Consider the following 144,179-nt stretch of genomic DNA (forward strand, 5'->3'; position numbering starts at 1 on the left):
TTTAAAAGTCAGTGTCCAGGAAATCAGGTTTGACTTTTTTATCTACTTTACTCCCTTAGTGACCTCAGCCAGGCTCATGATGGAAGACTCTCAAATACAGATTTCTAATGCTCTCCTCTCCCTGAAATCCAGGTCAATTTATCTGAAATCCAGGTCAATTTATCTAACAACTCATTTGATAGATGCACTCAAGTTATCTAGTAGGACTGGCAGATATGAACAAACCAAAGCTCTTGATTTTCCAACTTAATCCTGCTTGTTCTGAGTCTTTTTCACTTCAACAAGTAGGGTAAATAAACCTGATCCTCCCCAGTCTTCTCCACTTACTTGGAGTCATAATTATGTTCTACCTTTCTTACACAATCCAACCCCCAATCTATTAAGCATTTATGTAATATCTACCTATTAACTATATCCTGAGTAAACCTCTTATAACATAATAGCACTGCCTTAGCTAAGTCATCTTCATATCTTCCTTGGACAGGTTAGTGTACTGGTTTCCATTGGTCCCCTTGCATTATTTCTTACTCTGCTATAGTCTATTCTCTGCATAGACTTTAAAGGAACACTTAAACCTCTCCAGTGACTTCTCAATATAGTTAGAATAAAATTCATACCATGTTCTCCAAAGGTCCAAATGAGCTGGTTTTCCTGGATTTAACTCTAATCATCTCTTCCTTCACCCCTCTCCAGGCTTTCTGGCTTTTCTATATGTGAAATACATAAAACAAAAGCCCACCTCAAAACTTTAACTTCATATTCCCTCTGCTGGAAATGGTCTTCCTCACAAAGTTACATGGTTCACTCCTTATTTCCATTAAATTCCTCTCACAAAACACCTCTTTTAAAAAGGTTTTCCTTTATAAGTTTTGGATATTAACCCCTTATAGATGTAGTGGCAAATATGTTCTCCAGTACAGTGGGTTGCTTTTTCATTTTGTTAATGGTTTTCTTTGATGTACAAAAACTTTTTAGTTTGATGTAGTCCCTTCTGTTTATTTTTTCTTTTGTTTCCTTTGCCTGAAGAGATATATCAGAAAAAATATTTCTACAAGCAATGTCTGATATTTTACTGCCTATGTTTTCTTCTAGAATTTTTATGGTTTCAAGTCAAATGGATTTAAGTCTTTAATCCATTTTGAATTTGCTCATGGGTGTAGCATAAGAAGTTGGTCTAGTTTCATTCTTTTGGATCTTTCTGTCCAATTTTCCCAACACCAATTATTGAACAAACTCTCTTTAACTTATTGCATGTTTTTGCTTCATCTGTCAAATACTAATTGACTATGAAGGTATGGGTTAATTCCTGGGATCTCTATTTTGTTCCATTCATCTATGTATCTGTTTTTATGCCAGTACCATGCAGTTTTGATTAGTATGACCTTATAGTATAGTTTAATATCAGGTAGCATGATTCCTCCATCTTTGTTCTTCATTCTCAATGTCATTGTTGCTATTTAGGGTCTTCTTTCATTCCATATAAATTTTTGGAATATTTGTTATAGGTCTGTGAAGTATGTCATTGGTATTTTGATAACAATGGCATTTAATCTATAGATTGCTTTGGACAGTATGGAGACTTTAATGATGTTAACTCTTCCTGTCCATGAACACAGTATGTGGTTCCACTTATTTGTATCTTCTTCAATTTCTTTCTTCAGTGTTGAACTTACAAAACTGAACACCAAAAAAAAAAAAAATTAAATTAAAAATGGACAAAGGGCCTGAAAAGACACATCTCCAAAGAGGACATACAGATGGCCAATAGACACATGAGATAATGCTCAACATCACTAATCATCAGAGAAATGCAAATTAAAACCACAATGAAATATCACCTTACTCCTGTCTGAATGGTTATCAACGATAAACCAACAAACAACAAGTGCTGGTGAGAAAGTGGTGAAAGCGAAATCCTTCTGCACTGTTGGTGGGAATGTAGATTGATGCCGCAACTGTGGAAAGCAGTATGGAGTTATCCAAAGAAACCCAAAACACTAATTTGAAAGAATATATGCACTCCTATGTTCATTGCAACTTTATTTACAATAGCCAAGATTTGGAAGCAGCCACATATCCATCGGTAGATGAGTGGATAAAACAGCTATGGTCCATTTACACAGTGAGATACAACTCAACTTTGAAAAAGAAAATTTTATCCTTTGCAATAGACTAGATGGACCTGGAGAACATTATGCTAAGTGAAATAAGCCAGTCCAAGAAAGACAAATGTCATGTAATTTCAATCACATGTGGAATCTAATGAACAAACTGAATTAACAAGCAAAAAAAGAGACAGACTTGTAGAAAGCTGGCTGACAACTCTGGGAGAGGGAGGGGGTTAGGAAATGGGGGGGGGTCAAACAAAAAAGAAAAAAGAACTCATGGACCCAGACAACAGTGTGGTAATTGCCAGTGGTAGGAGAGGGCATGGGTGAAAGTGGAAGAGGGTATAAGGGGGATAAATGGTAATGGAAAAATACACAATAATAAACTATTAAAAATAAAATAAGGAGTTCCAGACAAGATGGAGACATAGGTTGATATGCTTTGCATCTTCACACAACCAAAGGAAAGGAACAACCAATTTAAAAACAAAAGCAACCAGAACTGCCAGAAAGTCAAACTGTTTGGAAGTCTAACAACCAAGGATTTAAAAAAGAAACATTCATCCAGACTGCTAGGAAGGACAGAGACATACAGCTGGACCATAGAGGGTGCATGGCAAAGTGACAGCTGGCGGACCAAAGAATCCCACATTTACATGTGGGTAAACTGGGAGGAGCAACTGGGTCGCAAGACAGACCATGCAACCCAGGGTTCCAATGCAGGGAAAATAAAGCCTCAGAACCTCTGGCTGTAAAATCTTATGGGGGTTGTGGCAGCAGGAGAAACTGCAAGTCTCTTGAAAGTGGGGGAGAGCTGAGCAAGTGGCATTGCCCCCTCTCGGACCCCTCCCCCACATACAATGCCACAATGTGGTAAAGTGGGTTACCCCACCCTGCTGAACTGCTAAGGCTCTGCCCCTTACAACATAACAGGTGTGCCGAGACACAGCCAGCTTTCTACAAGTCTGTCTATTTTTTTGCTTGTTAATTCAGTTTGTTCATTAGATTCCACATGTGAGAGAAATGATGGCCCAAATGAAAAAACAGACCAAAACTCCAGAAAAAGAAGTAAGTGATGAGGATATAGCCAACCTATCAGATTCAGAGCTCAAAACACTGGTGATCAGGATTCTCAGAGAAATGATTGAGTACAGCTGCAAAACGAAGGAAGCAGTGAAGGCTATACAAAGTGAAATAAAGAAAAATATGCAGGGAACCAACAGGGAAGGGAAGGAAACCAGGACTCAAATCAATGACTGGGAGCAGAAGGAAGAGATAAACATTCAACCAGAACAGAATGAAGAAACAAGAATTCAAAAAAATGAGGACAAGTTTAAGAATCTCTGGGACAATTTTAAACATTCCAACATTCAAATATAGGGGTGCTAGAAGGAGAAGAAGAAGAGTAAGAAATTGAAAACCTCTTTGAAAAAATAATGAATGAAAACTTCCCCAACCTGGAGAAGGAAATAAACATAAAAGTCCAGGAAGCTCAGAGAGTCCCAGACAAGTCTGACCCAAGGAGGAACACAATAAGACACATCATAATTAAATTGCCAAAGATTGCAGATAAGGAGAGAATCTTAAAAGCAGCAAGAGAAGACAGTTACCTAGAAAAGAGTTCCCATAAGACAATTAGCTGATTTCTCAAAAGAAACCTTGCAGGGAAGAAGAGGATGGAAAGAAGTATTCAAAGTCATGAAAAGCAAGGACCTACATCCAAGATTACTCTATCCAGCAAAGTATCATTTAGAATGGAAAGGCAGATCAATTGCTTCCCAGATAAGGTACAGTTAAAGGAGCTCATCATCACCAAGCCTTTATTATATGAAATGTTAAGGGACTTAGCTAAGAAAAAGATCAAAACTATGAACAATTAAAAAGACAACAAACACACAACTATCAACAACTGAACCTGAAAAAAAAAAAACTAAGCAAACAATTAGAAGAGGAACAGAATCACAGAAATGGAGATCATATGGAGGGAGATTGGTGGGGAGGCATAAAGGAGAGGATGGGGGGAAATGTACAGGGAATAAGAAGTATAATTGATAGATACAAAATAGACAGGGGAAGTTAAGAATAGTATAGGAAATGTGGAAGCCAAAGATTATAAAAAGATTAAAGCCATGGGTTATATGTATGACCCATGGACATGAACTAAGAGGGGGGAAAATGCTGGAGGGAATGGGGGTACCGACTGGAGGGGCATAAAGGGGAAAAAAAGAATGGGACAACTGTAATAGCATAATCAACAAAATATACTTAAAAATAAATAAAATGAAAAATAAAAGGCTTTCTTTAATTATCTTATCTGAAAATAATATCCATGTCTGTCACCCACTAAACCTTACCTTGATTTGATATTCTTCATAGCATTTATAATTTTCTGTCATATTACATTGCTCATTTATTTTATTACCTCTTTTTGCCACAGAATATAAAATTTATGAAGCAGGGACTATTTTGTTCTTTACTGCTATATTACCAGTGCCTAAACCAGTGCCTGTCACATCATATACATTCTACAAATTATATTTTTGAATGAATGAGTGAATTAATGATTAATTGAGCCCTTAAGGGTACTTTACAGCAAGTAGATTTTGAATATTCATTACTGTATCTCTAACACTGGGTCCTTTGGCACATAGTGGGTGTTCCATAAATACTTATCCAATAAGTAAATGGAAATGAGGTTATTATAAAAGCAGACATAAATCCAGACTAACTGGAAAGCTCACACCTTGCCTGATGCACCAAGGTTATAGCTCCCTTTGAGTACTGTGCCTGCTTGTGGAAAACTCTAAAGGTCTCATGTCCAGGAATAACATATATTAACAGGAAAGAAGAGATAGTTACCAATCCCACATACAATAGATTAGTCAAAGAGGATAAGACATGAGAAGAAAAATTGGATTTGGTCACTAGGAAATGATAAATATTTTCCAAAAGAAAAAAATATTAATAGAAAAAATGGGGCAGAAGCCAGTGTACCTAAGAGTTAACAAATTAAAACATGGTAGTATCAAAATCAGACAAAATATAGAGAAATGTGACAGTAAAAGAAGAATAAAAGGAGAGTAGGTTAGTGGGCAGGAAGTGTCACTTAACATTATTTTACAGTCAGGGTTGAGGCTTCCTAAACAATTTCCATGTAGAAATTACAGAAAGTGATAATGTCTATATTTTGAAGTAAATATAGATTTTTCATAACAGTTTTCAGGGTCCTAGGTAACAGATTGAAAATATCTAACCAAAGCAAATCCTTTTCTATGGAAAACATGAAATCTAAAATCATTAGGCATTTTTGTCTAGACCTGTGTCAGGGTTCGTTATGTTTAAACCACAAACTAACAGATGGTGTAAATTAAGGATTACAATTTAAATAAGACTTTTCGGTCTTCTTGGCTAGGAGCTACTGGTACCAAGCAATGAAAATTCAATGTATGAAAAATGGTAGTTTGTGGTATGTAGTGTATAGAACTTATTTTCTGACTTATAGTAGTTTAGAAACATTAACTTGCTAGTTCTCCTACAATCTTAATAGTAATCGTGTTTTCATGAGATAGTTTAATTTAGGATTTTTTCTTATGTTATTCCTCAAGCAATATGAATTTTTACAACTTAAGGCAACAGGAAAAGTTGCCAGGAATTAGGTTGCATATTATGCCTAAAGTATGATATTGCCAAGTGTTAGAAAGTGATTTTTATATTATTTTTCATTTAAGGGGTCAATGTGCTTTTGAAGGTTTTAGTTCTAATGTTTTTTTCAAAATAAATGACCAATTCAATAAACAATGAAAACATAAGCTCTTTATTTTTGTAGATTTAGTAAACATATAAACTTTATTAAAATTGTTATTTGAAACATTATGTTAGGCATACGTTATTAAAAAAGATAACAGCAACTTGTGGGATGCAGCATCGAGATCTAAAGACTAGCTCTCGGGGAAAAGGCAAGACTGCCATTAGCGTCTTTGTGTGTAACCCATATTTTGTATGTTTTTTATTTGGTTATTATGGAACATTTTTAGCTATTTTAAAGTAATTTTATATTTTCTGGATATTTTAAGGTAGCTTTATACTCAAGTTACATAGACTTACTGAATAAATACTCTAAAGTTACTATCAAACATGGCTTCAAAATTGTTATTAATTTTGTATTACATGTAATGAAATCACTACTCTTAATTTTCCTAGGGAGATATAGTGACAAAAACCCAACTTTTTGCCTTTTTCTTATTGTAGTATTAAAGAAATCTATAAATGGTAATGTTAGTAAATAGTGACCAAGTCAGAATGGTAGGAGTTCAAGGTAAAGGCACATGAGCAAAGAAGTTCGTATCAGCACGGAGGTCCTGGAGGACTGATAACGCTACCTAAGGCACAATTTGAATGCAGTAGAAGATACAGTGATATTATCTGGAATCTACTTACTGGAAATGTTCAGATAGAATCCAAAAGATACTGTTTCTTTTTTCTTATTAAATGTGTAGGTAGATGTCTCAGATTTCACTTGCCTGCTAGTTGATATTTACTCATTTTATGGAAACAGATTTGCTCATCCTAAATATTTCAATACCTCATTTATTCCTTAGTCAAGTAGGAATTGCCACTTTATTTTACAAATGAAACAACTAAGTTGAAATGAGTTGCCCCAAAGATACTTGGCAAGAAGCGAAGGCAAAAATCAGACTTGAATTTCTCTACATGTATCTAACGTACTTAACCCAGACCCCCAGTTGTTTCATAATGATCTTACCACTTTAACAGCGAAACCCGTTCCCAGTAGGGAGCAACAGAAATATGCAAAATAGTAACGGTTTAAACAAGACAAAAGTTTCTTTATCTCTCCTCTGAAAGGTGCTCTGCACTCTAGAGAGTCCTGGGCTTAAGTGCCACTGGTTTCATTTCCAGAAGCAGCAGCAACTTCTCTTTTTTCGCTATGCTTGGACATGTAAACAAGTTATCTTTACTTTGCATGACCATGTGCCAAGCTAAACATATATTAAGAAAAAGTAGGGTAGGAAACCTGCAGTCTCTGACACAAAGGGAGAAAAATTACATATATATATAATTTTTATATGTATATATAAATATATATGTATTTCTTTGTGTCAGTTATATATAATATGTATATTTGGTGTCATATGTGTCTATACATATCTATATCTACATAGTTTTATATATGTGTGTCTCCATATAGAGAGAGAGAGACAAACACACATATATAAAACTATATGGATAACTTGGAAGTTATCTACTGTGAAGATTTAAAATTAGACATTGTTTTATGGGTTTGGTTGTAATGCTCTTGTATTATCCTTTACTAGGATTCAAAATAATTTTTCCTTGAAACAAATGAAAGTCCCCAACTTCTTTAAAAATTATTTTTTAATGTTGCTTTCATGTGCCCATCTTGGCAAAATAAAGAAGCAGTAATGTGTCTACCTACAGTATGCAGATAAGCAGCCCACAATGTGAAGGCTCAAAAGGCCTGCCGCCCCTCTTGGGCCCTTGCTTACCTGAATATGGAGAGGAGCGTTCACAGGCAGCGTGGGGGGTGAGGTGAGGGGGGCCTGGTACGCAGCAGCTAATCCCTCCCAAAGGCTAAAGAAGTGTGAGCTGTTGTTAGGCTAGCCCAGGGGTATGAGAAGGCCATCACTTCTAAATTCTGTTTCCGTTTTGGCTCTATATATTGCAATTTATTCCTTAGTCCTAAGAAAGCAGAAAAACTTAATTCCAAACAGCAGGGTCCATTTTGTTATAGCCCCAAGGAACATGTCAGGATAAGAAATTAACAATCATCATGAGTGATTGACAATTGGATTTTCCAAGTCCATAATATGTTTTTTCTTCCCAGCTCTAGCTGCTTTTTCTTCATTTATGCTGGAATTTAATATTATTCCTGGTAAATTTGGAGCAAGTTCTATGAGACAGGGATCCTGTTGCTTTTCAGCAATGTTTGATTTTTTATATTAAAAAAAAAACAAACAAAAAAATTAATCCTTAAAAAATTACTGACTAGCAAAAAGAAATGAATTAATATAATCCAAAAGAAAGTAAGTAGCAATAATACAGATTATATTTGACACTAGATTACAGTATCTGCTAGACATTCTAATAAAGGGATTTATTCCATGCAGTCATGAAAATAATGTGGTCAAGCAAATTTCATGCTAACTTCCATGTGCCGTGTGAAGGCTTTAATTAACCTGTCTTGAGAGTCAGTGAGCCTTTATGAATTCCATTTATATTGCATTGTGGGAATATGACATTTACTTCTTCACACCATTTTGACTTTTTCAATTATTGCCAAGACAAAAATTTATTGAGCAAATGTCACTGCAAAAGAAGCCATGGCCTAGTAGTGGCCATTCCTCCAGGTGGCTGGTATTGACTAATAAAAAATAGCAATACAAAGAAAAGGCCTGGAGTGTCCTAATGTGACCTTTAACACCTTGAAATGGTATCCTGATCTTCTTAATTAAGTGACTTAGAAGCATGCACAGCAAAACCAAAGGAAAAGCCACCATGGTCATTTGTGAAAATCTGAGAATTAATTTTTGCCTTTGAATTCTTGGAAGCAACATAGTTATTTTAATACATTAAAGACCAAATGTACACTTTTTTGATTTTCATTTTCATAGCACAAAAGATGACTATCTTATCCCTGCTTTCTCCTAAGTACAATAATACGTGTCAGTGACCAGTAAAGTTACTGAGTCAAAGCCATCTGCACAGTTCCAATTCCCTCAGCACCTGATACCGAGGTTACTCTTTGTATATCCAAAACCTGACAACTTTTCACCGCTTTGTGCATGCTGAGAAAATAAAAATATTACAAGTGTTTAATGAAATGCACCACGACCTGGCCCTAAGATGATCTTATTTTCTTATTACAAAACAGCAGATAGATTTTTAAAAGGTACGTTAGGATAACCCTCGAAACAATGAGCAAAGTAAACATCAAGAGAAATACAAAGGCTGGAAGAATTGATTATGCCACTTGGTTGCTTTTCCAAGGAAGATAAAAGGAGCAAGGAAATGCTCTGCTACTCCTTGCATGTAGAAGTCGGGCCTGGAAACAATACACTGACATCTCTGCCATGCAGATAACTCCAGCAAGCTGATGTGCCGAATCAACTATTATCATTTTAGGAACTTGCTGGACCTGCAGATTGACAGCTGCCGCATGTATCTTAATGGTCTTCTCTTTGCAAGCCAGTTATAATGAAAAACAAATAAAATTACAAGGGAGAGAATGAGGATCAAAGGCAAAAAATAAAAGATAAAATATCACAAATGCTTCACCAAATCTGAAAATAGCAAGTTGATTACTCTAGTACTAGTTAGATGATGAAAAATCCTGTGACCACTATCTTGTGTTTAGACACCTCACCAGAAGCACTGGCAGATTACGTGTAATATTAAATGTTTACTAGAGCATTTTTTGACAGCTTCCATTAATAGATTTTTATCAGTAGAGTCTGTTTTAATGATCACAACCATCCTTGTTGGCCCTGACCTGAATACTAGGTCATAGTAGTATTGCGATAACCACAAGCTCTACAATATCTGACTGAATAATTAGTCATTTCAAGTATGCATATCAGAAGGGGGTTGCTTAAAAATTTTATTTTATTTATATTTTACAACCATGACTGCTATAATTCCAAACTCATAAACTCTTCAGCTTCCAAAGAAAAACCATATTTTAGTCTAGATTTCAAGGATATTTCATGCTTCAGCCCATAACAAGCTTTAGTATCTTTAAAAACCCTAATAAAAGTTATTCATATGTATGTATTTTTAAAAGCCCCAGAAACATCAGAAAAGGGAAGTGAGTAATCAAATTTCCTGGAGATTTTTAACTTGTTAATACTTCTTTTTTAGTAATATCAAATATTAATTTTAATCACAGTATGGGGCGTTTTGGGGGTCTTGATAAAAGCAGAGTTAATAGATTTACTTAATGATATTTTATTTTCTGTAAAGAAACAAATATAAGAAGCAATATTGATAATATTATTAAGTTATAATTTATGTCTCACCTACTTCTATTGCTAATTTATGGTGACTTGAAGAAGTGGAGTCAGTGGTAGTATACGAAAGAACAAAATATCAGAAGACAACAGAACCAAAATGGGAAATGAGTACTTGGGAAAGGCTAATAATCTGGCATGTCTTAAAAGTGTTTTTTGAAAATATTTATTAACATTTATTAAGAGGAATGACTGAACACTTTGTGAGGAAAAGGTATTAGTTGCAGTGCTTATCTTTCCATTGTTGTCTTTAATAATTTATTTCATGTCCAAATTCACATGCTTTCTCTAAGCAAAGCAAAATCCAGCAGTCAACTGGACCCATGTAGCTTAGAAGGCAGTTCGGCATCTGTGAGATAATTGAAAATGTGACATAATAGAAGAATTTTATAGGTCTCTGACCCAAGTTCATGTCACAAGCTCTTAAAACCCTTGTAAATTCCTAAGTGATAAGCGCACTAGGAGCATCTTTTGTTCTAATGAGGCCCTGAGTGGGCTCCTGGATGGGGGATGGTCACCAGAGAGACCAAGCCATGGTTAGAAACTGGGAATTTTCAGCCCTTCCCCATCCTCAATGTTTCCAAAGAAGGGAGAAGGGCTGGACATGGAGTTGGTGATTGATCATGTCTGTGAGGAAGCCTCCATAAAAATCTCTGGTAGGGGTCCAGAAAGCTGCCAGGTTGCTGAGTGAATGTATCCACACTGGAACAGTGGTGCACACCGTCTTCAGGGGAAGAAGCTGCTACACTTGGGACCCTTCCAGACATTACCATTTGTATCTTTTATCTGGCTGTTTATTTGATTCTTAATCATGTTCTTCAATAAACTGGTAAATGTACGTAACTGTTGTCCTGACTTCTGTGAGCCATTCTAGCAAATTAATCAAACCTGAAGAGGGGCTCATAGGAACCTCTGATTTACCATGGATGGGTCAGAAACACAGATGAGAACCTAAACTTACGATTGGCATCTGAAGTAGAGTGAGGGTAGTCTTGTGAGATTGACCCTTAAACCTGCAGGATCTGAGGCAATCTTTAGATAGACACTGAGTTAAATTGAGGACGCCCAGCTGGCGCTGCAAGAAATTGCTTGGTGAGGGAAAATCCCTGTACAAACTTGGAGACTAGAAGTGTCAGAAGTGTCGTGAATATGACAGTCATGCATAAGGGTAGAAGAGACACACTGGAGGAAGACTGGATGCTTTTTCTAACAATTTTTACTGTTATTTGATCCTCCTTGGATGTCTCACTTCCCTCAAACCCAAAACACCTTATTTCTTACAAATTTGTATTCTACTCACCTAGATCGCCATCAAGTAAATTATTGCTATTTTATTTTTGTACCCCTCTGATGTTTTGGCACCATTTAGAATGACTCCTTGGGCATTTGATCCACATCGGCTTTGTTAACACAGGCCTGAGTTCCAAGCTACAGAACTAGCCACTCATAAAGGGAGCCTTGGGCCTCAAAAGAGATGCAGAGCTAAATCTTTACTAATGATTTTACTCTTCAGGGTTTCCTTCACCCAGGCTCGGAACACTTATATTTATTTTAAAGATAAACTTTCTTATCCTGCCTAGTAATCCTATGCTCTTTTTCTTTTTCCTTCTTTTTATTTTCTTTCTTTCTCATTAACCTAGTAGATACTATGGGTTCCACCCAGAGAAGTTTCCAAGAAAGGGCAGGTTTGAGGTGAGAAGTAACAGAGCTGAATTTATAGGAGGACACCACCATGCCCCTCAAAACAAACACTCAGTAACAGTATGAGCTTACTGAGATGTGTAGAGAGAGGGGAAGATAGAAACATTTCTTTCCCACAGCACTTCAAGCTGGGCATCAGAGGAAGTAGTAGTCTGGAAAGGAAACACCCATTGGAGAATGGGGATGTGAACCAAGGAAGAAAACACGATCCACGAAGGGCTACATTACCCAGCGAACCAACACAGCAAGAAAACAAAACATAATCCTCATAATGACACTCCGGGTGCCATGTGCAACACATAATCTCAGAGTTAATCTCTCCAAGGAGCAGGAAAAAGGGGATAATTTTATCTCAACTCTTATCAGTCATTGGTTGAGGGCTGCTTCTGGAGCCATTCATTCCTCTGCGCTTCCAGCACGCCAGACCAGAGACAAAGTGGGCTATAAATGCATGAGACAGCACACAGCAAAGCAATGTTGCCTTACCAAGTAGCAAGGGCACGGGATATTGATGGAACACTAAAAGCATCTTCCACAGAGGCCTTACAGGGTCTAGTGAAAACATCAAACAGAGTCTATTAAATGTTGTAATTGTGTTAAGTGCCAGAATTTCTATGTATTAAGCTTGTTAAATGCTGAAATTTGAATCTATAAAATAGAAAGATTAATTAGCCACTCCCCACCAAGGATATGTTCCTACTCCATCCCACTGAAAATATATTCTTACTTTAAAAAACATCTTTAATATTCAGTGAAATTATATATACATATATATTTCTTGTCAGAAAATGTAACACATATTTCATGCCATATGTTAAAGGAGATGAGGTCTTCATAGATCAATGAGACAAGAGACTTCTCAAGTCAACTTCCTGCATCACAATCGGGTTAAGAAATGTATATAGGGAAATTGGCCACTTACTCCTCAGTTCTTGAGCATACAAACATATAAAAATAAAATGGAAGCCTAACTTCAATTTTTGGTGGATCAGAAGTCCTTAAATACTAAAATGAATGCCTATTCCTGAAGCCCCAATGTGAAGCCAATAGTCAGGTGATCCCCCAGAGTAGAACAGTTGCACAGGATGTTCAGAGACAGGACAGTGTGGAAGAGAATGATTCATACGCTCGTGCTGCATCTGCTCTCAGCCTAAAAACAGAACTGCACCTACCACTTCTGTCCATCTGCTACCTGCAACAGGACTGATTTCATTTCAAAATGAGGCATGCACATTCACATTATGAAAAAAATTAGAACACTAATTAGAGAAAAACATTTTTTAATCTGATTACATATTTCTGAAAGAAACTTTTGAAAGCTAATAGATATAAATACATCAAACTAAAAGATCAGATGAAGTCTCTGTGAAATTATTGAACTAAAGGGAAAATTGTATGTTGAAAATATGATGATGGGGATGTTTTGTCAAAGACACTCTGTACTTTTTTGTAATAATAACCTCAAAGCCATTTTAGGCTCAGTAACTTTTGCATGTGTTCCAAACAATCTAAGGATATTTAGATTGTTTGGTTTCTTTGTTTGTTTGTTGAATTTCTCAAGAAGCTATAACTTTTTAAAAAGCCATTATTTGGGTGATATCAAAACAGAGTTATCATTGTCATTCTAAAGTCAGCAGATGAATCAATGGGTCCTCAAACTCTATTTGCAGCCATCGATGCCCAGTTACCACATGTAATAGTTATTTATTACTACTTATAAATCTTCCCCAAATTTAGATGGCTTACAATAACAATAATCAGTAATTCTCTCTCATAATTTCTTTAGGTCAGATGTGAAGTTGGGAAAAGCATGATGTCCAGCATATTAACTGAAAGACTCAAAGTCTAGGGACTGGAATCATCCAGTTTTCCACCCACTCACACGTACGATAGTTGATGTTGGCTTTCAGCTGAAGAACTAACTGGTGTTATAAGCCAGACACCTACATGTGACCTCTTTATGTGTCCTGGACTTCTTAACGACATGATAACAAGTGTCCCAAAAAAGAGAGCAAGCCAGTTAGGAGCCAGATAATATCTAGCCCACAAAGTAATGAAACATCATTTCTGCTGCATTCTGTTGGTTGAAGAAGTTACAAAGACCTATCTAGGTTCAAGAAGAGGGAACACACACTCCACCTCTCCGTAGAGGAGCATCTAGGACACAATGAAAGAAAAGGACGTGGGATGGACTCTATATTGATGCAACCATTTTTCAGTTTGACACTCTGCAATAAATGATCCTATACCAGAAGGGTCTTTTCCCCCAAATCTAGACTATGCTTAGCATATATCTTTTATAATAACTGGTTATTAAATTGAATCAGTTGGAAAGTCTTTCAAGGATTTTCATTGGAATTGCTCTCTTCCATACATTTGAAGACAAAACAAATCAAAAGATAAAACAAATGGAATGTAGTAATTTTAAAGTATGCATTCTACTATATTTGTCTCTCCAAATTATTATATTTCCAATATATCATCCTGTAAAATAATTGCAGAACCTAAATATTTGAGAATTATTGTATATTTCAAATGTGTTTTATTTAAACTATAAATGAAACAGCATAGCAAATTACAGCAGAAATCTTTGAGAAACAAAATTTTGTTATCTGAATTTCCAATAATGAGTAAGTTCCTTCCCTTAAAGGAATGCTCAATTTACCCATACCACTTCAGTATGATCGATGGTTTATTATGAAGAATCAATCTCTTTGTATGACTGTCCTTTCTGCAAAAACAAGCTTTGAGGAATTTTATGGCTTAGGCTCCAACAATGTGTCTGTTTCTTGAGTAAACTCAATGGTGTTGGATCACATCTAATATATGTCTAGAAAAGTAAAAAATTAGAATTCAGTTTGTGATTCTTATTGGTTGTAGAAGAGCTATATATGGCTGTTATATTTGAATAGTTTTATATAATTCAAAATAATAATAAATCTCCCTGAAATATAATTACTTTAAATGATGATAGTATATTTTGAAGATAATACTGAATTTTGAAGATGAGGGTTTCTTTGTTTGTTTTAGCTATTGAAAACAAGCCAGTTGTTAATATTAATGTAAAAAGGAAATAGTTAGCCAAATTATTAACAGGCAAAAAATGAAGAACAGGTATTTGGCACATTCATTTAAAAATATGACATCTAAATGGAACACAGATAAATTATATTTGTGACAGACTCAGAAACAATGTAACAGATCCAGAGAAAAATGAGGCTTAAAGATACCTCTTTTAGACTATTTTAGACTTAATCCCATTTCTGAAGCTGCATTCTGACTATTCCCAGTTGCTTCTAATTTTTCTAGGCATGTTGTTCAGAGCCTCTTTGTATTCTATATTTTGCCCTCATTCTTTGGAACAAAATTTTTCTGGATGTTTCAAATAGCTCTTTAAATCCTTACTCTCCCATCCATAGTAAAACTGTAAATATTCCCCTGAAGGCCAATATTCTTGGTAAACATGAATATTCTCAATCTTGGCTTTGTTTTCTCCTGGTATACAATTATCAAAATATGCTCAACTCTTCCAGTAATCCCCTAAAAGTGATTATTGAGTGTTTTCTCTTTTATACTGCTTATTCTTTTTTTCAGAATGAATCTTAGAGCATGGGTCTCTGGTTGTCTAGATAGACATTAGGCTGATTAATCTAAAAGACTCCAAAATGGAATGTAAACTGGTACAGCTACTATGGAAAACAGCATGGAAGCTCCTCAAAAAATTATGAATAGAGTTAATGTATAACCCAGTGACCCCCTCTTCTGGATATCTACCAGAAATTTTGAAAACACTTATTCCCAAAGATATATGAACCCCTAAATTCTTTGCAGGAATATTCATGGTGGCCAAGACATGGAAACAACCAAAATGTCTTTTGATAGATGATTGGATTAAGAAGATGTGGTACAGAGATTCCATTGCTGGGAATATATCTTAGGAATCCCAAAATACCAGTTCAAAAGAATATATTCACCCTTATGTTCATAGCAGTTCTATTTTCAATAGCCAAGATTGGGAAAGAGCCTAAGTGTCCATCAGTAGATGAGTGGATAAAAAACTGTGATACATTTACACAGTGGAATACTACACAGCAGAGAAATGGGAGGAATCCCTACCTTTTATGACAGCATGGTTGGTTCTGGATACTATCATACTAAGTGAAATAAGCCAGCTGGTGAAAGACAAATGCCACATGATCTCATTTTTAAGTGGAATCTAATGAACAAAATAGACTAGTGGGCAGAATAGAACCAGAGACTTAGAATCATGGAGCAGACTCACAACTGTAAGAGGGCAGGGTGCAGGTGGGGACTGATTGAAAGAAGGTGAAGGGATTAGTCAAAGAACATATAAGGAGAACCCATGGCCATTAATGACAATGTGGGAATTGACTAAGGAAGTAGGGGCCAGATGGGCTGGGGGAGGTAAAGGGGGAAAATTGGGACAACTGTACTAACATAAATAATAAAAAAGAAAAAATGTGGTACATATATAAAATGGAATACTACTACTCATCCATAAGAAAAGATAAAATATTGCCATTCGCAACAACATGGATGGATCTTGAAAATATCATGCTAAATGAAATAAGTCAGACAAAAAAAGTTAAGAATCATATGATTTCATTTATATATGAGATACAAAACTGAATGAACACAAATGCATAGACACAGATAACAGTATTGTGTTCAGCAGAGGGAAGGAGAGGGGATTAGTAAAGGGTAAAGGGGGCCAAATATATGGTGACTGAAGTTGCAATATATAGATGATGTATCATAGAATTGGACACTTGAAAACTATATGACCTTATTAACCAATGTCACCCCAATACATTTAATTAAAAATAGACAAAAAATAAAACTAAACAATAACAAAACAAAAAGTAAATAACTAAAAACCTAAAAACCAAGCATGCATAAGTCTGGGTGGGTCTTCCAGTGTGTACCTGGTGACATGCTAGTGCTGAGAGCCCAGTCATCTTTTGACTTATTGCTCTCCATCTTAATCATGTAGCTTTGATCTTAAGGTCCAAGTGTGTTTGATAGTTTCCTCCTTTATAACCACATTCCAGCCAGGAATAAGGGAGGAATCAACATATGGGAGCTTTTTCTCCTTATGGTTATACTCCAGAGGTTGTGTACCATGTTCATTAACCCTGTGGAACCCAGTCACATGGTCTCTCCTTGCAGCAATGAAAGCTGTTATATAGTTATTCATATGAAAATCACATTAATATAAAGAATGGGATGTAAGATAACGAGGAACAATTAGGCATTTTTGCTAAAACTTTGGAATCAGAGATATTTGAGCTTTAGTCCCAGCACTATAATTTATTGGTTATTAGACCTCATTAATGTCTAAAAGTCTCAGTACCCTTGTATTATCTGACTTATTTTAAAGAGATATTGAGAGGGTTACATCCAAAATGAATATAAACAATTTAGCCCCTGTGTTTAGAATATAATATGTGCTCAATAAATGAAAGCTAATATAGACAGAAAAAGAGTACTAAGAAGCATAATACTGGAGACTGAATTGGGTAGTATTTATAGTTTCTAAAAGCCCACAGGGAGGAATATGGTTGGGAAACTAGGTTGGAGAGATAAAGGCAGGTAAGAAAGATCTTGATTATCTGGGGTGTATGTGAATATGACTAGAATGTAAAGGCTGAAAGTAAAGCAGATATGTACAGTTTTGGGAGTTAAATCAGGCTTGAAGCACATCCTTAACTTTCTTATTGATTTTGTTTCATTCTGGTCATTTGTAATCAGTCTTCAGAAGTCAACATTTACTCCCACTTATACATATTGAATACAACACTCTGCATTAATCATAATTTTCTTATATTGATTGTATGAACTTGTCCATTGCCAAACAAGTTCAGCAAGTTCAGAGAAGAGTCAAATCTCAAGCCAGTTAATCTTCTCCTCCCGTAACTACTAACTTCAATTGAAAACTGACTGATCTGAACCCTCGCCAGTAAGAATAGTAAAGCATGATATAGAAACACACCATAACATCCAGGGTTGGTGGCAAATAGGTATTTTCCTGAGAATTCTTGGCAGGTGGTCCAGTGAAAAGTCTATGTAAAGGGGGAAGACTAAATAGTCAATACTCTTCTTACCCCTTTCAATTCTGCTTTAATGTGGTGAGTTGTCTTTTGTTTTCTCGAGTTAAAGACTTTCTCCTCCTTTCAGAAAATAATATGAAATATTTTCTGTCCCAAGGGTCAGGTTCTAAATGCTACACTGACCCATGTCAATTATTTCTTATACCTTTACTTATAAACTATTCATCTGTATTAGCTTCAAAAGGTAGTTTCCTCCACAGAAACTTTTTCATCTCCCACTAATTCATTTCTCCCCAGTTGTTCACTTCCTCCTTCATTACACCTACTCTGCTTAACACGATACCTGATATATAAAAATTTGAACAGTTTGCTGAAAAAATTAAAGAGTGAATGAATAACAACATTCACAGACTGACCAAGCCACTATCAGAGGAATCTCATTAAGGATCATGCCATCACTAAACTGATTTAGCATATTATGGAGTGGAAAGAACTCTGGGGTTGAACAAGTTCTCTGCCAAAAAAAAAAAAATCTTGATTAAATTTTTCACTTCTAAAACTCGTGAGTTCTTCCACTACAGGCAAATTTCTGGCAAAAGTTTAAAACAACACTGAGGCTCAACTGTCTTTTTGTGTAAAATGGAATTATCACTTATACAAATCCAAGTGAGAGGATATACATAAGAACACTCCATAAATAATAAATTGCAAAGCAAAAATTAAGATACTGGTATTCAATCCAAATTGGAATCAATTTTTTTCTGTGGCTGTACAGATCTTACGCTGATGTAACGCTGTAAAAATAACTTCTCCTTTCCAAAATCCTATGTGTGTGCTAAGTGCTAGGACAAGCATGTGATAATATTTCTACCCTAGATAATTTTCAAATGTTCACACAAATTCTTATTTGTGAGAAATTAGTGCCCATGCAACTAGACACATGAGTATTGGCCAATAAAACCAACTGAATAATGGAAAAATTATTTTACACTTGAAGTCATTATTTTAAATTTCTGAAGCTCCCAGTGGACTCTGAACATGAAATGTTTCTCTTTTCTGCCTTCCCCAGTCAGCAGGAAGTATATAAAATGCTTTGGAGGAGGGGTGAAAGTAAATCTTTCCTTTTATAACAAATGTTTATTTAGTCAGTTTAGTTCTAAGGAAAAACTTTCAATGATACAATAAAATCAGTAGGAGCATAAAAATCAAAAAGTGGTACTGTGACTATATCATGTTTTGTTAATGGGATGTGGAGAGACACTTCCATGCTTTTCCAACACAGTGCTGTGGCAGCCCGTGTCTCACCATACTGGTGATAAGAGTGCCTGTGGCTTCAAGGTCACACAGACTTTTTGACTTTTATCCAAAAATTCTTTTTTATGATTTTGAGCACTTTGGTTAAATTTCAGAACTTAAGTTTCATCATCTGTAAAATGATGGCAATCATCTTTATGCCATGATATCTTAGCACAGATTAAGCTCATTTTTAGTATATAAAAGCCTATCAATATAAACTAGCAATTAAAATTATGCTATGTAAAAATGGCAACAAGAGCCAAAGCAAGAGTTACATGGCAACAAAACCATGGCATTACAGTAAAAATTAGTACGCCCTCCAGACACAGCTTAATTTTAACAACTTTATCAGGATGATTAAACCACTGGGCAAGAATTTCCAGAAGGCAATTGAATCAAACATGTATGGTTCTAACATAAATGCTATTGCCAAAAATAGAGCAGTAACTTTATATCCAGGAATACTTCCTGTTATGAATACAATGGGAATTGTAATCATATATCATTAGTCCACTTATTCATACCTTAATCTGTCGTCATTGGAGTAAAACTTTATATTGAATCCCTCATTAAATTTACATTCTCTTATCCAAAGATGATAATTACCTATTTTTAGTTATTTTATAATTGTTGAAAATCATGAGACATAAGCAGAATAACTATATATATTTCTAAGCACATAATCTAGGTGATAAAAAAATAACCAAAATGCCTGAAGTAGCTTCCACTTTTGTAAAATCAGAAAAATAACACAGCCATCACACATCTGATCTCTTCTCTATCAACAAATAATTTGATATTCATTATAGGTTTTAATCTATTAGACCCTATAGTGAGTGATGCCTAACATTTCTCACATTTTAACAGCCTATTACTATTACCTTAATTTTTACTTCCTGGTTTGTTCATTACTAATTAAAATTAGTTATTTTAAAATTAATTGATCACATCTTGGAATGACATGCCCAAAATGCTGGAAGAAATCACTCTGGTTTTCTATAAAATCATTTGTACTTCATACTGGCATTCCTTTTCTTCTCCCAAGATGCAGAACACTTTCTTCAACAACAAGCCTCACCTGTTAATAAGTTATCTGTACATGTCAAAATTCCTCTCTATAATGGAGATATAAATTACCTTTGAAGACAGGTAATTCTATGCTGGTGAGGATTTTACTTCTGGTTACTCATCTCAAGTTTGGGCTAGACCTATTTCTGTATGTGTCTTAGATAATAGCAGAGTCTCAGCCTCAATTTCAGAATTTAGCTGACATACACTCTATATATACTCCATTACAAATATATGAGTGAATTTGGATGGATGAACCAATAACTTTGAGTGTGACATACAAAGTGAAGATCTGTGCATTACCAATAAATATACATACCAAATGTTCCCTCTTTGTATCATGTTCTCTCTACTATGAAGTGACTGGATTGAAAAAATTGAAGGCATAAAAATGCATAAAATGTTACTTTTTTTTGTCCATGTAGAGGAAAACAGACTCCCTTTGAAGGATTTACTATCATCAGCAACTTTGGTAGCAACTCCTCAAATATTTAATATTATATCAATGTTTAAAGACCATATAAGCAAAAGTTACCCTGTGTTTAAAGGCAAAACTAAATGACAATTTCTACACTGGAAAAGAAATTATATCGTTTGAAGTTTTCATTTATTGAAGAATAGAGGGCTTAGTTTGTTTATAAAGGAATTCTTTTTTTTACCTACAATGACTGTTAAAACTTCTTTTTGTTTATACCACGTTAAATTGATTTCTTCAGTGCAGGCCAAATGTCAGGTCTTTATAAAACTCATTATTTGAAAGATCACTTGCAGAAGTAGGAGAGTAGAGATTTTTAGCTAAGTATAGACCATAGGGCATATTAAAAATTGCTGAATTTGTCTCTACTGAGGAGAGTCACTTACAGCAGTTTCCACAATAGCCATTAACTACTATGTGTTTATTGATTTTTCAGCTGTAAGAGGAGAATAGCCATATAACAATTCAGATCAGTTGCAAATGACTAATTCTGACATTTTACCCATTTTATGACTGACCAGTTATCAAAGAAACATTGCCAAAGCTTTATTTCTCATGTAAGAGCTACAGTGATCTTAAAAAAAAAAAGTAAAACAAGTTAACATTGTCTAAGTCTTTTTGATTTGAAATATAGTTCTTAAGGAATTAGGCAATTTCTCCCCCATCCACCCCTCCTCACTACTGAGTGGGTTTGAATGCAGAGAGAAAAAAATACTTGTAAATTGTTCTGAACTTTATTTCCAGCACAATAGGACAGCTTATTACTGTATTTTTCACAAAAAGAGCTCTGTGGTCATAGGACACAATAGATATTATATTTTTGTTAGCTGAGTAGCTATCTAAAGCTAAGTTGCAGAAACCATTTCACCTAGTGAGAAAAGTGAAGCTAGTTAATATCTTTCCCTCTCTCCTTCCTCTGTAACTGCAAAACAATAGGCCTCTTTTACTTGTTCCTCCTGATTTCCTCGTCCACCTTCTCCGGAGTGGCTTTTGCTCATCCGGGTAGGTGTCCAGACATACAGTTGAGCCAATTTTCTTAGAAATTCATTGACAGAAATCTTCTTTGTAAATCACTGAAAATTTTCTGTTTTTCTTGAGATCACTGGTGATCCAGAAGACTTGGCACAGAAGAGTGAGAGAAAAGATAAAAATTGATGAAATTTGTGTGAGGGAGATGGCTAGTTACTGCAATTTTGCCTAGACCAAAGTTCTCTTGAAAAGATAAATATCTATTTATTTATTCAACAGCTAGATATGGACTTTTTCTTCATAGAAGAAACATGGACATTATATTTACACAATTATAAAAGTAACATGAATTCCCTGCTTTCCTTAATATTATTGATGTTACATGAAGAACACACACAAATATATGGAATCTTATATAAAAAATTAAGTTAAAATGTTCATTTCATTTCACTCATAAAATGAGCTCTTTTTTTTTTTAGCACTGCAAACCTTATGACTAATCATATGCTTAATCCTGTGACAGAAAAAATTTCATATTTTTAAGACAGTAAAATATATTATGACTTCTCATTTCAGATGTGAAATGATAGAGAAATTAAAAGTAAACTATACTGAACGTTCTTTTAAGAGTATTGATACTATAAAAAAAAACAAAAAAGATAAATGAACAGTGAGATAACATACAGGCATAATATTGATTAGAAATAAGAATTCTAATAATGGAAAATTATCTGTCTTACAGGTGGTCTGTAGTCTCATTTTCAACCTGTGGACTGTACATAAATATTAAAAGTCATAAATATTTTATCATGGCTTTTAAGAAGAAACAAACCACATGCTACAGTAAAATGCATATATAAGATCATTGTGCTCATAGTTTAAGATCATTTAAAAAGTTGTAAATAGAACTAAGCCTCCTCTGGTTCTCCACAGATGCTTCTAAATTCTTGTTTTCCTAGCAAGATTAAAAGACTTTAGGATGAGAGATTGAGTTCTATGCTAATTCTAACTTCCTACTGTGCTCACTAAATCAAAGAAATGACATTAACACATATTTGTCAAACACCTATTATTACTTTTGTTAGATCATATGAGAGATAGAATAAAATAGTATTTTGCCTGTCAGAAATTTACAATATCTCAGGGACATTAGCTGCTTCTTTTACTTTTTCTGAGCTGATCAGTTTACAGAGAACCAGGGACAGGCCTGTCTAAAAAGAGATAAATTGAAGCAAGCTCAAATTTTATGTTGTCATTATCTTGCCTGGCTTAGGACATCCAAACTGTACCTCCCTCAACTCATCAATCAGAGAATTCTCTTGTTTCACTAAATTGCAAAAAAATGTATAATATATATTACATCATAAATATGACAGTTCTCATTTCCTAGGCCTTTGAGTGTAGAAGTATGTTCCTCATTTCTAAACTTTTACTACTTTGATGCCACTCAACCAGCGTTGATGCCTTTTCTTTGCTAGTAATGAAAATTATTCTTCTTGATTTGTGAAATACAGCATTACTTAAATTTCTGCTCCCCCCTTTCCTAGTTCCCACCCCTATTTCTAAGATTCTAGACAAAGAGGAGAGTTATAGTATCTAAACTTGGAATCTATACTTTTTTAAATTTTAATTTAAAAATTTATTCTGGTAACTTAAAAGAGTGACTCTTTCCTGTGGCTGTATCCAAGGCGTTAGGTTCCAGAAATGCAGAGCCAAAAGAAGATTTCTAACTTAAATCAGGATAGCTATGGCTAGAGAGCAAGTTACAAGAGATTAACAGATGAGAAATAAACCCAGAATCTAGGCCATGCAACAAAAAAAGAGCAAATGTAGAAGTGAGCCAATGAAGTCTGAATTTGGGTTCACAAAGTCTGGGCTTATAGAAGCATGGGGGACATCAAAATAAAGGAACTAGATCAAGAAAAGTTTGCTATCATAGTGAAATATTGAAGTTTTTAAATTTTCAAAGCTGACAGAATATCAAAATATAGCAACTTGTTAATCACAACAATTAATATGATACAAAGAAAGTTCAAGGATTTGAAACATTGCATTGACACATAAACCTTACTGTCTAAATTCACCCAATTGCCATACACCCAGAATATGCACAGGATATAGCTCTGCTCCAGATGTCTCTCTTCTGATATGCTTTCTAGTCCTTTATGCCAGATTTGCTGATGGTGAGTAATCTGTTGTATTTTCTTTCTTGTTTCATCCCATTACTTCTCCCAAACCCCTATTAAGTTACATGACCTCAATATACTTAGAATCATTCCTGTTATCATCTCAGAATGGTTGGCTTCATTCTGGGTGACTGTGCCACCAATACCTACTAATTTTTCTTCTTATTTGTAATATTCTGCTCCAGGTTGTCATCCTATATTTTATTGTAATTTTAAAAAGTGATTTTCCTTAAAATTACAAACCACATATAGGTATCGCAGTCCATATTTGTTGAGAAGGAAAAGATAGAATTGGTAGAAATCATTTCCTTAGGTATGGTCAAGAACTGGCAAACTGAGTAATATCTTTTGCACCCTATCCTAGCATATATCAATATATGATTGAGGCAATGCTCAAATGCTGAAATGATCACAAGGATACTCTCTTCTTCTGGTGACTAAAGTACTTTGAAGAAACAAATAAACAAATAAAAGTAGATTATGGGGAATTACCTTAGGAAAAAGAAATAATAGTGAAAACAGGAATAAATAATATTCCTGTTATCAATACAGATCTTGATAACAGGAATATTCTGTAAAATAACAAATATGACGTATTAGGGTCAGCTAGACTAAGCTTCTTGGATCTATAGAATTTAGAGCCTCACCTTTTTTTAATATCTCTTCAGTGAGAAGAATTTTCCATTCAGTTTTTTTCCCTGAACTTTCGAATTATCACTTCTAGGAATATATGAAGATCTTCCTATGTTGTTTTTTGTTTCTATATCTTCCATCTCAGTTCTCCAGCACTGAATTTATTTTCTAGAAATACAAAGTGTAATATGTTTCAGTGGGGTTTCTGGTGTATCAGCTTTCCTAATCTGTGGGGCAATGGCCACCTGCAAAGAAACCCAACATGAGAGAAATTAAAACCTAAAGATAGAGACAGAGGAGCCAAAACATAATACATTGAGACTGTACCCAGTGCCATCTGAAGCTGGACAGAATTTTGGGATTTTTAGTTAAGCTAACCAATAAAGCCCTTTATGTTACGAAGTACTGCGAACTGGATTTCTGTCCCTCACAATTAGAAAAAATTTCTGAGATATACAAGCAAGGGTCTGTCCAGAAAAAGTTCAACCATTGTTAATATAACTAAATGGTTTGTACAACATCAATGTAATCTGAGCCAAGGACAGGGGATTGGAATATGCATGTGAGAACATTCCTAAGGAATTGATACAAATCATTTCCTCAGGCATGGTCAAGAATTGGTGATGATGTCACTGTATTAGTCAGTGGAGGTGGTAAACACCGTTGAGTGACCATGTGTACTGTGTGGCCATGGCATTCAAGGTGACTGAACAAGTAGAGCAATGAATCTGCATCAGATTTTGCATTAAGCTTGAGCATTCCTCCATGGAAACCATGCGGATGACTCAGAAGGCCACAGCTGTGGGCACCTGGTGATTGGCAGTTTCACCACCACAACACACCCGCTCATGCATCACATCTAATGCGGAGTTTTTGGTGAAACATCAAATCACCCAGATGACTCAACCTCCCTGCAGACCAGATTTGGCGCCCTGTGACTTCTGACTTTCCCAGAATTAAAATCATCTTTGAAAGGGAAGAGATTTCAGACCATCCATGAGATTCAAGAAAATAGGACAGAGCAGTTGATGACGATTAGGAGAACTGTGTGAGGTCCCAAGGTGCCTACTTTGAAAGGGACTGAGGCATCATTGTCCTATGTATAATGTTTCTTGTGTCTTGTATCTTCTTCAATAAATGTCTCTATTTTTCAAATCACATGGCTGGATACCTTCTGGACAGAAGTCTGTCCATATTTTTATATATTTTTATAGTATAGTACCATACAATGCTTTTTAATTGTGCTTATCACAGTTTTAATATTATACTTATACCTATAATAATTTTCCTTCTTCTGGATGGTAAATGATAAGGAAAATGTTACATTTGTTTTGCTCAACATTTCTGTTTCTATAAGATATTTGCATTTTTTTCCTCAAGGCTTCAATAACCTCAGGTTTAGTGAATGCCCCATTGTGCATAGTGTTACAGGAGGCAGTGCCCTATAGAAATTAGATGGGTTGATACAAATTCTTCTTCTTGTTCTCTGAAAATCAGTGTGACATGTGTGACCTAGATTTGGCCAATAGCATGTCCGTATTCTCATCTTTCAATCTTGGTTTAGTGACACAGAGACAAAAGGAGAGTTAGAGTCTATTTTATAGCATAGCAGTGATATCCCTTAGGAGCTGTAACATCATCCTCTTGGGCAGCCTTAGTCACTAATCATCTTTCAGTCCCAGTTGTGCAATGTCGAGTTTGTTTATTCTTTGTTCTCTTGTACTTTGAGCAAATTTTCTTTTTGTCTGAGATAACAAAAGTTTTTTTTTAGCATTGTGTACATCCCCAAAATCCTGACTGGTAAATCAGTAAAACTCGATTAAAGAAAAACTCAGATTATTTTTCTTTTCCATGTAGGAAAAATCCTAGTTCTTCCTACTGGTGTTTGTTCCCTGTGTGTTTCCTTTACTACTCACATAGAACACTTCTGATGTTTCTGTCCACCAAATGTGTGGAGATTTTCCCCCTACCAAAAAATTCTCTGACACCAGCTGGGTGTCTTACAAATTGACTCACTTCTGACAGTCTCTGTCTGGAGATAACATCAGATCCCACAAGTTAAGTTTTTAGTCCCAGAATACTGTCCACCCCCTTCAAATACCAAATGTAAGTAGTTTGTCCCTAAGTTACCCACAACTTCTGCCGAGCTTGGCTACAAACTGAAGTTTCCTATGATCGCCTCATTGGATTTAATTAATTGCCAGAAGAACTCAAGGAAACATTTACTTATGTTTTCCAGTTTAATATAGGAAGATATGGTAAAGGACACAGGTGAACATCCAAATGAAAGAAATGTGTAAGTCAAGGTATGCGGGAAAGGCTGCAGAGCTCTAATGCCCTCTCCAGGTATGCCACGCTCTGAGCACCTCCATGTGTTCACCCACACAGAAGCTCTCTGAACCCAATATTGTGGGAAATTTATGGAGGCTTCATCATGTAGGTATGTTCTCACGAGAATGGGTATGGGGGAGGGGAGGGCCCTTGATTCGAAGCTTCTAGCCATGGCTTTGTCTTTCTAGTGACCGGCCCTCACCCAGGAGCCATCTAGGAGCCCCCAAAACTGCCTCATTAGGAAAAAAATTGCTCCTAGTGATCTTATCACTTAGGAAATTACAAGGGTTTTAGGAGCTCTATGCCAGTGATCAACATACATATTTTCTATGTCTACAACTTCCATGATGATTACAGAATAGACAGCCAATGGATAATTATTGAAAATATAAATTTTGGTAATAATGAAGATTTGAAGAAGAAAATATGTTTCTACGTGGCTGGATTTTTTTCTTTGAATTGAATTCAAAGCTATAAATATAAATGAAAATGCACCATAATAAGCTATCTCCTATATAGAGACATGATAAAACACAGTAATTTATTTCAAAATGCTTATAATATAATTAATATTATATTAATTATAATATAATTAAGAATAAAATAATAGAGATGAAAGACAACTAATAGTTAATTTTACTGAGAATTTTTTTTCAGAATTATTTATAATTAAACATGTTACACCTAGAAATACACATTCACTTAAAAATATTTATTTTGCATTTTCTAGGTGCCAGGCACATGTCAGGTGCCAGAGATATAACAGTACAAGATAGTCAAAACTGTGCTTTAATAAAACTCATGTCCTTACAATTTATATATTTATCAAAGAGAAAATTTACATATATAAATATTATAGTTCTGTATTTAAAATTATCAAAACTATTTTAAATGGCAAACAACAACCTTGAGAAAACATTTGTAACAGTTTTGAGTGTTGAAATTAACACCTTTAATATATTAAGAAAACTTCTTGAGATACATAAAAACAAATGCTAATTCTCAAATTGAAAATGATCATGCTCGCAAATAAACGATTCACAGAACTGCAAATTACAAACATGTGAAATCTTATTAGTAATCAAATAAACATAGCAAAAAAAGAAGAGGCAATTTTTATTTACCTAATTTGCATAACTTTTAAGTAGTAATGCTAAATGTCAATGTTCATGTAGTCAGATAGGCTCTGACTCACATGTTCTGTTGGTAAAGTGTGGCAACATTTTTCTATGCAACATATAGAACATTTTTCTTAATGACATACAGCAACAGCTTTAAATTTCTCTTTCAATATAACTCTAGTTCTGGAAATGTATTCTAAGGAAATATAAGTTGGAACAAAGTTATATACAAACATATAACATAAAATGGAAATACATGGAAACGAACCAACAAAAGTTTCTAATCCAAATTTTCAAGCTAGCACCTCTCCATGGAGGTTTTCCAGAAAATGTCCTTTATTTTTTTTAACCTCAGAGTCTCATAAGGTTAGTTCCTTCCTCCATTGTTATTTTATCTAAAGTTATGGGTCTATAATTCACTATGGGTCAGCAAGCTTTCCTGCATTAAAAATGACATACATTCTATTTTATATTTATGTTAATTATCAAAGCAAATGTTTTCTTCTATTTCTGATACAATAAAAACTCTTTCCAAACACTATATACTCTTTTGAGTGGATTTTCTGTTCTCTTGGTATTTGAATCCAAATTAAAGGTAGTACACACTTTTTTCAAAAAGTACTGTACTCATAAAAAGAGCAGCAGTTCATTATCATGAAAATATTACCTTTCACTTATCATTACTGTTCAAAAACTAAAGTCATTAACCCAGTTGTATTAACATTTTTCATTAAAGAACTGTTATCACTGTGTAATCAGGAAAAGGTTAAAAGGCCCTTTCCCTTTAAAATGGCCTATTTTTGAGAAACCACAGTAATGACTAATAGCTATCAAGATTTTTAAGGCTTTAAAATCCCCAGCTCTTCCTTATTTTATGAAAAATGGCATTTTGTTCTCTTTCTGTGAAAATAAAAATGTTAATAAGAGAAAAGTGCATTAGAATATAAAATGTAGAAACAACTTGTATCCATTATGAATAAAGTGGAAGACAGGAAATGGTAAGTCAAAGAATAAAACACAGGAGACATAAGGTCAGCTTCATCAGGAGACATTTCTCAGAGCAGAGTACCTTAATTAAGAATTCTACTCTCATTCAACCATGGTACAAAGGAGTTTTTTTTTTTTTGCGGGGGGTGTTGAGGTAAATGACACTCTTATTCATTTTATAATTCAAAAATCACAATATCAATAAGAGTTCTAGTTGTTCCACAGAATGACTTTTATTCCTTTCTTGTTCTTTCTTTTTTTTTATAATGTAATGGTTTCAGGACTCCCCAGGAGTCTGGATGTCTAGGGCTCTGAATGATGGGTTCTGCGCTGTGTGCACAAACCAAAGCCCCACAACGTTCAGTCTGTTTTCCCATCAATGTTCTACTATGTTCAGTGCTACTTTCTTTCTCCGTTTAGCTACCATGCACTAGGCATTTGAAAAATATCTTATTTGATCAACACATTTTATACGTATGCAATCTGAGGCTCAGAAATCTTGTGAAATATATGTATTCAACAACATACATGCAATTCATAGGTTTCCCTCAATCAAAGACTACTCCTTCAGTGTAACCAGAGGGGAATCATTTTTGTGATTGTTTCCAGTGGCTTATTGTTGTAATAGGTTCTATTAAAATGGTATTAGGATGAATATTTTATTGCAAATAAAGCAGTCTGGTATATTTTTCCTTAAGGTATACTTTGTGGAAGTTGAAAACTCAAACACATTGTCAGGATTCATTGGACAATGAACACAGCAAATCTGTAAAGTTTATACCTGAGAAAATTAACCAAAACAAGATAGTTATCAATAAGGCTAAGTTTAATAGAGTTTGATTCTGATATGTGTTCAACACAATGTTTATTGAAAGCAATAGAAGGATCCTCATAAAAGTAAAATAAAGAAAAATCAGGCCTGGTAGAATTGTTATGCATCTAGAAACAATTTGCTTACATGTTTGTGTGAAATGGGTAAACTTTCTGAACCAAAAGGCTTTTGTAATTAAAACACTCATTATTTAAAATGCTGAGCACAAGTTTTAGTTTACAAAACATTCTAACAGTGTTTTATTTTAAATGTCAATTAACAAGGAACAATAGTTAAACATTAAATTGTCCTTTTTGCCCAGTAAGTATTAAGTTCAAGGCTTCCTAGAAAGGTGTGAACACCATGAATAAAATCTGTCAGCACATTGGCTATGAAGTGCTCTCTCTTGATTTATAAAGCAAAATCAAGTTCTCAGACTACAGGACATATAAGAATTACCTATGAAAGTTGCAAAAGCTCCAAATTCCTAGATTCCCCATAAAGAGATTCTGATCCAGGAGAACTTCTCTGAGGCCAAGAGGTCTGCAGTTTAACAAGTGTCCCAGGTGATCCTGATGAAAGTGGTCCAGGGACATATTTTCTGGAAATCTGCTCTATAAAACACGGACTGCTTCATGAAATATTAACCTAAGTAGCTCTTTCATTCACATTCTTGGCACCTTTGGCAGTCCTTCAATGATGTACTAATCTTTGCAGTGAAAATTTCATGTAGTGGCCAAATTTTCAATTAAACACAATTCTACTCAAATTTAAATCATACACACACCATTTATCACAGCTGCTAAACCTGCTGGCTAAATAACATTTATGTTCCACTCCAGACGTGCCTCTTTTTAGTGATGAATTAAGAAATTCCTATAAAGTAGCCTCCCTACCTGTTACTACCTGTCGTGAGTGTGTAAGGAGTACTATATGATCCTCAGGTGCGGGTGTTGAAAGTGAGCAGAGACAGAGAGGTTTGAGGGGAAAGCAACTGGCTGCTTAGGTAGGCCAAGCAAAGCTGCATTCCATCAGAGGATACCTGCTTGATACTCTAATTCTCAGATTTTCAGGTTAAAGAATTCCATTTTATCAGCATGGTTCAAATTCAAGATGAAGATAGAAAATGGCTTGATAACAACAACAAAAAGCAATTATATCAAGAATTAATGACTGCTTATCTAAGGCATTTTACTAAATAACTCCAATACGTTTTTTCACTCATTTTAATTTCAAGTCAGTATATAAGGTAGGTGATAATATTATACATATTTGGCATAAAAGAAAACTAGGTTAATCAAATGCCCAAGAAGCTAGTGAGTAAACCAGAATGCAAATCTACAAATGTACCATGAGAACTATAACTAGCAAAGTGACCCTAGAGTATTACCTTTCTATAAAAAATCTGCATGGGAAATAAAATTAATCAGAGCAAGGAGAGTAGGTTACTTGAATGAACCTAATAGTTCATGACATCAAGCCTGAGGCATCCATGGAGAGTGCCGGGGAAATGCTGACAAATAATTCCTTTCAGAGTCCTCTTTCTTCATGCTTTGGCTAACTGTGCTATCTTAAGGGATGTTAATGTCATTGATCCACTTAGTTTTCTTTCATATTAATTCCATTCCAGTTATGCACTCCTGAACCTACTCCCCAATCACCTTGATTAGGTGGACTTGTCTCAAATCTCCTCCAGCATAAACTGAGAGGCCATTTCAAATGAATTATTTCATTGGATGACTAACCTACTATGTACATTATTTATTGATTCCTACTAGTACTGTTTTCAGGATTAGTATTTTCATTTTTGAAAAAGCTTCTTGCTATACCCATCCACTTATTGCAGAAGAAACCAGAACAAAGTAATAAGTACCTTTAGCCAAGATGAAAAATAATTTGCAATCTATTTAATCAATTGATAAATATTTATTGAGGGTTTATTTTTTACAAGGCAATGTGCTGAGTACTGTTTCATTAACTCCACGTTATAAACATTTCTTTCTAACACTGGAATGTGCCAAACAATGGAAACCAGAAACTCATAGAGTTTATTCATTAATACATTAAAAAACAAACAAACAAACTTCTACCTTATAACAAAAATTTGGTTAGGACTGCAAAACCTGTCATAATCTCCTTGATATTTTTCTGATTTTTTTCATGAAGTTTTTATTTTAGGTAAGTTTCATCTTTACAGAAAAGTTTCCAAGTAGAGAGAATTCCCATATATCCCACAACATCTTACACTACATGGAACATTTGTCTCAGCTAAGGAGTCAACATGGGGATAAAACTGTTACCACACTTTATTTGAAATTCAGTATTGTCCACTCATGTCCTTTTCCTGTTCCAGGACCTCTTTCAGAATATCACATTGCATGCAGTCATCCTGTCATTTCTGGTGTGTGACAATTTGTCTTACTTTCCTTGCTTTTGATGACATTCATAGTTTTGTGTAGTACTAGTCAGGTACTTCAAAGAATATTCTTCAGTTTGGGTTTGTGGTATGTTTTTCTCATTTTTAGACTGAAATTATAGATTTTTGAAAGGAAAACCACAGGATTGAAGAGTAAATTTAAATGAAACAAAGCATTGCTAATGGCTCATGAAGTGGGTGCTCAGATCAAACAGGCTTGCTGATTGTGGGGTATTCAACTCAAAATTGACTATTTTTGCAGCTTCTTACATAGATGTCGTATATGTCCTTCGGGACTTAATTTAATCTGTCACCCCTGGTGGAAGCACGGATCATGATCTTCTGGAAAGAATAAACATTTCCTTGTCAGTTTCCCTCTTTGACCCTCTTTGGTCAGATCTTAGGAGAAGCTACAAGACATAGTTCTAATCTCTACACTGTCTTATTGCTCCTTATTATGAGATATTGATCTGATGACTTTATTCCATGTCTGTTCTTGACCATCCATTGTACGCTGTGATAAGAGAGTGGCTATTAGATAACTTTTAGGACACGGTATATGTAATATTATTAAAATGATACAAATAAACATAAGAGGAATGGAATGGGTCTGAAAATCCTTTGGAGCCACAATACTATATTTCCCATATTAAACCAGAAAAAAAGTTTTACTCTTCATCAGATTCTTTACAGCCAGGTAGTATGGTACCAACAATATCCCTAAGTTAGAAACAATCATATTGGCTCTCTCTCTATTTTTAATGGTTATATTAAAAAATTCTAAGAAATTTTTAGAGAAATAGGTATAATACACTTAATCTAATCAGAAAAAATTCCTTTTACAGGATAGGGCAAAAGCAGGTTTGCAGTTATTTAAATGGAAAATAATACAATAATTAATAAATAATAATATAAGAATAAACTCTGTTTTGCATACTCACAACTATAAGCCTCTGTTTTGCATCCTAACAACTATAAACTTACTTGTATGAAGCAAGTATACTCCTGAAGTGATTCCAAATTCTACCTGTTCAGTTTCACTATATTAATGGTGCTGATTGGGGACAGTATATCAAATCTTATGAATCACCTACATAGGAATTGGGGGCAAAGAAGCATTTATGCATTCCAGGAAGAAATGGAATTAGAATTGCTTGCATATCTGCTGAATACGACATGCAACAAAGAAAAACATTGTTTATGTATATTACCTACCTCAAAATTTATATCAAGAAAATAAAAAAAGGGGTTTTGTTTATTATGAATGCTGGAATATTATTACAGATACATCTAAATTCAAATTCCTATGACAGTACTCACTTTTTGTTTCATCTCACCCAAGTAACCTCTTTGAATCTGTCTTCTTTTCTGTAAAAACCTTTTAGCTTTAATATGAAGACCAAAGTGAAATAAATGTGAAAACCATAGCATAGTTTCTCCTGGATAGTTTAAGCCTCAATAAATAGTGGCGTGGTGTTGTCTGGACATGGCTCTTTCAAACCCTGTAATGAAAGGCTGGACAGAGGGCCCCTAGCCCGGAGGAATGTGTATTGCTTTGGAAATGGATTGTCATTCCCTCCTTACCTCCTTTTGGGAACAGCTTCTGGTCCTGTATAACTGCTTCTTGACCTTTCCCTCTGCATGTACACACTGAGGTAATGTAGTTTAGAGTCACATGCAAGACACAGGTCCCCTTTGTCTGGGACCCCTTAACACAATTCTCGGACCCAGGGAGGCATGGTTCTGTTTCACCAATCTGCCACCATCGGTGCTCCCTGTAGGGTGAGTAAGAAAGGCTACGTCTTTTCCATCCAGTCCTTGTGGTTTTCTCGGTGTATCCGAATGAGCAGTCAAGATCCCCAGACTCTACCTCCTGCGTAACAGGTGGCTGTTATGATAATTATCAGCCAACAAATATTAATCTTACAAATACCCACCTCACTGTTAGGGCTGGATGAGACAAAGGTTTCTATATATACATACAATCTTGACCCGAGTCTTATACTGCTTTACACATGGATGGTTTAACTGGAAAGACTTCAGTGAAGCACTATTTAAAAGGATAGACTTAAGGGAATCAACTAAAAAATGACCTAGCATCCAGGTGAGCTAATTCCATAAAATAAATCTCTCTGTGTGTATGTATCTTATTGGTGCATTTGCTCTGGAGATCCCTGACTGACACCATCTCTGAATTTTCTGGAGTTCATTTTTTAACCCTAGGCATTCATGTATCTTTCAAAAGCATCTAGGATACTTACTAGTTTCTGATTCCCAGATCTTATTAGCATAATTCCGTTAATGTAAGGACTAGTTGAAGTTCTTTGGGTTATTATGATAATCAATATTCCTGCAGACTATAGGGTGACACATTTCAGCATTAGTGCTGCCACGGCTGGGTAGAGGCAGACTACTTCTTGTTGTGCTTGCTAAAGGGAATTGAGGAAGCATGTGCTGAATCAATGTTACTAACCAGGTGTCAGAAACTTGAGTTGATTCTGTCTGAAAATAGTTTCCTTATAGTTGAAATTTTATCACCATTTGATTAAGCTTGTGATTATTTATAGTCTTTCTCAAAATCTCATGTAGCTATTTTATAGGTCAATCAGACCCATTAAAGGTGATATAATAGGATAATAGGAACCACCATCTCTGAGTCTTGAAAATTTTTATGGTAAACTAATCTCTGGGAAACAGAATTAATACTGGTGTGGAAGAAGAGGGGGCACATGCAAAACATGACACTCTCAGGGGAGACCTGCGAGGCAGCATTACAAACACAGAGACTTAAGGTGACCACATAGGATGGTCTGAAATTAAAACTTCCTCACCAAAAGCAGTTCATGGCAGATAGTCATGTCCTAGGCCAGTGTTTTTTCCTAACAAAAGTGAGTCTTAACCAAGCTTCTCGGTTGTTTTTTTGCATCTAAGATAACATACCTTTGGAATTTCAAATTTCCTTTTTCCAGACACTTCAAAGCACAGGCAATGCACAAGGGGGAGCCACAAATTTCCTTATTGTTATTGTTTCATGTTAACTGTCAACTATGGACTATCTTGTATCTACCAGTGCAAGAGTGTCTATCATTTTACTTTTTATCCAGTCCCAGAGGTTTCCCTGATTTGCCTTGTCCTGCCCCCCTAACCTATCACCAATGGATTTCTTGTAACCCACTTACGCCTCCTCTTTTGATTCTAATGTACTAAATAAGGTGCAAAACTGCCATTCTTGGGATCATTTCTCAATCCCTTGAGATTTTGCTTCCTGGCAATTGTCATCAGTTTGGCTCAGATAAATTCACAAAAATTCTCTACAGGTTTGGATATTTCTTACGTTGACACGGGTTACTAATTGGATGAGTTTGTGGGAGGTGGAAGCTCCAGATACTTACACTTGGCTCTTTCATCCATTATAATCATCACTTCAGAGGTCAGAGAACCAATAAGGAGATTCTGTTACTAAATGATCAATTCCAAAATGCATGGGGAACTGGAAAAACAAGAACAGTCTATCTGTGGATCTGCTGATCCCATTTTACAATAAATTTGAGTCAAAACTGCATTTATCACCATACTACCATAATCTGCTATGGATTATGTTGGAGTTTAGAGTTTTGGATCCCCAGATACAGCATCATCTCAGAACCATATTTCTACTAACTCCTGTAAGATTTTCTCCAATACATTTTCATCTTAGTGCCTTTTTTGGCAAAGGCCTGAAGGAACATTTGCAACAACACTTCGCTAAATTGCAGGGTCTATCTGCAAAGGAATTTAACCCCTTAAAAATCATACAGTTCTGTGATGGTTAGTTTTATGTGTTAACTTGTTTAAGGTATAATTCTCAGTTATTTAATCAAACACTAATATAGCTGTTAGCTGTGAAGGTATTTTGTAGATGTGGTTAATATCTACAATGTGGTTAATTCAATCCTTTATAATCCTTTAAACAAAGGAAGAATAACTTTAATAATGTGGGGGTGGGTCTCACTTAACCAGTTGAAGAATTTAGACCAAAAATAGGTTTATTTGGGGAGAAATCCAACCTTAAAATTGCTGTATCACTTCCTACCTGAGTTGCCACCCTGCTAATCTGCTCTACAGATGTCAAATCTGCCATCCTACAAGTGCATGGGCCAATACCTTATATTCCCTATCCTTTTTCCTCTCCTTCTCCTTCTCTTCGTTTTTCCCTCTGTGTACCCAGCTCATTGACAAAATTCCCAACCCTAGGCTAGGTGTGAAACATACCGTCCTTGAGATCTCTGCTAGATACCTGGAAAAGAAAAAGGAATAAAGTTCTGCTAGCAAAGCAGAAGGTGAGAATGACCTTTTCGAGTAGCCATTGGTATCTGGTACAAGTGCCATATAATATTACGAAGACACTATTAATGAACAGATAAAGTAACAGATATTCATTTTTAAAAATAGCTAAATACGCTTTCCAGCTCTTTGACAAACTAGACTTTTTAAATTAAAAATAATTTTAATGCAATATGTTTTAGGAAGAAAAAATCCAGTGGGGAAAAATTGGTGTTGGTGCTTTATATTAAAAATATAAATAAATTAAGGCTGGTAAATAATACCCAAAAGACTTTCCTGTCTCAAGCTTTATTTAATTTCAAATGTATTATATTTATCCCTCTATTATCTCATCAAAATTTGACCATTTCATAGTAGCCTATGAAATATGATATATATTTGTTCCTTAAAGAGGCAAGAAAAAAATTTTCAGTGTCAAGGAGCAAATTAAAATTTTGAAAATAAAAGTAAGAAAAGCAAGCACTTTAAGGGCTTTATCTGTTAGAATTTTAGACTACTTTAAGAATGCTATAAATTTCCTGGGGGGAAAATCTCTGAAATAAAAATTTTTATCAAATATGTTAGGAAAAAAGTTTCAGAACCGTATTTTCTTTCTTTAAACAGAAATTCCCATTATTTGGTCCTGGAATAATTTGAAACCCCTTCATACATTGTTCTATCTAAAGTCTAATACGCAGTTAGTTTTACAGTCTCATATGCTTAAGAGCTCAAGTCACCCTTTTGTTGTATAAGGAGACTTTAATCTGATGGCACTTGACAAACCCTCAGATTTGGCCTTATGACCATCGTTATCATTTATATCTTTCAAATTAATTGTTTACTCTTATTTATAATCAATGCTTGACTGATGGAAGGTACTCCATGAATATTTAGCTCTGGGGAGAAAAAGAAAGAGAAGGGGGAAAGACAAAATATCTTGGCACAATTCTAAGAATGCTAACCAGCCCACATGCTTGATGGGACTAAGCTGTTGAGTCCATCCCCTTCATACTTTCCTCACTCACAGGGGTCTGATTTGGGGAAGACAGTTTTACAAACATCTACACATACTTAAGTACATATTTCTCTCCCTTGTGACTTACAATCAGTGGTTGAATTAGTTTTGGTTCACTCTTAGAAAAAATTCATTAAGTTTTTCAGATAATTTCACAGAGAAGTAATGACATTCTTTAAAAGGCAGTATTGAGCAATATTTTGAAATGTTCATGTATTTGATTCAAATTTTCAGAGACATGAAAATCTGGCAGCTATTACTGAGCAACTTGGTAAAACAAGGAGGCATGGCTTAAATATATGCATCAATTCTCATACACCTTCTTGACCTTGTAATAGTTCCTTAATGAGACTACTGATAAAATTGCAGTCTGGTTTTTCAAGTGTGCCAAAGCTCCTAATAGCCTCCTCAGCTTCCAAATGCATGATTCTCTTGTATGTCTTCTTGGTTCCCTTTACTCTGATTTCTGTCCCCTCAAACAACGCTGCCTAACTAACCTTGAGAAAAGTAATTATGCCCTCACTATCGATTAGGAAGGATCCATATTTAATTATGTGCAACATGTTCCACTATCAAACTTTCACCAATGCCCGGTATTGCTCTGCGCTATAACAGCCATTGGGTTAATGAGCTCCCTTACAAGATGCTGAATTTTCCCCAATCCCTGTATTTTATGGAAAAGGCTGTCATGTCTTAAGGTCATAGTTGGATCCTTTCATGAAGCCTGCATTGAAGAACATTTCTTTAATGCAAAGGGAATCATTATTGAGCACATTGTGCAAATTTTTGCAGCCACCTTGAATGATTCATATTTTCCCTTAGGTAAAATCCTTAGATCACAGGGCTTCAAGTTAAACTATTAGCTGTAGTCAGAATCAATTGCAAAGTAACTGATTTTGCTAAATCATGAATAGGGTCAGTTTATTCAGAAGAGAATTGCTCCCTACAGTACTTCATATGAAAATAATAATTCTACCACTGCTTTCAATAATTGAATTGAAATTTCAGTTTTCCACACCTCTAGAATTTTACTTCTAAATGTTATTAGTCTTATTTTTGATGAAAGCTTGCAATGAACTATACATAGTGGTTAGCTGAAGTTAATATATAAAATGTTTGAATAATAAAAAATACCATCTTTTATAGTTTTATAAAATTAATGGCATCATATATCTATATTCTTGTCAAATATTAATTTTCTACTGATGCTCACTAAATTCTTTTAAATGTAATAATCTCTGATGATGTTCAAAATACTGGATGGATAAGGTAATAAGCAATAGATCACAATGAACAAATGAGTTTATCGATGATATTTAAAATTCTGAGAGCAAATTTTAAATAAATCAGGCTATTAAGATCAGTTGTTAACTATGGTACATTTACACAATGGAATACTATGCAGCAGAAAGAAAACAAGAACTACTAAACTTCGCGACAGCATGGATGGAACTCGAGAGCATTATGCTAAGTGAAATAAGCCAGGGGGCGAAAGAGAAATACCATATGATCTCACCTATAAGCGGAACCTAACCAACAATACAAAGATGCAAGGAAAATAAGACCAGCAACACTGAAAGGAAAAGAAACCAACAGAGACAAGAGGGAAGGAGGGAGGGGGGGACAGGGAAAGGGAAGGGAAGGGGAAAGTCAAGGAACATATAGCAAGGACTCATGGACAAAACCAATGGGGTAGAGTTGAGGGAGGGGGCAAGGGAAAGTGGTGGGGGTAGGTAGAGACAAATGTATTTGAAAAAATTAATTAATTAATTAAAAAAATAAGCACAGAAAAAGTAATAAAAATTAATAGATAAAGTTTTGATAGAAAGTGATTCTTCCACCACTGCCATGAACGCCGTTTGTTTCTCAGGAATAGGCATCTCAAATAAGAGCATACAATTTGCTACGTCATTTATTGTTGGTTTGGCTTCCAGAGAACAAGGAGATATATTGCCTGTCCCATTTCAGCCAGGAGGGCTGGAGCTGAGATTCTGCTCATACTACAATATTTGGTATGAAATATTGCTGCTCAGTCCAGCATTGACAAAAATGACAAATATCCACTACAGATCTCTCTCCCTGCTTACAACTAACTCATTAATACCCCCCATTCTTACTTAAAATCATCCAACAATTTAAGTATGGTTTTCAAGGCTACAAATAACCTAAGATATGATGATTTTTCTTTTATTTCCTCCCTTCCAATTTCTACTAGACTCCTACCCCATGGTTCAGTCTACCTCATGATTTTTTATGGAAATCCCTATGCCCACAATGTCTGCTCAACTCACTTCCTCCCATTTTCTTCTCTTTCATTTCCTCTTCCGCCAGAGCAACTCCATCTCTGAGGACCCCTCAAACCCAGAACTGCTGATGATGTCTATTTGTTTGAAAAGATTCATTATTTTTACCCTCTGTATTGTAATTTTTAATAGAAATGTTGACATTTTCAAATACTGTCTCGTTCTTCATCTTCTAGTACAACATAATGTTAGTTAACATGATCTTTAACTTCACAAAGCAGAATCATTCTTTTTCCCATTTCTCACTACTTTTATTTCCATTGTTAAGGCTTCAACATTTTACATATAAAATATTTACTCTGTTAACAAATATTCTTTGCTTCTATGCAATAGGCTGTTCTGAACACAGGGGATGAAAAATGTAAGCAAGATAAAGTACTTACTCCTATGGAGTGTGTGTTCCTGTGTGGAAGAGAGAAAATACATAAGCTCGTAAATACCTCTGTGACAGTGTTAGTGATAATACTATGAGAAAAAACATTAGGAGACTATAGAGTAACATGGAGGAGAGAAAATCATCTAGGCAAGCTAATCATGAAAGAACATTCAAAGGAAGTTATACATGAACTGAGAGCAGAATAAAATAAGAGAGAGAGGCATACTGATGTCTCGAAGAAAAAGGTCCCAGCTGAAAAAAAAGCAAACTCGGTGTGTTAAACAGCAAGGAGGTCATGGCTGCTGAAGCAGTAAAATTAAAGTAGACATGTAGGGAATATTGCTAAGAGAGACAGATGACCCTGTGAGACTTGGTGAAGTCTTTGGGTTTTATTTTAAGTATGGTAGCCATTAGAAAATTTTGAGCAGGAGAGTGACGTTTTTTTTTTATTTTTCTTAAAGACCTTTTAGGATCACTAAGGAAAATTTACCAAATGGGGCAAGAATAGAGGCAAGGAGGTCACTTAGGAGACCAATGCTGTTATGTAAGGAACAAGTGATGCTGGCCGCTTGAACTAGAGTGGTAACCATAGAGTTGGGAAGAACATATCAGAATTGGGATATAATTTAAAGAAAGTTTCGTTGGCTTGCTGTTGGATCAAACACGCACTGTGAAAAAATAAGGATTATTACTAAGCTCTCAGCCTGATAAAGTGAGGGTGCTATTACCCAAGATGGGTAAGAGTAAGGAAAAGCAGGCTTGTGTTAAGGTTTCTCCTTTTAAACATAAACATTTGAAGTCCCTTCTAGACATAAAACTGGCGAATTTGAGTAGCTAGTGAACATATAGGTGCAAAGTAAAAGAAAAAAGGAGGGACCTGGTGACAGCTATGTGGGGGGTCCTAGTACATTAATTATTATTTAACCACTATTTCAAATAGAAGTACAAAAAAAAAAAAAAGAGGTGAAGGTTCTGGACGATCCAGTAAAGGAGAAGGAGAAAGAGAGGCTTACGAAGCATAAAGAAAATGAATACCAGCTGCTTTCTCAGGAGTTAAGAAAATTTAATGTTTTGGAGTAGGTGATCAATTTTTTCAAATGCTCCTGAGATATAGGTTGAAAATTAGTGAAATGGAAAGCTAAAGATCCTTGGTAACCCTGACAAGGGAAGGTTTAGGAATAAAAGCCAACTAAAGTGGACTGAAAGGGAAAGGGAGGTAAGTAAGGATCATCAGACTTTTAAGGGGCTGTTTTCTTCATTTTCAGTCTTATCATTTCTTGTCCACTGATGAGTTCTTTGTGAATGGTAAGCACATTGTGAAATTCTGTTGCTTGAAGCCAGATATTTGTATCATCTACAGGAATAATTCTCAAAATCTTAAAGTTTGTAAAAACAACTTAGATGTGACATTAAAAATAAAAATTCTTGCCCCCTGCAATCACTGATTATAATTGACTTACTCTAGGGCAAGACACAGTAACTTTATTTTTAACAGACATTCCAAGTGAATATATTTTACATAATTTGAGGTCCTCAGGCAACGGATGGACCCTTTATTATTTCTCCACCCTTTTTTCCTGCTTATTCCTTTACCTAGAACTATGATACACCGTCATATTTCTGGGAAACTCCTATTTACCCTTCAACGCTCTCAGGTTACTTCCTCTTTTAAGACACTTTCATATTTTCAACCATAGAACTCAGTAAATAGTTGATAAATAAATGGAATATGTACAACTAGTTTTCTGTAGCTTTTTGTTAAAGCCCTAGGTGGTTTATACATTTTTCCTGTCTCAAGCATTCATATAATTCAGCAAACTGATTTCTATTTATATGGGTCCTGTTAGTACATTTCCCCAAATGAATGTGATTAACATTCTTCACACAATCGGGACAGAGACAGGTTTTAAATGGGACTGTTTATAAATAATTCCAGACATCTTTCCATTTCTGAAGGAATTGTCAAATGAGTTTGTCACAGAGTACATTAACGATCACAGCATCTGAATCAGATTGGTCTCCTGAGTAAATCAAGGGACACTTCCTTTGATACTGGCCTATTTTAAATATAAAGCTGTCCTCTATTCTTATTTAAGGGCCTACAAGAAGCCTTGTTTGTTAACTATAATCCATCCTGAAGTTGGCTTCTTTGGGATGTTTAAAAAAGAGCAAATTTCCTAACTTAGATTGAGTTTTACTCTTGTTGAAGCAAGTTTTATTTTGTTTTCCTCCACAGCCTTTTTTATTGTTATTTTTTCCATATCAAAACTTCAAAGAAAAGAACCGATGGGTCAGCAATTCATTGACTGGAGCTGAATTTTTGCTTGCCACTAGCTTTTCTAGTCTGGTGCTCCTCTGATTTCTATTTTATCTCCATATTGTATGCCTTTACTTCATGCATGTGGAGAAAATTATAGTGTAGTCTTTGATTTTAAAAAATTATATTCTCTCATATCCTCAGATCTCAGGAATTTCAAACACTTTTCCAAGTCCAAAAATGCTCTTGCATAGAAGCTTCAGACACAGAAATTAATAATTAAAGCTTCATTGTATTCTAAATAAGTGAAATTTCATTAAACTTCCAAACAGGAATCAATTTTATGAGGGATAGTCCATACCAAACATAAACTGTAATGCAAAGATCCTGTGTTAGTATCACCTGACCTAGACAAATACTCATTAAGAAAAAAATAACATTGTAAAGACAGGCTGGGTAGGAGGCAACAAAGTATAGCGCTGAAGGTCTTGGGCTTTGGTAACAGACCCAATCCTCTTTTTTGCCACTTCCGGCTATGGGCCTTTTGCCAAGTTAATAACAGTCACTTTTTTTTTTATAAGATGGGAATAATAATATGGATTGTTGTGTAGGTTTATATTGAGGTTGTATAAAATAATTTGTATAGCTTAGTACAGTTCTTAACTCATGCTAATTTAACAAAGAGTAACTATTATTGTTATTATTATTAGAAGGCTTTGCTGAAATTTTGTGTGACCTTGTGGACAGATGCGGCCACAAGAACCAATGTAAGCCCATAACTGCCGCCATTGCCTTCAGGAATGTCCGCCCTGCAGCCACTGGACCCCAGGATATGAGTCACAGAAGATCTGAGAAAAAAAAGCTATATTACATTTACCATGTCCTCACAGAAAGCAATAGATGACAAAGTACCTAGCACTGCTGTTCTCCAAATTCTGATTCGAAGGCAATGTCTATATAGTTACATATGTCTATGATATATATGATAGATGTTACTAGATCCTCAGTTACTACTGTGACAAACTCTGATTAGGTCTCTTTGAGCTGGAAACAAGTCCAGCAAGAAAGTCCAGGATGTGATTATCCTCATAATTCCTTTATGGCATCTTTCTCTATAGCTTATCCTCAGAACAAGTAAAGTATTATTTATACAGACCTCAAGGATATGAATCAGTTCCCAAGTTTATTCTTTCAAGCCCAACATTTATTACTATTATTATTAGTAATACATAATACTAATCACGTTTAAAACCAAGAGTTTTGGTCTTCTTATAGAGTATATTGTTCTAATGGTGAGAATGATCATAAATCAGATGTGGGTCTTAGCAGCTATTGACAGAGAATTTTAAGCCTACAACGCATACAGCTCCATGTCATGCATACGTTCTGCATATTTTATCAATAATGACAAAATAACAACACAACAGGGAGGGGCCACCAAAATTTGGAAAGTATTAGAAATGTAAATATCAATGTGATCTTTGAGGTATATGTCATTAGTTTCTTTAAATCCTGTATACTATGAATGAAAATATTTGTGCAAAATTTTATGTTTCATTTTAAAATATATGAGTAGTTCTTCCCTTTCTAAATTTTAAAGAAATTATGTTTTCTAAAAGGTTTCCTTCAGCCTTCCCTCATAAATTTCATGCTTAGAAATACTTAGTGTAAACTCAGCCTACAACTTTTTACTCCACTATAAATCAGGCTTGCCTATACTTTTTGTTTAGAAGCCTGGAATATGTGATAGTTAGATGTGCATTGTATTTCCTTTCAAAGACTCTGATTTAAAAACCTCAATTTAATACAAAATTGACAGTGAATTTGGATATCCCTTCAGCTACCTACATCATAAGACTAGATGACATATACTTTTATAACAGATGATCACACAAAGAAAACCTCTATAGATTAAAATGACATCAGTTAACTGTTCTGTTCTCTCATAACTGCTTAAAAAAATCATGCATAAAGAACAATAATTTTGTCCAGGTACTGTTAGTGTCTTTTGAAAAAGAAGCAGAAGAAAATGCTATATATTCAATACATCTATTTATATGTAAGATTCCGCTCAGAAAATATAGTATTGTAATGTAAGAAAAGCTATATATAAAGTGTTTTATATAAATAAAGAAAATAAAGTATTTTATATAAATAAAATAAAGTATTGTAATGTGAGAAAAGCTATATATAATATAATATAATATATTATATATAAAATCACAGGTTTAAAATTAATATCCAAGGTTGATAAGGCACTCAGCTACCAGATTACTTTCAAAATCTCCTAAATACACATTCATTAGTCAAAATAACTAAAATTGCCATAGAGTAGCTTTGTATTCATGTAAAAGATATAATTACAGAGAAGAAGATATTGGGGGAAATTTGTATAGAAAGCAATTAGGCTTTTGCAGGTGGTGAAAACATATCATTAGGATTAAAGTATTTGGAAAACCAAAGTGTTTAGTACAATTATCTGTCTAGCTACTCAGATTATTTCAACCCCTCTTAATTTTGTATTATTTAGAGATACAGTCATACTTTTAAAAACGTTACAAAATATGCAATGAAATGATATTTAGTAGAAAATTTGCTTACAACATATGCATTTATTTTCCTTTTTCTTTACTGATTACAAATAAATAGCATAATTTAACTTAGGTTTAGGCCATAGTGTTTTCTGTACTTATTTCAATAGTGGAAACATTGTTCCTTTCAGCTAGGCGATGGTTATAAATGCTAGCATGTTACATTTAAATGTACTCTGAACTGCCAATTTTCAAATTATAAAAAAAAATCTCAAGCATCAGGCTCAATGCAATGAACAATAGTTTTCTCCTATAAAATAGCTTAATGGCACAGAGCTAGCATGAGTCATACATATCCAGACCTTGAACTCATTGATGCATTCAGAAGAAGCCAAAGATTAATGTTGAATAAAGAGCAGGTCAGCTCTGGCCATTTAACTGCAGGACAATGGTTTGCGATCATATGGTACCTTAGGCCATTGTGAAATTCTTGACTATTTCATAAAAGAAATCAAACCTGGCTTTCCTTAACTGTACCAATAATCAAGAGCAGAAGACTAGATTTTTAACCAAATGACAAATTATTGTTCAATATAATATTATGTCATGCATTTATAAATGTTTCCTTTCAGAGCACTCACTGGGCCATAAACCCCAAGAGCAATCACTGTAACTTGTTTTGTATTTTCAAAGTAATTAAAAACAGTACTGAAGCCATATGACTAATAATAATAGTTAACTTTAATTGAACATATACTACATGCCAGTATGCATTCTACCAACTTTAACATTTATTAATTCATTTAATCTTCACAACATTTTTTGAGGTAGATAGGACTGATGACCTTATCCTATCAATGAGAAAATTAAGCACAGGATGCTTAATTAATTATTCAAATCTAGTGTGTCTGATTTTAGAGGCCATACTCTTCATTTAAGCTATGCACTACATATGTAATCATAGGCAAAATGCTGAACCCACCTTTCTCTTCTGTTAAATGTGGGTAACAACATCACATTTTTTTTTCTTTAATGGTATTAAGGACATTTGTATTTGGAATTTTTTGTCACAATAAACAGGAGTATACTTCAGGTAGCTGTGACCATCCAGTACAACCACATACACTTCTATGTGTGGGGAAAAAAATACAAAAAAGATTAAATTAAAAAGAAGAAAACATCTCATTCCAATGTCTATCAATTAGGTTAACATAAATAATGACTAACATAGTGGAAATGATTAACATAAATAAATCTTAAAATAAATATGGATTCAAATAAATAAACAAAGAAACAAACAAATCTGATGGAAATAGAGACTTTGCTGCCCAGGTAATAAAAAAGAGCCGAAAAGCCCAAGGAGGTGGTGAAGCAAACCAAAGATTAACAACAGCAGAGCAGCTGCCATGGCTAGGTTGGCAGGACTTGGGGGGGCTGGCTCTGCTATCTGTGATCAGCCCGTAGGAGGGGCAGATGAGAGCTAGAGCCACAGAGAAGAAGCTGCTGCTGAAGACACCACCCAGTGCGGAGACAGAGGGAAAGGGGCACCATTTCCCCCTTTGTCTCAGCCTGCTTTACTCTCCCTCCTTGCAGGTCAGTTGACACACACTTCAGAGGCCAGCTCTCTACCAAGGTCAGAGCAAAGCAGTTGAAGAATGAGGAATGCAGACAGTAAGATGTCCAGAGGCAAATCATAATAAAATTGTAAATCCTAGCAGTTATCATGTTTTAAGTCTTATTCTTCTGTGTCCTTTTAATTTTGCCTGAGGACACTTTCTAGACTGTCTTTCATCTCTCAATGTCTTAATTACCAAATTGCCCAGTAAAGATTTGTGGGAATTCCATCTTAATAAAGTAGACAAGTTATGATATATTGTAACCGTATTTTGATTATTTTGATTGATAGATAATATCATAATCTTTACTTCCAAACAACATTCATATGTAATATTAAGAGGTTTTGGTGTTTTGTTTTTTTTTCTGTGTAATGATTTCCACAGGAAACTGAAAATTTGTTCATGGTCTAGATTAGGAGTATAAAACAAATCAATATATAAGAGTAAATAATTTTATACACCCCTAATATTGGGTGAAGACTTTGCAACCAACGTTTTATTTATAAGGGACAGAAAATATAATAAATTAGATCTATAGTAACAGGTTTTGTAGTAAATGAAAATGGTTGTGTGTTGTATTAAAACCAAGGGCATGATCTTAAAACTTATTTAAATTCTTAACAGTGGCCACAGTATAAATTTCTAATAACTTGGTTTGAGATGCTTAGGGATGCATTTGATCGTCATTTTTAAAGACAAATACCATACGATCTCACCTATAAGTGGAACCTAACCAACAATACAAAGATGCAAGGAAAATAAGACCAGCAACACTAAAAGGAAAAGAAATCAACAGAGACAAGAGGGAAGGAAGGAGGGGGGGCGGGGGAAAAGGAAGGGAAGGGGAAAGTCAAGGAACATATAGCAAGGACTCATGGACAAAACCAAAGGGGAAGAGCTGAGGGAGGGAAGGAGGGAGGGGGCAAGGGAAAGTGGTGGGGGGTAGGCAGAGACAAATGTATTTGAAAAAATAAATAAAAATAAAAAATAAAATCAATAAACATAAAAAAGAGGCTTGTAAATATATAAAATCTACAAATTCTATGTTAACATTTCAACATTTATATGTTAGTTATTTCCCCTTACACAGAAAGAAAAAGTTAAAAATATAACTGGTGCAGGTTGGGTTTCCTAAGAAACAGACTGTGAGTCACAGATCTGAACGCAGAAAGTTCACTGAGGAGTGCTCCAGGGATTCCACTTGCGGGGCACTAAAATAAGCCAGGTTGTGTAGAGAGAGGAGTTGGGCTGTTATTCAGTTACCACAAAGATCTCGGCTGACTCTGAAAGCAGCCCTGCTGCTGGGATTGGCCTTCAGACCTGTCCAACCCTGAGGTAAGGGAGCTGGGCCTTTAAAAGTCAAGACTGATTAGTCATCAGAGGTAAGTTATCCCCAGGAAGGGAGTTACCCTCGGCAGTGCAGACGTCTTCAAGTGAATACAATTTCCAAAAAGGACACAGTTAAGAAGTGTCAGCCACCAACATTCCCAGCAGCTGGAACAATAAGAACTTTAGTGTTCAATATGAGAAGAAGGTGTTAATCTGGGCAGCAACACAAGAGCAATACTCAATATCCAGCAGGTACCTTATACCAAAGGGACGATAAGGAACTAAGGTCATATAAAGAGAGATTTACATGTTATATCAGATTTTTGGCTATTATTTTTCAATCCTGGGTACAGTTGAATGTGATCGACATCCTTATAAGATGGCACCCAAAAATCCCAGCCCCCTGCTATTCTGCTTTTGTACTGTCTCCCCCATTTGAGCGTGGGCTGGACCTAAGGACTTGCCTCTAACAAATGGAATATGGCAAAAATGATGAAATGTCATTTTCAGGATTAAGCTATTAAAGACTCTGACTGCCTAATGACTTTCTCTGTCTTTGTGTTGCTCACTTGGACAAAGCTACCTGCCACATTGTGAGCTGCCCTATGGAGAGGCACATTTGGAAATGAACCAAGAGAGTGGCTGGTCTCTGGCCAATGATCAGTATGTAGACTAAAGCCTTTATTGTAATAGCCCACAAGGAACTAGATCCCACCAAGAAGCAATAGTAAGCTTAGGAGCATATCCTGCTCTAGGTGAATTTTGAGATAATTGTAAATGGCCAATGTTTTGACTGGAGCCCTATCAGCAACCCTGACTGGGATAACACCATGCTTAGATTCCTGAAACAGAAATTGTGAGATAATAGATATTTTAAATCACTAAGGTTTGGGATAACTTTTTATGCAAAAATAGATAACCAAGAGGAAACTTCTCTCCTTTATCCTATTTTCTTTCAGTGTCTGGCAAAGCCTTGTTAAGTTGAATTTCACCCATTTCAGATTTACCTATTTTATCTGTAGTGATATCAAATAGAATTCACAGAATTCCTTCCTGGGAATAATTTCTTGGGTAAAAATGCCAAATTAAATATTTATGGTAGGAGAGTATCATCCCAAGGGCTCACTCTCATGATAACACTGTCAAAACATTACCTTGGATGATAGAGAGAAAGAGGAATTTGAAATCATGGGGGAAACCCATGAGAACAACAGTAGAAACTTAAAGACTTGATACTGTTTGGAAAACAGAAACCCTTTGACCAAGAACAAATAATGTTAAGTGGAAATCTTGTACTGGAATTCCATGTTCTGCTTTATGTTGTCCTGCCAGCAACCTCACACATTTTTGGTTAAGACTACAATAATCATGAAGTATTTAACAAAACAATATTTTTGAGAGCTTTTTAAAGGGCTTGATCTTTTGTCAGAATTCTGTAGTATCTCAATTAGTCATCCACCACGTGCAAAGAGGGGCTAAGAGTCCCTGTGTGTAGGTATTATTCAGGCTGCCATGATGGCAGGTGATGCCACGCATGGCAATATCCACGGAGACCTTGTGAAAGATATTACCTGAGACATTGTAAGGTTTTTGGGCCCCAAAGTTGGAGGTTCACATAATTAGATAATAGAGTTGTGATGGAAAATTTTTAAGTATTATCATGGCCATAACGGTAATGCAGTGCCTACACCAATATCCACAAAGAACTTACAAAGATGCCCAGAGAGATACCACAAGTTTCAAAATCCAAAAGTTGAAGAGATGCCCCAGAATGGTCAAGGAGGTTATTGTGTAAAATAATCTGTAACAACTTCAGCAGAAGACTATATCCACACAAAACCAGAGATATTTTATAAAAATTATATAGACTCATTCCCTTTTTATGGGGTATAAATATAATATTTAGTTCAACTGAGTGTCAAATGTCAACATAATGCAGCACTTAAGAACTGAGAAGGAAAAAAAGCTAGAAAGCTAACCCATATGAAGCTACTGTGTCTGATTATTTCCTTTTTCAGGGAGGCTCTTTTTTTAAAATTTTGTATGATCCACAATCTTATCCTTAGTCCCCATTTTTAATTTTACTGCTCAAAACTATCTCAAAACCTTTTGAAGAGCATTGCCATAGGAAAAAAAGAATGTTGAAATAGTGAACTCAAACAGAAATTAGTAAGGCAATATCCAATACAGCAGCAATGAAATAATAGCAAAAATGGGAGACAATCTAAATGAAATGTAACAGAAAGGCCAGTTTTTCGGGAAGAAACAAGTTTGATCTTTAAAATTCTGAGAGCAAACACTGTATTTTCAATAGATCCTCAACCTGAGAGGACAAGGTTTTGATTTCATTCAGTAACTGCCTCACTAACTACCTTGTTTACACAAGTGCTACAGTAAGGGACAAAGATCTGAGTAAGCCTTAGTTCGCACCTCCTAAGAACCCACCACCTGCATGAGAATTTCTGAATGTCAAGAGCTGAAAAATTTCCAGAATAAAATTCAATTATTTAATTTAAAATTACAACAAAAACAAATTATTTAACTAGTAATTATTTGTAGTATATCCAAATCATAAAACATGACTAAGGGACAACAAGTAGGGTGTTTTAAAATGAAGTCATGCAAACAATTTGGTAGGTATAATAAGGGAAATAATGATCAACTGTGGTGCTTTTATAATTATACTCTCTCTTGATAAATGAATAATAATCATCTTAAAAAAAGATTTTAAGGTAGTAGAAATAAGGCAGGACTAGAAACAGCTGCATAAAATCCAGTGAAAGAAAATTTAGATTGAGAATTTTGGGACATCTCTGTACACTAATGTGTCAGACTATGGGACACTATTTCAAGGGAAATCCTCCAAGTCCCAATGGCTGAGAGATTTAAACATAGAGTGGGCAAAGAATTGAAAAACACATTATGAAGAACATCTTTTTAGCAAGGGATATATTGGATGACTTTATGACCATCTCTGATGCTGCTATAACTTCCAAGTGTTACTGTAATAAAACAAAGAAAATAGTGATAAAACCAGGGAGGTATGAGAGTGTGTACTAGTGAGAACGTGTAATATATGTATATACATCTATATGACATATACTATATTAATGTGCATATAGGTATATGCATATATTACAATTTTCTCTTTCTTTCTCACTTTACAATTTGAAAACAAATAGCGCAGGGAAGAAGTATTTTCTTGACATTGGTGTTTCCAGAGAAACATGTCATGAACATAGGGTGCTTTTTACATTTTCCTGTCAAACTTAAAGGAAACTTTTATCCCTTCCCTTGCTTATTTTTCCGAATGTCATGAAGGCGTGTCTAGCATAGCTAATTTAAGTAACTGACTTAAAGAGTTTTGTTTCTTTCATTTGTTTCTCTTTAAACACTTATAAAAGAGGTGGAAATGGTACATTTTGTAATTTCTCTTATCAAAGTCTCAAAACATGTCATAACAGTTTATCCTGAGGTGAAGAAAAAGATGCGTAGAGACCCAGACAAAACCCCCTCTGCAGGTCTAATTCGGAGAGCAGGCCCCGCAGAGGCTAAGGGGCCACATCTCTACTCAGTGCTAAGCACGACCTTAGCTTTTCTTCAGGACTTAGGCTCAATTGTTCCTTTTCTCCGTCCTTCATATACTTAAAGCTGAAAGCTCCATTTCCTTTGGTAGAACCAAGTGCAAGAGGTGAAATCATTAACAGAGATGCATTGTCGCTGGCTCCCCAAATCTGTGTCAGCGAAAAGGGTCAGCTGTGGTTCCTTTTTGTCTTGGAACTAACAATAAGTTCTAAATTTATAAATTAAAAGGAATGAAGCAAAAGGTTCTCTTTATTTAATAAGATATAATAAGAGATGTTTTATCTCTTTAACAAACATGGATAAATGGAGAACACAATTGCAACGCATAAGAACAGCCGTCTGCCGGTTCTAAAAAGAAGAGCATGGAGGAGATCCTATATCATTTGTGTCACTGGAGCTGTCCCACTCATTTGCAGTTTAATTGAATCAAAACATAGATACACATAATCTTATCGTTAGTATAAAAATGCAAATAAATGAACTTCACTTGTACATGAGTATTCTGGTGCCAGAATTTAACATGTGATATCTCTAATGTTTAAATTTATTAGAAATATTACCTTATTTTTCCAAGGGTCCAATTCACCCAACTCAAAAAGATCAGCGAAATTTGTCTGCCCACTCCACCCCCTGACCCCCTCGCGTGCTGCCCCAGCTGAGCTCAGGGCTCCTGCTAAGCCAGTGGCCACTGCCCTCTCCTTCCAGCGCCATCATGATTATCTCCTGGGGCCTCAGCTGCCCTGAGGAAATATTCTCTTGCATCTACAAGACTGGGCGGGTGGCAGGAGGCCTGTGCCTGGAGGTGGAGTAGAAGGAAACCGGCAACCTCAAAGAAGCCTACACGAAGCGCATCAAAGATGACATGAAATCAAAGGGAAACTTGAAGAATAGATACGAGGAAGAGTAAAACTTTTTAACAGTGGCTGCAGAGCAAACCGAACACATCCTTTCTAATTCAAACACTTTGGGTCTTTCTTGGTGAAACTATGAATCCAGATGACATGGTGGCTCTGCCGGACTACCAGGGGGATGGTGTAACCCCATGCATGATTCTTCTTAAAGATGTTTCAGAAATGGAAAAACGTTAACAATCTAGCAATTTGGATCTATCGCCTGTCTACAGAACTGGCTGCTGCTTTTCATCCGCACACCAAGACTATGACAAATGGGACTGATGTTATTATCTTGAGCTGTTCATTTATTTGCACCTTGATTTATTTCTAGCAGAGGCTCTTTTTTTTTTTTAAGAAAAACATGTCATGTAGGTTGTCTAAAAATAAAATTGCATTTAAAGTAAAAAAATCAGTGAATATAGAACATTACTGTTGTTGTTTTTCTCCAATATGATTTTCGTGTAAATTAACAATCAAATGGAATGTGGTAAGTTGAGAATCTAAGTTATATGTTAGGTAGCTAAAATATAAACTTTACTAGCTTTGAAATTATATGGATAATTTGTAGTTGTAGTTGTAAAGAAATATTTTTAAGTAATTGGAGCTGTGATTTTTAGCTCTTGAGGTCATTATTAATTTCTAAAAATAGTAACGTTCTCCATTTGGATGACTCTGCACTGATCCTTTGAAAACAGTCAAGACCAGATCCATTTCAAAAGCCTCTAGTTCCTAATTTGTTGACACTCACGGCTATCGTTATTATTATTATTATTTGAGATTAGTGTTCCTTTTTGCGTAAGTAAAATTAGTTGCCTAGGATTGCATAATAGGAACACTTTCTTTCAGTTTACTTAATGATTAAAAAGAAGTCCATTAAGGAAAAAACCCTGTTGTCACCTCATCACATGTTCATAAATGACGATCTAGACGATGAGATGGTTTCCTAGATACTGACAGGACTTCCTTTACACATTCAAGTTTTTGGTGTGGAATATCATTTCCAAGGAGAAGAAACAGGCCTTTGCTTTGTAGAGTCTACTGATCCGCCATACCAAAATGGCTAGAGGAAAAAAGAATTGGAAACAGAACCTGATTCTGCCATTTTCACCCTAATTCCAAAAAGTGAGAGAATGGTAACGACAGGGAGGAAGGAGAGCTGTGCAGTGCAGGGTTATGTAAGCCCTGGGGAAAGACTCCGCCCTGTTCTCTCCAATGCCTAGTTCTGTATAACTGAAGTTCTGTGTATTCAGAAATCCACTGCACTCGGGAAAAAAATTGAATTTCTTCTAGTACAGGTTTAGAGAGTGGTGATAATTGATTTCCTTCCTATCCACTAAATTTCACCAACCTAGGAAAATGTGCATATAGTATAAATAGATGCTCAATAACTACTTAATGAAAGAATGAGTGATCTCACAAATGAAATATGTTCCACTTAAAGATAGTTATTTTAGCTTCATGAACTGCTAGAGACTATTCTCGCTGAAAATATGAACAATTTCTGTTTTCTTTATTGAAAAATCAACATCTAATATAATATCCTCACACATAGTAGTAAAATTAAAAAATGAATTACCAGATAAAAGAATTAATGTTCATGATGCAAAAAAGAAAATTATTTACATGATATAGTGTTTTTTCCTCAAATTAAAATGTAAGTAGTTTCAAGATGGAGTGATATTAAAATAAATATACAATGTAAAAGGACAGATGTATTCTTATTTTAAAATATGTATATTACATTTGGAGTTGCAGGGAACCTGAAAGAAAAATTGCTTATCATTATATCAAAGTTAGAATATACAGTAATCTCAGTTTACTGTAACCATTAGAACATGGGTAAACAAGGGAATGGATTTATCTTATGAATTCAATCTTATAGCTAAGAAGTTACTAAATCTGATATATAGATTTTTAAAATGAAATATAGGAAGAAATTATCCCAGAAAACAAAGAATGTTCATGATGATACAATATCATTTCCACCAGATATAAATAATTTACTTTTTAAAAAATGTTTATTATTGACACTAATAGAGAAGTCCCCAGTTCCACCCCTGTGTTGGCCTCCATCCATCCTTCATCCCTCTCCCCTCTGGCCCCACCACACTGTTTCCTGTATCTATGAGTTATCATATATGCTCTTTGGCTAATCCCTTCAACCTTCTTTCATCCAATCCCTAGCTCTCCCTTCCCCTCTGAGAGCTGTTAATCAAACTGCTGCATCTCTCATGAAAATGTGAAAGGGGACCAAGCTGTAGGGAAGACATGGGGGTAATAACTAGCACATTGAGGGTAGAGCTAGTGACCCAGGAAGGGATCTTAAAGAACATTTTCAAAAACTGGACTTCGGGCCCTGGCTGGCGTGGCTCTGTGGACTGAGCACCGGCCTGCATACCAAAGTGTTGCCAGTTGGATTCCCAGTCTAGGACACATGCCTGGGTTGCAGACCAGTACCCCAGCAAGGGGGGTGCAAGAAGCAACCACACATTGATGTTTTTCTCCCTCTGTTCACTCTCCCTTCCCCTCCCTGAAAATAAATATTAAAAAAATCTTTAAAAAAAATGGGCCTTGGTAACTCCAGGTACGTGCTCTGTCAGGAAGAAGTAGGGTTGACTGTGGTTGGAACCAGAGGTAAAATAAGAAAGAGAAGTACATGGACTCAGTCTGGCCTCCAGAAAGAGTTTCACAAAAACAAAGCCGGAAAGCAGGGATCAGCTGGCTTTCAGGGTTTATAGGACAAAAACCTAAGCAGCCTCTGTGAAATCTAAACTTCCCCAAAAGCTAAACAGAAGGACCACTCTCCTACAGAGTTACTTAGCAACCAGCATTTGATAATGTAGATAAAACACTAAGAAGTCAATTAAATTTTTTAAACATTCCATCTTATACTGCGAGCTATTTCCTGGATACCACTACCTAGTTGAATAGAAGGTTCATGAATGAAATGTAATACATATGCATACATACATTATAGTAATAATAGTAATAAGAGTAACAATTTATAACATGATTGAACAGTAACTGTATGTCAGGTTTGTGATAACCACTAAGCTTAAACTACCTCATTTATTTCTCACGGCAACTTTATAAGAAGGTATTGTCATTCCTATTTGATACATAAAGAAATTGATGTTTAGAGAGTCTGAGGAACTTACAGATTTATCAAGTGATACATTGGCCTTCCAAACTAAGTTCACCAGACGATATGGGCCACACTAATAATGGTGAGGCTGGGTTTCAGAGCTATTCGGGAAAAGGCAAGGCTGTCTGCAGGTGGCAGGACACATTCCACAGTAAGGCAAGGATGGAATAGTACTAGAAGAAGTAGATAGCAAGGCACGTTGTGAACTTTCAGACTTGCCCAGGTTCGAATAATACTGTTTTTCTACAAAAATTAGCATTACTAATAACTAGTCCTCATTTATTCTTAATTATGTGTTTGACTGTTTTGCCACTAAAAATATAATTTGTACTCCTTTCCCTCTATAACTTTCTTATTACAATCCAATGAATGCATACACATCTAGAATAGAGATAGTCAAAAAAAAAAAAAAAAGATTAGCCTGAAAATACACTCAAAAACCTGTAAATCAAAACCAAAGAGGAATTTATTTATAGGACTGATTCAATATGTCATATTTATTCACCTCCATACCTTTCATTTGGACCATCTGTAATTCCATTTCTAGAATACTTAATTGTATTTTTTTATTTGTAAAACTGGGGGGAAATTATGTAATTATGAAACATGAAATTGTAATGATCCCCTTAGTGTTTGCTTGATTCATAAAATGTATATCCACATTTGGTAGGTACCTTTAATGCTAAAAGCATTAATATTAGTTAATTACTATTTTCTGTATTTACATAATGCCAAACAGCTGGATAAAAACTGAGAATTTTAGTCAATCTTTTGAAATTTTTTTATTTTGTTAACAAACTTTGATAGGTGATCATTTTCAGCGTGGTAAAGACAGTCGGATGCACACCAGGGTTCGTGCTCCCCATTTCCTGGGTGCACACAACTCCGGTGTATTTCAGGACCACTTTACAATTGGGTGGGGTCAGTGGCAGAGTTTTAACCAGCAGGAAGTGAGTGTATCAAACATGCCATTTCAAGGCCTTGACCGAATTTCATATCTCGTTCTCCGTGTTTTTTTCTTCCAGCTAACTGAGGCAATGACCACGAACACACCCCAGGGAAAATTTGGAAGCTACATATTAAAGATAGTAGAGTTGCTGTTACATGTCTTCTTGTCTGTGTGAGGCAGAGAGATTTTCCCACCCCCACTCGCAAGTGTCCTAGCACTACACTGCCTTGTGAGCAACACAAATGTACTGTTGTCTTAAGCCTCTACATATCAGGGTTGACTTATTTTCACATCCTAGTCTACCTTAACCTATATTCTAGATGACTGATTTTGTTTCTATTCTTGTACAGCTATTTACATTTGATTCAAGTTCATGAAGGATTGAATTCTGTAGCAGTTTTTTAGTTATTGAGCAGCATCTCTGGGGGCCATGACACTGTGATACAGAGAAATCTAATCAGGTCACTGGGGAGAAGTAGGGAGGGCCCATAGGAGGAGGCTGCCAAAGGCAATGGAAAACAGCCTAGGGATTGGTTGAGAAGCTGAAGGCCTGCCGAGCACACGGAATTATGGGCGAGAAGATTTGGAACAAAAGAAGCACTCTCAGGCTCTCAGGTGGGTGCTGGCTCTCTCTGGCTCTCTCTTGAGCTTTCCTTCCTGGAGCATGCCTGGATCATCTTGCTGCAGCTGCCTGCATTTCCCAGCAGATGATATTTTGAATAGGAAGGAACTCTGGGCATAGCCTAGGATCAGGCTGACCTGGCAGAGGGTGGCAGGGTTATTCTTCGTGTGTTCTAGAGGGACAGTCTCTGAGGCAGAAGCCTGCCTTTCTTCCAAAATTGTGTAGCTTTTGTATCTTACATTGTTTTAGTTTGTAAACTAAACTTATAGAAATAAGATAATTAAAACTAACGGGAGGCATGCTAGAACTCAGGTGTGAGAGGTCAGCATTAATTGATAGGCTTCAGTGATTAAAGCTGTAACTAAACAGTTAAAAAGAGTTTAGCCTTAATTGATAGGCCTAAGGGACTACTTCACATGGAAAGCTGTTACTCCAAATTCTGCAGGTTTTGAATAAAGACTCCTTTCCGTTATCACTAAACCTTTGCCTTTGGAATTTTGCCTAGATGGTGATGACGAGCAGTGGGACCCCAATTGCCGTTCGGTAACAACGGTGCTCCACAGGCCTCCTCCTTCAGGGAGAAGAATTAACCAAGGGCCCCAGACAGCCTTTAGAAATCTGCCACTTTATCTGCGCTGAGGACATACCCCCAGTGCTCCTCACAGTAAGTGAACGAGTATGGGGGGATACTAAAGCCAACCTCTTCCCAGAAAACCCAAGATGTCACTTGGGTACCTGACTTTTACATGAAGAAACCACATAGGCTTTGCCAAAATGAATCTTTGTTTACACTGCAGGGCTGTGTAGGAACTGCCCATCGATTATCTTCTCCATCTCCTTTCACCCCGTGTCAGATGTGGGATCTCAGTGATGGCCCTCCAAGCCTTACCCAGCGGCCCAGGCTTATGCGGTGCCCTCCCTTTTCTTTCACACAGACATGTCTCCTACTAAAATAGCTCACATATTTAATCCTTTTTTTTGTGATATCTGTTTCTCTGATAACCTGAACTAATTAATGCAAAACCCTTCAGTGAACAAATGATATGTATCATTCATTACCTGAGATACATTTTTTATTAGCTTCCAAAGGCTACCATAACAATCACAAAAAATGTGACCAAAAAAAAGACAGAAACTTTTTTTCTCATAATTAAGGAGTCTGAAAGTCCAAAATCATGGTGTTGGCAGGGTTGGTATTTTTCAGAGGGCTTTCAGAGGGATCTCTTCCTTCCCAGTCTTCTACCTTCTGGTCATTTGCTGGCAATTTTTGGTGTTCTCTGACTTGTAGATGCCTCATCCCAGCCTCTGTCTTCATCTTCACAAGGCATCTTCTTTATGTGATTGTCTGTGTCCAAGTTCCCTGTTTTCATGAGGATGCCTCATTTTTATATTGGACTAGGATCCACTCAAATAAACTCATGTTGACTTGACGACTTCTGCAGAAACTCAGTTCCAAATGAGGTCACATTCTGAGGAGTTAAGTGTTAGGATTCCAATACATCTTTTGAGGGGGTGATGGAGAGGGACACAATTCAACCTACAACACAGCTAATACTCAATCACAGAGTTATATTTCCCATACGTTTAAAAAATGGTAGATGACATGCCCATGAAACTACCTATTTGTAGCAGATATCTCAACATGATAAAATCTGTAGGTTATCATAAGTATGTATATAAAACAGTGTCTTTTATCTCAGGTACTTTAAATCCTGTGGCAATATGGATATATAGTTCATCAACCCAACAAAATTCTTTCCATGATATCATTTTCACTACAACACAATTTGAATACCAATCTTAAGAGCCACAGCCTTGCAAACAGACCAACTTGCTGAAGAAACATGTAGGGGCTACCAATTTTAACTTGATTCAAATTAATTATAGAATTTTATTTGAAACAATGTGATAACTTGGACTCAGTGTAAATTTAATATTTTAAAAGCAATTCATTGTTTACTTATTAAAAATGAATACCTATCATTTAATGAGACAATCCAGCAAGGAACAAGTTATAGACAGCCCAATAAGTGTAAGATGCTGACCCTGTCCCTTGCCCTTAGGGCTTAATCATTAAAATAGACAAAACAGAACAAATGGCTAAGTGTGTAATGTCTTGTTTTTTCATAATAAAATAAAAGTTTGTGAGCATACCATAAATCATGACATTATTTCAGGCAAATGAAGGAGTCCATTCATTCCCTGAAACACCTTGGGGTAGCTCGTAAACCCCAGGATTTGGGCCCGACACCAAAGATAAAGAGACTAGTGAAATGTTTTCACAATGATCTCACAGTTCCGGTGTAGAAGGAAAACACTACATTATATAACCTGGTAAATGTGAGCTTATAGGATTGAACAGGGATTCCTAAGGTCAATGAAACAAAAGGATGAAGATAATAATAGTATTGGCTCCTGCTAGTTTAAAATTACTCTTGGTTGCCATATCTCAACAATGTCTCTAAACTTTCCAATAAAACAAAACAAAAAATAAAATAGGAAAAAGATGGCGGAGGAGTGAAAGGGAGTCACGCTGACCTCCTCCCAAAACCAAACTGGAATTGCAACTAAATAATGGAGTAATCACCTGGAAAGCAGTGGAGCGATAGTGGGAGAAGAGCCTTGGTGCCGCGGACAGCGGATTCGACTCTCACACATCCCAACGGGTGAGAATTGCGGTGGAGGCTCGAGAGGGTGGGCTGGGTGCGCACGGGCACTGGCACCAGAGGGACATTGAAACGGCCAGTTAGCGTCCCCCCGGGAAGAACGGGGTCTGAATCATAAACAGGAACCCCTAAACTACAGCCGCTAAAGCCGAGAAAATACAGACAAAACACAACCCCAAAAAGCTTAGGGGCACTCTCTGCCAGAGACAGGTGGCTGGGGATGCAAAAAGACATTTAAAGGGCAAACGCAAAAGTTGCAGCGGCAGCCACCCTCCTTGATCGCTGGGTACAGGCGGCAGCAGGGTGGGCTGGTGCCTGGGAAAAGACTGGTGAGGAAAACTTTGTGAGGAGAACTGACTCTGCGGCCGGTGGAGCCCGGGTGATGGCGCACTTCCCACTCTGCAGCTACCATCTCACTCAGGCATAAGGGAATCAATTAACCTGCCTTTTGTGCGCTCCGCACACAGCTTGTGCGCGTGTGACCTGCGGGGCTGAGTGCAGACTGGCTGGGAGAGCCTTGAGGAGAGACTGGAGACAGTGGCGTTGGGGAAAGAACGGGAGGAGGAACCGGGGAGTCCCGACTCCCTCCCCGTTCGGTAGTCTCCATTGTGGGCTGGAAAGGCGCGACCCCAAAGAGGCAGAAGCGGGGCGCGCATGAACCAGACTGCCTGCGATTGAAACGCAGTCCGCACAGGGGTTGGATCCTCAGCTGAAGGGGTCACAGAACTGCCCAGAGGCCCCTGAGGGGAGACTAGAAACGGAGGCATTGGGGAAAGAACGGGAGGGAGGAACCGGGGAGTCCTGACTCCTTCTCCTTGCCGAAGTCTCCATTGCGCGGGAAGAGGCCACACCCCCAAAGAGCCAAAAGCCGAAAAGTAAACATAGACACCCCCAAAACACCCAGAGCAGGCGCGCACACTTGCGCCGAGTGACTGGCGAGGATTGGCGAGCGTGTGTGTGACCCACGCGGGCTGGCGAACGCTTGCACCTGCCGGCAAGGCCTCACACAGACTGGCACCCATACGGCCTGCGAGGGATTGCACAGAGGGGCAAGGGCAGGCACAAATTGACCTACCCGCCGCGATTGCGGAGCAGCCCACAAAATAAGTAGAGCTGCCCAGAGTCCCTGGAGGAGAGACCAGAAACAGGATTAACCGGAGAGCTGATTTCCTCCCATTTCCGTAGTCCCCATTTGGCGAGGGCAAGCACCGCACCCAAAGAGCCAAAAGCGGGGAAAACACACAATAGAAGACTCTAAACTGACCAGTGCCGCGAAGCGCGCGTGCCAGGGAGTTCAGATGAGCACGGGAGGTCGCGAATAAGCCCCCTGGTCTGGGGCAAACACATGCGAGCCCAGGCAGGTGGGGGACCCTGCCGCGCTGGGAACGTGCTCAAGGAGCTCTCGTGAGAGCGCAGAGAGATCCCAAAAAATAGCCCAGCCCTGACCGAAGGGGTCACAGAGCTGCTCCAAGCAGGAATCAGACACAGGCATTAGACTCCTGAAAGGCTCAAACAAACAACCCAAGGCCCTATAGGGTCAACAACTGACATCATCAGAGGCAAGCCCAGAAAGAAAAGTAAAGGACAAAAATACTTAACAGACTCTCACAAAAATGGGAAGAAAAAGAAGTTCTCCCCAAATGAGTGGAAAAGGGGACTCCCCACAGAGAGAGCTTAATGAAATAGAGGCAAGGGAACTATCAGATATGGAATTTAAAACAATGGTTCTAAGGAAGCTCAATGAGCTCAGCCAGCTCAAAGAGAACTATGAGAAACTGCAGAGAAACTATCAGGATCTTACAGCAAACTATATCAGCCTGGAAAAGGACATAGAAACTATCAAGAAGACACAAGAGGATATGAAGAATACCATTTCTGAATTGAAGAACACAGTAGAAGGAATCCAAAGCAGGCTGGATGAAGCTGAGGATCGAATCAGTGAGATGGAGGATAAGGTAGAAAAAAGCTCCCAGAAAGAGCAAGAAATGGAAAAACGGCTCAAAAAGAATGAAGAAGCATTTAGGGAAATGCAGGACAACCTGAAACGCAATAATATCCGTATAATAGGGATACCAGAAGGAGAAGAAGAGGAGCAAGGAATAGAGAACCTCCTCGAAAAAGTAATGATGGAAAATTTCCCTAATTTGAGGAGAGAAAGGCTCTCATGGATCCAGGAGGCACAGAGGACCCCACTCAAGAAGGACCCAAGGAGGTCCACTCCAAGACACATCATCATTAAAATGGCAAATGTCAAAGACAAAGAGAGAATCCTGAAGGCAGCAAGGAGAAGGAGAAAGTAACATACAAGGGGGCCCCGATACGCCTAGGAGCTGACTTCTCAACAGAAACACTCCAAGCCAGAAGGGAATGGCAACAAATATTCCAAGCCATGAAAAGCAAGGGCCTACAGCCAAGGCTGCTCTACCCAGCTAGGCTCTCCATTAAAATAGAAGGAGAAATACGGAGTTTCCCAGACAAAAGAAAGCTAAAAGAATACATCTCTACCAAACCAGCACTCCAAGATATGCTTAGGGGACTGGTTTAAGCAGATGAAGGAAAAGAATGAGACAGAGAGGAACACAAGTACAAAGAGAAAAGATGAGTAAGTTTCTATCAGTAATATCTCTCAATGTGAATGGACTCAATGCCCCAATCAAAAGACACAGGGTAGCTGAATGGATAAGAAAACATGACCCACACATATGCTGCCTACAAGAGACCCACCTCAGAGCAAAAGACCTACACAGATTGAAAGTAAAGGGATGGAAAATAATATTCCAAGCAAATGGACATGAGAAAAAGGCTGGCGTTGCCATACTTGTATCAGACAAAGTCGATTTCAAAGCAAAGGCCATAAAGACAGACCCAGAGGGGCACTTTATCATACTTAAAGGAAGAATCTATCAAGAAGACATCAACATTGTAAACTTATATGCTCCCAATATAGGAGCCCCCAAGTTTATAAGGAAATTGTTGGATGACTTCAAAAAAGATATAGATAGCAACACACTGATAGTAGGGGATTTCAACACCCCACTGTCCAAAATGGACAGATCTTCCAAACAAAACATTAATAAACATATCGTGGCGCTGAATGAAACACTGAATCAAAGAGACTTAACTGACATATATAGAATCTTACATCCCAAAGAAGAAAAATACACATTCTTTTCAAATGCTCATGGCAGTTTTTCAAAGATAGACCACATGATAGGACACAAAGCAAGCCTCAGTAAATTCAGGAAAATTGAAATAATACCAAACTTTTTCTCAGACCACAAGGCCTTGAAACTCGAAATCAAACTCAAAGAGAAACTTCAAAAACTTGGAAACTCATGGAGACTGAACAGTACACTTTTAAACAATGAATGGGTCAATAATGAGATAAGAGAAGAAATCAAAAAATTTCTGGAAACAAATGAAAATGAACAGACAACTGTCCAAAACCTATGGGACACAGCAAAGGCGTTCCTGAGAGGGAAGTTCATAGCAATACAGGCTTACCTTAAAAAGATAGAAACATTTCAAATAAAAGACCTAACACTACAACTTGAAGAACTGGAGAAACAACAACAAATAAATCCCAGAGCAAGTAGAAGGAAGGAAATAGTCAAGATTAGAGCAGAACTGAATGACATAGAGACAAAAAGAACAATTCAGAGGATCAACCAATCCAGAAGCTGGTTCTTTGAAAAGATTCATAAAGTGGACAAACCTTTGAGCAGACTCATCAAGAAAAAAAGGGAGAGGACCCAAATTAATAATATCATAAATGAAAGAGGAGAAATAACAACTGATACCACAGAAATACAAATGATCATCAGAAACTATTATGAACAATTATATGCCAAGAAATTTGAAAATCTGGATGAAATGGACAAATTTTTAGAAAAGTATAATCTTCCAACACTGAAGGAGGAAGAAACAGAAAGCTTGAACAGACCGATAACAGTTGGGGAAATTGAAGCAGTCATCAAGAAACTCCCAGCACACAAAAGTCCAGGGCCAGACGGTTTCCCAGGAGAATTTTACAAAACATTTAAGGAAGAGCTAACCCCTGTCCTTCTCAGACTATTCCAAAAAATCCAAGAGGAGGGAAGACTCCCAGACTCCTTCTATGAGGCCAGCATCACCCTGATCCCAAAACCAGATAAAGACCCTACAAAGAAAGAAAACTACAGGCCAATTTCGCTGATGAACATAGATGCTAAAATCCTCAACAAAATATTGGCAAACCGCATCCAGCAATACATTCAAAAGATTATCCATCACGATCAAGTGGGATTCATCCCAGGGATGCAGGGATGGTTCAATATACGCAAATCAGTAAACGTGATACACCACATAAATCAAAGAAAAGACAAAAACCACATGATCATCTCGATAGATGCAGAAAAAGCATTTGACAAGGTACAGCACCCATTTATGATCAAAACACTCAGCAAAATGGGAATCAATGGGGCATTCCTCAACGTAATAAAGGCCATATATGAAAAACCTACAGCCAATATCATACTCAACGGGCAAAAACTGAAAGCTTTCCCACTAAGATCGGGAACACGACAAGGATGTCCGCTCTCACCGCTTCTTTTCAACATCGTATTGGAAGTCCTAGCCACAGCGGTCAGACAAGAGAAAGAGATAAAAGGCATCCAAATAGGAAAGGAGGAAGTAAAACTATCATTGTTTGCAGATGACATGATAGTGTACATAGAGAACCCTGTAGACTCTACCAAAAAACTCCTCAACCTAATAAGTGAATTTGGCAAAACAGCAGGATACAAAGTCAACATTCAGAAATCAAAGGCGTTTTTGTACACCAGCAATGCAATAGAAGAAGAAGAAATCAGGAAAAATATACCATTCGATATAGCACGAAAAAAGATAAAGTACCTAGGGATAAATTTAACCAAAGACACAAAAGACCTGTATGCAGAAAACTATACAACATTGAAAAAAGAAATTAAGGAAGACACAAATAAATGGAAGCATATACCGTGCACATGGATTGGAAGAATTAATATCCTTAAAATGTCCATACTACCAAAAGCAATCTATAGATTCAACGCAATCCCTATTAAGATACCAATGACGTATTTCACAGAAATAGAACAGACATTTCAAAAATTTATATGGAACCATAAACGACCTCGAATAGCTGCAGCAATTTTGAGAAAGAAACACAAAGTAGGAGGGATCACAATACCGGACATCAAACTCTACTACAAAGCTACTATACTCAAAACAATCTGGTACTGGCACAAGAACAGACCCATAGACCAGTGGAACAGAATAGAAAGCCCAGAAATAAGCCCAGGTCTCTATGGACATCTAATATTTGACAAAGGGGGCAGAAGCATAAAATGGAGCAATAACAGCCTCTTCAACAAATGGTGTTGGGAGAGCTGGATGGCTACATGCAAAAAATTGAAATTGGATCATCAGCTGACACCATACACAAAAATAAAGTCAAGATGGATAAAAGACTTAAATAGAAGTCGCAACACCATCAAAGTCCTAGAGGAGAACATTGGCAGGAAACTCTCAGATATCCCAAGCAGCAATTTTTTCACTGATATGTCTCCTAAAGCAAGGGACATAAAGGAAAGAATAAACAAGTGGGACCTCATCAAAATAAGAAGCTTCTGCACGGCGAAAGAAAACATCAGCAAAATGAAAAGGGAGCCAACCATTTGGGAAAATATATTTGCTAATGATACATCAGATAGAGGTTTGATCTCCAAGATATACAAAGAACTCACTCGACTTTACTCCAAGAAGACAAACGATCCAATCAAGAAATGGGCAAAGGACCTGGGCAGACGCTTTTCTAAGGAGGAGATACAGAGGGCCCAGAGGCATTTGAAAGGATGCTCTGCATCACTAGCCATTAGAGAAATGCAGATCAAAACCACCATGAGGTACCACCTCACACCGGTCAGAATGGCCATCATAAACAGATCCACAAACAACAGGTGCTGGCGAGGCTGTGGAGAAAAGGGAACTCTAGTCCACTGTTGGTGGGAATGCAGACTGGTGCAGCCACTATGGAAAGCAGTGTGGAATTTCCTCTGAAAGCTGAAAATGGAACTGCCTTTTGATCCAGCGATTCCCCTGCTGGGACTATACCCTGAGAACACCAAAACGCCAATACAAAAGAACCTATGCACCCCAATATTCATAGCAGCACAATTTACAATAGGCAAGTCTTGGAAGCAACCTAAATGCCCATCAGTAGATGATTGGATCAAAAAATTATGGTACATATACACAATGGAATACTACGCAGCAGAAAGAAAAAAAGAAGTACTAAACTTCGCAACAGCATGGATGGAACTGGAGAGCATCATGCTAAGCGAAATAAGCCAGGGGGCGAAAGACAAATACCATATGATCTCACCTATAAGCGGAACCTAACCAACAATGCAAAGAAGCAAGGCAAATATGACCAGCAACACTGAAAGGAAAAGAAATCAACAGAGACAAGAGGGAAGGGGGGGCAGGGAAAGGGAAGGGAAGGGGAAAGTCAAGGAACATATAGCAAGGACTCATGGACAAAACCAAAGGGGAAGAGCTGAGGGAGGGAAGGTGGGAGGGGGCAAGGGAAAGGGGGGGGGGAAGGCAGAGACAAATGTATTTAAAAAGTAAATAAATTAATAAAAAAAAAAAAAGGAAATAAAATAAAATAAAATAAAATAACACTAAAAAGCTCACATGAATACTTAATATTAACACCAATGGTTATTATTCCAGAAGAAACAATAGAGGACTATTATAATCTTCAAAGTAGTTGAAGTTGGCCTATCAGAATTCTACAGCTATAAAACAAGCTTCATAACTCTTTGTTCCTTTTATTTCTATAACGTTTTCCACACTTGTGTGTATATTTTTATAGGGGATTTATGTCAAGAATTATTATGTAATCATACTGATATTTTTGTGATTTCCTTAAAAACTATTTAAACTTGTGATTAGTCTTAAAAGAACTAATTTCTATTTATGCCCCTAACAGTAAAAATACATTAAAAAGTACTATGCTTATTAAACACTTATTGTGTCCCAACTGTGTTTCAGGTATTGAATTAGCAAAGCATAATCCTAGCCCTGAAGAAGATCAGAGCCATGTGTTTGAGACAAAGAAACCAATAATAACATGGAGTCATAAAGCCTTTGGAAATAATAAGACAGACAGTATTTAGAAGCATACTACACAACTTTGGGGAGGGATATTAGTGTTTTGAAAATATCACTTTGGTGTGGGGAGCAAACCACTTTAGTGAAAAGGAGGTGGGATGGTTGCATGGTAAGTGGCAATTTAGGTATTAGGCAGGTGAAGTTGAAGAACAAGGGCCATTATTAGCAGTGAAGATATAATTTTCACAAGGGAAGAATGGAAAAGAGAGATAGAGAGAAGGGAGGAGGGAGCAAGAAAGAAATGAGTAGAGAGTAAAAAGAAAAGATAATAAAATCAGAGAGCCGGAAATTATTTTTAGACTGGAAAATAATACATGGAGAGTGAAGAAGGGCCTTTGATAAAATTTCTGAGAGGGGCTGAGGCTGGGTCCTGAAGGGTCTTGCATACTATGCTAAGGAATTATGTGTTAATCATTAGGAAACCGTGGACTGCTTAATGGCCTGAAAATGATATTGATGCTTTATAAGTGTGTCTCTTGTAAATGACTTTGTGGAAAACTGTGGAAGTATGGAGATCAGGAAGGAACAATTTTCATAATAGGTGAAAGACAGTAATGGGCTGGACCAAGACAGTGATGGTAGGGAAAGTAGACAAAGATTTTAAAGTATTGAAAATACAAGATTGACTAGCTTTAATAACTATTTGAATATGTGTGGGGTTCAAGAAAAAAATTAAGATGCTTTTTAAATTCTAACTTAAACAATGAACAGACTGTGGAAGCATTTAGTACAATAGGAAGGAAAAACAGATCTCTATGAGGAAACAATTTATTTTATGGGTTCTTATTTATCTACAACATTAATTTTTCTGAAAAGAAAAAAATGTATCTTCTCTTTATTGAATTGATCACAATGATTCCTTTTCTAATTTTTATTGCCACTAGGATAAAAAAGGATTTAATATGTATGTGCTCTTGTGCATCTTTGTACCTAAGCAAGAAAGAGGCTTTTGTATAAAGAACAGAAAAATCTCCATGAAAGACCTCAGAGGTCTTTGTTATATACAAACAAACTCTCAGTGCTAATTTGACATAGTTCCATGCACACGCTTTCTCCAATAGGTATTCCAATGTACTTCGGAGTACTTATTATGCTAGCTAGAAGTAAAATTTTAAGAATTTGATAATTTCTCACAAATATATTTTCTTTCTTGAAAAGTAATCATTTTTTTCTGTTAAATAAAATGTGAAGCAAATGGCAATATTTTTTTCACACTACAATTTCTACTAGCACATTCAAAGTAGCTCATTTAATGTTTAACAAAGAGCAAGAGAATTTTTAAGATCATTAAAATAATAGTAATATAAACAGAGACTATATGTTAGAATAAAATGTTAAAATGCACACAATATGTCATATGATTAGGCTTTATTCTTCTAAAATCTTTAAGCAGAAGGACTTAAAACATCTAATGTAGTGTTGTCTACCAATAACACAGAAAGTTCAGCAAAAAGAGAGGGATTGAGTGCATTGCAATCATTATTTTAAATTAATCCTGAAGAAATGTGCAGTGTATCTTTTTTAAGCATGAAATGAAGTATACAGTACAGATAAAACAGTAATTTTTGTATTTAGACAGTACTTCTATGGCAGACCAAGTGATGCTTATAGTAACTTAGAACTGAAATGACATTTCCTCAGCTGTTATCAATTGCAATTGTATAACCAAAATGTATTACTCAAAAGACTAGGTGCAGCTAATAGAGTTTCTAACTTGTATATTTGAGAGCTTTCAATACTGGAAAGAAAAATTGCATCTGTTTATGTAAAAATTCTCCCATTATTGAAGCCTATACATACATACATACGTACATACATACATACATACATACATAAATACACACACACAGAGGGTGTGGCACAAATAACGCTCCCCCCCTTTTTTTGCCTTGCATTTATTTTTTAATTTTTTTCATTTATATTTATTGATTATGCTATTACAGTTCTCCTGATTTTTCTCCCTTTGCCCCCCTCCACCTTCTACCCCCTATCCCTCCAGCAATACCCTTACCATTTTTCATGTCCATGGGTCATGCAGTTCTTTGGTTACTCCATTTCCTGTACTTTACATCCCCATGGCTATTCTGTAACTACCTATTTGTACTTCTTAACACCCTCACATCTTCACCCATTCTCCCTCTACCCCCCTCCCCATCTGGCAACCTTCTGGTAACTAATTTCTTTTCTCTTGCTTCTAAGAGTCTCTTAGGACTGACTCCTAATTCCACTGTGGGATCCTCAAGAGGGGATTCCTGAGAATCCTGCAGCTTCTTTGACCACTCCCACCCCCACTGATTTTTAGTCAGAAGTTATGGGGGCTTATCTTCCTCACACAGGAACCCTGGGCAGAGTGCTCTGGTGTGGAGCTTGGATCCCTCACTCCCAAGTTATCCCTCCCACGTTTTATCCACCACATCTGGAAGCGGGACCACCTGCTCTGCATCTCTGTGTCTCCACCCCTCTTAATGGCCTGGATGAATGTAACTTCTTTAATTCTTTCACTGTCGGACTTCCATATAGGTCAATATTCTGATGATTCTGGATGACAGTTGTTTTGCAGTTTAAAGTTTTGCTGTGGTTGTGTGAGGAGGCAAGCCGTGTTGAACTACACCTTTATCTTAACTGAAAGTCCCCTGAAGCCTATACTTTCAAGAGAGCAGCTAATAAACTTTATAAATAAATAAATAATTAAGTCAGGAATTTAAGGGTCATAAATAAAAGCCGCCCTGTTAATCCTAGCATCAGCAAACAACTAGAAGTTACTGTGAGTCCTGGTCTAGGCATAGTAGTGAGAAAATTGGCCATTCAGGCAGCAATTGTTTTCATCAGCACCAGCAAATTAATGGAGGTGAACAAGTATGTGTGATGCCAACAGAGGCAGACCGCTTAACAGAGATAAGGGAAAGAGACACTCAACAAAAACCTTGCCGAGGTTCCTTGTAAAGAGAAATCACTGTTTTCCCAGAGAGACTGGACACATGTCCCAGGCTGTGTCTTCTGAGGAGTGACGTAAGTGGCTGCAGGCAGAACACTACACAGATGACAAGAAAGCAACAAAAACATGTCTCTGAAAGTTGACAATGACAATTATCCAGAGTTGCTGCAATGTAGTATTTAAAAAACCTGGTTTTCAACAAAAGAAAAAAATTACAAGGCATGCAAATGACAGAAAAGTATGACCTGTACATTATGTGTGTGGGGGGCGGGGAGGAGGTGATCAAGCAATAGAAATTATCTCTGAACAAGCCTAGTTGGTGGACTTAACAGGCAAATAGTTCAAAGACGCTATTATAAATATGTACAAAATCATGTTTAAAGAAGCAATAAAAGGTCTGATGACAATGTCTTATCAAATAAAGATGGTCAATAAAAAGGTAAATTATTAATAAAGAAAAAAATGAAAATGCTAGGGTTTAAATAATAAAAACAGAAAAAAAATCACTATAGGGATTCAAAAGTAGATTTGTGTTGGCTGAAGAATAAGTGCACTTAAGGACAGATCAATAGAAATTGTGCAACCTGAAGAAGAGAGAGTAAGAAGTTAAAGAAAAATGATAGAGCTTCAGGAAAATGTGGGGCACCATTAACCACATTCACATATACTGTACATAACGCGAGTAACTGAAGGAGAGAAAAGAGGAAAGAGAAAAGACAAACATTTAAAGAAATAATTGCTGAAAATTCCCCCAGTGAAAAGCAATCTACATATCCAAGAAGCTCAATGAATTCCAAGTGGAATAAATGCAAATCAATTTACACAGAGACTTATCAAAGTAAAAATGATCAAAGACAAATACAAAGAGAACATTTTGAAGCATCAAGAGAAAAATGATTTATCATCTATAAAAAAAGCTACAATCAATTGCTAACATCATCAGAAACAATAGAGGCTATATGCAGTACACAAAGTTCTTGAAATAAACAAAACACCTATGAATCAGGAATCTTATATTTAGAGAACTACCTTTCAAAACAAAAGGCAAAATAAAGACCTCCAGGAAAACAAAAAGAAAAAAGATGTTGTTGGTAGATTTACCTTAAAAAATACTAATAAATATACTGTAGGTGGGAAGGAAGCAATTCCAGACAGTAATTCAAATCTGTATGAAAATTAAAACTGATGGTAAGAGAAAACATATGCTCTTGCAAAAACTTGTGCATGAATGTTCAACAATATGAATAGTAGCAAAAGATAAAGCAACCCAAACATCCATCAAATAAAGAATAGAAAGATAAAGTTACTAAGAAAATACAACAGAAAATTATTTGACAATATAGAGAATGAAATATCAATAAACACCACAATATGCATGAAGCTTCAAGTCATAGATGTGTATGATTTGATTTATGTGAAATATCCACCATAGGCAAATACATAGAGACAAAAGTCAGATCAGGGTAGAGAGAGAGGAAGATTGGTTGGTGATAGCCAAAGGGTATAGGGTTCCTTTTTGAAGTTATAGGGTTTCTTTTTGAAGTGATGAAAATACTCTAAAATTAGATCACAGATACACTAAAAACATTTCAGCTGTACTCTCTGTAATGATGAATTATGTCCCAAAAAAGCCGTTAAAATAAAATCCAAGACAAGAAAAAAAATAACAACAAACAGTTTGAGATTTCGTAATACTTGCATGCTGAAAAATTAGCCCACCGCCATCTCAAGGATGCTGACAGAAGATGCAGGCTTCCTGGGTCAGGGACAAAGTTACTTTATTACTCACAGTGCAGAAAACAGCATGAACATCATCATATTTGCCTCAATTCTTCTTGCCCCTGAGTTTCATGGGATGACAGAGAAGGATCCAGATGGATACCTGCAAATATGAATTGCATTACATAAGTGGATCTTGAGCTTAGAAAACCTGAATCTTTTATAAGAGGCACAAAATCTGCCCATTTTGCTCTTTTCTCTAGAGTAAGGCATCTCTACCTCCCAAGACTGTAGGCAAACTTGCTCTTTGCTCTGAAGGAAGATACTGTCTATAAGATCCATGGTTATATACTTGTTTTACAAACATGTGAAAAGATAGTCCAAACAAAGGGTAATTTTTGCCTCATTCACAAGACATGCATAAATATGAGAAAACCATGTAAAACTGTTCCCAAATAGATGGTAACTCAAAAATTCTCCATGTCAAGAGAGAAAGTTAAAAATTGAGTCTGGAGAGACCCCAGAGCAAAAACCCAGGGGAATCTTATGCTTATATTAAGCTGTTACAAGGGCAGATAAATGGATAACTGAGTAGGTGGTAAGAGGCAAGATGAAGCAAGGAATTGTGAATGTCAAGAGAGAAGAATAAAGAGAGAGTATTGGGCAGATAGAGTGGATCAGGGTACCAAGCTGATTTTTATTCTTTATTACACCTGCTGCATTCCTCCTGAAGCTTAGGGTGTGGCTCCCATAATGTATAGTACAGTAGTCTAACTGGTTACTCAGGCTGCAGTCCAACTATTCCTAGTTGTAAATTATAGCTCTAATAAAAAACAGAAATAAAATAAAATGTAGCTCCAATTCTATCACTCCCTTCACCATGAAGCTCAAACTTCTTGTTAACCCTTGAGGTCTTTCTTATTTCAAGGGGCATCTTTCTCTAATAAAGGCAGTCCCTCATATCCTAAACCTCCACCACTAATAAATGGAAGAAGTGTATATTTAGTGTCAAATTTAGTTTCCATAAGTCTCAATATTTTTTTTAATTTTTTACATTGATGACCCACCTGGGGGATATAATCAACATTCAACTAACAAACATTATAAAAGCAGAAATAAATTAATGAAATGTCCACTTTCTTTGAACATACCAAAGTTGGAGCAGCCTTGGCCTGTCTGCCAGCTAGCTGCACTGTCAAGACAAAAAAAATACTGAGGTCAAATGAGATAAGGTAGTAAGGGAAGAGATAGAACATCGTTACTTTAGTTACCTCTGTTTTCGCCCTTATTCATAAATTACAAAAGTTCTTTAACATTTCTACAAGTAGAGTATTGAAAGGCTAATCTATCCTATTTGCAGCAATCATTCCTGGTTTCCCCCTCCATTTACAATGCAGGCCTAACTCAATTTATCAATTTATAAGCCTGATTCCTGTTAATCTAATGGCTTCACTTCCTTCATATTACAGCCTAAAAGCTCTTTTTCAAAAATCTCTCTAATGATTGAATTAAATTCTTGTCCAACCAAATGTATACATTTTAAGTGATTGGCATAGTTCCAACTTTATGAGGGAGAAAGAAAAATTTTGCATACAACCAAGTTGAAAGCCTGAAAAATTGGTCATAACCAATGAAAGTAGCCAACACTTGTTCTTCAATTTCATTAAATTCTACTGTATACTCTCTGAAAGCAATTTGAATCTCCTTCGCTATATTGACAATAGAGAAGACTTTTTTACTTACCATGAACCAAGGAGCTGAAGGATTCTTTAATTCTTGAGGGTGAATCCTAATGATGCCTTATTTTCTATTTCACCATCCCCCACATGTTGGATATCCCTTTCCCTTTGAATATATGTTAGAAATGAGAGTACAATGAACTCTTTATTCACTATGCAAAATTATTTTTCATCTAAAGGGCAATCACCATGCATTCCAATTAGCATATAATAATCAGAGGCAGTAGAATTTAAAACATTTCCCCGTCTCCCTTGCAGGTAGAAATCCTTATATAATTTAGGTACTGACAATCACATACACAAGATTTTAATTTAAATTATCAAGGGGATAGAGGCAGAATAACATGTCTGTTTGTTGCCATTGCTTATGGTTAGAAGATTGAGGTTTTTAAATCAGTTGCAGTTCCTTGATTCAACAAGAAGCTACTAAATCAGCAGCTTCTGGCTGAAGGAATGAGAAAGGTATGTAGCAAGGCTCTGGTGGAAGCTTCTGCTTCTAAACTTACAAAACATGACAGAAGCAGGGGCAACTTCAGTGGCTTAGTTTTATAATATGCTTTATAAGTGGCTTTGAAATTTCATCATTGAATTATTACAACTTCACTCCTGGTTTCTTTCCTGTTATTAAAGACATGTGCAGCCATGAGGCTAAATGAGGTAAATAAAAGCATTTTTAAAAAACCAATTATAATTAAATAAATTTCATAATGTCCAGAAGTTTCAGACTTAACAAAATAAAAGCAAAAAAATCATGTATATAGTCATAAAAACCACACGACTATTAGATATTTAGGATATTTCCTCTAGTTTATTCTTTATTTGAAGTATCTATTTTATAGCTATGATTATATTGTAGAAACTATTTTATAAAACAGTAAGAATTTATTGTGTCACTTAAACTCTTCAAAATTACATTTAATTGCTGTGTAATATTTTATAAAAGGGGATATTTCTTTTTTACTTACCATACTTTATATAGTAAGTGAAACAATTTCTCAAAACACTCATGTCATTGTGTGATCATCAAATATCCTTTACTCTTCCCCACAAAGATAGAACAAATTACCTGACTTGTTTCCTCATTTATTCATATCTTCATCACTATAGTCAACAGACATGTTTTGAGCATCGGTGTAACGTCATAAACTATTCCATGTGCTGAGGACAGAGCAAGGAAGAAAATGGGAAAAACTCCTAATCTTACATGGCTGGCATTTGGGGTAGGGTTTAGGGATAGTGAGACAAAAATACATGAAATAAATATGTAAAATATAATATGTTAGGTGATGTCAAATGCTGAAGCGAAAATAAAGCAGGTTAAAGGGATAAGAAACTCCTGGAATTGCCATTTCATGTGAGGCAGCTGGATTTGTTTCCTAAAGCTGCCATAAGAAGTACCACAAAACAGATGGCTTGAAACTACAGAAATTAATTGTCTCATAGTCCTGGAGGCTACAAGTCTGAAATCAAGGTGTCAGCAGGGTCATGCTTCTTCTGAAATCTGTAAGGAAATTCTTCCTTGCTCCTTCATATCTTCTGGTGGTTTGCCCATAGTCTTTTGTATTCCTTGGCTTATAGAGCATTATACACTGATCTCTGCCTTTGTCATCACATTTCTGTGTTCACATGGTTTTCTTCCTTTAAGAACACCAGTCATATTGGATCAGGGGCCACACTACTCCAGTATGAGCTTATTTTAACCAAATACATCTACAATGTCCCTATTTCCAAATTAGATCACATTCTGAGTTGCTGGGTATTAGGACATCTTTTTTTTTCAACAGGACATCATTCGACCCATAGCAGTAGCCAAGAGCTATCTCATAAAGAAAAGTGGCATTTGAATAATAACCAGAAAAAAAGTGAGAGGATGAGGCATGGAGGTATCTTAGAGAGAAGTTTTCCAGGCAGACACAATAGGATATGCAAAAGTCCTGAAGAAGAAGCATTCCTGGTATGTTAAAAAAGCAACAAAGTGGACCAGATGATTTAAAAATGAGGAAAAGCGGACAGTGGTAGAGATCAGGTCAGGGAGCCAACGGGCTAACCTGTTCTGCCTTTCAGGTCATGGTAAGAACTTTCACTTTTACCATGAAATAAATAAGACATTGAGGGATTTTATATAGATGAACATGATCTGATTTAGCGCTAACAGAGTCACAATGGTAAGAATGGACTGAAAAGTGCAAGAGGGATGAAAGGAATTAAGTTAGGACACAATAATAATATGTCTGGTGAGAGATGACTTTTCATGGACCAGGATACTAGCAGTGGAGAAGTCGAGGAGTGGTCAGATTCTGAATATATGCTGTTGCTAAATATCCAGCAGGAAAGGGTGAATTGATAATGCGGGCAAGAGGCATCCTAGGCTAGATAAGAGGACGGCATTTAGCAAATAAGTAGAAGGATTATTAATCTCTTCCAAGAGCATGGTTGCTGAGTAACTACCCTTAGTCTACAATAAAGGTAATCTACCAGAGGTCAAAAGAATGGATTTTGGTCATTTTCTCCTTCTCTCCATATAAGTCATTGGGGCTGCCATAACAAAATACCATAGACAGGTTGGCTTAAAAAACACAAATTTGTTTCCTACAGCTCTGGAAGCTGGGAAGTCTAAGAAGAAGATGTTGGCAAGGTAGGCTTTATTCTGAGGTCTCATTTGGCTTATTGGCAGCAGAGCCATGTCCTGTGTGCTTATATGACTTCCTCTTTGTGCGTGAGGGTAGATACGGAGTGGAGGCCGGCTCTCTGGTCCCTGGAGTCTTCTTATGTGGACACTGATCCTGTCAAGGAAGGCCCTACCTTTAGGATCTTATTTAACTGCTTAAGAAGGGCATATGTCAAAATATAGTCAAACTGGTAGTTAAAGCTTCAACATATAAATTTGGAAGGGGAAACGTTTACATACACTGACACTTTCATCTTATTATTCAATTAGTCCAGAGTTCAGAAGCGAATGCAGAGTTGTAGAACCCTCTGTAAATCCCAATATATTACACTGAGTGCACGTACCAAGTTAGCTAACTATTTCTCTGTTAAAGGAAATTTGTGTGGTTTTCAAATCTTCATTCATTTATCAAAGTTTTATAACTTTCCACACATATAGTTCTGTACAACTTCTTGTTAAATTTGATTCTCGAGCTGTGGAAGGTTAAGGTGCTATTATTAATTTTTTAATGCCTTTTAACTAGTTACTGCTTTTTTTTTAAAAAAAAAAGCTATTATTTATTATAATGGATATAAAGCCTTTACTGGATTTTCCTTCTGTGTCTATTTTCTCCTATTAAGTTACTTTTGTTTTATAGGTATACAATAATATACTTTGTAAGTAATAATGCTTTTTTCTACTCATTTCCCAATTATATATGTAATTCTTATGTACATATATATGCTTATTTTTATTTAAGTCTAATTGTTTCCTTCAAAACCTACCTCCCCCAAAAAAAGCTTTAAAAATAATGGTATTATTGTCAATCATTAAGTATTTCTAATTATATTGGGAATGCTTTTAAAGTTGTACCGTTAAATATGATGATAGCTGTTTCTTCAACAGAAATCATTTGAATGTTATTAAATGCCTTTTCAGCATCTCTTGAAAAGACTGATTTAATGTAATTGACCTACTGACTAACTATATAATGTTAGTCTATTTCTTGGCAATATACCATCCATGGTTTCCTGGGCTTCTCCTAGATCACATATGATAGTGACCCAGGTTAATAAAGCATAAAGTTTATGCAACAAAACTCATATCAAAAGTCACTACCACACTTAGACACTTCACTGTTTCGAAAAACAGCTTCATGGCTATTTTCAGTTCTATGTTTATGAGAACAGTTTCACACATTGGGCACAAAAACAAAATAATTCAAAAATGCACTAAGCAATTATATTAGAAAGACTTGCCATGAAAAACATTGCTCTCAACATCACTCTTACACATGATTTTTGACAAATATCTAAAGGTATCTATTTACTAGAATAAGAAGTCAAGTTATTGAACAGAATGAGTCAAACAAGTGGTATGAACAAAATAAGTGAATGATAGAATTCTTTTTTCAAAGGCTGTTGAAATGCTTATATTAAAAAATGCAGGTGAATGTCTTTTTAAGAATGAGAGGTGTTTTTCTTCATTCTCAAAAATGCACAAAGATAGAATTTTCTTGATCAAATTACAGGTATGCATTAACTAATCTCTAAAATTTTTTCACCTATATAATTTAAGAAACTAATTTCTTGTTTCCATACTGAGCAAAGACAACTAATGTCACTGTCTTTTATCGGAAATTTGAGTTGTGACTTCTCGGGAAATAATTACCACTTTGAATGATTTAATTTATCTGTATATAACTGCTCAAAAGCCAGAGTTGACTAATAGTTCGTGACAATGGAATCTAAATTCTTCAACAAATTGTGTACATATCCAGCATGCCCTGAATATATTATAACTAACTAAACATGTCATTTGCAGTGCCAAGCTCCCCAATTTTTTTATTTTTAATATATTAAATCTATAGAAAAGTTGAAATATTAGTACAAGGAACATTTACATATTCTTCACTTGTATTAATCAAACTGTAAATATTTTGCCACATTTGCATATCTCTTCCTCTTTTGTTGATTTTGGTGTTGTACCATTTGACAGACAATTGCAGATATTATGACACTTAAACACTACTGCAGCATAAACATCCTAAAAAGAAGCGTATTACCTACATTACTAAAATACCACTGCAATACTAAGAAAATTAGTTATTATGCAATAATTGCCAAAATAAACTATGCATTTCAATGTTCCTAAAGGCAGTATTTATAATCCTTTTTTTCCCCCTATCCAAGAATCAATCATTGCCTTTGGTTTTCTCTTTCAAATTAAAATGATGCTTTTTCCTTTTCTTTTTTTGGATTGTTTAGTTTTAATTTTTTTATTGTTGTTCCTTTACAGCTGTTCCCCTTTCTCCCCCATTGCTCTTCCCTGCCCTACCCACCCATATCTCCCACATCCAATCCTCCCTGCCCGCATTGCCTTTGTCCGTGGGTCCTTTATACATGTTCCTTGATGACTCTTCCCCTCCTTTCTCCTGTTACCCCCTCCTTGCTCCCTTCTGGTTACTGCAGGTTTGTTCCTTACTTCTATGTGTCTGTTTATATTCTGTTTGCTTGTCTGTTTTGTTCATTAGGTTCCAATTACAGGTGAGATCATATGGTTTTTGTCTTTCACTGCCTGGATTATTTTCACTTAGTATAATGTTCTCCAGTTCCATCCATGCTGTCTCAAAGGGTAGGAGTTCCTTTTTTCTTTCTGCTGTGCAGTATTCCATTGTGTAAATATACCACAGTTTTTTGACCCGCTCATTTACTGATGGGCACTGAGGCTATTTCCAGCACTTGGCTACTACAAACAGTGCTGCTATGAACATTGGGGTACAAAGTTTCTTTTGAATTGGTGTTTTGGGATTCTTAGGGTATAATCCCAGCAGTGGAATTGCTGAGTCAAAAGGCAGTTCCATTTTTAGTTTTTTGAGGAAATTCCACACTGTTTTCCACAGTGGCTGCACCAGTCTGCATTCCTACCAACAGTGTACTAGGGTTCCCATTTCTCCACAGCCTCGCTGGCACTTGTATATTTGGCAATGGTAGCTCAGACAAGGGTTTGATCTCCAAAATATGTAGAGAACTCACACAACTCCACTCCAAGAAGACAAACAATCCAATTAAAAAATGGGAAGAGGGCCTGAACAGACACTTCAAGGAGGACATACACAGGGCCCAGAGACATAGAAAAGGTTACTCAGCATCACTAGCCATCAGAGAGATGCAAACTAAAACCACAATGAGATACCACTTCACACCAGTAACAACAGCCATCATAAACAAATCATTAAAGAACAAGGTTTGTTTTGTTTTTTATGATATTGTGGGGTTTTTTGGTTTGAGGATTTTGATTTAGCATCCGGGCTAATCGTCTGTAGAATGCTCCACATACTGGATTTGCCTGCTTGCTTCTTCATGATTCGGTTCAGTTTTAGTATTTCATCACAAATATTGCATAAGTGATATTATGTACTCCTTACTGTCCCATATCAAAAAGAAATTATGTTAAATTTGATTAGTTATTTACAGCTCTGATCTATAGAAACCTTCATCCTAAAGTTGTAACATTTTCTTTATATTTATTATAGTAATTTATCTTTTCAATGATACTTTGCCTTTCTACCAATATCCTATTCCCTAAAAATCTTTGACCCCAAGGTTTATTATGCACTGGCCACCTTTTCCTGAATCAATTATAAATAATGCCTATGTTAGTACAATAAAAAACTTCTTAGCATCTAACAACAACCTACACGTTGTATTTATAGCTGTCTTCTTTATAGCACCTCTTTCACATTGTAATAATCACAGGCCTACCCACAAATTTATCACATCTAAACCATAAACCAACAACAGAAGTTTGAAATGTCTTGTTAGTTTTTATTTCAAAAAATTGTAAATACTTTTATGGATTTCTCTGAACAAACTGTACTTTATATAAAAGATTATGACAAGCCAGTAATGATTTTCTCTCAAACTGTGGAAAGAAAAATAAACATAATGGTTCACTCTTTTCCCTTTCAAAGTGCATCTCCTTTTTTGGAGACAACGTTTCCCCTTACTATTTCTGTGGCTTCATCTGGAACATCATTGTATACATGACTATTTAATTAAACCAATTATCACAAAGTGATCCCAATTTATTCATTACTGTCCCTTCCTTAACTTCGTGATGTTCAGAATTTACATCCACTTGACAATTAAAGCTCCTAAACAGTTATTAAAGCCTTTTATATCTGATTTTCATTAGTTCATATTACAATTCATTGGCTTGATTTTCACTTCAGTGAGCCCTCTCATAAAATCTGGTTAGACATGATGGTGATAGAGCATGTGAAAGGAAACGAATTAATATATCAGCAAAAATACTGCCAAGCAGAATATTTTAACACATTTTATTGTCTCATGTATATATCTGCCAGTCACATGAGAGAGATATCAAAATAAAAAGAATGAGGCCTCTAAAGCAGTTTTAAGGGAGAAGGGATGAAATAAAGCACAGGTTCTGCTTTCATTTACTGAAGCAGGTGTGTGGTCAGCAAGTGTCTCTGGAGAGGCATTATTCAGTAGGCAGTTTCCTAGCATTACAGAAGTTCCCATTAACACCCCTGGAGTTAGTTTTTATAGCATTCTACTATTTGAAGCCATAATTTCACGTTGCTACATAGGAGGTGTGTGTTAATTACTCAAATGAACGCTTTTTATACTTACAATCATAAATGTGAACAATTTAGATATACGGTAATTCTAAATAATATATTTTCTTAAATTTAATTAATGGGAACTTAGAGAACATATCAAAAACTATACCTGTTCAAAAAAATGAAAGAGGGAAGAATATAATGTCTAGGTGATCTGCTAATTCTAAGCAAATACTTTTTTTTTAATTGTTCAAATACATTTGTCTCCATTTACCTGCCACCACTTTCCCCTGCCCCTCCCATCCCCAATTCCCTCCCTCAATCCTCCCCCACCCTGGCTCCATCCATGTGTCCTTCATACATGTTCCTTGATTGATCCTTTCCCTTCCTTTCCCCACTACCCATCTCCCTGCTTCCCTCTCGTTTCTGTTGGTTTCTTTTTTCTTTCAATGTTGCTGGTTATATTTTCATTGCTTGTTTGTTTTGTTGATTAGTTTCCACTTATAGGTGAGATCATATGGTATTTGTCTATCACCCTCTGGCTTATTTCACTTAGCATAATGCTCTCCAGTTCTAAGCAAATACTTTTTTAGAAATAGTTAATTATGAACATAATTTAAATACTTTTACTGATCCTTGGTTTTATCTGACAATATGTCTGGGTAATATAGAAAGTAGTAAGAATATAGCAACATTAACTGACACCATACACAAAAATAAACTCAAGATGGATAAAAGACTTAAATATAAGTCATGACACCATAAAAGTCCTAGAGGAGAACGTCGGCAGAAAACTCTCAGATATCCCATGCACCAATATTTTCACCAATATGTCCCCTAGAGCAAGGGACATAAAAGAAAGAATAAACAAATGGGACTTCATCAAATTAGAAGCTTCTGCATGGCTAAGGAAGATATCAGCAAAATGAAAAGGGAACCAATCATATGGGAAAATATATTTGCCAATGATAACGCAGGCAAGGGTTTGATCTCCAAAATATATAAAGAACTCACATGACTCCACTCCAGAAAGACAAAAAATCCAATTAAAAAATGGGAAAAGGACCTGAACAGACACTTCTCCAAGGAGGACATACACAGGGCCCAGAGTCATATGAAAGAATGCTCGGCATCACTAGCTATCAGAGAGATGCAAATTAAAACTACAATGAGATACCACTTCAGACCAGTCAGAATGGCCATCATAAACAAATCAGGAAACAACAAGTGTTGGCGAGGTTATGGAGAAAATGGAACCCTAGTACAGTGTTGGTGGGAATGCAGACTGGTGCAGCCACTGTGGAAAACAATGTAGAATTTCCTCAAAAAGCTAAAAATTGAACAGCCCTTTGGCCCAGCATTTGCCCTTCTGGGATTATACTCTAAGAATCCCAAAACACCAATTCAAAAGAATCTATGCACCCCAATGTTCATAGCAGCACAATATACAATAGCCAAGTATTGGAAGCTACCTCAGTGCCCAACAGTAAATGAGTGAATCAGAAAACTGTAGTACGTTTACACAATGGAATACTACACAGCAGAAAGAAAGAGCCACTACCATTTGAGACAGCATGGATAGAACTGGAGAGCATTATGCTAAGCAAAATAAGCCATGTGTTGAAAGACAAATATTATACGATGTCACCTATAAGGAGAACCTAATCAACAAAACAAACAAACAATAAAAATCTAACCAGCAACATTGAAAGAAAAAACAATTGGACAGGAACCAGTGGGGAGGAGGGAGGTGGATAACAGGGAACAGAAAGGGAAGGGTCAAGTCAAGGAACATGTGTAAAGGACCCATGGACAAAGCCAAAGAGGGGAAGGATTGAGGAGGGGAGGTGGGGGTGAGTGGGGCAGGGGAAAGTAGAGATAGGAAGATGGAGACAACTGTACTTGAACAATTAAAAAATAAATTTAAATAAAAGAACATAGATGGATAAAAACAAAGGTCCAAGAAAAGCATTCTGTGAAACAGCACCCATATTCATTATTCTCTAATTAAAAAAAAAACAAAAAACTTCTTTAGTATGACTAGGTCTTCAAGTCAACAAAAACCTAGGTAAATTTCAAATACCCTAAGAGATAGATGTGGCATTTGTGTAACCCCCAAAAGCTATGAACATTTGTTCAACTACAGATAGCGAGCACTCTGCATTACCTCACCAAAGGTACATTGCTTTCAGATTTTCCAATCAGGAATACAAGAGTAGTTTTTATATCTGCTCATTGAACTAATAAAACTGACCCTTCATTAATAAGTGTTAAGGATCTAAAAGCCTCTTTCTTTAACGTCTCTGGAATATAATTTTCTTGATGGAGGCAATTTTTGTCCATTTTTCTTACTCTTTATCCCAGGCTGGTAAACGGTAGATGTTGAATAAATATTTTTTAAGTGAACATTTATGATTGTTCTCTTTCTTCTGTTTAGATCCTCCTCTATTTGTTTCAGTATTAAAGTAAAGCATTTAACAAACCTGCCTGGCTGCTCTTCTCTATCTAACCTCCTTATTAATATTCCCCTCAACTCCCATGGCCACTCCCAAGTACACTTAAATGTGGGTCCAAAAGATCCATCTCCAATCTTTTCTTCTTATGTATGTTTTAATTCCTGCATTGTTAACTGACTCACTTTACTTCCATGTCTTTCATGGACTTACATCTTGGTATAATATAACCATAAAGAGCCCTGAACTTGGATTTAGAAAATTCAGTGTTAAGCCATGGTTTTTCCTAGCTGTAAATTCTGCACTGTAACTAAATTAAATTATCTATCTGAGTCTGAAATTTAGTTTCTTCTTCTATAAAATGATATTAAAAATAACACCCTAAATTGATAACTCCCTAATTGATAGGTGGAAGGCTTTTTATAAACTCCAGAGCATTGTACTAATGTAAGGTGCTGTCTTTGCCATCATTATTTTTTCATGCCAAGCTGTACAAATTTTTCCATTGGTTTCTAAGATCAAACTTCTTATTGAACTTCCTGCTTGAGTGGGAGAAACAGGAGACTGCAGCAACCTCCTAATTCATACTCTGCATCTGTTCTCTCTCTAATTCAACCTTCCTCAGATTAGTTTTTCTAAAGTAAAACTCACATTAGGTCATTCCTTTATGCAAAATGTCCCATGCCTCCTCTTTTGCTATTTCATAATCCAAATTCCTTTGCATTGCATTTAAAACCACACCCTACTTTATTTATTTATTCCTTTGATTCATCCTCCTATTCATTATCCTCTTGTCAAATTTTGTTCTGTAAATCAGTCATCAACTTCTTCTCATTCTAGACACTTTGTACATTATTTCTGTTATCTTGAATGCCATTCCTCTTTAAAGTGTTCAAATCCTGTCCTTTGAAGCCCAAAACACATGCTGTGTTAATTCTGCTCTTCTGAGAAACAAATTCCAAAATTTAATTAGATATGCAAAAGATTTTTTTTTGCAACAAATTCTTGTGAAAGCTAAAAACAAGGGAGGAGAAGGCAAGAACATACAAGTCTGCAACAAGTGAAGGAAAGATAGAAGGAAGGAATATGAGGTGCTAATGGAATCATGCAATACAATTCTGTGAAAGTTTCAGCCAAGTCAATGTGAAATCCTCAGTTCAAAGTCTCTTATTTGAACAATTGCACTTCTCAAAAAAATGAACCAGAATTAGTACATGCTTAGTCATTGGCAGTTTAGAGCTGGTGAAAAGAGTGGCCCACAGTGGTGCAGCCAGAGGATCAGCTGCTAGAACTCACAGTCAACTATTCTCCTCTTAGCACAAGGTCTGAGTGGTGTGGTTCTGTGGCCACAACACACCTCTGTGATATTTTCACTCATTATCAACTGAATCATCATAATACTTTACCTCAACTCTCAAGACACTTACTGTTTACAGTCCAAAATTTAGTTATAAATGTCATAGCTTTTCTACCAGATTATGAGCTCCTTTGGAGATAAGCCATTTCTTTTCCATTTTCATTTTTTTTCTAAAATATAGGTTGTATTTTGAAATACAATTTTGGTTAGGTAACTTGACAAAGATACTCTGAGGAATTAAAACTATCTGTGGGGGGAATTAAACAAAATACTATATTATGTTTTGGTTATCTATTGATGGATAATGAACTATTCTAAAACAGTAGGTTAAAATAATAGAAAACTATTAGTAGTAATGATTATGTGGGTTCGTGCATTGACCATGAATTTCCTTTGCTTCATATTGAAGGATTTCAGGACATGTCACCCCCTCAAAATGTTGCTTTGGCATATTTATTATTTTAAGCTGAAGGCACTTGAGAAATAGCGGCTGCAGGAAGGGCTCTCAGGCCTACCCTTTTCTACCTAAAACAGGCCATGACATTTCCCATGAGAAAGGTGATCTTCCTGTATGTCACCTGAAATTGGGAGTCCATGCTGAAGAGGGTCTCTCCCAACTTACTAAAATACCCTTATCTTCTACTAGTTTGGCACCCCCAATATATTTCCTACTTACTTCCCCACAATTTACTGTCCCTATCTCAAGCCCTTTTGTCTTATCAGTTCTTCATAGATTTATTATTTCTTTATCTAAAAAGTATCAAAGCTTTCTGCCCTAGTACCTTCTTCAGTGGTGGAGAATTTTTTCTCCCCTAAAGTACAGCATCAGTTAGGCCTCTGGACAAAAGGGATCCAAATGGCTTCATTCACATGGCCGACAGACAACATGACAGCCAAGGGCGCCAGTTCTCCTTCATGTAAATCACTCCGCATGGCTACTTGGCATTCTTCATATATTATGATATCTAGAATCCATGAGGACTATTTCAAGAAGAGAGATTAATGTCTGAAATAAATGTTGCATTAGCCAGAGATAATTACATGGCCATGCCTGGAGTTGATATGGGAGAGGACTCACAAGTGCATGACTGTCAAGGGGCGTGTGTCACTGGAGGACCCCCAAGTGTACCTTCACATAGACCACTGAAACAACACAGGACAAAACGGTCCATCAAAAATATGTTTCTGAAATAACTGGATCAATACAATGAAAAGATAGATTAAATAGGAATAGAGATAGAAGACTTTGAAGAACATTTGAAAGAAGAGAATAGGCTATATGATGTTGAAGGCTGCTACTATTTTATTGTATATAACACTTTTAAGTTGTGTAACTAATTTTGCATGTCTGTGACATAAATTTCAGTCAATAGGGCTTAAACAAAGAACATGTTTGCTTAGGAAACCCAAAATAGGGTTTTGTCAAATTTTTGTTGAATAGCCCTCACACACACACACATACACACACACACACACACATACACACACAGGGTTAGTTCCTTGAAAATCTCATGCTACACTAATAACGGGCAGACAATTCATTCCTATGTAGACTGTATTTTATTAAAAATTATAAAGAATAGCATTAAAAATCTAGAATACAATGAAAAGCAGGAGAGAAAATATGAGAGAAATTAACATGAGCAATTTTAGAGCTGTAGTGCCTTTGTACAATTTCATCCTTAGGAGTGCTCAGCAAATACAGCAACTATATAATTAACCAAATAGAGTAGAGAATAAATCAAGATAAACTTTTGTCAAGTGATCCTAGTGTTTAAATCAGCAGAATTTCAAGGCATAGGCATATTGCCCCCAAGGAATTCTCTGTTCCCTTAGGTGCCGGAAGTTAGTAATGAAAGGCTGTTGGGCTATTTTCTAAATTTAGAAACATGATACATAAGCTAAGGAAGAAAAGCAAGTCACCAAGATATTTTGCTTTCGCATGGTGTTATATCAAGCCAGTATAATAGCCTTCGCTTTTATTTAAGGATCAGAAGCAGTTAGAAATTTGCTTATGTTTTGATTACTGTGAAATGAAGAAATATTTTTAGCTACAGGAGGTGAATTGTGTCTACAGATTCTAAAACCATGCTTGATTTATAGTAGGCAATCAACAGTATTTGTTTAATAAATAAATGACTGTAAATTAATCTGGTGATTTGGTAAATAAAATATCTTCAAACACAAAATTCATGAGGGAAAAAATACAAATAAAACCTGTGGTTGAGAAGGCAGGAAGTTTTATATCATCTACATACTGAAATATCCCATACAATATCTCTAGAGATAGATTTGATATATCTTCAACCACATTATTGCTAAGGACAGAGAATTGCAACACCTCTGCCTGTATACATGGCGACTTGATCACTGAGGAGTATTTTTGGTGTGAGAATATATATATTTTCTTTTTCTTTAGGAGACCAAATTTCTTAACAATTCCTTAGATTTTAAAATAGCCCTTTCTAAGGCATTGATAATGCTTTTGAGGCAATATTTTACAGTATCTATGACAAGGATGCTAATATAAGTGTCCTTGTCATATAGGTTGAAGGATCAGTAACTCATTCATAGAACAGAATTGAAAACACAGCTTGTTGGCCACAATTCTATACCATTTTTTTTTCTTTGCACAACTGTCATAAAACCCAGATAGTTAAAATACTACAAAGCACCACACCTGTAATTTTATTGCTCATTTTACAAAAGCCACTCACTTTAATGAACATATTAATTCAAAATGTATGTATTTGAAATATCACTATATATCATATATTAGTAATAAAACATAAAAATCAATAGCCAGTATACTTACGTAACAAAAATATTTTCCTGAATACATACATTCTAATTTTCAGATGACCCGCAATATACATAGTATGCACATTTTTCTCAATTAAATTGTATAGGCAAATAGAAGGTAACCAAAACATTTCTTCTGATACTTAATATGATTATAAAATATTTCATTGCTTAAATATATTGTGATATTGATTCTATATTACATGAGTACCCGAAACAGCTCTGTAAGTAACATATCAGTTTCTATGTTAAATAATACTATAAATAAAAAAGCTAGTTTTATACATTACCAAGAGGCAATTGTTAATGTATAAAATAGATTTTGAAATTCTGCATAATAAATTAGTTTAAATTTTAAATATATGAGAATTTATTGCTCCTTTTATATTTTATGTGCAATTTTTAGAGATATAAAAAATTGTTTAAAAAAGCATGTAAGTGATTCAAGGACATATTCTTGAAACATCTTAAATATCTCTGCAAAAATTGGTATGAAAATGTTTGTAAGCTCAGGGACAAACCCTTCTGATAAACAAGTCCGTTCATTCAACATGTAATATTAACTCTAGTAGAACATGATTAAACATAATTAGAGCCTCTTAACAACTTAAACCATGAATAATCCTTGTTATTTCTTTCAAATTGTTAAAGCATTTGAAAGATTAACTATTTTGATGGATTATTTTCAAGTTTCTAGTCTTATTTTTAGTATTAAGACTCAATGTTATTGGAAAGGCAAGTTACCTAAATGAAAATCACTTATTTGTGAAGATGAGTTACCAAACTGATAAATCAGAGTTTTACTGCAAAAGATAATTATTATTGTGCCAGCAAGATTCTTTAACTTGATTAGCTGTTACAGTACAGGCTTATTAAAATAAAAATACATACACCAAATGGAAATACAACACCTGTGAATATTTATATATTTTCAAACTGTTTTTAAATAATTTATTAGAGACGCTGTTAATATCATTGAAGATACATTGGGTTTGAGCAGTATGAGGTACAGTTCCAGGCAAAATGGAACACACCCCTTTCACAACTATTTCTTCTATTAAATACAAATAAACACTATGGACATAGTACAGTAAATAACATAGTAGGAGTCTGAAAGGTGGGAAAAAGAAGGCAGATCTTGGATTTTTGAGGAATCAGTTACCTTTTTGTTTTTCCTATATTCCAGACTGGGGGCTGGAGAAACTGGCAATAGAGAAATGCTGAGCAACACCAGCCAGAAAAATAAATAAATATAGTGCAAGAAAAGACTGCTGCCTATAGCCAAAGAATCAGGAAAAGAGACACTTGGAAGAATAAAAAACTTTTTTCAGCCAATGGAAGAAAAAACATGTTCTTACCACCTCATCATCACCCGCCTCTCCCTTCTCTCCTACCTCCTTGCTCTCTGCTCCAAATGTTATCAGGAACTAAGTAGAGAGCCTGGATTACCAACCCTGCAAAGCTTTAGCAAGTGGCACTACACTCTGCAAGTTACACTAGTGTTAGTAGAAGCTAAATAGAGAACCTGGACCACCACATATACAGACAGGAGGAACTCCCTCCCTGGTCAACTAGAGTTTGGAGAGAGGGAGCTAGCAAGAGGGGCCTTTAAAACCTATGTATTTAGTCTTAAACTGACTCTAGAATATAGCCCACATAAGAAACTTAAAAGATTTAGCATGGCAAAATACTTCAGAACTAGATTACTGTTTGAAAACCATTGCCTAGCTTCTGGGTACCACACAGACAAAGCAGAGCAAAATAGCACTGCAAAGACTGAAAACCAAACAGAACCTGTTGCTAAACCTGAACAAGGTGACTGCCTTCTGAAACAGAAATTTTAAATAGGATACAAAGTCTAATAACATAATATACCAACTGCCCAGGATACATCTGAAAATCTCTCATCATATCAATAACAGATATGTCACAACTGGAATAAGAAAAAACAATTAATAGACATTAACCCCAAAGTGAATCACCTCAGTATAGTCTGATCAAGAGTTCAATGTACTCATCTAAAAATACTTTACCAATGATTACAAACAATCCAGAAACAAGAGGAAAAATAGAAAATTTCCACAAACAAGTAGAATGCTAAAAAAAAAAAAGCCGAATGGAAATTACAGAATAGAAAAACACAAAAACCAAAATAAAAATCTTATTGAATATATTCCATAAAGCAGAATAGAGATGACAGAATATTAATAAATTCAAAAACCAATCCATAAAAATTTCCCAATCAGAAAGCATAAAGAAAATAAATTGAAAATTAAAAATAAACAGAGATTCAAGGACATATAAACAATTAAAAAGATAGAAAACTTATGTCATTAAATCCCACATGGAGATGAGAAAACATGTCAGTCTCAAAAAAAATATTTGAATGGCCAAACATTTTCCAAAATTGGCAAGAGGTGCAAATCTTCATATTCAAGAAAATGAATGAATACCAAAATGCATAAAGCCATGGAAATCTACACCAAAATACATCATAATCAGATTTCTGAAAATTAAAGACAAAGAAAAGTGTCCTGAACAGAGCTAGTACAAATATGACACATTACCTGTAACAGGACAACAAAGCAAATGACAGTGGACTTCTCATCTGAAATTTTGAAAACCAAAAGAAATTGGTAAAATATTTTTCAGTGCTGAAATCAAAGAACTTCAACAAAGAATAAATTTTTATATAACCCTTGAGTAAAGGGAAAATGAAAATATTTTTAGATGATGCTAAGGTAATTTATTTCCAGCAGATCAAATTAAATGAATGGCTAATGGATGTTCTTCAATCAGAAAGAAAATAATAACAGATGGAAACATGGAACATCAAGAAAGGAGAAAGAACAAGAGAATGCATTAAAGAAGGGGTTTATAGAAGAGATTGTTCTCATTTTGATTTTTTAAAATTAAAGACTTTTAAAGACTTAGAACTGCACTGGCTGATATACACATATGAGGCTATCAAGTACTTGAAATCTACTCTAAATGGAGATATGCTGTACATATAAAACATACCTTAAATTTCAAATACATAGTACAAAAATAAAAATTATAACAAACAGTATTGGTTGATTGTATGTGGAACTGGTAATGTTTCGGGTATATTGGATTAATTAAAATAACTTACTAAAATTGAAATTAATTTGATCATTTTTCTTTTTTTTTTTTTGGTGTGGCTAGTAGATAATTTTAAATTATATACATTGCTCCTGTGGATGGTTTTCATTGTATTTCTGTTGGGCAGTGCTACCTAAAGGGCTTAACATTCACATAGGCTTCACATTTCATTTGATGAAAAACTACTAGAAGATGCCCTTCATTATGAAGAAATCTGAAAATAATGGGATCCAGTAAAATGCAATCTTATGTTAAAGCATACTGGGATATTTAAAGAATTCTTGATAGAAAATTTTAGGAGAATACAGTTTTAGGAGAGTGTGATAGGGACTGTTTACTAGGCACATAAATTACTCTAACTTAGCTGTCTTATTCAGGAAAAAGAATTGCTGAGTAAATAGAGGAGTTCTTTTTTTCTTTTTTTTAAAAAAGCTTTTGGTAAAGATTTTGTACTAAAAAATTTTAAGAAAACCTCCAAAAGCGAAACTACATTCTAAGCTTCAAGCCATTCAACAGAAAAAAAGGGGCGTGGGGAAATACAGAAAGCTTCCTCAAACCGAAAGAAGTGAAAGACAGATAGAAAAGAAAGGAAAAGGATTACAAGCAGAAATTATAAAATGATATCTTAAAAGTAAATATAAATAGATAAGAGATGAAAAATAAACCTATCTATTAACAATGGAGCATTTCAGATAAGGCAAAGGACCAATAATTATGCAAAAACTTTCCAATGTCACTTAATCAAATGAATGCAAATGGATGAATCAGTGAAATACTATTTTTACTTACAAAATTTTAAAAAGTGTAGTCAAGTTTATTAAAAGTGGACTTGCTTAAACAGTACTGGTAAGAATATAAATTCTCTCTCTCAGAAAAAATAAAAATAAAATACTTGGCAGAAAGATGCTCATTACACTGCAATACTTAAAATCATATTTTATATGAATGCCTGACAATGGAAAATGATTACATAATTGAAAGTGCATCTCTATTATTAACTATCATACACTCATTAAAGTCATGTTTTCAAATAACATGTAGTAAGATGGAAAATGCCTGGAATTTAAAAATTAAGTAAAACATGATACACAATTGAGTCATAAGATTGTTAAGAAAACCATACATTTTGTTAATATACACAGTTCGTTTTTTTTAAAGCTAAAGTAATACAACATTAAAATAAAAATATTTTTCTTTAGTTTCTACTGAAGAAAAAGAAAATAGCTGTTATATTCCAAAATGAAATGTGAGACCATATTGTAGAACTTTCAAGAGGAAGCTCCAGAAAACCGTTTTCAACTTTCTCATTCACATAAAGAAAAGAAATAGAAGATTAAAGAGTGGGCTATAGTCCAGGGTGCTTCTGTGCAAGGAGTCCATCTACCTTTCTCTGAAGAATGAATAAATTTCTCTGAATGAATAAAATTCTCCTTTCACATCAGCAAAAGGGAGAGGGCAATAATGAAATTACTCAAGGGACTTAATATTTGTCACTTGCTGTTGGTGTGCATAGTAAACAGATGTCAGAATAAGTCTGAGAATCTGAGGATGAGTGATCCTCTGACATGTTAATCTGCCCGGGGAAGAGAAAGTGCTTCTGCATTGGGGTCTCCCTGTCTCCTCACAGTTGTCCTGACAAAGTATTATGAAGGGGCCAAATGTAAGCCTCATGTGAGAGAGAGATTGGTGGGCTTGTCCTGATTTTGCTGAGGAATGCCACCCACAGGGCCAATGAGACCCCAAAAGGAGAGGAAATTTATCTGATAGTGGAACACTGAGAACCAGAGAGAAAAAGAAACCAAGATAAAGCTACCATTACTGGTCAAGGGAACTGCAGCTGAAAACTCGCATGGGGTAGTGGGTCATGCAGAGCCCTCTCCAAAGAACCCAAGAAGGTATCCCATGAAGGAAAAGTTAAGTTTTAAATATCTCCATGCCCAATGATCACATTCCATCTTTGAAAAGTACTAATCAAATAAAAGTGCCTGACTCCTCTCTTCTCTTCCTTCTCCCTCACACCCCCCTGTGGGAGGTCAGACACTGTGATTGACAAGATGAAGAAGGAGGGGCACAGGCCTCAGTCAGTCAGGAAAAGAAAAGAGAGCACCCTTCTCTCCTGCTGTCATTGCGGGGCTACAAGCAGGCATGATCTAGAAAAGTGCCTTGGACGAAAATGAAATGTTGAATATTACAGTGGACTGAAAATACTAATTACTGTTTGAAGGAGATCCCATTATCTGAAAGGGACTAGAGAAGCCTGGGGACTTGCCCCAAATTCCATCTGGGAAAAGAACAGGTCTAGGAGGAGAATTAGTCAACAGAATAAATGAAAAACATCAGGAGGAGACAAGAATAAATACGCTTTGTGATTGTATCACACAAGACACATTTAATCCACATGGCAGCTACATCAGGAAGAAAAAATAAAGACTAGAAAGAAATCTGTCCTTATTAACAGTGGTATTTGAGGAAATAGTAATGGGATTTCTAGTGACCTTTTCTTTCTTTTTGATTTTTATACGTTTTATACAAAACACTATACAGCATTTTCCTTATCCTGTAACAAAATGGGATTAATAGTGCATGGTCGCCTGGGCCCCCAGATCATAAGGAAACATCTCTTTTTAGTTAAATACAGCAGTTTCTTTCAGAAAGATAAGACTTTTTTTTTTTTTTTTACTGAATAGCTATTGCAGTTTAAGAACCATAATAAGACATACTTAAATTGCAGTTTATTCCTTAAAATATCAGCATAATTCATTAAACAAATTGCTTTTTACTATATTTTTAGAAAATTTTAAGTTGCCCTAAAAAAATGAATTATTTACAATATGCTAAAAAGGTTCATTTTTAGTCTGTAGTTAATATATTTGGGTCAGGAAACTGGTTTAAGCATTAGGGAAGGAGAGTCTATCATACAAGTGCAGAACTAATGTTTTATAGGTTCTCATTGATGTCTCCAACTGCACTTAAAAATTGATACACACATGCACATACACACACAATACTTCATGTATCTTGTAATCTCTTTTTACTCAAAAATGTCACATATTTTTAGAAATTTACTATATAAGTAAATATATTTTATAACATCAAATGTTATCTTTCAGTGAAACTTTTCAGTATTTTTTGTTAGAAATATTTAATTTGGAAAGCATACATTACTGGACCATCAGAATGACTTACATCCTTAGCTATAATGTTTCTTATTTATAAAAATGCCTAATAGTTTTTCATAGGAGAGTTAGGATTTAATTAATCACTTGACTCGCGGAGAGTATAAAGTGGTAGTTCAGTGTGAAAATTTTTCAGATACTTCTGTCACCAGACATACAGAGCTGTACATTAATTTTTACTTAACTCTCATAAATTAAGATTTTAATGTAAATAAATATTAAAAGAGATGATCTGAAATATTAGTGTCAGTAATTGTGTGGTTTTGGTTATAATGCATATGCAGCTGAATGTCATAAGGGGAAGGGTATCCAGAGAAATTCTCTTTATCTTCTTTATGGTATTTTTACAAGTCATATGGGATCTGGTAAAAACAAATAATTAATATGACTGAACTAGTAAAAACAATTGAAAAAATAAAGTACAACAAGTTGATATGTCTACATTGACAAAACAAAAGAAATGTACTCTGTATGTATGTGTGTGTAGGGAGAGAGAGAGAAGAAAAATCTAAAGTGTGTAGAGAGAATCCCAAGATTCCTGTTCCCTGGTGTACTCAACCACTCCCTGCATTCCTCTTGAGTGTAGGCAGGATTTATGGGTTTGAGGGGGGTACTGTCTTTTGTGATTAGGTTACATCATACAGGACAAAGTTGTAGTGGACCAGAAAGATTGAAGAAATGAGTAGTAATGTAGTGAGAGGGATACGTGGCTAGACCTGGAGGGTAGCTTCTAGGAAGCTTCAGTGAGTCTTGGCTGACAGCAGTATCAGCACGGTGGCATGCCTTCCTTCAGGTTCTATGAGAATCAGTTTCCTTATATTTTCTAGTTTCTAGAGGTCCATTCCTTGGCCCCTTTCTCCACTTTCAAAGCCAGTAAGGGTGGGTCAGATCTTCAGATTGAGTCTCTCTGACTTTTTCTAACTTCCTCCTCCATATTTGAAAAAACTTTGTAATTACACTGAACCAAATCAAATAATCCAGGAAAAGCTCCCTCTCTTGAAGTCATGTGATTAGGAACATTAATTCTATCTGCTACCTTAATTTCCCTTTGTCAGGTAATGTAACATATTCACAACTTCCAGAGATAAGGATGTAGATATGCATTGCATACCATTATTCTGTCTATAAAATATCTCAACAAAAAATGGTGATTAGTATGAAAAAGGATAACACAAACATTCAATTTTAGGATTTTATTATAAAATTTTAATCACATTGCTAGTATGAATATTTAGGAAACTTTCTAAGATACTGAAACACAAAATTAAATTATTATCTATGTCAATTCTACATTGTGTAGTTTTTAATAAGCTAATATTATAAATAAAATATTGTTAATATACACTTTAATATAGATAAAGTATATTTAAAATTCAACTGGTATTTACTTAAGTTTATTATCATCCAATTGATTGTGTATTTTAGTAATAGAACTAAAAGCCTTTCCTTATTGCTCAGGATAATCAGAGACATTGTCAGGTTAATGTTTTACTAAAAGTTTTTTTTATTGAAAATCAATAAATATTACTGTGATATGACAAGATTATGACTTAGATTTCTAAATGAAAAGCCAAGTAAACTATTAATTTGGATATTTTAAGGTAAAATGTTTAAGATAGAAAAATAGGAATAAAATATATGATTTCACTTCATTATTCCAAACACCCCCCTCCAGAAAAATAAATACAAGTCAATCTGATTTAAAATTATCTCTAAAAATATTTATTATTTTATAAAACTAAAAATGCATTGTCTTCAGGTGGGAATTCTTGTTTAATCAACATTATTGGATACATATTTATGGTCTCTTAGAAAACTTAGTTTGTCCGTCTTTACCATTTTAACAATGCTCATAATACATCATAAACAAAAACCTGTTCTATTTCAAAGAATATACCATTATAAATATGTCTATGAAATGGGAAAATAAATCTTTTAGTGAAATCAAATTGTATATTGGGGCTTTTTTGCTCTAAATAGTAAAAAGTGTCACCTTAAGGAAAAAAATATACATTTAATAAGCTCAACAGACCCCTGTGGCTCTAGCCTGAGGCAAACAAGAAACAGGTACCAACCTTTGAGAATATCTAAATAATATATATTACCTAAATTATATCAGACAAATGAAACCAGATTGTACACTCTGAACTAAGTTAGGGGGGAGAGGGAGGGTACATATTATGTGATTAATTAAAATTTAAAATATACAAGTACTATTTTAGAAAAAGATAAATATGTACACTAAGACTGACATGATCATTATAATCAGTGCTCTAGTTTGAAAACTCTGATGAATGTGACATTTTTTTTTTGTTTGCTTATATATTTGGTAACTCTTTTATATTTTTTAATACTTGCATTATGCCTTTTTGCTATATTAGTGCAGATTTTAAATTTGAAAATGCCTTAAGAGACTACTTCTAAAGACCTTTAAATTTACAGTCTGGCCAAACTAAACAATAGAATGGAGTTACAGTTCTCAGAGTAATTGATACTAGAACCCTTTCTGTGTTCAACAACAACTGGGTTTTGGAAAACATGTTCAAGATATTAGAACCAGAAAGCAAGTGTCCCTGCTGCTACTTCCCCTCCTTTTAGGATGTATGGATTTATCAGGGCAGTTAAGGGTAAAAATTCTCTTGAGATTCTCCTGTGTATAAATGAGTATTCAGTTCTGTGAAAATAAAAATAGCTGGCAAATTCTAAGTCAGGAAATACTTTTAAGAACACTCAAGAAACTTAGTTATCAGAAATCCAGAGTGTTATTCTAGTTCCCTGTAAGTCCTAAACTTATATAATTACATTCCAACTATATGCAAGTTTTGGTAGTGTAGAATTCTCAAGAAACCCCTGGGACAAACAATAAAGTCATATTTTATTACATCTTATTTACCATGTTCCCATGAGAAGGAGTGGTTCCCCAATAACAATTTTCAATCCTATTTAACATGAATACAGTGCCATCAGTTACTCATGTGCATTAACCAAAAAGTGGGTACTAAAAAAATGCTTAGCTTATGGCTACTGTACAGAATGGATATTGAGTAAATACTGTAAATTTAACTTTGTGAAGGTCATGGTCAAAAAAATTACAGCATAGATCACATGTATCTGAGAGATACATTCATTACTAATATGTGCTAAATTGTGAAAAATATTTTAAAACACTGTAAATTTGCATTTATTATATTCACATGGTAAAATACATAATTTTTATTTTCAGTTACAGTCTAGAAATTATTAAACACAGAAAATAAAACATAGAGAATAAAAATTTATCTTTTCAAATAATGGAAACATGGATATTGCTAAAATATATAACCAAAAATGTCTTTAACATTAATTAATCAGAGTCTTCAATAGTTGACTTTGCAAAACATTTGTAACAATCATTGCAAACAATGTTGCTATGTTCAAGGCATAAAAATTTTTCACAATACTTGCAAAAATATTTTGATAAGTGGTATCCCTCAGATACTATTTATTATCGAATATCACACACCCATGCAAAACACGTGTTATTACCAGACTGAGGGCTTACACATTATGGCTTAATATTAGTCACATACAAATGCACAGCTAGCCACGACCTTGAATCTATGCACCCGATACATGTAACAATATTTAAGAAAAAGAATGTATTCGTATCTCTCAGATTAGCCACAACCTCTTTAAAAATGTACTATAACTCAGAGCCACCTGAAATCTAGCTGAATGGAAGTTCTACAACTAAGAATATAAAGTAGCCACATTAAGATTGGTAGGTGGGCAGAGACAGGAAAGGGGCTGATCCCGCACCCACATATGGCAGAATAAAATAAGGAGGGAGAGGTCCCCATAAATTCTAGCTGTAAAGACCAGCTGCGACTGTGGCTAAGACAAAAGGCTCCAGGAATCCCAGGCAGTCCCTCTTAAAGAGCCCACACAGGGTATTACTCAGACATGCTCTGAACTCCAGTGCTGGGGAAGCAGCTGGAAAGGCACCAGGGATATACTGAAGAAACTAAATTGTCTGACATCAATGGGATTGTTGCTTTCAGACAGACAAAAGTGCTGGAAGAGGCCATTGTTCTTTTTCTGAACCATCCCCACAAAGAACTGGCAGGTGAGGGCCATTTCTGAGTCTCCATCAACCTAGCCAACACTGTTTGACCCCCTCTGGTGATTCCTTGAGACCATGCCACACCCAATTTGGGGGGCACACTCAAGTCATTTTCAGTGGATTCTCCATATAGGCAGCCTGTCTTGGCTTATACTTCAGACTTTCCTAAAATCTCTCAAATAAATGGCATCTGGTCTCCATGTGCCCTGTACATCTCAGGCCAGGCACTTGTGTCAGTCAGCTTTGGTTTGCAGCTGACTTCTCCCAGGCATCTCCAAGCCTAGCAAAAGTAGCAGTCATCTGCAGATGCTCTGTAACTCATGCTGAATGGCTCTGGGCAGGGCACAGGTGGAGGATAATTTAGACCTACAGCTCCTGGGAGGCCCAAGAGCTAGAACACCCAGTGGACAGCTTCAGATCATCTTCAAGCACCACCAAACTACCTCTACAAGCAACACACTCAAAGGGTGGATTCAGCAGGCACCAGAGACCCGCTGAAGTAAGTCCTACACTGTGGGGTCAGCCCCTGCACAGCCAATCCTCCAGAATGTTCTCAGTCACTCCTAAAAGCCAATGGCTTGAGGATAAATCCCTCCCATGGAGGTCTCAACAACAATCAAAGCTCAACTACATTAGGAGAGTTACACAATCCACACAGGGCACACCTGGAGTGCCCAAGCTTAGGTGAATGGTAGGCTGTGCCACCACTGGACCCTAAGGACACCTACAAAATAAGACCACTGTACCAGCCAAGTGATGTACCACCTCTACCTAATATATAGAAACAAACATAGAAAGGCAGCCAAAATGAAGAGACAAAGAAATATGTCCCAAATTGAAGAACAGAATAAAACTCTAGAAAAAGAGCTAAACAAAATGGAGACAAGCAATCTATCAGAGGCAAAGACCAAAACACTGGTTATAAAAATGCTCAGTGAACTTAGACGAGAGTAGATGAACTTAGTGAAAATTTCAACAGAGATAAGAAACATAAAAACAAAGATAGAAAACATAAAAAACGACCAATCAGAAATTAAGAATACATTAACTAAAATGAAGAATACATTACAGAGAATCAATAGTGGAAGCAGAGGATCCAATCAGAGATTTGGAAAATAAGGAAACAGAAAACACCCAACAAGAGCAGCAAAAAGAAATCCAAAAACATGAGGTTAGTACAAGGAGCCTCTGAGACTTCAAGTGTACTAACATTTGCATTATGGGAGTGCTGGAAGAAAAGAGAAACCAAAGGATTGAAAACCTATATGAAAAAATGACAATGGAAGCTTCCTTAATCTGAAGAAGGAAATGGATATACAAGGGAGTCTCAAACAAGATGGACCAAAGAGGCCTCACCAAGACACATCATATTTAAAGTACCAAAGATTAAAGACAAGGAGAAAAATTTTAAAGCAGCAAGAGAAAAGCTGTTAGTTATTTACAAGGGACCTCCCATAAAACTGTTAGCTAATTTCTCAACAGAAACTTTGCAGGAAGAAGGGACTGGAAAGAAATATTCAAAGTGATGAAACGCAGGGACCTACAACCAAGGTTGCTCTATCCAGCAAAGCTATCACTTAGAATCAAAGGATAGGTAAACAGCATCCTAGACACAAAAAAGCTGAAGGAGTTCATCACCACAAAGCCAGTGTTACAAAAATTGCCAGTCTTCTTTAAGAATAAAAAATATGAATAATATGAATATGAATAAAATGGCAATAAATACATATCTATCAATAATAACTTTAAATGCAAATGGATTAAATGCTCCAATCAAAAGGAAGGATGAATGAATAACAAAAAAGACCCTCTCATATGCTGTATATAAGAGTCCCACTTCAGATTAAAAGATATACACAGACTGAATGTAAAGAGATAGAAAAATATATGATATGAAAATAGAAACAAACAACAAAAAAAACTGGGGCAGCAATATTTACACCAGACAAATATAGACTTTAAAACAAAATAGGACATAGCAATTCCACTTTTGGGTACTTTTATAAAGTTCAAAATAATAAATTGAAAAGACATATACATTCATGTGTTCATTGCAGCATTACTTGCAACAGCCACGGTATGGAAGCAGCCTCAATGTCTGTTGAAGGGTGAATAGAAGTAGCGCACATATATAATGGAATATAATTCAGCCATTATAAAGAATGATATCTTGCCATCTGCAACAACATAGATGGACCATAAAGGGCATTATGCTGGGTGAAATAAGTCAAACAGAGGAAAACAAATGCCATATGATTTTAATTATATGTGAAGTCTAAAAAACAAATAAACAAGCAGAACACAAACAGACTCATAGATACAGAGAACATTTTGACAGTTTCTAGACTAGGTGGGAGTTAGGGGGTGGGTGAAAGAGGTAAAATACAAATCAGTAGTTACATAATAGTCATGAGAATGTAAAGTACAGCATGGAAATATAGTCATTAATATTGTAATAATTATGTATGGTGTCAGATGTGTACTAAATTTATCAGTGTGATCACGTAGTAACTTATATAATGTCTAATCACTGGGTTGTATACCTGAAACTAAAATAATATGGTATGTCAACTGTAACTGAAAAATAAAAAACATATTTAAAAAATGTACTACATATTTGATCGTATATATCAAAAAATATGTATTGCTCCATCATACCTCACAATGACATGTGACTGGGTTAAAATGCTTAGCCAAAAAATTTCTATCATAAAACATCAACATGATTACATAAATACTAACTATTGGTTGTGGACTGAATTGTACCCTTTCAAAATTCATATGTTGAAGCCCTAACCTCCATGTGACCATATTTGGAGACAGGGCTTAGAAATAAGTAATAAAATTTAAATCAGACATAAGGATAGGCGCTCTAATGGGATTAGTGTCCTTATAAGAAGAGGCACCAGAATTTGCTCTCACTCTCTCTCACTACACACTCAGAGAAAGGGCCATGTGAAGATCCAGTGAAAAAGTAGCTGTCTGCAAGTCACGAAGAGTACTCTCACCAGAAATCGAAACCTGCTGGACTATGACCTAAGGCATTCATCTCCAGAAATATGAGAAATAAATTTCTGTTGTGTAAGCCACCCAAGCAGCTGTATTTTGATTTGCAGCCCAAAAGGACTCATACACAATTGAAATTCATCACTTGGTTTTTGAGACTAAATATATGAAGTCTGCCCAGAAGGTATCCAGCCATGTAATATGAAATAGAGACATTTATTGAAGAAGATCCAAGATACAAGAAACATTGCATATAAAACAAGGACACCTCAGTCCTGTTCGAAGTAGGCATCTTGGGACCTCAAACAGTTCTCCCAATTGCTATCAGCAGCCCCATCACATTTTCCTGGATCTCATCCATGGTCTGAAATTGCTTCCCTTCGAAAGGTGGTTTTGGTTTTTGGAAAAGCCAGAAGTCACAGGCTGCCACATCTGGGCTGTAAGGGGACTGAGTCACCTGGCTGATTTGATGTTTCTTCAAATACCCTGTATAAGACATGATACATGAGCAGGCATATTGTTGCAATCAAGCCGACAATCACCAGTCGCCCATAGCCGTGGCCTTCTGAATCATCTGAATACTTCCTACAGAGGAATGTTCAAGCGTAACACAAAATTTGATGTGGATTCATTGCTCTGCTTGCTCAGTCATTTTCAATGCGATGGCAACCCAGTACACATGCTCCCTCAACGGTGTTTACTAGCCCCACTGACCAGTACAGTGAAGTCATCATTGTTTATGCTTGTTCATTCTAGTCCACTCTCCTTAGCTGCCAGGTTACATCAATGTTGCAAAAACCATTATCATTGTTTTAACAGTGGCTGCACTTTTTCTGGGCAGACATCATATAAGTATATGCCTATTTCAAATTTTGCCTCATTGTAATTTTTCTTTTTTTGGTAAGTCGTTGTTAAATTCCATTTTGAACATTATCTTTGCATCACCACTCTATGGGCTTTGCCCATGTATATCTTGGGATTTCTCACCTTTTTTTTTTATAGCTTTAGAGATGATGCCACTGATTTCTTATGGACTCAGATCTAGCTCATTTTCCCAAAGCAGTACTACAGCTTTTGCCAACAATGTCAGATACTTCCAGAGAAAATACTTACAAAATCTCTTTCACTTTGCCATAATCATCTTCCAGCTTCTCAGAAATTTTGTAAAATCCGCATACTGTTATTTTCTGATATTCCCTATGATTTCCCTAGTGCACAATAGGAATCATAGATCTTACATGATTACATTGTCAATAAACAAAGAGGTACTTACCTTTACTGTTGTCTTGCTATGTAGGTACTGATAGGCTGATCCTATTTGACTCTGACCATGCACTTGCCTTATCCATGATGCTTATCCCCTTGAGGCCTCAAACCTTTGTGTCAAAGGTAGCATCAACAGGAATTATTTTCCAAAAGCAGCAAAAGTCAAGTTTCCTGCAGTAGCATCCAGTGCTGATGATACCAGCCCTGGATGGGCAACAACATTCTATGGTGTGTTTGGGCATCATTCTGAACTACATAACCTGAAAACACAATTCTCTGTCTCACTCAAAGATTCTGTGAGCTACTTGCAATCTTTAGTAAATCATGTTTTTGCCTGAGCCAACCAGAGCTGGTATCCATTGTTTCAAGTGAAGACCCTTGGTTGTCATTATACTTTTACCTCAGCAACCAAGTCACCACTTTTAATAGACAGCAAATAGGATCAGTGATCCAATAAAGGGTAAAAGCTACAGTTAAAGGAAAACAACTCTCTTGAGAAAACTGTGGTTAAAGTGTTCCTCCAATTAAATTAGGTTTTAAGATTTTGAATGCACAACATTTAAGAAAGGAGCCTGTAGAGACATAATGGCATCCTATGTTAAAATACTGGGATATCTTCTCTACTTTTACCAAATGACTTTATTCTTTCAATCATGAAACACATTAAAATTATGAATAATTTTATATTATATTCATATTTTTATTCATTGTAAAACTCTTGTCCATGATGAATGATAATTGCTTTGTCTTAGATTTGACCCTGAATATAGTTCAGAGTCCTATATATTTTTCAGGAACACGAAATACCAACATACATGAAGTTTTATAATATAAATTAAGAGATGTCAAGTCTTGATATTTACATCTTTAGTCACTTACAAATGAGCTTGCAGCAAAAGACAGGAGCTATGGGAACTTGATAAGAATTATTTAATTAAGGTTCTCACAAACCTTAGTATGATATTACCAACATCATTTTAGTGCTGGTATAACTAAAGAAAATTTAAACATTAATCCAAAGTCACACACACACACACACACACACACACACACACACACACACACACAGAGAGCCAGAAATCATTAATCCAAGCTCACGAGGAAGAAAAGAGAATAAAAAATAAAAGAATGCTTTTTTCAATATCATCTTCAGTTAGTATGAGTGTACATAGTGGTAGAAATAAAAATTATCTGCTTTGACACTTGAATTTTATTCTCTTAAGTTTTCTCCTTGCTGACTGAATTATGAGACTATTAAAAACATGTCTATTCTGTAGTTAATTCTAAGCTTCTTGAGGTCACAAACTCTTACTGGGTTTATTCAACATCTTGCCCCATAACCTCTCCTTCAGTCCCTCCATGGGGAATAAAAATCAACAAATAGTTCAATAATACCCAGAGCTTCTGGTCTGGTTCATTGTCCTCCTGCTTCTTAATGGATAAGATAGCTAGCCCACAAAGCTAAAACTCTTATTTAAGCATGTGTTAAAAGTGCTTGGCACAGTAGTTGTTGTACAGTTAGATGATTTTTCCTCTTCTCGAATTCACAACCCCATCTAAGCAGTTACACCTTCATTTTATTTTAACTTGATCTAACCCATATTTTTAAAAAATGAAGCCATCCCACCTTATCATATATAAAAGAGAAAATGAGAAAGGAAAATGTTTGTTTTTCTTCAAGGTCCTGATGCTTTATTTAAGAGCTGAAACAAATACAGAAAATATAGCAAGAAATTCCAGGAGGGTCATGTATGTGCTTGAAGGGGTTGGATTTGAGGAAGAAAACTAAAGAATAAAACAGAGAAAATAGGTGATAGGAGAAGCAGTTTGAGGCTATGATCTCCTCTGACAGTTTTCATTGTGCTTACAAGTCAAAAGGAATTCTGATTAGGAGAACAAGGTCATTTTAACCATTTTAGTTTCATCTCAAAAGAGAGCAAAGAGAGTTGCCTTGTGTATGACATTGTACAAGAGTCCCCCGGGGTCTATGAAATGTGACAGACAGGCAAACACCCCAAACGAGAGGAAAACAGAAAGAAAATATCAGGAACAAAACCCCAGGCCTCAGCGGCTGAAGATCATGGGCAGCAGTGTGGTGGCAGGGGGTGTAGAGAAGAGAGGAACATGACAGTAGTTCACACATGCAAAATGTAATGAGCAGGCACCAAAATTATTCATCATTCCATTAACTGAATATTTTTGCAGTAAGCGGAGCAACTGGGTTTTTGTTTTCTTTCGTAAAATTCTGCAATATTTATATTAAACAAAAAATAAATATGTGTGAATTAACCTTTTACAATGTCACATAGCCAACTTTGAGAATAGTAGTATTTCTTTTCTTTCAGAATGGTCAGCATGTGGGAATGGGTTGGAGAGAAACTGAGAGAACAAAATTGTGATATGCAGATGACCCCAGGACTTTCAGAATGTGCTATTCTTAAGGAGATAAAGAAAAGTCATGTCAACTTACCTTAAAGACCCTTCTTATCCTGCAGCTGTCTATCTCATGAGGCATTTCCATTACCTAACCATCTCAAATAGCCTCTGGGTTCTAAGAGAAGGATATCATTCATCATGCGCTAATAATCCTAACCATGATTCATAAAGAGTGTTGTACCCTCTTCCTACACTCATCTTCTTGTGCAAAAGACTTCTCTCCTTGAGGCTAATCCATTTAGTGATCACTTTCCCATCATTTATGACTGTCCATAATCAATCATATCCAGAATGGAGAAGCCAGTCATCACTATGTTCTTTATGTTTCCTCTCATGATTGCACATAGGATCGTTATATCTGTTCTAAGGCTTTGCAAATCAATATCAATGACTTGTTCTTTGGAAGGTCCTGCAGCCATTTTATTATAGCAGAATCTGGCAACCTGTGACCATACAATCAAATCTTAGTGATTAGAAAGACTCTAAGCATACCAGCCACTTAAACCTGCAGAAATACATGTTGATATAATGTCAGTTTTCTATTTTTTACCATGTTTTAATTAACTTTTTTATGATGCAAATGCCTCAATTTTTCCATACAGACAGAATGAGTCTGGTTAACTAATCTCAAATGTTCTTCAGTTCACTCTCATTAAATATGGGAAACGTGTAGGCTCTTCATATGGGGTGATAAATGTACTTGAAAGTACTTCACATCCATTGCAGAGCTATATAGAAAAAAAGCGCATGTCTTTGGAATCCTGTAAATATTGTTTGAATCTTTATCTGTATGGTTTTTGTGCTACAGCCTCTCTAGACTGAACAGGTCTGCTCGGGGCTCAGGTAGACGGAAGAAAATGCGTGGAGCCTTGGGGATGCTTGACATGCCTTTATTCAGGAGAGCCACACAGGCACAAGCCTGGGTCTGGGGAAATCACACAGGTCACAAAGCCTGTGTGGAGGGAGTCACACAGGCCACAAAGCTCGTGTACAAGTCGGCGTCCCAACTCCCCACCTAATCCAAAGCTCCTATCCCTTAAATAGTAGCCCCAAACAAAGAAGGCTACAGGCAAGAAAGTGAAGTAACTATCATGAGCTGCTTATGCGAGCCTACTCAGGGCTACAGGGCAGTTTATTGTACCTGGGGCTTAAGACTGTGAGATAGGGGCTCAAGGCTTTGGGAACACTGCTTTATCAGACTCCACGGTTGTGAGGAGCTGCTCCCTCCGGTTACCCACGCATCTGAGTGAGGGAGCCAGACTGCACCCACATACCCTACAGCTATACGCAAGCTCTTTACTTATCTGAGCCTCAGTTTCTTTAATACGGAGATGATACTCAATTTTCAGAATAGAGAGAATTCTGTGAGACAATATATGTGAAGTATGCACCTCATACTTTTAAAAATTATTCTTAGTTTTATAAATTATACACATTTAAGAATTCACAGTTTCCTTAAGTGATATTCTAAAAAGTCAACTTTCCCAAAGCAAAGTGTCTCATTTAAAAAATAGTAGTTGTATAATAATGCAAATTATTTATAATTTTATATAAATACATTTTTATATACATAAAACTACAAGGAAAGAACTATGGAGAAGAAAAGGACATGACAGCAGTACATGTGCAGACAGTATATACATATAGTGCATGTAGATAGTAGATATAAAAATAAATACAAGCACATGTATACATGTGTAAATAATATGTACATAAACATAAAGTGTATACATATTTAGATATGCATGTATGTATACACATGTATATGTGTTTGAATATAAATTATACATGTGTAGATATATTAATGTGTATAATATGCACATCTGTCTATAAGTTATTCAGCCACGTAATATGAAAAACAGAGACATCTATTGAAGAAGATACAAGATACAAGATACAAGAAACATTGTACATAGGACAATGATGATTCTGTCCTCTTCAAAAAAGGTACCTCGACACCTCACACAATTCTCCCAGTCACCACCAGCTGCCCCATAGTATCTTCCTAAATCTTATCAATGGTCTGAAATCTCTTCCCTTTCAAAGACGATTCTAGTTTTCAGAAAAGAGAAGCCACAGGATGTCAAATCTGGGCTGTACAGGGGCAGAATTACCTGGGTGATTTGATGTTGCACCAAAATCTCTGCATGAGATATGATGCATAAGTGGGCATGTTGTTGTGATGAAGCTGCCAGTCACTCGTTGCCCATAGCTGTAGCCTTCTGAATCATCTGAATAGTTTACATTGAGGAATGTTCAAGCTTAATGCAAAATTTGACACAGATGCATTGCTGTACTTGCTCAGTAATTTTGAATGTGACAGCCACACTGTCCACATGCCCACTCAATGGTGTCTACAATCCCTACTGGCTAGTACAGTGAAGTTGTCATTGTTCACACATGTTCATTCCAGTCCACTCTCCTTGACTACCAGGTTACATAAAGGTCATACAAACCGTTCTCATTATATTAAAAACTGGATGGACTTTTTCCAGAGAGACCTTGTAAATATAATTGTTCATAAAAATAATTATATTTATATCAATATGTGTATATAAATGTATATACAAATGAACATACAAGTATAAATATACATTCAGAAAGCAACGTAATTATTAGCTAACTAGGGTCTATAAAATCTAGAAGTTGAATAATTTTTAACTAATAAATCTGGCTTCAAAATAGTCATAATTGTATAATTTTAATGATAGAGCAACAAAATCATATTTATTTACTCAAAAAAGTTTATAATATATTCTATATTACTAAAATGGTGTCAAAATATATATATATACACAAACTTTTTTTCTTGTAGTTTTAAAATGCCTTATATTGATGCAAAGCAAAATGGCAGTGACTTCAAAGTCATTTTTAAATCCTCCCATAAAAACAGAACTACTAAAATAATAAGACTATACAAACAAATAAAAACAACCACAAGCAAAATAAATAGAAATTAGGCAGCAAATTAATGAAATAGAGACTAGAAAAGCTGGTTATCAAGTAGATCAACAAAATTAACAAAACTTAACTAAAAGAAAAAACCATTCAAGTTAAGAAAATTAAGAATTAAAGAGTACATTATTATTCCAATCTTATAGAAATAACATTTATTATAATGAATACAATGTACAATTTTATGCCACCAAAATAGGTAACATAGATAAAAAGGATATGTTCCTAAAAAGATCAAACTACTATATTGACTCAAGAAGATATAGGAAATATGAATTAACCTATGTGAAGTAAAAAGAATGAGTTAATAATTAAAAAATTTTTACTTCATAAAAATTCAAGGCCCTAATAGCTTCACTGGATACTTTTACCAAACAAGTAAGTAATAATGACTAATTCTTTTTAAACTCTTCCAAAAATAGATAAATATAGAATACTTTCTACTTACTCTATGAAGACAATATTTCCATGATAACAAAACAAGACATTATAAGATAAAAAACTGCAGGCCAATATCCTTTATGAATATAGACAGAGAAATTTTCAACAAAATACTGATAACCCAAATCCAAAAACATTTAAAAATGTATTATACACCTTTATCAACAGGAGTTTAACACTGGAATGCAAGGTTGGTTTCATAAACAAAAATCAGTTAACATAATGCTTCATGTTAATAGAAAAACACACAATTATCTCAATAGACATAGGGTTTATATTTGACAAAATCTCACATAATTAAAGACATTCAACAAACAAAAAATAGAAAGGAACTTTCCCAACCTGATAAAAGTATCTAGGAAAACCTGAGCTAACATCATACATTATGGTTTAAGAATAAATGTTTTATCTATAAAATTATGCCAAAAAAAGATGTTTCTTCTCATTTCTATTCAACATTTTACTGGAGGTTCTAACAAGACAATTAGACAAGGAAAAGATATAAAAATCAGATTGGAAAAGAAGAAATAAAACTATTTCTATTTGCAGATGACAATCTCTACACAGAGAATTCTAAAGAATCTACTGAAAAAAATTACTATTAGAACTGAGAAGTGATTCAGCAATGTTACAGGATATAATGTCAACACACAAAAACAATAAAAATCTAAAAAAGAAATTAAGAAATAATTCCATTACAAAAACTTCAAATATAATCAAGTACTTGGAATAAGTTTAACAAAATAAGGGAAGACTTTTACACTTAAAACTATAAACATGATTGAAATTAGAAAAAGAAAGAATATTTTAAAAATTGAAAGAAATTACATGTTGATGAATCAGAATACTTACTGTTGTTAAATTGTACTAGATCCCAAATTGACCTAGAGATTTAACACAGTATTTATCAAAAGCTCAGCTGACTTTTTTTGCAGAAATTGACAATCTGATCCTAAAACTATAAGAAAATACAAGAAACCCATAATAGCCAAAACAATCTTGAAAAGAAAAAAGAACACGTCAGAATACTAATGCATACCTTAATTCAAGTTTTAACTACAAAACCACATTAAGCAAGACAGACAATATAGAATAGACCATAAGGATAGACATGTCAGTATAACAGAATTGTGGGTCCAGAACGAAACCCTTACATCAATGATAAATTGATATTATTAGACAGATGTCAAGACAATTCAATGTGAGGGAGGGAAACAGCATTTTCAACAATAATGAATGCTGGGACTATTGGATGTGTACATGCAAAATAAGTAAGTTGGAAATCTTCTTTATACTTACGTAATAATTAACTCAAAAATGTATCATATACCTAAATGTAGGCACATAATCTCTAACACTTTTAGAACAAAACTCAGGACTCAATCTTGGTGACCCTGGATTAGACAAATATTTAAGATACAACACCAAAAGCTCAGGTGATAAAGAAAAAAATAAATGTCAGACTTTATCAAAATAAAACCTTTTGTGCTCTTAAGGCCACCATCAAGCAAGTGAAAAGACAACCTAGAAAATAGGGGATATTCAGAAATTATTTAGCTGTTAAGAAACTTGTGTTCAGAATATATTAAAAAAAAAACTCTTACAACTCAGAAAAAAAAAAAACACAATGATTCACTTCAAGTATGAACAAAAGATTTAAACAGACAGTCCTCTAAATTAAATATACCAATGAACATGTAAAAAGATGTTCAGCATCATTAGTCATTGGGGAAATGCAAATTAAAACTACATGAAATATCGATGCGCACTCATTATGATGTCTATAATAAAGAAGACCAGTAACAAGTGTTGACAAAGATTTGGAGAAATTGAAATCCTCATACATTTTTGGTATGTAAAATCATAGCCACTTTAGAAAGTTAGACTATTATTTAAAATATTAAATATAAACCTTGTGTATGACTTGGCAATTTCACTCCCAGAGAAATAAAAATATATATCCTCACAAAAAATCCTTGTAAATTAGCATTCATAACAGTGTTATTCATAATGGCTAAAAAGTGAAAACAAACTAAATGCTTATCTACTGGTAAATATATAAATAAAATAAGATATTTTCATACATGGAATATTATTCATCAATAAAAAGAAATGACACACTGACATGCTACAACATGGATGAACCTTGAAAAACATTATGCTAAGTGAAAGAAGGCAATCTCAAAAGAACACATATTGTATGATTCCATTTACATAAAATGTTTAGAAGAGGTAAATCTGTAATGTTAGTAAGTAAATTAGCAGCTGTTTACTGAGAGAGTGGGAGGATTGGTGGAAATGGGAAGTGACTACTAATAGGTCTATTTTGAGGGTAATGAAAATGTTCTAAAATTGATCAAGGTAATGGTTGCAATACTCTGAATATGCCAAAACCCACTAAATTGTACACTTTAAATAGATACATTGTATTGCATGTGAAATAAGACTGTTGAAAAGAAAAATTCATAGGCAACGACTATTGCAAAATCAATGAGAGATTATCCCTAGAATTACAAAATACTCAATATGAAGGTGAGGCCCAGATGCAGCTGCTGAATGACCTGCAGGTAGCAACAACCATGCTGGAAGACCCCAAAAGAGGCCAAGAGCCTTCCAATGGCCGAGATAGCCAGCAACTCCATGAAGTGAACTATCAACAAGTATTCACTCACAAAAAGGTCTTTGACCATCATGCAAAGTTCAGCAGAACAATTGAGAACATCCACTGAGACTATGTAGGTTCCAGTTCACAGGTGAATAAAGGATATATGTGATTAACACATGGCAGCTTAGGCCCTGGAAAAGAAGCCACTGGAAGAGAAACTTAGTTGAGCAGGAAGGAGACACTGAAGCAAAGGAAAAACAAGTTCCATATAAGGGCAATGAGAGGAGCAGACACCAAAGATCTCAGAGGACACATGTCTATATTCTTGAATATCCAGTGTTAACATCGGAGGAGGGAACCCTGGAGATGTGAAGCTTGACAATATATCCCTCCTCTACTAAGAGAACAGAAAAGCCAATAATAGGTGTGCTGGCATTTTACCTATCAACCCTCAGATTCAAATTCATCTTCTATACCCTGCTCTATGATACTGGAGCTGGGACTCTACATACTATTTGCCAACTGGAATTCCATTACATTCTGTCAATAGTAGGAGTTACTATATAGGACTTAAAGACAAAGAAAGGGAAAATGGACTCATTTTTTCCCTGTCTTCATACTGTCCCTAATAGTAATGCCCTTGCCAGAACACTTCACCATGGCAGAAGAGCTTGGTTCCAGCCTCCAACTGCCCTTGAGCATTCCTAGAACTATGCCAGTGTCCCCATTATCCTTGGCAGTTGAACAGGCCTCCCACAGGAAATTATGAATTATACAGCTATGTGATGCTTTTACTTAAGCTTCTATGTATTGATAACCGCCACTCCTTCCCTGTGTTTCACCAGTTATTACCATATAGTTACCCCAGTGTTCCCTGTTGCTCCTTCAGACAATCAACACTTTTATAATCAATTCATGTAATTCAATTTCCACTGTCAAAATATCTAGTTTGGTTGTTCTATTGCTCTTTAGAGCCCAACTGAGGAGACTCTTGGGTTGGTTGGCAATGTCTTTGATGGCAGGCTAGATTCCATGCCAATGTGAAAGGGAATCCTAGTAACCCATAGCATCCAGAAGCATCATGGTAAATTAAATTATGAGCAGCTGTTTGTGACAAAGAGCCTGTTTAACTACCTTGGCAGATAAAATTATTGTTACACTTTACAACTATAAAGTGGTGATAATGATAACTTTAAGAGCTGTGAGGATGGAGAGCTATTTCTTATTGCATTGAAGAGCTTTACAAAAAGAAGATGACAAAAATGGGGCTTTAAACTCCAATTTAAGTCACAAAGAACCAGAGAGCTTCTATGGCAGACCTAATGGAATCACTTATTCCTTATAGCCTTGGAGTCAGGCCTGCTAAAATTAAGACCCAACATTTAACTGCATAATTTTAAGAAGTAAAATGTAAGTTGAACTTACAGATTCAATAACTGGAAGAGCATTTATTGGAAAAGATTGAAACCCTGAGAGTTGGAATGGAAAAACATGGGTGAATTTAAATAATGCTGAGCATCCTGAACCCTGTAGTTTTCCTTTACCAGCAAAAGCTTGCCATCCTCCCACATTTGAGTAACCTAGCTCTGCCTTGCTTGAACACTGTGTTATAAACTTAGTGTGACAATAGCATGGTAAACACATGCTATGCACCTCAGGACACACCCAAATTATCCATTATTGCCTGTAATCTCCATTTAGTGTCAGATCTCAGCAGGCTGAGGAAAACAAGAGTGAAACCTAACAAATAAGAATAGTTTCTACCTCCAAATAATTGCAAGGTTTTATTAATTTATATCACCAGAAACTTTGGGAAATATATGTGGTAATGAATTTTAAGAGTGTTAAACCACAGAGGATATGATATGATCTTTGAGTATTCTTAATGTTTGATATGGATGCCTGTAACATAGACTCTGCATTTAATGCGGTGGCTCCAACAGCAGAAGCAGCTCAAGGAGCTTGCTTTAAACTGAAGCACTGACTTGAGAGTAGCCTATTATCAGTAAAGTTGATTTTCTTCAGTATTACATAGAATAAGGAATCTAAAGGCTTCCGAAGGCATGGACTTGGAAGTAGATTTACATGCAATTGCACACCCAACACTTAATTGGATGTAAGCCCTAAGAATGCACCTGTTAATAAAATATTGAGAAATAAATTAGACATGGTGGCTGGTTTCTCCCTATGAGTGATTCAAAAAAAGGAAGGATAAAGTCACAGTATCTTTTGTTACCTATCCTTAGAAATCATACATGATCACTTCCAAAACATATTATTCATCATATTGACTAACCTGATTTTGTGAGAGAAAAATGTACAAGAGCATGAATACAAGTAGGCAAAGGTGTTTGAGTGCCACTTTGGAGACTGGCTGTTACAATTTATTTGTGAACTTGACTTCAGAATAATGAAAATACTCTAAATAAACATGATGAGAAATTAGAATCATATATAAATGTCTTGAATCTGAAGCTAAATTTTAAATACTTACATATGTTAATAATTTATTCAATGCTGGGATACTCCCTCCCAAATAAAAACTATTTAAAATGACTAAACACAAAATTTAACTGTATATTCTTAGATATATCCTAAATACAAAAATAATTGAAAATAGAATTTTGAAGCTTTTTGTATGATCATGTTATTAGTGATGACAGTGTTTGATAATCTTTTTATGGTAGTACTGATAGTGTTATATGTGTAATGTAGATAGAGGCAACAAGTAATTATTTTGCCATCTTTGGGGACATAAATTTTCAGTGTTGGTTGATAGAAGATATAGATAAAAGATCAATGAGGTTACATATACAATTCCAATTCAGTTGGTACTAAACTTGAATTCAAAGATTGTAAATGAACTAAGTAGTGTATGTATACTTAAGTGTTAGTTCTCCCACTGAAAATGCCTAGAAACTATGATAAGCCCAGTTACAAGATGCCACCAGTGCTCAAACTGTAGTCTCAGAATATAATTTTTCATACGTAAGGATTGAGGGTGTCCTATAAAAGAAGTCTGATCCCAGTTCCAGAGAAGAAAATGTACAAGATCAGCCTGGAACATTCTGTCAACCAGAAAGAAAAGAAGCCATCAAAGGCAGCTGGGGTTTAATTAGCAGGACCATAGCCAACTTGAAGCATCTCCTCCTAGCCAATGAATTAAAATACAACTAATATGATTAAATTTATGGGGCATTAAAGTTCTTTTAAAAATAATTATAAAACAAAAAAGGGGAAAAAGGAAATATAGGGAAAAGTCATTGTTGACTTTTGGAAGATGCAAAGTCACCACTGATTAATTATTTTGAAAACTATTTAATGCAAGAAGAATTAAGAACTTATTCACCTTTTATTATACAAACTGTATCCCAAAGTGACCACATAAGTCTTGAGAATTTTCTCCTTATAATTGTGTTCTAGCCAATAAGTGATAGAGATGTAGAATATCACCAGTTTAAAGTCCTTAATGGATTAATGGATTTAAGTAATTAATAGATTTTGAAAGAGAGGCAACAGTGTTTCCTGATAAAAATACACAAAACTACCTCTGGACTATTTTTGTAAGAAACTCTAACCTAAAAATGATCAGGCCCATAGATCTAATTCCCATGTTTCAGAAAATACAAGAATCAGAGAAATATATTACATGATTCCACAGCAAAATTCAAGCTTTCATGAAGTCAAACAAATGATTCTGCTTCTGCAAAAATATAAACTGCAAGGGAAAAGAAAGAGAAAAAGGACTTAAAAATTTAAAATTGAGAGCTTAAAAGACTATCAATTACAATGTGTGAAATTTGTTTGGCTCTTGATTGAAACTCCTTTATGAAATAAGTGGTAATGTTTGAACATGGACTGTGCAATTTGCTAATATTAAAAGTAAATTATTATTTTTAGTGTGGTAATGATATTAATGTTTTCTAAAAACTTTATCTGCTAGGTATGTGTTGGATATTTGTAGATAAAATAGTATAGATACAATTATGGATTTGTTTCAAAATTAAATACAGGGAGGTGAGTGTGGATATAGAGGAAACAAAATTGGACTTGACAATTGTTGAGTTTGCTTAACAGGCATAAGGCATCAAGTTATATTATTTTTTTACTTTTATATTTATATTTAGAGTTTTCATAATAAAACTTTTAAATTAAAATATAAATGTATATGTTCTAGATTTTTAATAAGGCCATTAAAAGTATAACCTTCAAAATTAATAGTTCTATCATCACATCTTACATAAACAAATCCATATTAGTACATATTTTTTCTCTGGTAACTTCTATGATTAAAGTATCTTCCACTTGATTTTTTTTTCCTGGCACTTCAAACACCAACAACCTTACAGATTAACACATGGCTTTATGCCCAGGCTTTAAGACATGAGGCTGGAGCTAACAATGAAAGTAATGACTAAGCACTTTCTATTAATTACCTTCAGTCAGATGCTCAAAGAGCTTTGAATTCAACAATTAACCACATTATACTTGGCTGCAGGTAGTCACTAATTTTATTGCTTATTGACTTTGAGAGTCATAAGAGAGCATGGACTGCAGAGAGTAGAATTGACAAAGATACAACAAAGCATTTGGGTTAGTGCCTTATCCTTACAACTCCAGTTCTTTGCGTATGCCTGGCAAACAGCAAATGATAAATAAATTGTGATTTATCATTGAAGGAAGAAAGAAAAAAGAGACTGAGGACAAGAGAGATAGAGAAAGGGTGGAAGGGAGAATGAAACTAAGATGTACCATTTACTGCCACCATAGTGCTTTATGTAAAAAAGACAACAAACAGCAGCAAAAACAAACAAATAAACAAACAAACAAAAAACTCCACAAAACCTCAATGGTATACAATAAGCTTTCAATGCCCAAGTGCGTGGGTTGATTTCTAGTTGAATCTCCTGAACTTTGCTGCACTCATTCTACCAGCTCTGGGCTTACTTAGGCAGGACTCGGATGGAACCACTGGAATAAACTGAGTTTACTACATGTCTCTTATATTCCAGCAGGCTCTGACCAGGCAGGGTGATGGAAGCAATGCAAGAGAGAGGCCAGCTCAGTTCATTCAAGTATTCTTTTTTCACCTTCAGCGTGGTCTTGTTTGTTACATCCTACTGATCCAAACAAGCCACACCGCCAGTCCTGAACAACACAAAGTTGTATGAAAAAAGACCATGAATAAATGAAGCATAGAAGAATTGAGGTCATTTCTTGTGATCTGCCACAAAAGAAATAAAGATATTAAATACAGTGTTACCTCGGTACTCAATAGTTCGTTCTGGAACTTATGAAGAGTGCCAAAACCAACAAGAACTAAAACCAATGAGTATCAAATGATGAAGCATTTTCTCTTGTGGGGCAGCCGTGTGACTCATACAAGTTCTACCAAGTGCAATGAGTCCCGAGCAAGCGCCAAGTGCTGAAGCATTTTTTTCTCATCAAAATGTGACGATTACTGGGTTTGACACATTCTAGAGCTGACAAGTACCAAGGTATAACTGCACATATCAAGGCAAATTAGAACTCTAAATATTGCTTGTTTTCTTTGTCTTTTTTTAACCTTAAAGACAATTGGAATTGTCGCACCAATTATCTCAATTAACATTGACTTTGATTTTAATGTTCAGTTGGAGCTTTTATTTCGTTCTTTTACCTCATTGCTACAATGTTTATGAAGCATTGTCCTTTTAGCATGTAGCAATTACTTACTAAATATTGATTAAAAGAGAAATTTTGGTCACAAGTTCTTTGTCTACCTTAATCACAAATTAGTCTACTATTCTTTATTCGGCATTATTATCCCATATCCAAGAGATGTTTTATGTGAAGAAAGTGTTAGCCTGCTTCTCCATTCCTGATGCTTCTTCTCACACGTAGAAGGAAACCCCATTGGCTAATGTTCCTGCCCTCTCTATCCATATTCTGATTGCATCTCAGGCGGACTGACTTTTCTAACTAATAAGCATCCGTGGGGAGAAACGGTGCACTTGCAGTTCCCTCTCCGTTTCTCTTTCTAATAGGAGAGCAGACCTGATCCTCAAGGAAATTTCTGTCATTATGGGAAGTGCCCCACCTAATTTGTAATTAAATATTAAGAATCCCACTTACCTTCAGATATAAGCCAAGTTCTTCCATATCCATTGTATCAATAAAAGAGATATTGTGGCTTCTATCTACCTGATTCTGATTCAGAACTTGTGTGTAGAAAATGTATGCTATTTATGGCTCTCTGTCTCCAAAACACCTCCAACAAGTTATATTGTATTATTCTCTAGTGATATATGTTATTTATGATTAGCAGTTTGGTAGTCATCTAGATTTGATGTATTCCAAAGGAAAATATGTTGCCCAGAGCACATAACTTGTGTCTTCACCAAAAGTTTTTCCAGAAAGATAATGCATACTCAGGGCAAACTTTTGAGAGAAAGTGGAAAATATCATGAATTATCTGACCTATAAAATGCTAAATATTCAAACTAGAAATTATTAAAATGGCTACCTTTCTCATGTGTTTTATAGTGTCACATTTTGTCTGCAGAGCTTAAGTCAAAGTCACTTTCAGACTGAACATTTTAATAACCTCCATATCTGATAACATGTTTCTTTTTATTTTCCAAATGTTCTGCTAACTTATGTTTTGTATAATGTATTTCCCCAAACCAGTTGTATAATATACATATAAAAATTCAAAGATGGCTAGCTAATAAAGATGCTAGACATAAAATTTTAAAGTGACATTAGCCCCACCGTATGCTCAAAAATAAGGAATAGTTAATTTCTGTGATTCAAGACAGCTTATACTTCTTTGATAACAACATATATTAAAGTTATTTTTAACCATCAAAAAAGTATTTCCCAGTTTGTAATATAAGGGTTTGTTTAAGGGTAATAAAATTATTATAATTAGGTTCAATCAAGGATTACTTATTTTGCCCCATGTAAATGATGTGTCCTAAAAAAATTGAAATTAAACATGGAGTTGTGCTGTACTTTTTCATGACCTACAGCACCGTCCAGTGGTAAGCAAGGACATGCAGAATATGAGATGTATCATATGTCATGCTTCACAGACTATCTCCATAGAAATACAGAGTTCATTCTTTCCTTATCAAAAAAAAGTGTTTGAATAATGTTCACTACTGATTTGAAATTTAAATAAAAATTTTCTGATGAACGAGAGGATTTTGTTATTCATGCATGTATTGTCATTTTTTCTGATATGACCTCTGTTTTCAAATGAATGACTTTTTTGTCTTCAAAAGCTGATGTCTTCTATACAGGAGAAAAGAGCTACTATCGTTTTCAAAGACAACTATTTGCCTTAAGTGCTTATTTCAATATTTTTTGAGGCAAAAGCTGAAATGCATCAGAAATAATTTTCTGATTTTATTGGTATCAGGTTTACCATGTTGGAAATGTATGAAGTACAGGAATTAAATGGAAGGATTGCAGCTTCTTCACGCAATCCTAAACATAACTCTTAATTTAAACATACAGAACCATGTGAGAGTGTGAAATAAAAAGTAACATTGTTTTTCTTGCATTATACTATATTATGGGTCTCTCCAGTTCTAATATGTGGCTGAGGAACAAAGCAAATATAACAGTACTTACCTTACATTATTTTTACATTATCTCTTTTATAGATGAAATTGATTAATGTCTTTGATTAACCGAATTTCAGCATAAAAAGAGACATAGCTTATTTTGCTGTCTAAAAATGGTGTTAAATGCCAACTCCAAACCAATATGTAAATGCAGTTACCTTGGTACTAGAGATACAACCTTCCTGTAGCACAAGGAAATAGCTCATTCATTTTGTAAAATAACGCTCTTTGACACTGCCTAGGAGGCTGTGAGTTAAAAAAAAACCACATAAATTTAACATTAGCATTTATTTTTGTTTATAGAAAATTATATTCACAGAGCAAACACCATTTTAATCAGTGTTGTTCTTAAGACTGTTTTTGTTTTTAATTTACAGTTGCTATTATGTTCAGATTATATTATAGCTCAGATAATTCAACAGATAAGCATAAATTAAAAAACTTCACCAAGGTTTATCATGTAAAAATTCTGTAGCTATTAATGTATAATGGGTAAAACCATAAAACAAAAATCACTTATTGAAAAATAATTTATTGTTCTTTTATTTAATTATTAAAAACTTATTAAGTGCCTACTCATTCTATGCTGGCTACAGCCTTAATTCTCTGAAAAAAAAAAAAACTATGAGCACATTTAACTTACCTTTGTACAGGTTATAATTTTAGGATACAGGTTATAATCTTACTTATAGCCTCAATTTTATAGATGAACACAGTTATAATCTCAGTTTTATAGATGAGCTCCTTGATGTTTAGCCATGTTAGATAATTTTCCCAGATTATACAACTGGTAAGTGGCAGAGAATGAATCTGAACTTGCACACTTTTGGCACTACATCATAGACACTTCTTTTTTTGCTTTTTACTACATGCTTTGTTTGTTCATCTCCACTTGTTTCTAATCTTCAATTTTGAGATTGTTTATACATTTTTCTTTTCTTGCAAATGCCCTGTGGCAACACAATATCTGACACTAAGTCTGGTACTCAGGATAAATGCTTGGGCAGTTTCAGTTAAAGAGTCATTTTATCACTGGAATTTTCCTGACCATTCTACTTAAAATTAGACCTCCACCCCACCCGATTCTACTTTTCCTGAAATTTCCACCCACTTATTTTCCTGACTCTACTTATGACTATCCATCGCATGTATAGTTTATTGGTTTATTACTGTCTCTCTTCACTAGAATCTAAGTTCTATGAAATGAAGTGATTTTTGTCTGTTTTGTTAACCTGTGTACTTGCTGAGGCAAAATAATGCTTGGAACATACTAGACATTTAATAAGTTAATTAATTAATGAACAACCTATTATAAAAGTGCATAATAAACATCATCGAAAAAACAGCATGGAAGCCAGCGCCGTGGCAGTTAGAACAGGAGAGTAAATAATGAACCTAAGAAACATTTAATTAGATAGGTAGGTCAGTCTTGTTTACCAAGCAGATAAATATTAGACATTTCTCTTTAAGATTAAGATTTCTCTTTAAGATAAGTCTTTAAGACTTAAGTAACTTCAAATGGATTCATTAATTCTTAGAGATGGGAAAGTTTTTATTCCAAAACCATCTCATTTATCACTTAAATGTACAGAGAAAGAGACTGAGGGTCTGGTTGGTTAAGTAACATACACCAGGTGCACCAACCAGTTCCAGAATTCTCCTTGTATGACATGGTTCTGTGGTAGACATGCAAATAAACTGATATCATTGCAATTTTCTTAAGTTAAAATTTAACAGGAAGCTTTGGTTAATATTGGCATGCACCAAAATCAGTTGTGAACAAATGACTATTCTTAATTAAGTCTTAAATAGTAATAGCCACTCCTCTGTAATTCAAATATCAATATGTTGAATATAGAACCAGAGAATAGCAAAGTCTAACCTTGAGCAATATTCTTATTGGGTAATGAAAAAATGAAATTATAAGCTATAAAATGCAAGGAAATTCCATATCAAGAGTTTGATAAGATTATGTCTTTTGTACTTGCAATATATCTATTAAATGTTAATGATTGATCTTTAGAGTCAACTGAGTATGAAGGCTTTTCTAATACTTATAAATGATACAAGAGGAAAATGTCTCATTTCAGCATGATTATAAATGAAATAAAAAGGTCATTTAATAGTACAAATTTGAAACAATATAGTAGAAACCTTAGCATTTTAAAAATATCTTCTTGTTCATAAAATTCAATTTGAAGGTGGTTGTAACACCGCGATCTTCCAATGCTCAGAGTTGTTACACTTTAAATAAAAATCCACAATAAGTCTTCACAAAATTTTTATAGATAACATTAAGAATATATTTAATTTCCACATCCATATCTTAAGAAGATAATCACACAGTCAACAACCACAATGAAATGGTGATGTTAACCAGGTGTCATCTGATGTGCTTTTCTTAATTTTGCAACCCCCTGCCCCGAGCAAATTATTAACATCAGTCCTAGAGCAATGACTAAATTGGATCTAGAGAGATTAATTATAGAATCAATTAAAGGAAGAGGGTTCATGGAAGTTCTAAGATCTTAATTTTTACCCAGAATTCAGTTGGTTGACAGAATATGTTGCTCCATTAAAACAGCACAGGAAAAGTTTGGCTTTAATTTAATCGATTATTCATTATTTATACATTTCCCCCCCAACACACTCCTCATACTGTCACCATATCCTCATGCTCATTTCCCATTAAAAAAGGACACTAAATTTGACTGACTTCCATGCATTGGGAGGGTTAGAGAATCAACCACCTTCACAGAGCCAGAGGGTGTCACTGTCTTCTGAAGCCTTTCAAAATTAGAGTAGGTGCTATTTTCTGCTATCAAATGAAGAGATTGGGTGGTCATACGTGCTCATGTTATATAGCTCACCCTAGCTCATCCTGTAGGATCACCTGAATCTGAAGCTTAATGCTGATCTGACCACACATGGTAAGTATAACATCTTTTTTTTTTTTTGCTTTATCTACATTGCTTGTAGGACCAGTAACCTGGTGAGCAGCGACAGTGACCTCTCTCCTGATCTGGCCTCAGCTCCCAACCTGGTTTTTACCTAGTTAACATTTACTCCACAATCCTTCTTCGAGCTTGCAACATTTTCTCTCCTATCCTGTTTTTTGGCTGATGACTTTGGTTCCTATTTGACTAAGAAATTAGAATCCACCTGAAGAATTTCTGCCAACTCTTACCACTGTATTTCATGGCTTGCTTTATTTCCCCTTTTATTGTGACGCATTCTTCATGAACCTATCAAAGGTCAATCTCTCTAATCTTTCAATACAATGCATTAAGAGACACTGTTTCTGCATTAAGAATCCTTTTCTCTTCAACATTTTAAACATTTTCTTTGCAACTGATTCTCATTGACATCTACATATACTAAAATATATTTCTTTACAAATGCTTCCATTAAAGGTATATATCATCTAGTAGCTAGTCAATTTTTCTTATGTTCCTTTGTCATAACATTCCTTTAAAGAGTAATTAACTCAAGAGATAATTGGTGTCATACTCTTTTCTTCTCATTCTCCAATAAACCCACTCCAAAACTAATCAACAAAACAAACAAGCAAGCAAAATAGAAGCAGAGACTTGGGATTAAAGAACAAACTGTCAGTGACCAGAGTGGGGGGAGGGGGATAATGGGGGAAAGAAGGAGAAGGGTCAAGTCAAGGAACAAGTATAAAGGACCCACGGACAAGGACAATGGAGTGGGGAGGGTTGAATGTGGGAGGGGAGTTGGGCAGGATAGGGGAGAGTAATGGGAGAAAATGACAACTGTAGTTGAACAACAATAAAAAAATAAAATAGAAAATGAACAGCAAAAAAAGGATTAATCATATGATTAAACAACATAGCCATTGGATCACTTGTCATTTTATTTTTATCAAGTAATCAGTGAATCCACAAATATTGATTAAGCAGTAATAAGCTTCTAGTAGTATACCTGACAATGAAAGAGATATATTGAAAGAAAGATATGCAATTCATATAATGAAAACCCAAGTTGTTTGGTGATCATCATGACTTAGGTGTGAGTTTCAAATTTTATAACACAAATAAAAATTTGAAGTATATTGTAGAAAAATAATAAAAATTAAAATAAACCCACTGCATAGTCCCCTTCTCTCCACCAAGTATAACTGATGGCCACTACATTGCAAAATACAATGTTCACTTTAATCCACATTATCAGAATTTCACATAATTGATCATACCTTTGTTGACATATTCTATTCACTTGGTTTCTGCCACCCACATCTCACTTGTTCTCCCATCACTGTTTGGCTGCTCCTTCTCAGCCTCCCTTGCTGATCCTCCACATCTTCTGTAGCTATAGTCCAGAGCTCAGTTCTCAGACATCCACTTTTCTTCTAAGCACACTGACTTCCTGGAGGAACTCATTCCATCTCATGCCTTTAACAAACTAAAAAATGACACCCCCTAATGTGTATCTGCAGCCCAGACCTCTCCCTGAATTGTACATAAATCTGTGTCTTTCACATCTCTACTTAGATGTTCAATGGACAACTCAAAATTGAAAGACCAAACTTTTGATTTACCCCACATCTGCTTCTTCCACATTTTTCTCCATCTTAGCAAATGTCAACATCATTCTATTTGTTCTGGACAAAATACTTCAAGTCATCACTGGTCCTTTTTTTTTTCTCCCATACCTTTCATACAACCCATCAAAAAAGATATAGGATATAGCTTCAAAATATAGTCTATTTTTTTAAATAACAATTTCTTACCACTTCTCCTGTTACTACCCTGGTCCTGACCATCATCATCAGGGGTTATTGAAATGACCTTCTAACTAAAATCTCAGTGTTTATACTTGCATCCCCACCCCCAAATCTGTTCACCACAGAGAGAAGTCATGGCCATACTTTTAAAGTCTAAGTCATATCATTTTTCCCCTACATCAAAAGCCCCCATGGCTTCCTATCTCATTTAGAATAGAAGTTAACGAGGTCCTTTAGATCTGGTTCCCCATTGTCTCTCTGACCTCACATTCTCTGCTCTCCACAAGTAGAGCTAATTTTTGCTCAGTTGCACTGACCTCTTTGCTATTCTTTGAACAGATAAAACTTGCCACCTTAGTGTCATGGCTCTTGCAGTTTCTTCTGCATGAAATGTTCTTATTCCAGTGTCAACTCCCACACTCCCTCCTCTCTCTGATCTGTCATCTTTCCTTAAACTCTCCATATGAAATAACAGCTCTCCCTCTTGCAGTCTTCCTGTCTCCCTCACTCTATTTTATTTACCTTGATGGAACTTACCACCACGTGACATATGCCAGTTTCCCACACTAACAGGAAGGGTCAATGTGGGAGCATTGTTTTGCTCATTGTTTTATTTCCAGCATGTGGAACAATGAGTAGTAAATAGTAGATGTTCCACAAATATTTATTGAACAGATAAAGGTCATTGCTTTTCTCAATCAGAAGGACTTTTCTATACTTTCTAAATGCATACAACTCTCTTTTCAGGGATTTTAATCAAAACAATAGAAAATTTAGTGGACACTTCCACAGTTTTATATTTCTGCTAAATGTGCCTTGGCAATTTGGCTCTCTTGGTTTTATAATCCTCTTGGCTGACCCCTCTCATATTTGCCAGCATGCATTTAGAAACGTATCTCAATAATGTTTGTTTATTAATGATCTCCTATAAACTCCATTGTAAGTTGTTGCAAATAATTGTCAGCAGACCTAAGATTCAGAGAGCTAATGTCACAAACACTGTAACTGTCAAATTGTAAGTAGTCCTCAAGCTCTGTGCTCTGATTACAAGAGCAGATGTGATACATAGTAGGGTTTGCTTACTGTTTGAAATAGCAAGTGAAACTTGGTCCCTGGATGTATATAAGAAATCACTTTGGAAGATTAAATTCCTGATACGGAAACCAAGGACAGTAGAGCTAATTTCTTCTATAACTAGGGAAATAGCTTTGGAGGTTAGCTAGCTATATCAGTGCAACCTTTTGGCTGATAGTAAATGAATCTATGAGTGTTGGCCCTACTGGAGCTGGATGGATGAATTTTAGAACAAGTTCATCTGTGAGGGAAAGGGGCTTTGGTCCCACAGAATCCCTCTGGGTCACCACGGATAGGGAAATAAATCATACCAGACACAATTCACCTGTCAGGAGAAGGGGTTGGTGATTCCCTCTAGTGGAGAATGCCCTGAGCCCTTTCTTAGAAGTGGTTTTTACTGAGAACAATATGTGCAGGAGTTTACAGCATGCATACAAAGCCTATCAATCTACATCAAAAGACTATAGATAATAAATTGAAGAAATACAGAGGTTTGTCTTAAATCAATGTCCATCAGACAGGTTGGCGCCAGATGCCCATTAAGACACAGTTGTTGGGGCTCAGAAATTGTCTCCTTGCTGTGAAGTAAGACACCTGGTTTTTCCTTATCAGGGCAGTGCAAGCAGAGCAAGCTTCAGTGGATACAATGTATTCCTTTGTGGGGCTACAGTTCCCAATACCTCACAAAGTGGTCCCCAAATTTAGTACTCACTAACTCAAGGGCATTCTTAGCAAAGTGAGTTTTATAAGATTAAGTGCATTTCTTTTTCCAGGACTAACTGTCCCGGGGAACTGCCTGATCCAGTTCAGGGATGTACCTGCCTTTAGATTGTTTCACTGACCAGCAGTGTAGCTGGGCAGAGAAGCCAAGAGACAAGGAGACTTCTCTCAGATAGAATGAGGACTCCAGCCATAATGAAGCCAAGGGCAGAGGGTCTTTTGCCCTTTTTCCATGTCCCCTAAGCCCTTCCCTGCTGGCTCCCATGTGGCTGTGCCTGTCTTAGGTTGCCCCTGCCAGCGCAAGGTCTTACCAGTCATTGAATATCCAGACATCCTCTGGGGTCAAGCAGGGTGATGTGAGGGAGGCAGGGGCTGTGCTCCTGCCAGGGGAACAGGTTTTGTTTCCTCGGTGGTCTATTTTCCCAAGGCCTCTTTGCTTATCTCTAGCCTTAGGGCTCTCTCACCTGTCAGCAAGGCTACAGTTCCTAAAATCAAGGAGGACAGTTACAAAATTCAGCAATCCCTTTCTGCAAAGGGCCAGAGAATAAATATTTTAGGCTTTACTGTCTACGTACTATCTCTCTCCTGTATTCCTCTTTCTTTAAAAAAAAAACAATGCTTTAAAAATATAAAATCATTCTTAACTCCAGGACTATACAAAAACAGACCACATGCTACATTTGACACATTGTCATAATATGCTGACCTCTGTTTTAGAGTTTAGCATCTTTTTGTAATAAGTGAAATGGGTCAGATATATAATTCCTAGGACATGGGAAAGGAAAGTCTTACAGAGATGAGTTATTTAATAAAGGAAGGAATAATTAACAAGCAACTGAGGAATATTGTAGCCAACTAACAATTAGTAGGAGAGAAGGCAGTGGAAATTAAAAGTGTAGACCACAGTAAGGTATATGGAATTTTATTTCAAGTGGTCCCATAAGAGGTATTGGATGAAGTCCTATGCAAGTGGAAAATGGGTATGGTATAAGATAGCTCTTACATCAGGAGAAAAAAAGAAGACCTCAGAATAGGCATTAAAGGCTTAAATCTTAATCCTGTCCTTGTGAAAAGCATGGTGTACAGAGATTTGCCTGCTAGGAATATCCCAGATGAAGTAGTTTACCAGTAATGTAGCTGTCATTTATTGTGTTCATATTTTATTGAAAACCTAGTATATGTCACCTTTGTCTTTACAGATGCATGGGCTGGGAGGAGGGAAAGGGGGAAGAGCTGGGAGGAGTAAGATACTAAGTCAAAGCCCCAAGAACCCTAATGGGGAGGCCCCGAATGGAAGAGCCTGGGCTAGACATGCAGGTGTGGATGTGAGAGTAGGAGCATGGTTGGCCGGGTCATGGGAAGGAGGAGCTGAGTCCTAACCGTAGCTCCCTCTGGAAGACCACACTGGGCTGGGGTGCAGAGGCCAGTGAAGCCAGTCACTCAAAGCCTTGAGAATGCCTGTGGTTGGGCCTGGTAGATCTCACAGAGGATTTGAGCCTGAGATAGACTCTTTACTTAGATGGAAGCTGTTTATATACAAATAAACCTGGGAAGTCCTCACCAAGAGGCAGATCTTTAAGCTGGCACCCAAATGACAAGAAGGCGGCCATGATGCAAAGAACTGTGGGACTAGCGTTCCAGCAAAGGAAAGAGAAGTTTGAAAATGATGCAGCAATAAATTTGAAAGATTCAAGGAAAAGAGGGAAGGCCACTGTGTCTGGAGCATTGTAAACCAAGAGAGACTGTTATGAGATGAGACAACTCATTTCCTGAGCTCCTGCCGTCTTCTCTCAGGCACTATTCCAGAAGCTGGAGAAACTGCCTGAAAGAAAGCACGGTCTCTGCCACCACCACACAACACACACATTCAGACTCGGCTGCAGTTACTGCAGTTAAAAAAAATGGCAATAAAGAACAAACATTTAGTGAGCTTCACTATATCAGAGACAGTGCTGAAAGCATTATAATATTAAGTCCTCAAAGCAACTTTGTGGACTGGGCTTTTTAATATCTGTTTTTAACGATAAAGCAAATATGTCTCAGAGAGGTTAGGAAAATTGCCAAGTACGACCACTTACTAATTGAAGCAACAACCCATGTCCTCACTTCTACACCTCAAATGATGGGCAGTTTGGAGACTGGTCATTATGAACTAGAGCTCAAAGCCAGAGAAAGCCCAAGAACTAAGATGACTTACTGTTAGGCTTGTACCTTCTTTCCCCAAAGTTTTTACCCACGTTTGTCTATGGAGTAGTTTATGTGAGAATCTTAGATGACAGTGATTGTAAAGCTAGTCTTCGAGTCTGATGTCGCAAAAGCGCAAAGCTGCTGAGACAAGTTGGTAAGTAGATCATGATTCTGGTGAACCTCACAACACCCCACAAACAGCCCAGGGTACCCTGGGACCACCATATGCCTCACATTGTGCCATGACAATTTTATGTCCACATGGTTTCAGAAGCACCATTCTGGCTAATGTCTTAAACTGGAACACAGTCCTTTTAGAATTATTGATGATTGCTTGAAAGAAAGAAACAGTAGGACAATGACAAAATAAGCCAAGTCCTAAGACTCAAGAGCTCTTTGTTATTAGTCCAGCTCGGAAATTAATCTTTGTGTCTTCCTTGCTGATATATTTCATCTTCTCTTCACTTTTGGTTCTATTTTATTAAGAATACTAATGTTGCATTATAGCAAAAAGACATGGGTGTCTTAGTGTTTTTAATCTTTAAAATGGCGATAACATATATCTCCATTAGAGAATGTGAATGGGACAGAAACAGCATGTGTTGCGCAAGTACAGAGGAGTCTGAGTATACAATTATGAGAGCCTTTTTCTGGTCTGACTATTTTTCCCCATTGCTTAGAACATTTCCCAAGGTTCAGGCAGAATGTGCCTATAATCACCAGCATTTGTTATACTGTTTCTGTACTTACATACCATCTTTCAGGTCTATGAAGAGAATGATTAATATTTTAAAGCAGCAGCACATAGTGTTTGTGAGACTGCCATTCTAACCAGGACATTTTAATGCAATTACGCAATGTGACTGGAGTGGAGACCTCAGGTTAATGTCTACTCTCTCTCTCACTTTCAGTTTAAACAGTAGATTAGAGATGATTTGCTCTTTTTGAACATGACAGAGACCTTTTGAGATAAAATGTCTTTAAGCCAGTTTGGTTGGTGGAGTTGTTGGACCCAAACCCCTGAGGGTAAATATTATGGTGACTGCAGAAAAATACCTCTCAGGTTCTTAGAAATGACTGCTTTTCAACTGCAACAAGGATAGACTGGAACACCAAAACAAAACTCAGCAGGAGTTCCTTCCTTTACCAACTTACCTATTCAGATCAAGCAAATATCTTCCTAAGCAAAAAAGATTAGAGTTTCTCTCCATTCACTCTTTTTCAGTTCTATTGACTGGAGCATCAGTGATTCCTTTTCCTTTCCTGAAAATATACTGCACAGTCTTATCCAGCATAGTTCTGAAAGGCTGCATCATCTAACTCTTAGTTTGTTTTCATTTCAATTCAGTGCTACCACAGGCTGTCAAACATTTCTAATGCAAGTATAAGCAATTAACCTCTCTTTTGTGCTGTGTTTTTCCCAATTCTTTCAGTGAGGTGAACAATAAAAAGTTTAAAAAAAGAAAAAGAAAAAAGTCAGATGCCATAGAGTAGATACATTCTGAATAGATAATCATAGGGAAAAATTCATTATTCTAACCATTCATATGCAGATTGATTTTCCCTCTAATCTTAGAGTTTTGCACATACTAAGTGCTCAAAAAGTGATTACTTTCTGCTTTATTTTGTTTGTTTTTATGAAATATGAATGAATGATGCATTTGTATCAAAATTTCTCTGTGAATTAATTTTAATGAATCTAAGCATATTTGCTGGAAAGATCTGTGAGGTTTTAGTGATTATCAGTATAATCTATCCAGTGACTGAGTCCCTTATATTGATAATCTAAAATCCTATAGGAGTCTCAAGTTTTAGGACACTGTCACTATAAAACAGCCTTCAAACAAAAATATTGACAGTGTTTAAAACACCAAAGGAGAGGAAACATCTCAAGAGAAAGTACTCTAAAGAATTACAATGAAAGGGGGAATGCTAAATCATATAATGTCTAAGACTAAGATAATCTCTTCTAATCTTTTCCAACTTGTTCAGTGAGAAATGAGAAAGTTCCGCAGAACTTGATTATAAAAGATTAAGTAAGGAAAAAACAAAAGTAAAATTGTGTCACATATTTGCATTCTATCTTAATTTCCTTCTTGTACCAAAATAATGTAGATTTTATAACTGCTTTTATACTTTTTTAATTTTAATTTTTAAAGGCAACATATTGCAAAGAATCAAATGTGGACTAAGAGCCCTAATATCAGAGGAAACCTAGACAAAGAAAAATAAGCTTAAATAGCATTCTGTTTCTTTTAAAGCAATAGATGACGTTATTTCTCTTAATTCAGCCATACCATCAGATGTACACCTTTTGCTCCTCCTCATGTTCCTAGTTTCAAAAGCATTAATTTCATATCACATGCAACATCGGGTGTTTTGCAGTGCAGTTCCCAGCTGAAGAGGATACGCAGAGTTACTTGTTGACCACCACGCTGGACATGCTCTTCCTGATGATTCTGATTGTATTACCATGAAGTAAATGGCACTGTGAACATTTTAATCCCAGTTCCTTGAGATCAGAAAAGTAGCTAGGTCAGAGCACCAATTTCTGGGACACAGAATTCCACACTTCATCTATATCTTTAAAAGGTTTTGGGGGCTTTTTTGTTTTGTTTCGTTTTGTTTTTTTAAGGAGCTGACAATACTATTATGACATTACAATACACAGTATTGAATACTGCAACATGTAAATGTAGGAAAAAAATCTCTAAATTATCTATGCCTGTGACTCCCTTCTTTACACTTATTTCTCCACTCCTGCCTTCCTCTTATCCCACCCACTTGAATTCCTGAAGTTTGCAGAAGAAACACACAGCTGAGCCTAAGAAACTTGTATGTATATATGGGCTGTGTATTTTAAACTATTTACACTGGTGTGTAGGAGGAAGCAAGAGATTTTGTTGCCCGATAAAAAGCAAGGGTAACACAAGAATGGGAATTCAGAATAATAAATGTTAAGAGCCTCAACAGCTGACATTTAAAATGTTTACAAACCACAAAATTTCCATTAACATAAGCAGTGTTATTATAAAGCAATAAGATGCAACATAAAGAGACACAAATATCTCTGTGCATTTTCTACATCAAAACAAATGGCACCAGATGACCTCTAAGATTCTCATGAGATGATTCTACCTTAGTCTTAGTTCTTGTGTAGGGTAGATATTGGTAGAGTTCAAACAAAAGCATAAAGAATGAGGGTGTTTTCTCTTTGAATTGCAGCTAATTTCTCCTACAGAACATTATGTTCCAGTGTCCCTCAATGGCACAGTCAACCCCTATAAAGTATCTATTTATATGAAAAGATTAAGCTCTAATAACATGTTTAAATTTTTTTCTTAGTTCTCAAAAAAGTACATTAGTTCCATGCAGACTCCTCGATTTTTCTAATTATGTTTGCTAATCTGCAAAATTCAGTAATTTGCCATGGATCTCCCAGACATTAGTGTCAATTAGGGAGGCTCTCCCTTGTACCAGATGGTACTGAAGGAACAGAACAAGAGAGTGGGAATAAAATGTGTTTTCTGAAACCCTCCTACATGCTACTTTAAACAAAAACTGTGATTTTTAAGAAAAAAATATATACTGAGTTGAGAACATAACGCCTTGCACTTATGGAGCATCTTAAACCCAGGGGATCCACCAAAAAAGAATTGACTAATGACACCCTTATGAGCTGGGTGTAGAGAGTCCACATGGTGATGATTTCCCTTTGCACATGAAATAAAACTGGTGGTCCATGCAGGCAGGGCCGTTTTAGCTCTGCCCTCTGCTTATTTTTAAAATCTCTGTAATTTGTAGATGAAGAGTTAGCACATCCTTCTTATCCCATCCTGTCAATTGAGGGTTTGGTTCCTAGGACAGGAAGAAAAAAAATTGAGAAGTTTCAGTCTTTAAAAGACCTGATGTTTCCTAACTATGAGCTCCCCCTATATGGGAACTATGTGTTATTTCTCATTGTAAACTCTAAATCAGTTATGGGTGGAATGAATAAGTAAATGAATGAATAACTGAACAAAAGAATATGGTCTACCCTTATCTGTAAGTTACTTTTTCTCACCATCTTAACCACAATACATCTGCATCCTTTCATGGCTCCCTGTCAGGTTAGGTTGCCTCCAGGAGAAGTGAAGATAATGACTTGAGTGAAATAGTTTATTTAGAAAGTGACTCCAGGAAGCCTTAGTACTGGGTTGAGGGAGTAAGATAAGGAAGAAAGTGTATACAGAGCCTGTCAATGAGTAGATTATCATGGTGTGATGTACAAGGGCTCAGTCTTGTTGGGGACTTCTGGGATACTCCATGAATTAAGCTGCATACCCATCCCACCCAAGGGGCAAGGACTGGGCTTTTTACCCATCAACTCCTGTCCATGATTGGTTAACACCTACTCCTACAATTATTAACAACCAGGCACTTCCAGCTTGCCTCACAAAAAAAACGGAAAAAGACAAGAACCATAGGTTATTTATAATCGGAAGGCATTAGTATATACAAATGGTGAGTGCTGAGCAGATATAGGCAAGGCATCTGTGGTAACTGGTACAGTCCTGTATTTCAGTAGGCTTTACAGTTTTTTCCCACTACTATACTAAAACCAGCATAGATCTAAATTGTGGCAATCCAAACCACCTATAATTTTACTGTCATTTTGAAACAAATTACCTACACAGGTGCAAATGTGCATGCAGGCAGATGTAGTATCTTTTTGCCTTAATAAGCAGACAACTTAAATTCATAGCTTCTTAATTTATTTTTCATTAAGACCAACTGAATCAATATATCAAGATAGGTGGGGGGAAAAATCATTCACTTTTGCCATCAGTCCTGTTAAAATGCATGAAGTCCATATAAAAAATGGGCATCTCATTACAACTAGTGCAGGAAGATTACATTCACAGATTCATCCAATGTGGGTATCATTTTCCTAATCCTTTTTAAATCTAACACTCAGGACACCCTCAGTCAATTTTTCGAACCCATGAGCCCAAAGACTTCAATAAATTGTCTGATTGATATTCAAAAGTTAGAAACTAACTATACTTTGGCACACAGTGGACTTCAGGAATTTCTGTTCTTATCAAAGTTTTTTACTATTCGGTTGGCCAAAAAGTTCATTAATTTTTTTCAGTATGATGGCTCTAGTAGTGCACAGTTGTCTTTCATTTCATTTGAAACAATTTTTTTAGATTGTATTTTAACAGCTATCATATCAGCATGAATTAAAAAAATCAAAATTAGTAAATTTTAGTGCAGCCATTTTAATATTGAAGATGGAAGAAAGGCAACATTTTCAGCACATTATGCTTTATTATTTCAAGAAAGGTAAAAATGCAACTGAAATTCAAAAAAAGATTTGTGCAATATATGGAGAAGGTGCTTTAGCTGATCAAATAAGTCAAAAGTGGTTTTCAAAGTTCATTGGTACTATTGACATTTTGGCCAAATAATTCTTCGCTGTGGGGCTGTCTTATGCACTGGAAGATGTTTAGCAGCACCCCTGGCCTCTACCCACTAGAAGCCAATAGCAGGAGATACTGACATACTTAAAATATCCAAATCAATAAAGTTACTAGTGAAAATTTTTTTGAAAATGCCTTTTATTTTATGTAAAAAAAAAACTAAACATATTTTATAACCAACCCAATAAGTATGGCAGCTGTAATAACTTGATTTTCTCCCAAAATTGTCCCACATATCTTCATGCTTCACCTTCCTGTTGAGAAAGTTTAGAGCTCTCAGCATGAAAAGATGTACACGCTGTGGTTTGAAGGAGGAATATGCACCAAGTAGGAGTTTTTTGGATGGAAGAAATACCCCGAGAAGGTTTCTTAGCATGCTCTATACTTAAGTCCACAGGCCCATATGGCCTCGACAATCTGTGTCTCTGCCCACATAGGAGCTCCTGATGTGCTTCAAAAGGTAATCAGCTCTTCTCTCTCCCCACAAAACATGATTAGGGCCTTTGTTAAAGTCCAAACAGTAAGAACAACCACAGAAGTGTTTATTCGTATAGTTACTGAAAGATACAACAGCTTTTCTCAGTTACAATGGCTGTTGATTCTTAAATCTGACAAAAATCCATGTTGCTGTTCCACAACTCCTTTTGCTAATTGTCATCAAGGTCATTGCTATGAATACTGCTTTTTAAGATATTCTAGTCTCTACTGTCTAGTCAAGGTAAACTTTGCGATTCCCCTTTTCCTATTTTCTTTCTCTGTTGCTCTCTTCTAAATTGCAAAACACATTTTTTAGAGATGAGAAAAGACTAAGCCTTAAAAAAGTTAATCAGATTTTCCTAGGACAGACAGCTAGTTAATGGCAGACTCCATATGCCCACACATGACTGACATCCAGAACTTGAGCCATTGTCACCAGGCAGCCTGGCTTTTGTGTCATGTTTGCAACAGAGACATGACAGTGCCCAACAGAGGTGTAGGAGGAAATTTATGCTGGAAATGATGAGACATTAATGGAAAACTCATCAACAACAAAGAAGAAAGAAAAAGGTCACAGAAGAAAGTAATAGAGAAATAAGAAATGAGTCAGGGAATTGTAATACCATTTTAATAAATTTTGCCTCAATGTTATCAAAGCATTTTGTACATATAAATTATTTAACATTCATATAACAATATTTGTTAATACATACTATATTCCAGGCACTATTATAGGTACTGCAAATACTAAAACAAAGCCCTGAGCTTCATAGATTTTCCATTGTATTAGGGCCAAGAAACAACAAGCAACAGGGAAACAAATGAATAGCTTAAATAACACCAGGTAGTAAATGTATCATAGTCAAGGAAGAAGAAACTGTTATTGAATTATGCAAAACTATTGAATTAATTAGTTAATTTATTTAACCGTTGAATTAAAACTACTCAATTGATGCCCATAGTTCATTATTCTAATTCCCATTCTAATTTAAGCATTTATTTCTTTTTTTTAATTTTATTTTAATTTATTTTTTCAAATACATTTGTCTCTGCCAACCCCTCACCACTTTCCCTTGCCCCCTCCCTCCTTCCCTCCCTCAGTTCTTCCCCTTTGGTTTTGTCCATGAGTCCTTGCTATATGTTCCTTGATAATTTAAGCATTTAATTCAAGCATTTAGTTTAAGAATTTAGTTTGTTGTTGGATTAATAAACTTGATGTTATTTCAAATAGGCAGGCTTCACTGAAGAAATAAACTTTGGATATCACTTTGTAGTTAATTGTTCCTCCAAAAACTGTTTCTGGAAGGCAGAAGGCAGAGATTCTTCTCACTATTCTAAAGGCATTAAAGTCCCAGGTCAGTAAAGTGACTTCCCTACTTTGTCATTATATAACATAGAATGAAATAGAGAAATTAATAATAGTTTTGTGTATGTCTATGATCGTATTTGCCCCTATTGGTTAGATGGAGTTTATACCATTATCTCATTTTTTTAAACTGATGAGCAAACTGAGAAAAAGAATCATTGAGGACCTTACCCCAAATTCCAAGAAGGAAGAAGGGTCTGCGTCCGATTTGAATCCCACCTTCACACCTCTGCTCCTGTGTTCTCACCGCACACTCCAGTACTTTCCAACAGTGCAACAGGCTTCTAATGAATATTGATTCAACCTTTCTCCTATAGCAATTTAAAGTAGTAGATATATTTTAATAAGTCTCACCCACTTATCAACTCAAGCTTCCTAAAAAGAGCAGTAGTATATTTCAAAGGAATATGTGAACACAGTTCTTATTAGTTTGTCATGTTCATCATTCATGAATATTTATTGATTTTTCTAGTCTTGGATGTTTAGAAAGCACAAATACTTGTAAGATCTGATGAAGGCTATGTAAATTCCTCCTAAATAAATTTATAAAATTTCAGGATGTTCACCGGCTTTGAGGCATATTCTTAAACCTACTGGGGTCAATGGACTTCCAAATGAAGAATTGTTGATAAGGTGTGAACCCACACCCTCCATAAGAGCAAATTAACCAGTTCTCCTTAATTATACCTTCTGGGTTTTTTAATAAATATAATTTCTGTCAAGACAGATGTCTATCAAGATTAAAAGGAAGGTAACTCAAGATGCCCATAAGCTAGAGTGGGTTAATGGAGGACCTGAATTACATAGATTTGGCTTGATTCTCTGAGCTTTATATTTTGGATAAAATACCTACTGTTTTTGAACTTAGTTTCCTCATCAACAAAATGTAAAAGTGATGACCATTCGTTTTAAGTTAGATAATGTATGTCGAGTATCAACTGCCTACACTACTGTAAATACTCCATAATTAATCACTATCTGGTTTATTACTATTATTGCCATGGTGTTATGATTGTGAGTGGGTGTTACATCAATACATTACTGCACAGATAGTGCCTCATTTATGATGTTAGGACCTATGATTTTTCAACTTTTTGATGGTGGGAAAGCAATATACATTCAGTGGAAACTGTACTTAGAGGTTTAAATTTTTCCTGGGCTAGTAATAGGCAGTACAATACTTTTTCAGGAAGCTGGGAAGCAGCAGCCACAGCTGCTAGTCAGGCATGTGTTCATGAAGGTAAACAACTGATAATCTACAGTGTACTATGGTATCATTGTTTTTGAATACCATGTTTTGAACTAGTAGTTAAGCTATGGTGTTTGGTAGGTTACGTGTAAAATAATGCATTTTTAAGTTAGGATATTTTCAGCTTAAGATGGGTTTGTCAAAATGTAACCTCCTTGTAAGTTGAAGAGCATCTGTACTTCACTGTGATAGAATTTTAAAGACAGCTTCTATTTTATGTGGGAAGACATTACTAAACAGAAAGTTCCAAACTTAGCCTAAAGAAAAAAACAAAAGATGTGAACAAAAGATGAACCTTGACAGCTTGTGCAGGGATTTTGTACACATAGAATTCTGTTTAATTAACATAAACTAATAATGTAACACAAAAATAGTACCTAATATTTTAGTATTTCACCTTTCTTGATATTTTAAGTTTTTGTCCTGTAAGCAAGGCAGACTTATATGGATGAGATTTTAGTTGGACATATTTTCCATTAGCAGAATTATATCTCCAAATTTTGAAACATTATACGATGATAAAGAGGACTATCAGAAAGGAAAGAACCCCCCTCTCTTAATGTTTCCACTGCATCTGGGGATATGCTAAACAACATCTGAACAAAGATAGCTGACTTTTTGTTGCCTTCATTGATGTTTGGATTTATCTACAAGAAAGATGAGACAGTCAGTGTTTATACATGTAGATATATTTGTCTTGAATATTTACACTGTGTAAACTGCTTAAGCGTTTTGAGGATGTTTTGTGAATTCTTAATGAAGTTTTAGTGCAAATGAAATTTATTGAAAATGTCAGCATAAGTGAAACTATTTGTTGACCACAGTGATCCTTGTATTATCAGGCTGATGGGGAGTAAGAAAATGTATAGATACAGATATTAATTCTAACTGACTGCATTTTTCTCACTCACTAAATGAGATATAGTAGAGAGTACCTAATCAGAACTGAGTACTCAGGACTTCTAAGAAATGGCCCATACTTGTTTTGCTCCCTCTATTTTCATTGTAAGCACCATACAAAAGGAAGCCAATTGTCTAAACCCATCTCAGTCTCACTCTCTCTTTCTTGATAACAAAACCCTAATTGTAGCTGAGAAATCATGCTTCTAACCCCTTTGGACAAATACTAAGTGGTCAGAGCTAGTTTCAAAGTATATTTTCAACAATTTGTTGAAAAAAACTTGTTGGGAAAAAATGTAAAATTACAAAAATAGGAAAGATTTGGACAAAAATCTTGTTGGACAAATACTAAGTGGTCAGAGCTAGTTTCAACAAAATAAAAAGGGAAGTGTTTTGGTGGGACCCTGGAAAATCTCCTTAAAGAGAGGGGTCATGCCCTACACCTCCCATTCCATTTCTCTACTGCTTGAGATGTGATCCTGTTGGAAGAATTCATGTGGCCATCTTGGTTCAGATAGTGCATTCTTGGAAAAGCAGGACAGTAAAATATATAGCACCTGGGCATCTGATGATTGGGGATCTGCTGTGCTGTGCTAGTTTAGGATATGAAACTAGTAACTTTCTCTCTTTTGTTCTTTTATAATTTACAACTACACCAAATTCCAACTTTTACTATTTTTATTACCAAGTGTTTAAATGATTTTCTTTTTTTTTTTTTGGTGTTTTTTTAAAATCTATTTACTTATTTATTTTTTAAATACATTTGTCTCTGCCTCCCCCCCACCACTTTCCCTTGTCCCCTCCCTTCTTCCGTCCCTCAGCTCTTCCCCTTTGGTTTTGTCCATTAGTCCTTGCTATATCAACAATACAAAGATGCAAGGAAAATATGACCAGCAACACTGAAAGGAAAAGAAATCAACAGAGACAAGAGGGAAGGAGGATGGGGGGCAGGGAAAGGGAAGGGAAGGGGAAAGTCAAGAAACATAAATGATTTTCTTATTTAAACTTGATGCCTGGCTTTCATATCATTGGCTGTCATGTTTTAAATTCACTTATTCATCAAATATTTAAGAAGAACTTACTGTGTACCTGTCAATGGGCCATCACCTGGTGATTGATCAACAAACAGAATAGATTTTGACCATGGAGCTTATAGTCTATCAAGGAAGCCAAATATTAAACAAATAAGCAAATAAATAAACATATAATTACAACTGTGATGTAAAAAAAGAAATTATATAATAGAAATTAGAACAATTATCTTGATTTGGATTCGCATTTAAAGCTGAATTCTCTAGAAATGATATTAATTGAAATCAAATGTTGTCCAGTTACCAGAAAGAGAGTTGGGGGAGAGGAGCATTTAAAAATACCATTGGCCAGGAGAGAATTTAAATCATTTCAGAAACTGGGAGAAAGTCAGTATGGTTGAAGATTAAAGGGTAAGGTAAAAAGAGGCAAGAGATACCACTGAAAAGGCAGGTAAGAGATGCAACACAGAGACTGCTGGTGATGCTGACTTCAGATTCTGTTTTGAAGGTGATAAGGAGTTATTGAAGGAATTTAAGCAGAACATAAATAAACTTATTTTGGTTTTAGAAATGCTATTCTTGGTGTAAGGGGATGGATTTTGGGTGGGCAAGAGTGGAACATGAGAAAAGTAGAATCAATTTCAGGGATCAAAGTAAGGGAAGAAGGTGACTTGAACTAGAAGTGGTAGCAGGAAAGGTGAAGAGAAGTGTGAATATTTGAAACCTGTTTCCCAAGCAGTACTGACAAAATAGGGAAAAAAGATGAAATATAGCGGGTATTTTGAACAAGGGCATTATGGCATGAACACCTATGGAAAAGGAAGTACTGTATTCTAGAACAGAGAAGCCAGGAAGAGAAGATTTAGAAGGAAGTCAAGAAATTACCCCTAAACTGGTTTGGTTTTACCTGTCTCTGACACATCCAAGTGAGAATGTCAAGTAGGAAGTTGGGTAAATGGTCACGGGGCTTAGAAAACTAACAAAAATGCAAGCAATTTATGTCTCTGCCCTGCCCAAAACCCTCCAACAGCCTCATTGTCAACAGGTATAAAAACATCCAAATTCATAGGAATGGTATTCTTTTCCATTTATGATTAATCACTGACCCTCTTTTCTTATATTTTCATGCACTACTATGCCCTACAAAACTTCTGTGTCCTGGTCATACTGGTCTTTGAATACACCAATAATTGTCACTGTATTTTTCCTTCTTCATTCATATTGTCTGCAGCTGGTATGCAGTTTCCACAGCTGACTCACTCACAATCGTAAAGTCATGACAACAATAGCAATAAACCAAATAACGATTAATTATGGATTATTTACAGAAGTGCAGCCAGTAAACTTGGTACTTAACATACATTATCTAATTTAAAATTAATGGTGATCACTTTCACATTTCACTGATAAGGAAACTAAGTTCAAAACTAGTAAGCATTATATCCAAGAACATAAAGCTCACAGAATCAAGCCAAATCTATGTAATTCAGGTCCTCCATTAACTCAGTCTAGATTATGTGCATCTTGGCCTATCTTCACCTTTAATCTTGATAGACATTTGTCTTGATGAACATTATATTTATTTAAAAAACCCAGAAGGGGGGAAATGAAAAGTGACTCTGATCATTTAAGGAAAATTTTACAAATCATAAAGTATGGCAACATGAGTGTGAGCATTTAGGCACTTCCTTTGGCATTTACCATGTAAAATAGTTGGTGGGAAAAAAAAAATTATCTAAGTAAATTTACAGCTGGAATTATCGGGGCCATTTGTTCTTACTGGTACCAAATTTACACTCAAGAATGACAAGGAAATAGCAAAGACTAATGTTTCTTTTGGCTTTTAGTGAAAAGAATTTATAGAACATCCAAATCTCAAATAATCTTTTGGCAGACAACTAAGAAGTAAAGAAGACTAAATAGAGATCCTGGTTGCTTTACATTAGTTGATGAGCTAGATAGAAATATATATTGTATAAGCAGTGATCAATGTTTATGGCCCTTTATCATAAAAATACCAACTTTCAGAGAACCAGAAGCTTACCAAGATGTGTTCCAACTTTCAGAAAGTTTCCCAAAAAATCAACAGATCACACTCAATTAGATTAGCCTTACCTCCATGGCAGGGAAGCATAGGCATAGTGCTATTTTCAGAATTGCAACCTACCAGAGCTTTTTGTTTGTAAGCTTTGTTTTGTGTTTTTTGATAATATATTATGCTTCCTTAGAAAACCAATAAAAAATAATTAGAGACACAATTGTAGCTAAATTCAATCATTTAAATTTTTTCTTTAAGTGATGGTAGGAATAGGATACCTTATAATATAATAAGACTTTAATTACCAACATTTCCATGCCAGCATCAGGATCCATGCATGCCTAAAGCTAGCAAAACTGTTGACATTAAAGTTCCAAAAATACCACAGAAACATTCCTCATATGATAGATAAAAACTATTTGTATAATTAATTTATCATGAGTATGTCAAATAGACTGATTATATTGCAATAATAATTTGAGGAAAACCTTAAGTCAGGCTGAGTGTCTAAATATTTGTTCCAAAAAACTTAATTTTTTGAACTTTTTTGATTATGAATAGGCTGTTAAAGAGAAAACCATGGGCCTAAAATGGCATTATTTGTGCCCAAACCCATGATACCAAACCTGGACCTCATACCTGACCTAATTTCAGTTCCAACCTTAACCAGATATAATCTTAACCAACCAGTCTGGAATTTTCTTGCCAAGACCAATGAGGTAATCTGTCACTTGGGCCCTCTCAATTTCCCCCCACCCTCCCCCACACATAGGATGAACAGGCACTCTCCATAATAAAACCTTTGCTGTTCCACTCATAGATACAGAGAACAGACTGACAGGTGCCAGATGGGAGGGGGGTTTGGAGGACTGGGTGAAAGGGTGAAGGAATTAAAAAGTACAAATTGGTGGTTAAAATAGTCATGGGGATATAAAGTACAATGTAGGAAATGTAGTCAATAATAATGTGATAACTATGTATGGTGCCAGTGGGGTACTGGAAGTATCAAGGGAAACACTTTGTAAAGTATATGATTGTCCAACCACTATGCTGAACACCCGAAACTAATACAGGATTAAATTGAATGTAAACTGTAATTGAAAAAAAGAATAACTTGCTGTTCCCTTTCCTGTCAAAAAAGATGTCCTGGCCTAAAAGAAAATCTTTTCATTTTTTCTGCTAATAGCTCCCTTGCTTCACCCTTCTTCTCATGAAAAACCTTCCATTTTGTACAACTCCTTGGAGTGTCCTTCTTGCTGGATGGTATGCTGCTTGATTCATGAATCTCTTAATAACTCCAATTATAAACTTACCGAATTTTGAGTTTTTGGCAGAGTAATATGATCCACCTTTACAATCCCTACATCAGCAACATATACCTCTAGTCTTCACAATTTGCCAAGATATATAGAAATTGTAATTCTCCAGGGTTGTCTATTTTGATTCCTACCCACTGTCTAATGTTCTAGGTGATTATGTAAATTGAATAGAAAGAAAGTGAAATACAGAACTGTCCCTCCTCTTATTCAAATGTTTCCCACCCTTTCCCCATGACCCAATAAATAAGCTGAGACCCTACATTCTTTCATCAAATAACAACTTCACAGCAACCCCTAAAACTTTTGCACATTTCTCAATGTTGAATTTGAAACTTGATGTTTTCTCCAGTAAAGGTCTCTTTGCTATGTCTCTAGTTGGCATTTAAAAACCTCAAACTATGTAACGAACTGCATATTAAGAACTCTTTCCTACAGGATGTAAAATGCCAAAGTGATATTTATAGATATGTAAATATCTTACTCATTTAATGTAGAACTGTTATATGTAGGGGCAAAAAGTCACTACGTAGAAGTGCTGAGAAAAATTAGAACAAAGTCAAATAGGTAAATTTTCAGCCATAGTTCAATATCGCCACTGCAAATGTCTCCATTATGAAAAGTCAAATAAGAAGCAAGTGTGTTATGGCAAGACCCAAGATATCATTCTCCTTTTAATACATGGAAACTTTGCCTTGAGATTAAAATTAACCAGCATTGTCTCAAAGTAGTATTCAAAACACCAATTCAACCTTTCTGGGCTTCCCTATCTGTAAAATGAAGTTAAGGCCATCACATAGAGCCCTTGACAAGACACTGTACCTGCTCCATAGGAGTCCTCATTAAAATTATTTCATCGTTCCATCAAAATTTAATAGATGAGATATGTCTGCACAAAACAAATTAAGTGGACTTTACAATATTTTATTAATAAGACTTGTAAATCCCTATTAGAGAGGAGGTGATGATATCAGAGATTTATTTAAGGGAGGCAGATAATAGAGAAAGAGGGAGAGACAAAAAGCAGAATTAGAAAATTATGTGACACATTTTAAAATAACAAAATATACTTAAGAAATAGAAAGAGTCTATTTACTGGAAGAGTAGACTACTTTTAAAAAGAGCTATGTAAGACTACCCTGAAAAGGTGGATTTGCATCAAATTATGAATGATCTTGACAATTTAGAAGAGTCCTCTTAATATATGGATCTAAAGTTGGTGGATCATAAGACTTTAGTTTCAGTGGTAGTATTTGTAGTTTTGTTTTTATCTGAGAGACAGGCCTCAGGAAAAATCCTTTAGAAGAAGCTAATATGTGAGGGAAATCAGACAGAAGCTGCTGAGGATAGCCCAGATAATGACATTATAAGCCAGAGTAGATGCAGATCTAGAAAGTGGAGGAGAAATGGGAGAGACACAGAGTGGTGGCCATGAGGGAGGGCTCACGACTGGCTGAGTATTAAGGAAGAACAAGTGAAAGACATTTCTTAGGTGAGAAGGGTGAAGGAATTACTCAGGGGAATAGCCATATCCTAGCCAGAAGAAGGAGTAATTTGTAAGGAAAGATGAGAGATTAGGTGCTGACATAATGAGTTTGAAGTATAAATACATCAGTGTGATTTTATTCAGTAGGTAGCTGAAAATCTAAAATACAGGAGGGCTGTTAATGCTGGAGATGTAAATTTCAGAGTTAATAGAGGTAAATGCTGAAGACCTAGATGTAAATGATATCATTGAGTGTCATAGAATAAGGAGAAAGAGGATTAAGGGCAGAAATTTTGGGAAAAGTAGCAGGTAAAAATAAATCTATTTGAAGAGGTATAATCAAAGAGTTCATGAGAGTAGGAAGAAAACCAGGATATGACACAGTGCTAAGAGATGGCAGTGTATAGCACTTAAGAAATTAGACAGGTGAGGGTCCCAGTCATGGCTATCTCCTCATCTGTATACTAATGGATATTGTAATGGCACATATGTGTAAACCAATAATTCAAGACAAGCATTTAGTAATGTGCTTGGTATGGAGTTAATAGTCAATAAATTTTAGTAACAAAATAATAGAGTATTTTTTCAGAAAATAAAAATGTGAAACTAATGACAAAAGTATCATTGTAGTCCCCATTTTGCAAAAGTGAAAAAGAAGCCAGCACTGCCCTAGCAGAGAGCTCCATGTTCTAACCCATATGTTTCTGACAAGGTTATTTTCTTACCTGGTTGTAGTCACTCCTTAGTGAATCAATTTGGATTCACATTCCATGGGAAATGATTCTTCTTTAAGTCTTTGAAAGAGTATATTCCAGCTTACTTTCTGAAACTTTCATTTTTTTTCACACAGAGTTTTGCTCAGAAGTCTGGAGAGAGTAACTTAAAATAACTTTATATTCAAACCTAAGTATTTGTATTATTAATAGATACACTTGGCCTCTTGCACCCATGTACTTTGCCTCTAAAAAGTTTCTTAAACTTTTTTGTTTGCTTAGAGCTTGTTTGTTTCATTGTACTGTTACAGGGTTTATAAAAAAGCACTAGAAAATGTATTTCTTCCAATTTGTGACATATTTATATTCAGGATGTCCATTTTGAGATTAAATTGGAAAATTAATTGACTAAACTATTACCATTAACTCCCCTTGATTAGACACCTGTTTTGATGAGATATAAAAATGTTCTCAGCAAAGATAAGCACATCAGACACCCAAGAGAGTCAAGCCTTTTTATTATGTTGTCTATTGACAGCTTAAGCTATCATAAACCATGCCAGAAAACCAAGGATAAGATAAATATAAATATAAATGTAAATATAAATATAAAGTATAAATGTAAATTAAATATAAGTATATAAATTGATCAAACTCTTGCTCTTAAATTCTCTAAAATGAAATAGATATTTTTCAAAATCTGATAAATACTAACCAACATGCCCTTTTAAGAGATATACCTAAAACATAAGTAAATGTATAGAAAAAGATACATGCAAACGCTAGTCAGAAAAAGATGGTTATAGCTCTATTAATAGCAAATAAAACAGAATTTAAGGCAAAAAGCATTTCAAAAGATTTGATTATTATATGAAAATTAAAGTTTCAAATCACCAAGAATCAATTATGTATGTCTTCAACAACATGGCTTCAAAATTGAAAAATCAACCATTAAAGGCAGAGATTTTTATATACCTTTCCCTGTGGCTAATGGATTAAGCAGGAAAATACCAGCAATGAAATAAATTAATATCACTTGATTCTGCATGGATAAATTTCAAAAACATAATGATCAGTAAAATTAGTAGAAGAAAGATAGTGACTACATAGTATGGGGGCCTCTGAGGAGGTAGAGAAAGTGATTGCTAATGGACATGGCGTTTCGTTTGAGAGTAATTAAATGTTCTAAAAGTAGGTTGTGTAGGTTTGCATTAAGTCTGTGAATGTACTGAAATCATTGAGTTGCATGCTTTACACAGGTGAATTTTATGTTATGTGAGCTAAATCTCAATAAAGCAGGGTTTTTTTTAAGTCACAAAGAATGTCCGCAGTGTGATATTATTTCTATGTATTTTAAAATATATTATTCATGGAAATAAACACAAGCACAAGATAATGATATGCACAAAATCAAGATCATGCTACCTCTTCTGGAGCCAGGGGAGT

The sequence above is a fragment of the Pteronotus mesoamericanus genome, unplaced genomic scaffold, assembly GCF_021234165.1.
Source record: "Pteronotus mesoamericanus isolate MK-2021 breed Mesoamerican mustached bat unplaced genomic scaffold, CSHL_Meso_final scaffold_232, whole genome shotgun sequence".
Classification (NCBI taxonomy): domain Eukaryota; kingdom Metazoa; phylum Chordata; class Mammalia; order Chiroptera; family Mormoopidae; genus Pteronotus; species Pteronotus mesoamericanus.